This window comes from Myotis nattereri, assembly GCF_964212035.1.
Source record: "Myotis nattereri genome assembly, chromosome: 3".
Classification (NCBI taxonomy): Eukaryota; Metazoa; Chordata; class Mammalia; order Chiroptera; family Vespertilionidae; genus Myotis; species Myotis nattereri.
In genome coordinates, this window is record NC_138077.1 from 40,533,964 (window position 1) to 40,678,142 (window position 144,179).

The 144,179-nt window shown below is 43.3% G+C and overlaps 2 protein-coding genes, 1 long non-coding RNA gene and 1 pseudogene across 6 annotated transcripts; 2 read left to right on the forward strand and 2 right to left on the reverse strand.

The window, feature by feature from the left end:
- Positions 1 to 5,536: 5,536 nt before the first annotated feature.
- LOC308516763 lies at positions 5,537 to 63,751 on the forward strand. Of its 3 annotated transcripts, none has more exons than XR_013995779.1 (3): positions 5,537 to 6,187; positions 21,548 to 21,653; positions 62,870 to 63,751. It is a non-coding gene; the product is annotated as an uncharacterized lncRNA (long non-coding RNA). The 3 variants fall into 3 exon arrangements; XR_013995780.1 differs by lacking the exon at positions 62,870 to 63,751 and adding an exon at positions 58,733 to 59,289; XR_013995781.1 differs by lacking the exon at positions 62,870 to 63,751 and adding an exon at positions 47,847 to 49,070.
- On the forward strand, positions 18,432 to 20,818 carry SOX2 (SRY-box transcription factor 2). Its single transcript, XM_081087854.1, has one exon. The coding sequence runs from the start codon at positions 18,753 to 18,755 to the stop codon at positions 19,716 to 19,718; it is 966 nt and encodes a 321-aa protein (XP_080943980.1). The 5' UTR covers positions 18,432 to 18,752; the 3' UTR covers positions 19,719 to 20,818.
- Positions 63,752 to 85,484: 21,733 nt separating the features above from the next.
- On the reverse strand, positions 85,485 to 87,050 carry LOC308515327 (PRAME family member 8-like; the record flags this gene model as incomplete). Its single annotated transcript, XM_081085962.1, has 2 exons — positions 85,485 to 86,105; positions 86,280 to 87,050. The coding sequence occupies 2 exons, from the start codon at positions 87,048 to 87,050 to the stop codon at positions 85,485 to 85,487; spliced, it is 1,392 nt and encodes a 463-aa protein (XP_080942088.1).
- A 61-nt stretch (positions 87,051 to 87,111) lies between these two features.
- LOC308515328 (ferritin light chain-like) lies at positions 87,112 to 88,269 on the reverse strand (annotated as a pseudogene). The gene is made up of 2 exons: positions 87,783 to 88,269; positions 87,112 to 87,187 (listed from the first exon to the last, which is right to left on the reverse strand). The product of its transcript is annotated as a ferritin light chain-like (transcript).
- Positions 88,270 to 144,179: the final 55,910 nt, after the last annotated feature.

Here is a 144,179-nt window from a genome sequence, read left to right on the forward strand (position 1 = left end):
AGGAGAGCCGGAATTTACAGGTGGCCTTCCAGGGAAAGGAGAGAAGGGGGGGGGGGGGTGCGGTAAGACCGCACACTGTTCACAACTAATTTCCTCCTGTATCCACAACAGCCAGTAACCAACGATTCTTGCTTGAGTCCATTTGGACTCAGTCAACCAGATTTTAAAGATTGGGCTCAGTTTTAGAATTTCGGAGCTAGATTAGAAACCCAGGCCTACTATTTCTCAGCTGTATAAGCATAGATTTTTAACCCAGCTGGATATTCCCCTTACTTTGTTAAGTAAAAAAAGGGGGGGGGATGATAATTTCAATTTTATGGGACTATTATGAGAATTAGATAAGAGAAGGTAATTGGTACATAATAGATGCTCCTTAAAGGTTCGTTCCTTTCTTCTTTTCAGCCATCGATCAAATGGAATGTTGCTGTTTCTTTAAGGCTGAAGGAAGAATGTTAGGAGGAGGGATGGGAAGGAGTGGTACAAATAGAAATTCTCCCTAGGATCAGTTTCCTTGGATCATTAACTTCTTTCCAGCGGCAAAACCAAAAATGGCAGGCTCCTTTTCTCCCAATATTCACCACAATATTTACTCTCTTTTAAGAATGTATCAGTAAGCCACCCAAACCAACTGCCTATCCTTGGACCTCTGAGAAATAAGCAATGATTATCACACTTTAGGATACATACCTTTGCGAACGTTTATGCACATCCAGCTTTTGCCCTGGGTCTACCAGTGTGTCCATGGGGCTGCACTATGTGAATTTTCGCTCAAATACATGCCTCTCAAATCCACCTGTGTAGTGGTAGTTACAGTACTGGATGAGGTGTACATGTGGGAAAGCGTATATGGTTCCTCTTTTTATAAAATTGATTTCAGAGAGGAGTGGAGAGGGAGAGAGAAATGAAACATCAGTGATGAGAGAGAATCATTGATTGCCTCCTGCACGCCCCCCACTCAGCATCCAGCCGGGAACCGCAACCGGGGCAACCGGATGGGGAATGGAACTGTGACCTCCTGGTTCATAGGCTGACACTCAACCACTGAGCCAGGCCAGCCAGGCTGCATGGTTATTCTTGAAGTCCAGCCAATGATAATATTCTATCCAAAATGCAACTTAATTTATCTTAAATGGATACAAGAGGTAATTTTGGAAGCATGGTGCTGGTGAGCATATGCCAGAGGGACAAGGACAAGACAAATGTCCCAGGGTCCCTTCCCTCACTCTACTCTGTTACTCCCAGGCTGAGAGACTGGAGCTATTTCCATTCATCAAACCCCTGAAATAGTGATAAAGTAAGAAATTGAAGAAAAGGGGTCACGAAATGTGTGGCATATTTACACGTTTAACATTTTAAAATCAATACTGTTAACACATCAGCACAAAACCTGTGATTGCGTGTATAGCTTCATTTGACAAATAACAAGGAAATGGAAGAGAATGCTCCCCGGAGGCCGCACTACCACCTCCGATTTTCCTCTTAGTTATAGAAGGACACCCTTCTGTCATCCCTGCTGCCAGTCGTAGCGGAACATAAAGGCTGATGGAACCACGGGGAGTTCCCGGAGTGTGAACAGGGGCGGGAAAGAAGGCCATGCTGGGGATTTGAGCCTTCACTGCCGCCTTCCACACCTCTGGCCAGCTGCCCTCTGCCCCGCCCCGATGGAGTCCCCGACTCTCCATCCCTGAACCCTCCAGGCCAGGGGACCCTGGTCCACCCTCAGGAGCACGCGCCTTTCCCCGCGCTCCCGCGTGTTGCCAGGGCCGCGCCCGGCTCGGTTTCCGCGCGCGGGGGGCGCCCTGGAGAGCAAACCACGCCGGCCTCACTGTGCGCGCGGGCCGAGCGGTTCACTTTGACATTGGAGTCTAATCGGGCGATCTGGCCGGCGGGGCAGCCGGGGCAGCGAGGCGCGGGGGGCGGGGGGCGGGGGGCGGGGGGGGGCGCGGTGCGGGGAGCCGGGCGGGCTGTGCGGGCCTCGCAGGGGCTGGGCCCGAGCCAAGAGCGGGGAAACCGGGTGGCGCGCGAGGGCGGCGGGCCGCTGGGGGCGCAGCGCCTCCCGGGCCCCGGTGACCCGCGCGGCCCGCCAGCCTCCGCGTCCCAGCGCGAGTGACATCGGGTGGGGGCTGCCCGTCCCCAGGGCCCGGCCAACCTGGAGGCCGGCGGCTGGGAGAAGGCGCGCCCATCCTCAGCCCCAGCTCCCCTGGGTCTCCACTCCCGAGGCCGGGATGGGCGGGCGCCCCGAGGCTTTGAGAAAGAAGGGCCCGTCCGGGCGCGCGCGCGGGTGAGATGCTGGAGCTGGGCGTTGGGACGGGACGGCCCCTGCCCGGCCTGGAAGTGCGCGCACCGGTGGCGGCGTGGCGCGGTGGCGTTTTGTCTACGCGGATCACTGAACGGCGGTGGGCGAGCGGAGCGACCACCGGGTCTTCTAGTTACCGGCACCCGCGGCCCTGACGCCCCCGCGGGCAGCGGGAGCCGCCCCCGCCACCCCGGAGCGGCCGCTCCTCTTTGAGCCTCACGCCGGGCAGTTGGGCGGCGGTGCCGCGAGGAGCGTGAGGGTCGGTCGCCGCCCCGCGCCCCCGCATCCCCAGAGGCGTCCCCTGGACCCCGACAGGTCTCCCGGGAGGCTGCGGCCGGACCCCGGGAGCCAGGCCCAACAGAGTCTGACTTCTTTCCACGTGGTGAGGGCAGAGCGGCCAGTTGGTGAATGATGGATGGCTTCATGAGGGGGAAGCCACAGCGTTCCCCATAGCCGGTGGCTACAGCGTGACACTATGCCATCTCAGTGGAACTCCTGATTGTAGGGGCAGTGGTTTGCTGGGACATCCAGGCCCTGATCGTGCGTATAGTGTTGCCTTATAAGAAGCACTCGAGGGCATAAAACCAGGGCGGGGTGCCCCTCTGGCTAATCACCTCTGCCTTTAGTTCCTTTGCATCCCGGTTTTTATCCCCTCTCTACCTTCCCTTTCCCTTCCCCGCCCCCCCCCCCCCAGTCTTTTCTCACTCCTTCTCTCCCTTCCCCTTCCTCCTTCCCTCCACCTCCTTGAGTTGTTGGTGCTGAAGGCCACTCACTCACCGACATCCCCGGCCAGGAGCATGGGGTAAACCCCCACACCTCCCAGTTAGAATTGGAGCGCACAGGTTGGACCCCAAAACACTTTTGATTAGTGAAGTTTCCTATCAGAGCCCATAAATGCAGGTTTACAAGGATTTTCCCGGCCCCTCGGAAAGCCGTTTCTATAACCTAGAGTCGTTTTGGTTGTGTGCTTGCTCCAACAAGAAAGGAACTGGCCGGGGCTTACGTTCTGGATGCAGAAAGATTATTTTAAAGGTAGTTTCCCGGTTGCAGACAACCAATTCTTGATTCCCTCACCTACCAAGGCAGTTTGTCATTTTGGCCCTTCACCTCAACACATCCCACATTTCTTAAAGGCGCAAGTCTTCCCCTACATTGGCTAGAACGCACTACAGCTTTTGAGACAACTTTGGGGCACTTGCCTACAAAACTCTTCCTGATCCTTCACAAGAGAGTAAGGCCAACTGAGAGACTGTAAACTTCCTTACGTCTGGGACTGAACAGATTCGATTGATAAGACGTGTAAGGTTTGCTCACCCTTAGTCACAGTTGGCTACTCACTGATGCCTTTCTACCTTACAGACTTAGATTCAACCCCAACCCCCTCCCTCAGTGGAGAAAGCACAGCAGTTCAGATTCTTATTTCAGGTCATCATAAAAAGCAAAATAGCTTTTAAACAGGTTGGGCATCCTTTATAAGCTTTTCCATTCAGAAATGTATATATATATATATATATATATATATATATATATATATATAGACAAGGGAAGCAGGAAGAGAGCATTCCATTATTTCAGTGGATTGCTTTTTAGTGCAAAGTTAGAAGAACACTGGAGTAAACATTTTAAGCTGGCCTCTCCCACTCCACCTTAGTTGGGAGAAGGGTTTTTTACTATTGACTTTTGCATAATGCCCCCTCCCCTCCTTTCCTACAAAGTAACGAATACACCAAAAGTCACAAATACACCTTCCTTAGCCTGCTCTATTAAAGGTCACCCTTGATTTACACTCTTCAATTCCCCATCCACCAACACACTCACACTTATACAAGCACATTTTTCTGGATCTAGAGAGCATTGAGATGTGCACAACTTTTTTAGTATTGCCCTGACTTTCATTCTTTTCAAACAGACATTAACGTGTTCACCTGTTGGGTGTGTGTGTGTGTGTGTGCTTCAGATTCCACAGGAAAGGTTTGAATTGGTGTCTAAGTAATAGTCACCAAGAATCCCTTATTAGATGCCTTCCAGACCACTTGTAAACCAATAACATTGTTGTTGCCAAATGGAAAGTAGAAGCTAAGATCAGTTTTGTCAAGATCTTCCTTTGAGCATTCATCTTTCTTTTACTTTGGATGGTTTGTGGGAAGAATCGGAAGACTGAATGGGGCAGGGGACCAATGAGAACCGATGGAAACTTCTTTGTTAAAATTCAAGGCATTTTCCCAGACTGCTGTCTTGCCACAAATGAAAACACACAGAGCAGAAGTCATGAAGGTGGACTGTTGTCACTCTGGGCTGTGGGAGGCCTGGAGAGACCTGGCCTTAATTCCTCGCCGCCTTCCCCTTCCCTCGCAGCACCCTCCTTGCCTAAGGATTGGGGGCTCTCTCAAAGTTACGGACCTCACCTGGGTCCAGGTGGGCCGAGGCCGAGGCTCTCCATGGACTTGAGGAAGAAGGGGACTGTAAGAAGAAGCCTGGGCGGGCGGGGCACTGTACCCAGGGGGCTGAGGCCACCTGGCAGGATGGCGATCAAGGAGTCAAAACTAGCTATCAGTGCATGCAAGAGAGCCGCGAGGAGGACCCTTCGGGTGCTAGAGACCAATGTTTAGCTCGTTCCACTCCTCCCCCTGGGCTCCCAACCTAGGTGTTCTGGGATTGGAGACCTACCCAGAGGAGAAGGTTAAGGACACACGACTGGCCCCTGCCCGACACACGCAGGCACGGGTGGGCGCTTGCAGAGGTCAGGAGACACACCTTAAGTCCTCAGTGGTCTGTGTGTCTGGCTCATGCAGTTGTGCATCGTCAACAGGGGAGGGGAGAGGAGAGCCTCGCTGGATTTCCTTAGTTGCTCTCTCTGGGGTTATGTCTCCTCTCCCCCCATCCTCTGCCTCACCCCATCAAGACCAAATAGAATTGAAACTCCGTTGCCTTTGCCTGCACGGGAGCCTAAAAATTCAGGTTTTGATAAGGTTACTGCACCATCGATACAATTGCAGATTTTTTTTTTTAAAGCCTCCTCAAAGAGACAGATGTTTGGGCTGATTAAGAATTCAGGAGAAACCTGCAGCTGCACCAAGGAATAATCTATTGGACAAATATTTTAATAAAAAGATATGAAGAGATCAGCCCGACCTTGCAAGGTCTTCTGCTTTTTTTAAAAAAAAAAAATCTTTATCAAACCCCTATTCTATGGCTTCAATAAACAGAACCCATTACCTCACGGCATCTTTTGTTGGCCCCATACAAGAGAGAACAAAATGGTTATTCAGGGAACGCTTTCGATTTTTATTGTGGGTAGCCTGCACAAAGAGCTGTGTTATTGTATTTAAAAGAACCATCTGTAGCAGAAACAATGGCATCAAATTATCTTTGAATACCCACTGAAAAAACATAAAGCTTTTTTTTTTTTTATTCTTCTTCTGTACGGTGGGGGGGATAGAGCAGTGTTAGGATAACTGACTTTTTTGTTGTTCTCTGGGTGCATTCTTCTCGCTCCCCCTCTCTCCCCCTCACCCTCTCACTCCTCTCTCTCTCTCCCTCTCCCTCTCTCTTTTAAAAAATCAGCCATTTGGGGTTTTAAGCCATAAACGATTTTTCTTGTTGCAGGGGATTGCAGTGGCAAAGCTAGGCTAGGTCTTGGAGGCTGGTGTGAGGCGAAGCGGGCGAAGGCAGGAGGCTGATGGAGAGACTGGGGGGAAGAAAAGCCGAAATGGATTCACCGTGCCTTGGATGGAGGACGAGAAAGGAACTGCAAGCTCCTTCGACTGCTCTGTCCGGTGAGAAGGGATCTCGCTTGGGCTGACAAGAGGCTGAGGGAGCCCTCACGTTCTTTCGCTTTTTTACCTGCCAATCAAACTGCTACAAGACAACACCCTGATCTGCCATGGACATGTAAGTAGTTTGCAACCCAACTTTGACATTCAACTGCTAGCTCACTCCTCTCCGCCCACCCCACCCCCAACTCACTTTATTTCCCTCTCATTCTTTTTTTTTTTTTTCCTTTTGACCTTTAAGAGATCTGGAAATACACCCTGTGTGACAGTCATTTAACACAGGCAGATTTCAGTCTGAAAGCGTTAAGTTGTGGGATTAAATGCTAATTTTGATTTCTTTAACAAATGCAGAGATGAAGTGGCATTATTTTATTCTCCGAACAGTTTTAGTGCTGAACATAATCAGTTGCCTTGCAAGGGTGTGTTTGTTTCCCTTTTTTATGAAAAAACCTCTGAGCCCCCAAAGAGAAATGCAGAAATGAAAGTCAGCCTTCCATTTTAAGAATGTTACACTCTAGCATTTCATCCCCACAAAGAACCTTCTCCAGACCAAGAGAACATAGAATGGAAAGAGTGATTTGAGCCCAAAGATACATGTCATGAGGGGGTTGCTGCAATTTCACCTGGCGTCTTCCTATTCTGGTGGTGGATGGGGGGGCGGGGTGAAAAAAAGGAAAGGACGTGGCGACGCCTCGTTCTTTATGAGAGATTGTCATTGACATCCAGAGATGCAAAGAGGGCAGGATAAGCAGGAAATATTACCTGAAGGAAAGAATTACAGGGCATGAGGAAGCTGGAAGCTGGAAGCCGGGGGTGGGGGGGGAGATTCTGTGGGAAGTTGTGTGCGGGCGGATAGGGGGCTTGTTCTCTGGCGCCCTCTAATGGCAATTAGAACCACTGTTTTACTTTCTTAATTCAGTACTGGGAAAAGCAGCTGGGTTTTTTGTTGTTGCTGCTGGTGGTGGTTTTTTCTCCGCAGAGTTAGAAACTAGAGACTATTCGTGGATTAAATTGATTCTTTTCATCCCAGGAACTTATGCATATATCTTTAAATTATCAATGTTTTCTCCTCAAACATCCCCTCCTCTCCCAAAATTTTGTTAGACTAATAGAGGAGGAGAGGCTAATGGTAAATGGATTTAAGGAGGGTGGCCCATGCCCAATTAGTAACTCGGAAAAAAGGGATTCCTTTGCTACCTGAACATCATTCGGACTCTTATAGGAGTGTGTAGGGTGTGGGGTAGAGTGGGGAGGGATGGTTTGGAAATTGCAGATTCTGACACGGGTTCATTATAATACAATTTAAAGGGGGCTCTTAGGAACCTCTGTTATTGCGACATGTGGTGGTCAGGGGGCTTTCCTTCCCGCCTCCTTTTTCTTTTTTCTTTTTCTTCTTTCTTTCGTTCTTTTTTTTTTTTTAATTTGGTAGATAAAGGTTAATCTTGGGCTGAATGATAGAGCTATGATTGACAAGAGAAAAGGTGTTGAGGGCAGGTCGCGCTGTCTTATTTACAGCCCACTGCTTGCTGTAGAGTCTTTGTTAGGACTGGAAAGCTAATTTAGAGCTGATCAAAAGCACCACAGAGTTAAAGGACTGGTAATGACTGCTAATTTCATTTCAGCCTCATGCATCCCCAACTGCTGTAATTAAAGACATGCTATTTAAATACAGGTGAAGGTTTTTGGGGGTTTTTTATGTTGGGGTGGGGGTGGGTGGATTACAATTTTAGTTAGATTTCATCTTATACATGGGTGTTATGTAGTCCAACACCAGATTTATTTTTAAGAGCCGTTTCATGTCATTTATACCTGGCTTTGCAGAATCGACAGTTTAAAATGTGTCAATCCATAAAAGCTCCCATTTAAAGAAAGAAAGAAAGGGGGGAGGATGCAGAGGAGTAACTGTTGGGGGGGATTTAAATATTTAGGTCTCTTCCCCCCCCCCCAACCCCACCCCTCTTCAAATTAATAGAAGGGCCTTCGAAATAGCTAAAGTATTTGAAACTTGGGGCAAGGTTAACAGGCCAGAGGGATCAGTGTCAGCTTTTAAGACTTCTAAAAAGCTGATCATGTGAACAGATGGAAAAATATATTTTTAATTAAATAATTTCCCTTACACTGTAGCTGCAGAGTTGGCTCAGAAACCGTGTAATTCCTCAACCGATAGGAGTTTCTTTATGAGAACATCAAAGCATAAAAAGCTCTACATTTTCGGAGTTGGTTAAAATTGATAACCACCACCCCCCCCCCACCCCCACCCACACACACACCCCAAAAAAGAATTTTAGTCTTTAATCTCTTTTTATCCACGGAGACTAAAGCTCTGTACTCGACCCGGCAAGCGGCTTTCGCCTTCCGGGGCTGGAACCCGGCTCAGATGTGAAGCGGCAATGAGCCGCCGCTCAGGTTCGTGCCCAGCGCCCCCTGTTGGACACAGTAGAAGCTGCGCAGCGCCAGTCCTGGAAATCGCTAGAACCTTGCTCTGGGGTTAGATACAACTCTTTATTACTCTCCAAAACGGAGATGGGGGCAAAGAAACAAGCTTTTATATCCTTTAAAGATAATTTAATTGTAAACCAATAAAAATTACAAGGAGATAATACAACTTTAATTTAGTAAAAAGTAAAGCTTAACCTCCTATTCCTCCTCCTCACATCCTAGCCAACCCCTACCCCCTATTTGGGTTTAGGGCTCTTATTAAAGATTCTGTGATAGTGAAACAGGTAGAGAAGCACGATTTAAAAAAAAAACAAAAAAACAAAAAGAATTTCTTCTGTAGCAGTGGAGAATCAAGCCAAAGTTACTTCTCCCGTTAGGCACACATTCAAAAAATAAAACGGACGGTGCTGCTGTTTGCTGTTTTGACATTGTCAACAGCATCTTGAATGCCATCAGAGATCCTTCAAGTATTGTAACCGAGTCTCTGAATAAATGAAATATTTGCTCCTCTTTGTTTATTTCCATAATGTAATTAAAAGGCCAGTCTGTTCTTTGAATGTTTCCCATCCCCAAACCGACCTTGATCAAACTTTTCCTTTCCCCGTTAGTGGTTAAATTCCAGATAGTATTTAGGAAACAGGTGCCTGACACCTTTCTTCTTTTATCTCAGCCTTAGGCTTGCAGGGAAAGTGGACCAATGATAAAGAGTATTTTCTTTTGAAATTCATCATTTCCATGGACCAGGAATCCAAATTACCCTAGGGGGGACGAGGACTGTTTTTACACTTCCAAAAACTACCTGTCCCCATAAGAAAGCGCTTTGACCTGTTCTCTGGTGAGCAAATAAAGACCAAAGTGCACTCTGCATTCTTTCAGAAAGATCAACTATAAAAATGAGACCCCTTTTGAATTTAAAACAATGGGGAAATATGGGCTTATTTCGGTGTGTAAAGTCAAGTTGAAATAATCGTGCTAAATGAACAGATGAGGTCTCAGCGAGGTGTTTTATGATTTCAGGCATCAGGGATGTACTTACAAGTTTAATTTTTAGGTAAAATTTACCTTAAGAAGTTTAGGGCTTGTTTCGCCCATTGAGGAAACCAGCTGAAGTTTCGAGCGGAATTACTTTTAAAGGTATTTATACTGTGGCTACGCAAATTGTTCATGTTGATCTCTGCTTTCTTCCTCCCACCTCCCAAAATCAGTGGGTCCGAGGTTGTGCTTTTAGGGGAATTGCTGAAGACAATTTGGTGCGATGAGAGATGCCTTCTCCATCTGATTCCAGAATCGAATCCCGGCTTAGGCTTCTCAATAAGTTAGTTCGGATACCGTGGCAGGAAAAGAGTCAGCGTTTTGGGGGTTTTTTGTGTGTGTGTGTTTTTTAATCCATTTTTACCCGGAATTCTATCGAAACGAGCCAGCGGGATTCCGCGCTACCGACATGCCTACTCTTTGCTTTACCCGAAGGCTGGTACCATGACAGTCGTGCTCAGCGCGGGCAGCTTCGGAACCAGCGCCCACCCGGGAAGGGAAGCAGCGAAGCGCGGACGGCCGCGTCCCGAGGCTGCGGGCCGCGTGGGGAGGCCAAAGCCCGCAGAACCTTGGAGGCGCCCCCACGAAGCGGGTTCCACGCCTGCGGTTCGGAATCGAGGTCGACTTCGCAATAGCCGAGGCCCGGAGATTTTGACCCCGTCCCGCCCCCTCGAGGGTCCCAACTTGTAGGGAGAGGCGGGGTGGGGGAGGGGAGGCGGCGGGCGCACCTGGCTGCGCGCTGGCTGCCGGCGAGCCCCCCGCTGCCCAGGGCCCCCGGGGAAGGCGCGGTTCCCGGGGCCGGGAACTGAACTGAATTAAACAAGTGGGTGGCCCCGGCCTGGGAACGCCGCCCGGCCCTCCCAGCGCTGGGTCATTTCTGCGCTTTCGGGCAGCCGCGGCCCCCGCCGGAACCGCGCGCCCCGCAGCCCGCCCGCCGCAGGGCAGCCCTGGCGTGTTGGGGGGGATCGGGGAGCGGGCAGCGAGCGGCCGGCCCCGTGGGAGCCGGCGAAGCCACGGCTGGCTGCGGGCCGCGCTTTCCCGCCGCCGCAGAGAGCTCTTCAGGGGCGGGGCGGGCGCTTGGGGTTTGTCGTCCCAGCGTCCAGGCCTGAGCCCGTGCCCGCTGGCTGGGCGCCCTGTTTTGTCAGGAGCCCATCTTGCCCGACGCTGAGGGCGATCCAGGAGGATGGGCGGCCCAAGTTGGGCCCAGTGAGTCGGTGCCAAGTCCTCAGCCCCTTCTCCTCTCCAGCACATCTTCCCTGGTGAACCCAAGCCTCGTGGGAAAGGCCAGTGGGTGTATGTGGCTTGGAGTTTATTAACCTATTTTGGAGTGGAGAAAATGACTGCTAAGACTGAGATTTAAGGAGGAGCCCTCATTTACTGTTTGCTTTTTTTTTTTTTTTTTAACTTTGAAGATACTTTAGTTTCTTGATCCAACCCTGAGACAGTCGAGGCAGCCAGGCCTGAAGGAGCTGAGATATATAGACAGACACTCGCCTCTCCACCACTCAGCGGGCAGATAAACGCTGCCAGACTACGGGTCCTAATCCAGGGCCCAGCTGCTATGTGGGTCGCTCAGGGGTGTTGAAACCACAAGTACAACTTGACACCATTGAGCCCACGGTGCTTGTCAATAATCTGTGAATTAGGTGCAGAGATTGTCACTGCGGATCATAACAGTTTCTGAAGGACTCATTACAGCCTATCGTGTCAATGATCTTCAAATTAAGGAGGGAGGGTGGGACGGGAGGGAAAAGGAGTGGGGAGAGCCTACAAAAAGGGAAGAAGGGTTGGAGGGGAGATAAAAGTCAGAGCCCCAGCTCGGAAAAAGCCTTTAAAGATTATCAGGCTAGTGATCTGAGAATTCCATTGGGATGGGTTTTGGAAGCCCAACTCCATTTGAGCCAGAGCTGGAAGGGGGTGCTCTGGGTGAGCAGAAGTGGGCCCCTGGGAAGGCAGGCTCCTCAGACATTTCTTTTGAGGCCAGAAGAGCTTTTGGGAGAGGGCTCCAGCTGTCAAGGCGAGGCCTTGAGGATGCCAGCCCGCCCAAGATGGGTGTACACTTTGATTTAGAGCACTTTCCAGGACGAGCCAGAGCTGCAAATCTTTTGAAAGGAGAAAGTGGGTAATAGTTTTGTGTAGGGCTGATGTGATTATAGGGTGATTTTTCTCCCCCCCCCTCCCCCCCCCCCGCCCCACCCAGAGGTTTGCTTTCAGCTTCCTTTCATGCAAACAGGTAAAAGAATCTCTCCCTTTTCTTTTGATAATATTCCTGTCCCTTAAGCAGATCTAATTTATTTCGACAACTTGTTTTGGGGGATACCAAACACCTCTGCCCTCTGAGGGAGTTGGCTTTTGTCACTTTCTATGAGTTTGTATCATGTCTGATTAAGCTTCTGAAGAAAGAAGACCAAATGCCATTGCTGCAGGTTGAAATGGCCAGGATTAGGGAAACACCATCTCCCTGCCTCGTGGATTGCCGGTGCCACGAGTGTGTAGCCTGGCGTGCACTGGGGTGTCATTCGTGCATCATTTAGGTTTGTTTTTCCCACAAAAGTTGACGTCACGACTAAATGAAATAATCACAGTTGGAGAATTTAAAACAATCATCTTTTTCCTAAAATGAGGATAACAATCCTAGTCACTGGAAAACTGGGATTCTAAGGAAGCCCCTTCCTTTTGGTGTGATTAACTGCACAAGAGAGTGTGGCCAGTTGGGGAGATATGTATGAAGACTCCCAGGCAATGGTTTAGAGGTGTGAACCGGCCCATGGGTGTGTTGGGCCAGTTGCAGTTCCTGATGAATGTTTGCCAGGTCTTTGTTTTTCATTCCCTTCTCCTAATTTTTAAAACAAAAATCACAGGTTCTTTTATTATTATTATTATTTTTCCCAATGCAACAGAAAACCACTGGTGAAAATTTTGAAATATCAATGTTTTCAGGTTGTCTTTTTTAAAGGGAATTTCCATTTTAAATAATTAGATCACTTAATGGGCACACTATTGCCGCCCGCCCCCCCCCCCAACAGCTGCAGAGCAGAGGCAGAATTTTATGTTAAAGTAACTTGATAATTCAGAAATGAAATGAAATTGTGGAGAGTAAGTCCCCTTTTCCAGAAAACATTTGAGCTGGAATATAGGAAGGATGTGCATATATATGTAATGCTATAAGGAATATGATGGTTATTATATATAGCACTCAAGACATCTACAAGTGATTATAGATCACTTTTGTTGCTATAATTTGAAGAGGAAAATATATTTAGTTCTCTAACTGCCGGATTCTTTTAAAAATGTATTTATTTCATCAGTGGGAATTAGATGAAAGAGAATGAAAATGAAAAGGAGTTGAATGCAGAGCAGCTCTGCATTCCTTAGGTTTCAAGGGTCCTTACAGCTCTTGAGTGAAATTATTTGGTGAAATTGGGTCTGGACTGAAATAGCATTTGTTATCGCCTTGTTCATTTGTTATGTGTAATACCACTTCTAGAAATTAAAGGCAAGGCACTGAAGGGACAGACAAGAAGAAGAAATATGATTAAGCAATTTTAAATTGCCAGTCTACCATGCCTCCATGTGCATGTCTATGCCTTAGTCAGTAAAGAGGGATAGAGATATATGCTTGTCTTCGTATCATCTAGAAACATTTCTTATAGTTCCTGTCAATAATCCTTCACACTTCCAAAATCTGACAAGTTTGGCAATAGGAAGAAAATGAAGGAAATGTAGATGAAAGAGCTTCCATCATTTTGAAAATTGCTTTATAAAAACTGAAGTGTCCCCTCTGGGGTTCCCTGTGACGGATCTTTTACAGTTATCTAAAGCAAACGTAGTTCTGATCCCAGTAAAATTCTATTCTCATTTTTGCTCTTACTTTCAATATCCTAACTTTTCCCAGTTTGTGTCTTAGCAATTATTTTTTGAAAATATGTAAACTATGTGATGCCTTCTTAAGGAAAAGAAATCCTCTAAAACACCCCCCCCCCCTTTACCTCTATTTATCTGTGTTTGCTTCATAAATCTTGGAGAATCAAGTGTTGATCATTTTGGAAGTCTTGTGGCATGTTCCAATTTGGAGTGATTGAACTGTTTTTGCAATTTAATGGGGAAAAGGAAACATTTTAAAACATTGGGTTATACCGATCTCCTTACTCTGTAATTCTCAGTTTTCTTGTGTTAGGGGACAAGTATCAATCAAATCTCATCTTACCAGATTGCACCAGTATTGTCCTAAACACTGGGATTTCCCATTATTTTTGGCTTTTAAAATCAGGAAATTTTCTTGGATTTCCATACTTCTCTTTTTACTTGCCTCTGATTTACCACAATGGTTTGTTCTCCTTCACAGCAGTATGATCACTGCTGCCCTGGTCACTTTCAGGGGAGGTAGTTGGAAGGTTAGGATCCGGAGGAAACGTAACAGAAAAGAAAGAGAGAGAAAAAAAACAAAACAAAAACAAAACCTTCATTTGGCCAAATCTGGCTCCTAATACATTTAACCAGTTCCAGAATTAGAAAGCCTTTCTGTACATTTTCTTCTATTTTGCTCTCTTTTTTCCCCCTCACATAATGAAATTAAAACTTTTGGAGCCCACAGTTGACATTTTTCAGAAAATTGAGTTATCAAGGCAGTAATTATTTCACGGGGAGATAAAACTCTCATAGCCCTAACTGTCAAATAGGGCCCTTTTCAGATTTTAATTACAAAATAAAATCAGTCTGCTCTTCCTCAGAATGGTTTGTGAGTGGTTAAACAGAGCTTTCCCCCCCAATACTGGTGGTCGTCGTCAAACTCTGCTAATTAGCAATGCTGAGAAATTCCAGTTAACAAGGACATTCTCCGGGACTCTGCAGGTTCCCTGCCGTTTGCCTTCATTTCCATAAGAAGATTAAGAGAGGAGGGGAACACACTCAAATGCAGATGCAGAAAAGAAGCGTTTTTTTTTTAACAAGCATCATAATAGTAAGATGCTTGGCTAGTTCTCACCTAATTACTGCAAGTTAAACCTCTATTTGCCACTAAGAAGAAAAAATAAGTCTACAGTCCCCTATCCACAAAAGTGTTAGCTGACTTCAGATATAATACTTGAGGAGGGATGAGGAGGAGTTCAGGAGAAAAATATCAATGCGAAAGATTTTTTTAAATAAAATTGAGCTACATTTAATCAGTTAAGGCTTTTTGGCTGGGGCCTGTAGTAGAACAAAATCAGCTCTGAAGAATAGCCCAGGACTCAGGCATTTTTATTCTTAATTTCTAGTCTTGCTCTAACGTCTGCCGTTTTTCGCTGCCCACTCTTTTTAGATCAAGCACTTTCAATTTTCACAAATTGTGCCAATGGCAACATTTTGAATTTTGGAAGATGAAGCACCCTCGTCCAAGTCTTATTTTAATTCCCTAGTAGTCAATGCTGTGTTGCTATTAGTACTAGAACCGTCTGTTATAAGCCTAAAGCAGTACTGTTTCTATCATCAATTGTGATTGCTATAGTTATTATTATATTTAGGTGCTGGAGATGGTGCTGCATTGAAATAGAGTGGCCGGTGATCTGATTTTTTTTAATGCATATGTTCTAAAAAAAAAAAAAGTCTAATGAGAAAATTATTTCTGCTATCACCATCTTCTTTAATCTTACTTTCATAGCACATTATTATGCATAAACACCAGCCACAGTTAGTTTATTGCCTTGATAAGGACTGCAGGCTTAATTAAAATAAAGCTGTAAATAAATGCAACCAGTGATAACACAATTGTACTGTATTTCCATAGCTTATTTATATGATAAAAACAATTAGCAAAAGACCTAGCCATCCCCTTTAACCTCTTAAATGAATTATTATAGAATTCAGACACAAACATATGCATCTGAGAATGTATAAAAGCTTTTACATATTATCCCAAGGAAAAATCTGTGCTTCTTACTACTTACTACTGAGAGAGAGAAAGAGAGAGAGAGAGAGAGAGAGAGAGAGAGAGAGAGATTAAAAACATTTGCTTCTATAACCATCTGTTATTAATATTTATTTTAATACATATACACCACCAATATCCACACCACTTCTTGGTTTTGTCTTCAAACTTAATTAGGCTCTTCCCCCCTCGTTTTTGGAATAATGTTACTAAGCACAGACCAACACATACACAATCATAAAATGAATGCTTGTTTTGCCCTTCGTGGTGTCTGGACAATCATAATTCATTCATATATTGAATCTCATAATTTGTACCTCGTTTTTCCATGGTTTAACCTCCCACTTATCTAGAGGTTATATGCGTACGTTTCTAAGTTAAGCAAATTAAATCTGACTCTTATGATTTGGTTCCATAGCTTATATGATATGTTAACTTCTCTTTTGTTTAAATTACATGTAATTAATTTTATCTTCCTCCCATCCCCCTCCTGTTTTTTTTTTTTCTTTTCTTTTCTTTATTTCCAAACACCTTTTAAAGGTAAAAGCCATAGTCTTGGGAAAGCGAATCCACCAGTAGGGGGCGCACCAGCCACATCCCTGAAACCGAGACGCACTGAAAAGCCCGTCTCCAGATCCGGGAAACCTTTTCTCTTTTCCTAGTCTTCATGTCCGAGATTGGCTTAATATTACCCCTCGAATAAACAGAAGACATTGCTTTATTTTGAAGAGTGGCATATTTATGCGTTTCGAGAAGGCCTGTGTCTTCCTTCCCAGGTTCCCAAGAACCAAAAAACAAACAAACCGTAACTTAAGAGGAAAAGGAGAACTACGGGAGGCGGGTGGGCGTAGGGGTTGATTGGAAATGATAATTTATTAGAACAAGTCTACTGCAGAATTCTGTTTCTCAACTCTTCTGAGCGAGCATACTTATCCTGAGTCTTACAAGAGCAGAAAAGCTTGGGAGGGCAGAGACTGAAGACGTTAGCCTGGGGGTAATGACGGTTTATGGGGAGGTTAGTGAGGAACAAAACCATGCCAAGTTTTGTAAAGATAATAAATGGAACGTGGCCGACAGATACTATTCAGTACATTTTCTTAGGGTGCGTAAGGGGGGATCAGGGGACGAGGGGGCGGAGAGGGTGTTACAGAAGAAAGAAAATAAGTAACCCCGATGGTTTAAGCCCTTTATAAAAAAAGAAATGGCATCGGGGATTTTTTTTCTCTCTCCCCCCCCCCCCCTTTGTAGTCAAGTGCATTTTAGCCACAAAGATCCCAACAACAGAGTGGAAGGAAACTTAGACGGGGCTTTGTTTGACTCCGTGTAGCGACAACAAGAGAAACAAAACTACCTATTTGTAACGGACGTGCTGCCATTGCTCTCCGCATTGAGCGCCTACCTATTGAAATCTTTACGTCCGGACAATGGGAGAGCGGCTAAAATTACCCTCTTGGGTCCTGGGCGGGCAGGATTTCTGAGCCCCAACCCCCGCCCTCATCCCATCCGATTCCAGCCCTGGCCTGGCTGGGCTCCCCCATTTCCTAGTGCTGGCCGCCCTCTTCCTGCCCGCACTGCCTGCACCTGTGCCTGGCGAGCACCACCCAGCCTCCCAGACCGAGACCCCCCTCAGAGCTCAGCCTGCAGACCCGGGCGGACCGTCGGGGCAAGGCAAACACTTGGGGTGGGAATGCCAGGGCTGGTTCTGCCCGAGTCCTGGAAACTCTGCGTGGGAGGGAGTTGGTGTGTGCGGCCCAAATGCCACCTCCATGGAGCCGTGGCACGCCAGGAAGTTGAGCTAACGCTCCCCATAGCCTGCACTTCTGAGCGTCCTTCGGCTCAGCTCTTTCATCCCCAGCCTCCTTTTGAAACCGGCACAACTAAAATCCTTCTTTGGGGGCGGCTCAGCAGGAGGATGGGGAGAGAGAATGAGCATCCCCTTTGCACCGACTGAATGGAGCGCGGCTGTGGGAGATGTGGCTGGGGGAAGCTGACAAGCTGTGGTTTCCTGCGCCCGAGCTGAGCTGAGCTGAGCTGAGCTGAGCTGAGCTGAGCAGAGGAGAGCAGGGCTGGGCAGAGGAGAGCTGGGCTGGGCTGGGCAGGGCAGAGCGTGGTCGCGGCAGCTCACCCGGGGCCGGCCCAGCCTCAGCTCTGCACTCGGCCTCCTTGTCCGACCAGGGTGGATTTTTAAAACAGAGCAAATGGCGTGGAAGCTAGGAGGGTTTTGAGGGTAGAGCTTCCCGCCTCCTAACTTCTGGTCGGGACAGTGTGAGGAGGGGGTGAGCGAGCGCGGACAACTGTGGAGAAAAGGGGGCCCAGGGGAGAGCGAGGCTCGGGAGAAGCGCTGGAGGGGCCGGAGCTGGGGGGAGCGCGGAGGAGCGGGAGAACAATAACGCCAACTCCGGCGCTGCCTGTTTCCTGAAACACTAGTAGGACAGTCGCCCTGAACCACCCACTCGGCCCTGCCCCACCCCCACACCTTAGCGGCTTCTCGCGCCCCGTCCCCATTTCAGCAGCCCGCACCAAGAAGTAAATCGGCATTAAGTTTAAAGGAAATCATCTCAGTCTTGATGCTGTTTACCCACTTCCTTCGAAAAGGCGTGTGGTGTGACCTGTTGCTGCGAGAGGGGATACAAAGGTTTCTCAGTGGCTGCCAGGCTGGCTGTGGGAGCCGCCTCCCCCTCCCTCCATCCCCTCCCTCCTCCTCCTCCTCCCTCCTCCCTCCTCCCCCCGCCTCCCCCGCGCGGCCCGCGGCGCGGCAGGCCCCGCCCCCTTTCATGCAAAACCGGGCGGCGAGGCCGCGCTCGAGTGGAGGAGCCGCCGCACGCTGATTGGTCGCTGGAAACCCATTTATTCCCTGACAGCCCCCATCACATGGATGGTTGTCTATTAACTTGTTCAAAAAAGTATCAGGAGTTGTCAAGGCAGAGAAGAGTGTTTGCAAAAGGGGGAAAGTAGTTTGCTGCCTCTTTAAGACTAGGGCTGAGAGAAAGAAGAGGAGAGAGAAAGAAAGGGAGAGAAGTTTGAGCCCCAGGCTTAAGCCTTTCCAAAAAATAATAATAACAATCATCGGCGGCGGCAGAATCGGCCAGAAGAGGAGGGAAGCGCTTTTTTTGATCCTGATTCCAGTTTGCCTCTCTCTCTTTTCTTCCCCCAAATTATTCTTCGTCTGATTTTCCTTGCGGAGCTCTGCGCTCCCGACACCCCCGCCCGCCTCCCCTCCTCTCCCCCCGCCCGCGGGCCCCCCAAAGTCCCGGCCGGGCCGAGGGTCGGCGGCCGCCGGCGGGCCGGGCCCGCGCACAGCGCCCGCATGTACAACATGATGGAGACGGAGCTGAAGCCGCCGGGCCCGCAGCAAACTTCGGGGGGCGGCGGCGGCGGCGGCGGCAACTCCACCGCGGCGGCGGCGGCGGGCGGCAACCAGAAGAACAGCCCGGACCGCGTCAAGCGGCCCATGAACGCCTTCATGGTGTGGTCCCGCGGGCAGCGGCGCAAGATGGCCCAGGAGAACCCCAAGATGCACAACTCGGAGATCAGCAAGCGCCTGGGCGCCGAGTGGAAACTTTTGTCGGAGACGGAGAAGCGGCCGTTCATTGACGAGGCCAAGCGGCTGCGAGCGCTGCACATGAAGGAGCACCCGGATTATAAATACCGGCCCCGGCGGAAAACCAAGACGCTCATGAAGAAGGATAAGTACACGCTGCCCGGCGGGCTGCTGGCCCCGGGCGGCAACAGCATGGCGAGCGGGGTCGGGGTGGGCGCCGGCCTGGGCGCGGGCGTGAACCAGCGCATGGACAGCTACGCGCACATGAACGGCTGGAGCAACGGCAGCTACAGCATGATGCAGGACCAGCTGGGCTACGCGCAGCACCCGGGCCTCAACGCGCACGGCGCGGCGCAGATGCAGCCCATGCACCGCTACGACGTGAGCGCCCTGCAGTACAACTCCATGACCAGCTCGCAGACCTACATGAACGGCTCGCCCACCTACAGCATGTCCTACTCGCAGCAGGGCACTCCCGGCATGGCGCTGGGCTCCATGGGCTCGGTGGTCAAGTCCGAGGCCAGTTCCAGCCCCCCCGTGGTTACCTCTTCCTCCCACTCCAGGGCGCCCTGCCAGGCCGGGGACCTCCGGGACATGATCAGCATGTACCTCCCCGGCGCCGAGGTGCCGGAGCCCGCCGCCCCCAGCAGACTTCACATGTCCCAGCACTACCAGAGCGGCCCGGTGCCCGGCACGGCCATTAACGGCACACTGCCCCTCTCGCACATGTGAGGGTTGTGTACGGTGAACTGGAAGGGGGGATTTTTTTCAAGGAGAAACGAGGGGGAAATGGGAGGAGAGTACGAAGCAGCGTGGAGGAAAAACCCGGTATGCTCAAAACAAAAAGTTATCACCCACAGCAAATGACATCTGTCTGCAAAAGAGAATACCAGTCCCAGCTACACTCACAAAAAAAGCCGCGACGCCGACAAGAAAACTTTTATGAGAGATCCTGGACTTCTTTTTGGGGGACTATTTTTGTACAGAGAAAACCGGAGGGGGGTGGGGGGGGAGGGCGAGGGGATGGACCTTGTATAGATCTGGAGGAAAGAAAACTACGCAAAACTTTTAAAAAGTTCTAGTGATACGGTAGGAGCTTTGCAGAAAGTTTGCAAAAGTCTTTACCAGTAATATTTAGAGCTAGTCTCCAAGCGACGGGGAAAAATGTTTTAATATTTGCAAGCAACTTTTGTACAGTATTTATCGAGATAAACATGGCAATCAAAATGTCCATTGTTTATAAGCTGAGAATTTGCCAAAATTTTTCAAGGAGAGGCTTCTTGCTGAATTTTGATTCTGCAGCTGAAATTTAGGGCAGTTGCAGCCGTGAAAAGGAAACTATTCAGATTTGGACATTTTAATTGTTTAAAAATTGTACAAAAGGAAAAAAACAACAACTAGGATATGTACTGGTAAAACTATCTCCGCGGTCTTTAAAGGGGCAAAAGTTTTAGATTGTACTAAATTTTTTTTAACTTACTGTTAAAAGTAAAAATGGCCATGCAGGTTGACATCATTGGTAATTTATAATAGCTTTTGTTTCCCAACTTTCCATTTTGTTCAGATAAAAAACATGAAATTACTGTGTTTGAAATATTTTCTTATGGTTTGTAATATTTCTGTAAATTTATTGTGATATTTTAAGGTTCCCCCCCCCCTTTATTTTCCGTAGTTGTATTTTAAAGATTCGGCTCTGTATTATTTGAATCAGTCTGCCGAGAATCCATGTATATATTTGAACTAATACCATCCTTATAACAGGTACATTTTCAACTTAAGTTTTTACTCCATTATGCACAGTTTGAGATAAATAAATTTTTGAAATATGGACACTGAAATTATTCTTGAGTCTTTCATTTATTTGGTGAACACTGATTAGACATAACTCCTCAGGAAATTATATGCTGTGCTCAGCCAAGAAAGCAAAATACCTAAAACCTCGGTATTCTGTTCTAGTAGCTTGTGCTAATGTTAACATGTGGCTGGATGGTTGAGTAAGAACAGGAAAGAATTAAAATGCTCGTGTCATTTCTAAAATAGAAACTAAAGACATAGATTGTAAATTCGCCCCCTCCCTCCCTCCCTTTCTAAGCAGCGTGATGGGGGACTTAAACTGATTTATGCCACTTGTTGCCAGATAGGAGTCCATTCTGAAATTTTTCGTGTAGTTTAGCAGATGGGGTATTGAGCCAAATCGGGACCAGGTTGGCTGGTTTTGTTTTCGTTTTCTTCACAGTACAATGGCCCTTTGGAAATGTGGTTATAGGGGAAAATGCTTCTTGTATCGGAATAATTGCAAACTAGACATGCAAAGTGCTCATCTGCTGGGTGGGTGTTTGGATTACTCCAGCCCTGCTATTGTCTGAGAGGAAACAAGTGGTTTGCTTTCTTTGTTCTTTGACTTCATAAACTTTCTCCTCTAACATTTTCCTGTTTAGGGGTGAGAGAAAGCGAAGAGCGTCTTGCAAAAACGCCTGACTTGCCACGACTATTATTATCATTATTTATTTTATTTTTTCCTCTCTCTCTCCCTCCACGAATTCCATTTCTTAAATTGGCAGCGCGGGTCCAAGCCTGTAGCCCCAAATCGGATAAGCTCTGCAGCTGATAACAAGCAAAAGAGAGAAGCCAGGCAACAGACATAATAAAGAAGAAAACAACTCTGAGGTAGATATTTTACTTGTCCGATCTAATCACATGTGGAGATTATTATGCTTTTGATCTGTTAACCATGTTTTACTAGTAATAGAGAGGGAGCGGGAGGGGAAGGGGTGGAGAAACAAGATTGGATTTGTTGTTTTCTTTTGCCCTAGGAAAGGTAAAGAAAGACTATAGTTGTCCTCTGTGGGAGCAGAGAAGTTGGGGGATCGCTGTGGTCTTGGCCTTCGCGATGTTTCCGCCTCACAACCGACTCGCGCTTTGGCGCAGCCGGAGAATCCTGTAAGAGCGACTCCGGGAGTTTTCTTCTTTTATTTACTCCTTAACCTCGCTCAGCCTTCCCCGCCGAAGGGGACCAGGAACCGAGAGTCAGTCAGGCATTCTTAAAAGCGTGGGTTTGCTTCCCACACTTTCAATGGTTTTTTGTGTCACCTTGTTACAACTTCGGAGAAGTTGCAATCCGGCAGCACCTTCCAACCTTGAGTAGAGTCCCGGCTGCAGCCACTCTACTCATCCAGGGGGTTTGCACCGTCTCGTTTTCCCAGAAAGGATTTCTTAACTCGTGCTGTTGCTAATTGTTAGTTCTGGGTTCAGCTGAGGATATCTTCCTATTTTCTGTATTTTTATCTCATGTGGCTTGCTTTATTTTCAGGGCATATTGGTTTTTATTTATTCCTTTCTTATCCTCATTTTTAGGGTAATATTGTACTGGGAAAGGAGAATTATTATGCCAGTTCTCAATTCCAATTCTAAGCCAGGTATCCTCCCCCCCCCCCCTAATTAATGCAGAGACTCTAAAAGAATTTCCCCAGCCTGGCCAGCCATTGTAATGCATATATGGATTATTCACGTGGTAATGAGCACTTTCGACAGTTCTTGCTCACACGTTGGAATAAAAGAAACTTTGAATAAAGATCCCGGTGATCTTGCTCTGGGGGGCTGGGGAGGATATTCCCGGAATTTGAGCCAATCGACTATCTAGAGTATATATATTTGAAAAATAGGGATATATTAAAAATATGTATTGGGGTTTAGAGTAATTGTACTGCACTAACCTCCCTTAAAAAAAAAAAAGAGCTCACAGAAGCAGACTAAAAAGAGCAACAACTTTTTGGCAAAAATTCTCAGGTTCAAATATTTTGCAAGAGGGAAGAGAGCAATGGTTGGGGAAGTTAAACTAGTTGTGAATGATTGCCACTCTCTGCATGAAACAAGAGAACCCCCATTCCCTCTCCTGTCCCTCCACAGTCCCTACCCAAATAAAAGCCAAAATATATTATTTGTAAATATAATTTTTTTTTATAAACTGCACTTAAGAAAACTGATACACGTTTCATCGTTCATTTGATTGGGTTAATTGGTTCCCCAAGATGTGTAGTTTCATGGCTAGATTAATATTCAACATATACTATTTTAATTATAACGTGATTCCCAAGAAGGGGGTCAATCCTTCAACTTGCCCAGAAGTGGTCATTTCATGATGCTAAAGTTGTTCAGTTCCTTCCTTGGGATATTATTCTGCTCACTAAATCCATTTAATTTCCAGTCTAAGGGGGCGAATGCAATGTTTTGTTAACCTATAAACTGAATAGAAATGGGCAGAAGGATGAGATTATAGTTTGTTCCCCCTGCAATTTTTTCGCTGCCCCCAGCCCTCCTTCCATACTTTAAATCAAGAGCGTTAAAATATTTTGCTGAGCTATAGTAGATTAGTGAGGTTTCTTGCCAATGCTGGGAAGCTGGTATTACAGACGGTCCCAGGGGAAAATGGCTCACATTAACCACTAAATGAATATTTGACAAGGGCTCATTCGGAGGTATTATTACTATAAACGTGTCCCTACTGGACTTTTCAAGGGTCAAAGAGCAACGCTTCAATTAATTATTTAGTCTGCTAGTAGATTTGGTTGTAATAGCTGTACTTATTTCTAGAACCAACACATTCTTACAGTAGGAAATCTCAGGAGAATCTTCTCCATCAGCAGTGCCTTGAATTGAAATACACACAGAGCCCTGGCATTCTGTAGCTGACTTTTTCATAAATCCTTTTCTTGGGCTGGAGAGTGGGGGTATAGTCCCTTTTGCTATTTCATTTACTGTTTGGGGTTTAGAAGAAAGAATAAAAAAAACAAGTTATCTTAATTTCTACATGCCTGGCAAGGTCTTTTAGGACCTTGCAGTTTGGGAAGAGAGGGGAGGGGCTTTATTTATAAACTTTGCCTTTTCTAAGTAGATATGTCACAGGATTTCAGACTCAGGCAGGGTCTGAATTTAGAAAGGGGGCACATTACTGTTTACCAATACAGTTTGGGTTTTTAAATGGAAGCTGAGTACTCTGAGTTCTAGTAGCCTCAGAGTAAATTGAGGTACAAGATAAGCCCTCCTCCCTTCCTTCCCACCTATTGGTCTGCACACTTCCAGGTGTAGTGGGGGAGTTGGGGGTGGGGGGGGGGGCGGGACGGGAGGAGACTGTTCTATTCCTGCGTGTCCTCCAGGGCCCTAGGTTAAATGGTAGGGGAATGATTCTGAGAGTAAGATTCCTTAACAATAATATAAGGTGAATGAATAAGAGATAAGCTGCAAGGGGGGGGGGGGGGGTGTGATGGGATGCAGTAGTTACAAACCCAATTCATTCAGCTTCTCAGAACTTTTGTTGTGGGAGCTCCATTGACGGGATTTAAGCTGCCAGTTTTCTCACATTAAAAAGAACTGATCAGTGCCTCCGGGGGACAAGAACTACTGCTTAACTGCATAGTGATGGGGTCTTCATTCAGAACCATTACAAGAAGAAAATTAAACAGCGCCTTTGTGCACACAAGGTTTACTTTCCAACTGCTAACAGTCTATAGCTAACTGCTCTGAGATGGAAGTTTGACTGTGGTTTGTCACCTGCTAGTTGGCACTGCTTATTTATTTGTTTGTTGTAATTAAAAGAGCTTTTTATATCCCTGCCCCCCCCCCCACCTTTATTTTTTGCTCTTGGAGAACTTTTCAAAACAGGTCCCCATATTTGGCTTTGTGGAAACCATTTCCTTTGCCATGAGCTTTGGCAAAGACTTGAGTTAACCTTCTCCTGTACTCCTCCCACCCCCCATTATTGCCTTAAAATATTTTGCATCTCACTGTGTGTTATGCTGACTTTTCTTGCTTTCAAAACAAAAGCTGCTTTTCAGGATGGCACTAGTGAGGTTTGGGATGGGGGTTGAATTCTTTCCTTTTTCTTCTTCTTTTTTTTTTCTTTTTGACTAAAGTTGGAAGATGTCTGGGTGGATTTCCTTTGGGACCTCATCTATGAAGTGGATCCCTCAAAAACAGGAGAAGGGGGAGAAACCTATGACCTTTACTGTGGGAAATGTGACTAAAGTTTAAAGGGACACCGCCTCGGAGTTCTAGAGTAAGCCGCTAAGGAAGGAACTTTCCAAAGATTGAGAAATTGCCCAAACCAGAGAATTACTTTGGCGTCTTTCATAGTTATTTTCTATTAAAAACTTTCCTGGAAGCATGACCTCTGATATCACCCAGGGAGACGTATAGCCTCTCCCCCTTCTCACGATGCTGTCCAGTTTTACAATCCTTGTTTTCGGTTTTTGTTGTGCTTCCTGTGGCCTTTAGGAAATAATGGACTTGACTTTCTTATTTGGAGAGGAGACTTCTCTTTGGAGGGGTGGGTTATTAAGACAGGGCCAAGGTTTCCCAGGGCAGAGCTCTCTTTCTGTATGCGGGTCTAGATGGATTTTATTTTTGGTGTAATGTTTTTGGTGTGACTTTTTTTATTTTATTTTTATTGATTCCTTGAACAGTGTACTCCCTTTCTCTTCAAAAGCAAACAGAAGGCCCTTTCCTTTCAGGATGCAAAGATGTTTTGCTGCTTGGGGACTTTTGGACTTGAGATGCTTGCTGTACTTTGCAAAGAAGTGTCAGTTGATTTAAAAGCTCCAAGGAGTCATAGAAGGAAATGTGCAGTATCAGTAAAGATTTCGGTTCTCGGAACTAGCATTTGCCTCCCTCCCTGGGCTTGGGTGCTGAGCTCAGTGAGCGCGCTGCCTCCCACCCGCCTGCCCCAGGAGTGCACCGCCCTGGGGAGTGCACCGCGCCCAGCGCCCCGAGCAAAAGCTCCTGCAGATGGAAGCTGAGGCGCTGAGGCGGGCAAGTGCGGGGGCCAGGGTGCTGACGTCACCGCGGCCCTGACCAAGGCCCCATGCGGCTCCCTGGGAATGTTTTGCGTAGGGCTCCAGCTCTCTCCTCCCGGAGCCTCCCCGAAGGGCCGCATTTCCTCTCTTAGCTCTGGCGGTCCCGCGTCGGGCGAGTCTGGAAAGTCACCCGAGCTATTGTGGGCCTTCAGCCCCCAGAAGCCTCTACCTCCAGCACCCCAGCCCCAGCCTCCTCGGTGTTGATTGACCTTGTGACTCTGAAGGCAGTTCTAGGACCCAGACTCCCCAAAGCAGGTGTTGTCCAACTTAAGTCCTGGATCCTCTTGCCTCGCCCCCCAGGCCTTTACTTTTAAGGGGTTGTTTGTCCCTCTTTGGAGCCGAGGCTCAACAGTAGCAGTCCAGCTCCTAGGCACCAGAGGCCTGAGAATTGGGGTGGCTGGGCTCCCTGGGACTGGACCCCTCTGAATGTAGGATCAGGGCAGACAGGGGAGAAGGCAGTCGCTTCACTTTCTCATTCGTAAAACAGGGATAATACCTATAATGCAGAAGATGAGTGCAAAGCCCCTGACAACATACAAGGTTTAGTGGGTAGGTCTTACGTTTCTTACTGCCTAGTGTAGTTAGGTGATAGGGAAGGGAAGAGATTCTCACTGGAGACGCCAGAGATCGATACAGAAATCTGAGTCCTTCCTCTGCTTTCTGGGCTTAGGTAGTGACATGAACCTCCTTCAGACCACTCTTCTTCCTTTCCCAGTGCCCTTCCTGGCGTAGGGTTTGCCGAGGAAGTCATCCTGCAAACTTGCCACCCCCTGGGCATCTTCCTGGAGGGAGGGATGCCGGCATTCCAGGCAGGAGCAGCCCCCACCCACCGAAAGCAGAAAAATAATTACTGTATTAAAAGGAGCGGTGAATTCTTCCCGCGGGTTCTTATCGCTGGCGGCCAGGCCAGAAGCGGGACTGCGCCCCCACCCCCACCTCGTGACGTCAGGGTCTACAGGGCCTCGGGGATAAAGTAATTCGTTTGAGCGTTCCAGAAAGGGCAATCCGAACACTTGCAGGGCGAGGCCAGTAGAGCCGGTCTCCATCCCCCCGCTCTCCAGCCTCAGCCCGCCCGCGAGGCTGCGGAGGCGCTCGCCCCCCAGAGCATAACCAAACCCACATCTTCAGTGCGCGCACATTCGCGCACAAACACCCATCGCCATGGCGCCTGCGCTCCCAGGCGGGCCCTTCTTCCATGGATATATTTAAAATTACCTGATGTGCTAGCTGGCGTTTGTTGTCGAGTCTGAACGAGTTGTTTTTGTTTGTTTTGTGTTGCGACGCTGAACAAGTCCCACCGGAAAGCCTTTAGGAAGTACACCGTAGCTTGATTGAATTTGGCCCTGCAGAAGTTTCAACGGCGGATTAAGAATTGGACTTCCAAGAGTTTTCTGTTTCTGATATGGAGTCATGGTTAGGACAGTTGCTTCTGGCTTAGCCCTTTCCATTTTCTCTACCCCCCCCCCCCCACCACCACCACACACACACACATTCCTAATAATTTGTATAGCTTTTCATTATCTTTTTTAGGATTGGGTCCCAGGGAGTTCTCTCAACTCCCTGGAACCACGATTTAAACTTTAGATAAGAAGATAGACAATTGGTCCATGGGCTCTGTAAAAGGGATGGAATTATTTGGTGGTGGAAAGCGTCTCGGTATTTGTAGCAGGTGCGCTTCCAGGTTTTCTTTACAGAAATTTAACTCACTGCATACCCTTCCAGGGGGAGGGGTCTTGGGAACCAGGCCTTCCATCCTGATAGTGGCCCAGGATCTAATAAACTAGTGGTTTCTGAGAATTAGCCAATATTTCACACGCAGTCAGTGTAGCATCAACTCACACCCAGGTCGATTTGACTATCACACGTCACAGCTCAAATCTGGGTTATTGCATAGCTTTACAGTTTAGTAAGTCTGAAATGCTAAGTGGCAAAGCTGTGTTCTGCTCAAAGCCTTCTTCCCTTCCCTTTCCCCCTTCCTCCCACCTCCAAGGAAAAAAAATCTTAGAACCAAGTTTCCCTTGTGAGAGTGTGTTTACCCCAACTTCTGTTAAACTACACTCGCACTCTCAGCTTTCTACACACTCTCGTCAGCTCTGTGAAATGGTGCAAAACACATCTTGGAAGCTAAGATGGCAAAACAAACCTGAACATATGGAGGAAGACTTCGTTGTTGGGAAATGTGTTTAAATGTTTAGCTCACACTTCAGCCTCCATGCCTCCCTTACCACCATCTCTTGCTTTGCTTTGCTCATTGGAGGGGGGGGGGGAGGGGCTGGGGGGAACGGGAGGGAGTCCTGGCTCTCGGGTACCCCACCTCTATTAGCAAGCTGTTTCACCAGCATAAATTATGAGTGCATTTCAAACCGGCCCTCTGATAGATGAATCAGGGGCTTTCCTCTTTTGCCTGTCTCTGCTGTCATTAACATTGAAACTTCTCTCTACTTCTCTCTGAGCCCTGCTGCAGTGTCTCTCTACAAACTTACTATCCCTGAGTAAACTATGGAGGTATGTTTTCAATAGGAAAACATCAGGTAATCTTTTTTTTTTTTCCCAAGAACCCTCACAAGTTAAGGATACAAAATATTTCATGGTTAGTCATGTGAGCTTCCAAATTAGCTGCATATAAAGTATTTTAAGATTTTTTTTTTTTTTTGGCTGTCACTGTCTGGCAATACTCATTTGTGTGTGTGTGAGAGAGAGAGTGAGTGTGTGTGTGTGTTGGTTTGAAAAGCAGGAAGAAATGTAATGAATTGAGTGCTGTCAGAGATGTCTTCTGTTTGAACAATCTGCGATGGGCTGAATGGCAGGGACTCCCTCATCCAGTGCAGGTGCAGTAGAGCTGGGGAAGGGGGGAGGGGGGCTCCCTCTGTTCAGTCAAAAAGCACCATTCTCCACAATAGACCACACACTGACAGCCAGCGTGACATCAACTCACACTTTCATACTCCCCCCCCCCCCCATCCATAGTTCTGAGTTCACAAAGTGGCCATACAGTAGCCTTGGTTAGGTTCCTTTAATGAACATTTTGTGGCTCCTACGACCAACATTGAGATCTGCTGAGCCCTGGGAGGAACAACTAGATTTTTGATCATGAGCTCCCAATCACAATGTATAACTATACATATTTAAAGTGAATCTGGTCCCTCCACTCTCTCCCCATACAGACCCTAGATGATCTGAAAACTTTGAGGTAAAAGTTCCTCTAAGACTCACTTGGGTTCCAAGGCAGCATTTTCTCATGTCCCGGGAGAGTCCAAACAGGAAAGGAGAGAAGGAACAAATTCATGAATTTACTTACACTTAAAAGGACGTCTAGTATTTTATTATGCTGCGTGAGAGGCTTAATCCTGTAAATGAACAGACATTAATCTTGTGGAGTGGGTTCTGTCCCCTTTTGAATCGGTCTTACCGGGGAGAGGGGTGGGAGGCAGAGAAGGGGGTTAGGAAAGGCAGGAACTATTTTAAAAACTGGACAAAGATGCGACCACACTTTGGCTGCCCCACCGCGGCCAGGGCCGGACCTTCCGAAGATTTCATTTTACATTTGTTTAAACTCCGGCCTGGTTGCCTCCGTTTTAAATGGAATTATTCATAGGAGGGAACGGTACCAGGGAAACTATTCTAGTCAATTCTTTCCCCCTCCTCCCCTCACCCCAGGTCCCACCCTCACCCGCCACCCCAGCCCGGCCCTGCTGCTCTCCGCCCCCACCCCCTTTGCCGCTTCTCAGTCTGAGATCTGAGCCTTCAGTAGAAATGGGGAGGAGCGAGGAAAAGGCCGCGGGCAAAGACGGCTCCCCGGCGCTGCCCCCGCGGCGAGCTCGCCACCGCCCTGCTGCCACTGGTTGGTTTCTCTCTGAGCCGGTACTTGCTGGAGCTCGTGCCAAGGAAAATTGCTCCCTGTTTGCTTATTTCAAAAAAAAAAAAAAAAAGTAACTATACATTTTTCATCGCGGCAACAAAATATCAACTTTCTAGCCTTCGGAGCGAAATCGTTGTTGATCATTCGCCTAAACATGGGCCTGCGAGTGGGGGGTGGGGTGGGAATGGGGAGACCTCCCAGAGCAGCGGCCACAGATGCCTCCTGCACCCCGGGGTGGAGGCCCTGAGCGCGGGGTCTGGCAGGGCAGGGGGATTTGGTGTGCGGGCCGAATGAGGGCCACGGTGTTTAAAACCTCAAACAAACACAGGAAGAGATGGATCTTAGCATATCCGCGGAGCCCTTTGCTTGCGACTGCGAATTGCCGGGTGGCCTCCCTGAGTATGCCTGCGGCGCCTACTAAAGCCTGGGCCTAGGGCTAGGGCGAGGCGCCGCCCTCCCCTCGACCCGCTGCTACTTGATAGCTGCCTCGTCTTCCGGCAGGTACACACCCACAATTAATCTCTCTTATTAAAGCCTCCATTCTGTACCCAAGGGGCGACTCAAACCTATTTAGATTTCCTTGGTTGGCTGCACAAATTTAAGTGGGCAAAGAGTTATAAACCTAATAACAGAGGGCGAGAGAGAGGGATTTGAGTCGAGAAGAGCTGGGACTCACTAGGGGTGTAAGGATGCCTTTCCCGCCCCAGACACCCGCCTCGGGGTGCGCTCCAGGCTCGGGAACAGGCAGGGACCCTCCCGCGCGCGCGCGCCGCACGCCACCTCCGTCCACACCTCCTCCCCGGCCCTGCCGCTCCCAGGTGCCCTCGCAGGGAGCGCCGGGTTTCTGGTAAACCCCTCCCCGAGAGGCGGAATTCTCAGAGCATCCCAAACCAGGGGATTTCCAGGGACCCGGCGAAGGTTGGCATTGTTGGCGATTAATTGAGAATAACACTGGAGACCGTTAATCACCACGTTGCTGCTCCCGTCCTCCTTTCGGGGCTGCGGCGCCTGCCTCCCTCGCTCGGGCTGCCGGCGCGGGTGGGTTCGCTGGTGAAAGTGAAGACGTCGCGGTAGCTGTCACCCAGTTCGGCTGTACTTTTTTGAAAACGCTCGCATATTGTTTGATTACTAATTTGAGTTAATATGATCTTTATGGCAACATCACAGTGGATAATTGGCCTTTTTTCCCGAACAACAATGTAAATCACAATCGCTTTATTATTTAATAACGTCAAACGCTTCGTTGGATTGGCCCCGACCGGGAAGACCTTTTCTTTCTAGACAGTGTTGTGGAGGAAGAACAATGAAGATCTAATTGTGGAGATTTCATAAGTTGGCTCCCGTAAATGAACAGCTTCGATAGGGAAGTTGCAGCAGATGTGGGCACTGCTCGCCGAAGAACCTACCCCCACCCTCCCACACGCAGCCCAAACACTCGATTGGAGGTTTTTTGTGGTGGTGGTGGTGGTGGTGGTGGTCCTCAGATCCTAGCAACCACCTCAATCTCCCAGCAGCAATTAGAGCGTTTATAGGGCTTGCTCGTCAGCCCTTTCTATTGCCGGTTTAGCATGAAGGCTTGGAGTCCGCGCACCAAATTAAGCGCAGCTCCCAGAGCCACAACTACTAACGCGCCCCTCCGGTCCCTGTGGTTACTGGGCATGGAGTGCCTCGGCCTGGGGCTCTCAAAAAGTGTTCTTTTGTTTTGATTTGACTTTTAAAACGGAGTCACCCACGCAGTGCCTGGGCATATACTTGTTTCAGGCAGTTTTGCAAGGGACCCGAGCCATGATTTTGCAAATGCCTGGAAGAGCAGAGGAAACCTAGAGACCCCCAAATGCAGACGACCACGCTTGGAGGGGATGGGCCACCACTGAGCGAATGATGTTTGTCCCCAAAGCCCTCCATCCTAACGGTTTCTTATCGAGGCTCTGGCTGTCGCTGGGGGACGGCTGTCCCTGAAACCCTAAGATTCGGAGTCCTTTGCAAATGCATCCCCGCCATTTGGAATTCGGGTCAAGGAGAGGGAGGCGGCCTTTCGAAGGCACAGGCACCATCCGCTGCCCCCCCACCCCTCGCTTCTAAGACAAACAGGAGGTGCGAAATGCTTCGCCTGCACACGCGCCCTCGGGGGCCCCTCTCCCCTCACCCCGCGCGCGCGCCGATGGCGCCGCTGCCTTCCGCTGGGGTGGGCACGTCCCCCCTCTCTCTTCCCAGCTGTGTTTTCAAACCATCGCCCCGACGGTTCTAGAGTCATGTTCACATGTTCGGTCACCTTCCAACTTCTTTCCGGTCCACTCTCTCCCTTTTGGGGAACCTGAAAAGGGACAAGGGGAAAAGAGTAGAGGAGTTGTGAGAAGGCGGTGGATTTTCCAGACTTGCCCCCGTCCCCACCTCCACCCCGGGTGAAAGTGTATTTTACCAAAGGAGCGCCCTGGGAAACTCCCGAGCAGGAGTGGGGCGCAGTGTTATTCTTCTCCCAGGGCCGGCCGGCCTCCCCGCCCCCGCCGGACAATGCGCGCTTTGAGGCTCGGTGGCCTGCAGGCAGCGGGAGACCAGGGCACTGGGCGGCTTCCCTCCGAGGGGCCCGCAGCTGGAAGGGGGGGAGGGGGCGCCGGGCTGGCAGCAGAGCTGGGGAAGCGGGCTGCGCGGGAAGAAAAACCGTAGAAGCACAATTTTCCGCCCCCCTGCCCTCCACGGTCAGGCCAGCAGGGCCTGGGGCCTGGGCGGCAGGAAAGGGGGATGTGCGAGATTTTGCGTTGGCTTGCTTTCTGAGACCCCGCCCCTCCCCCCAACCCAAACATTTTATTTCAACACAGAATTCTGCCTTCTGGATTGCCCAGCCCCCTAGCCCTCCACCAGAGACCAGCTGCCCAAGAGGGATAATATCTCAACCCTGGGTCCCGCCAGTATTCTCAACGCCACCCCCCACTCCCGCCTTCGAGGTGCCAGGCTACAGGACGAGTCCCCTAGGCACTCTGGGACAGTACTTTCTAGTTTATTGGTTTTGTTTTGTGTGTCTGTGTGTGTGTGTGTGTGTTTCCCCCCCCCCCCCCCAAAGAACACCACCGCCCTCCCCCCCCCTCCAGGCAGCCTCTAGGATAGGACCTTTGAGACCCGCAGGCGCCCTCGGAGGGTTCCCATCTCGGTGGAAGGATGGGTCTGCTGTTTTCAAACGTACACCAGACGGAGCGTCAGAGCCACGTGCTGTGCCTTCGAAAGGCCGCCGCGAGCCTGGCTTTCAGAGCCGCGGAAGCCGGGGCCGGCGTGGAGGGGACGATGCAGCCGCCGGCTGGCGTCCGGGCCCGCGCCGCAGGGCTGGCTGCTGCAGCGAGTGAGACGAATGATCTGGAGCGTGTTTGATCTGCGGCCCCGTCGTCAGCCCGGGCTTTATTTGTTTGTTTGTAATCTCATATTTAGCGGGCTGCGACGGCGGCAGCCGGAGAGGAAGGCCGGGAGGAGGAGGGGGCTGCGCGGTGACCACACCCCTTCCTAATGAGGGCTTTCCATCTGTGCGCCTCCGGCACAGAGCGCCCTCCTTTTCCCGTCCTGCGCAGCGCAGCCGCCTCCGCTCTGGGTGGAAATGGGAAAGCTCGCGGTAGGAGCAGAAAATTGGTCTATTGATACATTCGCTCCGAGTGTTGATCTTGGCATCCCGGGCAGTGGGTTCTTTCTCCCCCGCCCCCAAAGGGGTGCACACAGGGATGGCTCCGGGATCGCGGACACCCAGGCCGGCAGCAGCCAGAAACAGCCCTGCCTGTACCCCTTCCCCGCCCCCAGTTGTCCGACCTCCACGGCTCTTTCTTTTGACCCAACACCAGCTTTTTTTCTTTCTCTCTGTCCAGGTGAGGACAGTGAGGGGCAGGGTCGTCTTAGCCAGGGGGGTCGGGGGAGAGGGATGTAAACCCCAACGAATGAACCAAAAGTGAAAGTTTCCAACGATCCTGTTCAAGAAAAATGCAACCCATCCTGCACCGAGGCAGAGCGCCGGCCCGAGTGTGTGCACGCAGGGCGAGAAACGGAGCGTGCGAGGCGGTGCCGGTGGTCTGAGTCGGTGAGAAGTTGTGGCAGGCAGTGAAGTTTTGGAAGAGTCCTCAATAGACAACCAGAGGCGGGTTTCAGCGGCTTCTAACCTGGTTTCCTGTACATTTTGTGGTGGTGATTCTGTTCGGGGAAAACTGGAGAAACAGACTTACAATGACTCACCTCCCTCTCCCCCCCGCCCCCCACACACACCACCCTCCTAACCTCGCCCTGCGCACGAGGGTGTGGGCTCCGGTTTGAGCTCCAAAATAGCTTGCTTGTCAATTGCGAGCTGTAGGTATATCAAAGTGAGCTGTCCCGAGCAACTCTTGTCTAGAAGCTGGGAAGCAGCTTGAGCAGCTCCCTTTAATGATGATTTGTAGCTCGGCGAGGGGCACGGACAGCAAACACCCCGCAGGTGTGTGCCGTTACACCGCCATCCGGACTTGAATGTAGATTACTCTGCCGATCGTTTGATCGGCCCTTTGAAACCCTTTACAATTGCCTGTGACGAACGGCCAGTCTTAGTTTTTCTCCGAATAATGCCTTGAGGGTAAGTCCTCCGGGCTTTTAAAGAGCTCCAGTATTTTTTTCTTTTTTAAGGGGGGAAAAAAAGAAGAAGAAAAACGTTCGATTTCAGTTTAGACCTAGTCAACTTTTTGTCGCTAACGGGCATCATTCAAGCCATTCAGTACTTAATGACCGTTACCTTTGCTGTCCTCCCAGAAGCCATATAGCTACACAATGCATTCATAAAAAGGAGAGCAAAGTTATTAATTTCGTTTCCTTTAGTTCCAAACTGCCCTGCCTGTTTATAGATGTTTACTACGTGGGTGTTTGTTATAAGCATGCCTTATTATTATCCATGCCATTGTTAATCTTGTTCTAATGCCTTCTCTGTACTCTGTGAATTATATCTGTTCGGTCAAGTGGGAGTTTAACTTAAACACTGAGGCTTTCTAAAGTAAAACTCTGGAGTTTAACCCCCCCCCCCAACACCTTCGCACCAACCCCCATCACCAAAATGAAAGAAGGTGGTGCTGTTCAACCTTTAATATTTACTTAGAGTGTTTACATAAGGGGAGGAAAATGAACTTTTGTCTGAAACGTGCAACAAGCGGCACTTTGATTTCATAAAATAGATGTCAACAATTGCAAGAGCTTATCACACTAGGGTAGGGGGTGGAGGGTGGGAGTGCAGTTGAATTACAGGCCCATTTCTGCCACTTCAGACGACAAAGGGTTACACATAAATAAGTGCCACATTTGCCTATTGCAAAAGTTTTCTCAGTGCTTTCTAAGTCACAACAGGGGAGGGGCGGGGGGGAGGGGGAACTGTCGTTTATTATCCTGCTCTGGGCAGGAGCAGACCCCAGTACCAAGAGGCTCTTAGCTTTGGCCGGCAGAAGAGGGGTAGGGTAGCCTTTCAACAGCAGCCCCCTTTGTTCTCCCCATCTCTTTCCCAATTTCAAGCTTCACTTGCACATCCCAAGTTTGTGTGTTAATGACGCTATTACCATCTGGCTCGCCCTACTTTCCAAAAGATATAAATCTCCTAGCTCCATTGCCCGCATTATCATTTAAGTGCCACCATAGCCAGAAGAAAAAGATGCTTTCAAGACTCCAGATTCTCTTGCACTGACTACCCCTGACATGAATCTTCCACTATATTTATAGACTATACATTGGGTGCAGGAGAGCTCCTTGACAGCACTGATTCCCCAGAGCTGTCCCTGTGAGCCGAGGCAGACATGATTCTGGGAGAAAGGCAGGGTTCAAATGAATTTCTCCTTAATAATATTTTTGTTTTGTTTGCAGCAGGCAGGTAGGAAGCCTCAACATTATGTTTATGTGCCTCCCGTCCTTTCTTCCTCTTAGCTTTGTAAAAGTTGCGGTACGACTCCCAGACATACAAGATGTGCCACTTTCCAAACCCTGTTTGGAGCAGGCGGGGAGATTGGTCTCTCTGTAGGAGTGGGGGCAAGGGTGAAGGGAGATTAAAAGAGCCCCAGAGGCAAACTTTTGGGAACTGGGCCAACTACACCCCTTCTCTTACACCCTCCCTGTACAGATGTGCGCATCTGGGATGTACACACTGCTAACTGTAGCTCTAGATCCACTTCTCTCTATTCTTTCCCGAGTAATCGGTGATTTGTGTGTTTTGAGTGCAACAGCTGAGAAACTACAACAAAAAGAGTTGGGCTGGCTTGTGAATGGCTCCACAATGACTTCATTTATCTGGCCAGGTCTGAGTGAATCGAGCAGAACAGAGTCCAGGCGTGGGCTTTTGGTCCCGGGCCCTAGCTCATGTGAACAGCTAATATCCCTTTGAGGGCTTCTACTGTTTGTGACCCTAGTCTGCCCTGTCTGGGCACCCCTTTCTCCTACTGATGCTCTCTCTCCATCCCAGAACTACCGTCAGAGGTGAGTTCCACTAAGAGAAGCCAATCTAACAGGTTGGAAGAAGAATTGGAAGGGAAACTGCCCAGGTGCCTGAGAGAAGCTCTTAAAATCACCAGGATAAGAGCAAACCTCTCTTCTCTCTTAAAAAATAATATTGTCAGACAGGCAAAAAAACCACCTTTAATGAAATACATTGTTTTTGAGGGATGGAAAAAAATCACATGTTATGTACAGTATTCCAAATACTTTGAACTGAGCACAGAGGGTGCCGAAACGGTGCTTAATTTATATTGCACCAGTGTAGCTGTTTGCATGCCAAAGGCACTTTTTTTTTCTTTCCAGTTCACTTTCCTGCGTTTCCTCCCAAATTCTAGAAAGATCTTGTTTAGAAATGTGTATCCCTACTTTTGCCTTTTGAGAATATTGATTTGATAATGAACAAACTGCAGAGTATATACCATTTAAGTAAGATGCACTTTTAATCACTGATCATTAAAATGGTTATGTTAAATATACTCAATTACATGCATGAGTTAACTCTAACAGTACTTTCTATTCTCCCAGCTGCTCACGTATTCCTTCACGATAGTCTGCGGTAGAAACTTGATTATGCTGAATTCATACATTTCGATGGATTTCATCAGCCTAATTAATGCCTCAGTGTGGTCCTGGGGTCTGAATGAACCCTGGACTACATTTGAGGTTAAAGGCAGTGCTGGAATGTAGAAGGTTTTTCTTTCTTAGTTACTCAGGAGGTACCTTACGATTCCACTAAGCAAGGTAGGTAGCGATTGTTAAACAGACTATGCAAAACAAGGAACCCGATCCCAGTGGCAGAAAAATGAGGCTAATTCTTCATCTTTCCTACCCCATCAATATTTTTGGATTCGATACACAATCTCCAAATAGTAAAAAGGAAAGCACCACCTCTCCTTCGCACCTTAAAACTACACTGAAGAGGAAAACTTGAACTAGATGTACAACTGGTGGTGAAAGAGATTTCCATGAGCTCATCCAGGCTGTCCCTGACCCCTTTCTTTCTCCTGCTCCCGTAACTTTCAGACGCACTGTCTCCGTCCACTTCCACTTTCATCTTTCCCAAGGAAGCACACGGGGCCAGTATTCAGGAGAAACTCCAGTCACTCCCCTCCTCACCCTTGTGGGTGACTGCATTCAGTCTTTTCAGGTGTAAATTAACATCTGAATACATCTCAACCTCACTGACCTTTACTGCCACCCCATCCCGCCTGCCTCTGCAGAGTGGCCGCTAATCTGCACCTCCACCGCCGGCAGGGCAGGCTGAGGTCGGATTTCCCAAACCCCACCCCCAGCACAAGCACCCAAAAGTGCTTACATTGCCTGTGACGGGAGTCCTGATATTTGCCCACGTCCAATGAAACACCTGTGGAAGAATATCAACTTAAGACATATTTTCTTGGTGGTCAAGGGAAGAAGAGTACAGAAAGAGGAAGGAAAAAAAGAGAGATGGAGGCATCCTGGTTCGTTAAGAAATGTCCCTACTTGGGCCAGGTGAAACTTGAAACTTTTACCTCCTGTTGAGTTCCCAAAGACAAAGTGGTTACCGCCCCCCCCCCCCCACCCCAGCCCGCCTTGCAGAAACTCCCTCAAGCAGGGACTCCTGGGACCCAGATTCTGGTCGTTAAAGTAGCGGGGGTGGAGGGGGGTGGGGGGGGCAACCTCATGCCCTGACATCGATCTGATGGAACAGGAAGCGTTTCAGATCTATAACCAAATTACCACCTTGGAACTTAGTGCTTGTTATGCTAATGTAATGACTTTCTGCAGTAAGAGTATATTTCCAGGGTTGGAAATTAGCTTTTTAGAATGCTTTGTGTAATGACAGACATTAGACAGGAGAGACAAATGTGCCAGCAATGGTGGCACAATACTCCTGGCAAACACCCTGGGCTATTTCAACAGATAAATGGAGACCCAGAGATGTTTGTAAAATTAAGCTGAGAGCGGGCTGGGGGAACTGGGTGAGAAGCAGCTGCTGGCAGCCGGACCTTTGTGGGGAAGACACTCTGCCATCCTCGCCTGTTCTCTGAGACCTACTTGAGTAGCAGCCTAGTGCATTGCTTAATCCCCGGGGGTGGATGCTTCGTGAGAAAGAAAAAAAAAGAGAGAAGTGTTTCATAAATAGCCCTGCTCATGGTCTGTGACCCTATCAGTTACCTTTACCTCCTGGTTTGTGAACTCGTAAGTTTAGATTGCAGAGAGTAAGGAGAAAAATACCTTCTGGGGGAGGAGGGGTACTGGCAGGTATATGCGATTTTAGAGAAAAATGAACAACTCTGATTATACAGCCATATGGTGGAGTTGTCCAGTACATCTCCTATGTCCAGTGTATTGTGTAATTAAGAATTCAGGCAAATCTGAAACTATTACAAAATAATACTGTAACTGAAAAATTTTTGTTTAGGAATTCAGGCAAATCCTCGAATTTGTGGTATTGACCTCATGTGGTTTATGTCTTGGGGATCAAGGGTAAGATTGTTTAATGCACCATATTTATAAAAAATATAAGACTCTTCAGTGTGTAGGGCTGGGATGGGGTTAGTCATTTTCCATCATTGCAAACAAGGCCAATTCACACACTGAAGAATTATCCAAGAAGAGAACTCTTTTCATCAGTTATCTGCCCTTGATGGACATAAGAGCAAAGTCACAGCCTGGCTATTGTGTGCCTGGTTCTGCCCCGCCCCCTGCCCTGCTCCTGCTGCCCCCTCATACCCTGGACAGTTACTTCGGAAATAAGTGACTTGGTTCCTGGATGCGTTTTCACCCCTTCTGCATGACGCAGGTTCCACATGTCAACCTGCAGCTATGGAGAAGCCTGTGAACTATGATAATGGGTAAACTCCGCTGCGTTCACAGCCTTGTTTGGGGCTAGAGCAAGGTTGCCAAGACATAGTCGGAATGAGTTGGGGGCTTCTGAGATGTAAAATGAGGCCAGTTTGAAACGCTGGCACTGAATGCTGAGCTTTTTATAATAGCCCATGTTGTCTCATTTTCTTCTAGAGTTGAATAGGAGCAAAATACCTGGCTTGATGCAGTGGTTCTCTGATGACAAATGAACTAATTAGAGTTTCTGAGTGCAGCCTAAAGATCTCAGCGATGGTAGATGTGGGAAATGCAAGCTCCAACCACTTTAGTTTTAGGAAAGACAAGTTTTATGTGTCCATGCCTTAAAGTTATAAACTGAATTTGTCTCACCTAGCTTGCTACTGTACCCCCGCTATAATTTTTTGTATAGATGGGTCCAGCTAGGAGGGTAACTAATATTTAATACATAGACTCACTGACAGAGCAAATTCATGAACCGGATTACCTTTCACCTTTGGTATGTAAATGATTGGTAGCCTGCCAAGGTCATGAGGCTTTTTAGCAAGGTTCTTCTGAGATAAATTAACATAATCTAATCTACCAAAAAAAGGTAGATTCTACAGTAGGTCTGCCCAGTATCACTCTTTTTTAAAAAAAAAATGCCCTTGATGAAACAAGACATTGAGTTGAAAGTACAGAACGGTGCACCATAGATAAAAGGGAAAGAGAATACAGAGAAGGAAGCATTACTTCTTCTTCATGCTCTGTACGATACGGCAGCATTTGTATGTGGCAAATTGTAGAGAAGGCTGAGAGTGCAACAAGAGACAGTGACACTGAGGCAGAGAAACAGCTTGCTGGAGGTTTACGGGGTCATGTTACTGGTGTTGAGGTGCCATTGACTGATCTACTTTTGAGCTCGAGGATTTATATACTGCAGAAATCCTGGTCGCATTGATGAGAATGGCCTAGGACTTCAAAGGGTTGGTTTTGAAATTGTTGGACATTTAGTCTCAACTCCAAAACCCAAATCTGAAGTGCTTATTAGATTTGGGGAGGAAAAGGCCTAATTTGAAATTCTGTCATAAACTTTATGAGAGCTAGCACATTTAGATGAACTTAGAAATAGCTTTGAATTCCAGCTCCCCATACTGTTGTGATACTACTTGTATATAGGAGGAAAAAGGGAGCGAGCACCTGGTCTCTAACCAGGAGAGAAGCCTATTTGCAATATCTCAGCAGATCTCAGCAGGTCGGTCCTCGGCAGGTTGTAGAGACCGCGAACATTGAAGCTGGCTGGGTAGTTCTGGTCTCATGTCATCCGAACATCACATTTTTCAAACCCAGAAATGCCAGATCGAGTTATTTCTGTGGCAAAGGGTTGCTTAGGGTCCGTGATAGCTGAATGTTTCCTATCGATCATATAACATTGCAGTTCATTTACAGAGTTCAGGGAAATGAAAAAAGCCTCTAGTTTAACAAGAAGACACTTAATTCAGGTGCTGTGTTGTATTTAAATGCAGAAATTAAATTCAAGTTGGAGAAAGTGGAAGAGTGAATTAAATTGTGAAGCCAAATATTTGTAGCTAAGTCAACATCCCAGGAGGGCTGTGACTGATGATTTAGTGTGAAGCCTCGTATTAGGCAACTGGATTTGTAAGACATGCAAGACGCCATATCTGACCCAAAAAATTCATATTTAGATCAATGTATGTGTTTAAAGTCGTTCCTAAGCATGGAACAGAGTTCGGAACCTCGGAACCTCAGAGGGAAGGCAGGGGAGAATGACTGGGTGGGAGGTAATCAACCAAAGACCTTGTATGCATATATGCATAACCCACGGACACAGACAATAGGGTGGGGAAGGTCTGGGGGAGGGCCTGGCAGGGGTTAATGGGGAAAAACAGGAGACATAGACATATGTAATATTTTTAACAATAAAGATTAAAAAATAAAATAAATAAAATAATAAAGTTGTACCTCAATTTAAAACAGAGAACCAAAATGTAAAAAACAAATCAATGGTCACTCTTGTGAATGTGGGGAGGGAGAAGGGGAGGGGAGGGGGCGGGGCTGTTTATAGAGGTGCTAATCTGCGAATACTTTGAGAGGTCTTTTTCAGATTTATCAAGTTCTGAAATTATTTAATACGCATGCATTCTTCTAAAGCAGCGGTTCTCAACCTGTGGGTCTCGACCCCTTTGGGGGTTGAAGGACCCTTTCACAGGGGTCACCTAAATACATCCTGCATATCAGATATTTACATTACGATTCATAACAGTAGCAACATTACAGTTATGAAGTAGCAACGAAAATAATTTTATGGTTGGGGGTCACCACAACATGAGGAACTGTATTAAAGGGTCTCAGCATTAGGAAGGTTGAGAACCACTTTAAAAAGCATCTGCAGGTAAAAAAGAAATCATTATTATTTATCTTGAGCATCAAATCCTAATAATCTTCTGTGTCGCAGGATACAGACAGGCATGCAGAAGTAACTAGATGCCCAACACATGCCAAGGTCTTGTGGGCCCACGATTTCAAACAAAAAAAATTCGGGTACCATGACTAAATCAAGGGCACTCGAGCCTATATACAGGCGCACCCAAAAGGGTTAATTGGAGAACCAGGAAGAGAGAGGCTCCTAGGTGCGGTCGGTGTGACCGGAAGAAGGAGGCTGGTAGGCACCCTGCAGTGCCCCCACTGTGCGCATTCCCCTTGGGGGCAGGTTGTGGCTTGGGGGGCACCACTGAGAAGCCCCTGCCCACCCCTTCTGGCATCTGCTTCTTTATTGCCTGCAAGCCACCCAGCACGTGGAAGGCTGGGACCTTGACAACGTCAGCCAGAATTTGTCGCCGGCAATAACTTTTTGTGAAGTGTTGCTCTGGGGCACCTGCCTTTAGGAGGCTGGCATTATCCTGTGGCTTCTCATTTAGATGCGGCCCAGGTAGGCAGAAGAAGGAAAAGGGACGCGAACCCAACCTCAGTGACCACACAAGCCATGGGGACCCAGCGGAGAAACTGGGTCCTTCTCCAGCAAAACTCTCCCTTCCTTTTGAGGTCCTTCACAGCCTCGTTGCCCAGGCTTGGCTGTGCTGTCCCTCGTGGGTGAGACACGTAGGAGAGAGGGCTTCCATAGTCCCCCTTCCTGTCACACAGACTGCACCCCACAGCCTCATCCCGCACCCTGAAGTTTTAAGTTTTGCTCTGGTTGTTTTTGTTTGTTTGTTTGTTTTTGCCCCTTAAAATGTGTGTGTATATATATATATATATTTGTAGGTGTCAATGATTCTTAAATGCCCAGGGCCAGGACCCGCGCTCTAAGGTTGAAACCTTCACCTTTTTGCTCCTCCTTTTCTCTTCTTGTTGGATGGTGGGTGTGCTGCCCAAGAGGCTGGCCCGCCCCTGGGAGGGAGCAGCTGGGGCAGCTGCCCCGGAGCAGCTGCTGTGTCTCAATCCTCTCTTCTGACAGTCATTAAAATTCAATTTCAAATCTCCTGTCTTTAACAATTTCCTAAGGAGCCTATGAAAAGTGCCCAAAGGGTGAGCCTTTTTGCAAGTGGCGGTGGCTTGGCAGCAGGCAGGCACTGATCAGGTTGCCCCTGGCTGTGACCTTGTAGGTGCGCAGAGTGAGTGGTTGAGTGTCTAGATCCGAGTGCTGTGTCTAACTGGACTGAGGGAACCGCTCTGTGGAAGTCTCAAGGCAGACGAAGAAGCAACCAGCTTTTCCCTCATCCACCCTGTCCAGAATGGAGGACAGCCTACCTGATCCTGGGGGTGGAGCTCAGAACCAGGCAAAAAGTTCTTACTCCTTATTTATTCATTCATTCATTCATTCATTCATTCATTCATTCATTCATGATATAGTTGATCCAAGCGATCTTTTTGCTGTTTGTTTTGTAAATCCTCCCCTGAAGACAGTTTTTCCATTGACTTTTAGAGAAAGTGGAAGGAAGGGGGAGAGACAGAGAGAAACATTTATGTGAGAGGCACACATCCATTGGTTGCCTCCCATCACCAGGGCCGGGGTTGGAGCCTGCCATCAAAGTACATGCCCGTGACCAGAATCGAACCTTCAGTCCGCAGGCTGATGCTCTATCCACTGAGCCAAACTGGCTAGGGCTAGTTCTCACTCTTGAGCCTCACCATTCCTCACTTACTTTGTCTACCTTTCAGCTCACTGGCCTCTCCTCCTGGATTCCAAAAAGAAAAATATTTGTGCATCAGAAAGTTTCCTTCCCAAGAAGCTTCCCTTAATAGCTTTCTCCTTTAGGTAGAGAAATCTGCGTCTGGGTCAAGGGGAGGCCGCTACAGTGTTTTTGAGAAATAGAACAATGCACGCACATCCCACGTGGGGTAGGTGGCTGAGTTTCATCAGGAGCTTTGACAAGAGTTGCCAAGCAAACATTCTTCAGTCCCAGCCTCTGAGCAGTTTTTCATTCCCTGCTCCAAAGAGTTAGCAGGTGATTAGTACCAAAAATGCCTCCCTTAACTAACACCCAGTGGAATCTATGGAAAGGACATAGCATTTCTTTGAAATTCTAGATGGGAGTTAAGGACTACCTGACTCCAATTGCCTTCACCTCTTAATCACATATCTTCCTAAACACCAGCCTCCTTCCCTATAAACCCATTGGCCCCTCAGCATACCTAATACTTTTCTCCTCCCTTTAGATTCTTATCCCTTACTCTCCCCCCGCCCCCACACCAGATTCTCAGAATTAAATTATGATCTTCTCCCAAATGACATGACAAGCTAGAAGGGCAATCTGAGGACCGCTCTGAAAATACATGATGTAGAAAGTAAATGTTACAGCTGAATTGCAGTTGACAAGTGGCGGTTTGAGGCATCAGCAATGAATTCCACTTTTTCTACAGGTTTTTTTTTTCCTTTTACTTCATTTTTAGTATCTATTGATTCTAATAGATAGAAGTAAAACAAAAAAAAATAAATGAGAGAAATGCTAAAGAAAACCCAGATTAAGCTCCTTCTGGACTGGCAACCATGGTTAACTTCTATAGCTCAGGGTGATTTGGACAGACCCTTTCATACCGCTGGAAACATAGAAGGACTAACACCAAACCCTGCTTCTCCGTATTTAATTACAAACTTGGCAGAGTGGAGACTCTGTACCGATTAAAAGAAAATCAATCAGTGCTTATTAGCCATAACAAGTCTAAAAACAGTCAGCTGGAGAAGTAATATTAAGAACACACTCTTTTTTTTTTCTTTTTATTGATTTCAGAGAGAGAGAGATAGAAACATCGATGATGAGAAAGAATCATTGACTGGCTGCCTCCTGCACGCCCCCAACTGGGGACCAAGCCTGAAACCTGGGCATGTGCCCTGACCAGAATTGAACCTGGGACCCTTCGTTCCACAGTCCGACGCTCTATCCACTGAGACAAACCAGCTGGGGCAACAGCACACCTGTTACCATCAGACATAAGCCCCTGAGAATTTTTAAGCTTCCGCAGCACGTATTATTTTATTGTTTCACTGCCTGATTTGGAGGAGTTTCTGCTTGGGCGATACCTAAAGTTGTTTCCTGGAAGTGCAACTTGAATGAGTTTTACAATCATTTTATATTGTGGTTCCAGAATAACTCTGTCTCCAAGGTTTTGAATATGTCTGCTGGTGTAGGCTTTTCATGGCTCTGCCCAGTGAGGAGGGCCTCATATTGTAGTGGAGAACACACTGGGCTAGAAATGTGAGGCAGGATCTAGGTTCCAGGAAAGGTGTGTAATTAATAGTGCGAATGTTAGGCAGTTCATGTTTCTGGGCTTCAGATTTCCCGTATGTAAAGAGAAAAGACTAGATAATCTCCTAGGGCCCTCCCAGTCCCTAAATCCTGTAGTTCTATATATAACATACTTGTAAATTTTCAACATTAGAGAAGAAGCAGATCTATGAGTTACTGAATAAAATATCTATTTATTTTCTAGTTCTTTCAGTAAAAGTTTATGCAGAAGACTGACAAATGTTTTTTGGTCTTTTCCTGGGAGAGATCCTAAATTTGACTAGAGGAAACCAAGCTAAGAGACTTGGCCTTCTGTTCTTGAGGACAAATAAACCATTGTCTTACACTTGAACTTCTTTTCCTTTTCAGATCCAACTTAGACATAATGTTTCACTCAAGATCAGGCTTGTGGTTTTAGGAGATTCTGGTCTGGCCTGCCTCATTTTAAGACTTCTATCATCTCTTTTCAAAACCTGAGGAGTACCTCATTTCCTGTTTGAGAGTTCCTTGGGCTTTGCCAGCCCCCAGCCAGGCCTTGCCAAGAGTTCCGGCTGGGAAGGACAGTCTGAGCTCATGGCAGAGAACAAGCTGGCACCACAGTTGTAGTGACTCACCAACCTGGTTGCCCACTTTGCAATGGCAAGGGCCACACTGTCGAACAGAAAGACCTGCGTTTTACCAAAGTGCAGTCGGATCCCAGGGCAAAATCATCTCAGCCTCTATCTCTGATCTTCCCTTTCACTGGCTGTTTTGGACACAAGGCGAGAAAGGAAATTATATCCTGGATTATGTTTTGTTTTAAGATTAATGAACAGGTCCTTGGTTTTATGTCCATTATGTTCTAGGAATTTAGTGGTGATTACAAGCCAGTGAACATAGGTCACAGCAAAATGAACATTCAAGATTAGGTGAAAACATTCCTCTGAAATGTCAGTATTCATTTTTGGAGTGTCAGTTGCTACATTTCTGTAATTCATCATTTTTTTTCTTGGCTTAGAGTCAAGATGAGAAATGATATTTAGACCAAAGACATTGTTTTGTTATATAGCCACTGCTTTTTAAAATGCAAATACACTCTTTTCCTCTCTCTCTCTCTCTCTCTCTCTCTCTCTCTCTCTCTCTCTCACACACACACACACACACACACACACACACACACACAAACACACAGCACCCAAATTCTAGAGAAAGTCCTTTCAAGACTTACAGGAGAAAATTAACCGAGGTTAGAGCAATGGCAACACTAAAAGGCAATGATTTCACTTTATAAAAAGTCTTGTACAATACACAGGTGTTTTTTAAAGCATGTATTATGATTAAAGACTATTACATTTCTAAATTAATACAATTCTTGTCTATTTTCAAATCATATATAGGAACCATTTAAAAGTATTTTATATTACAATCGGTGACCTAAACCCAACTAGTACAAGTTTATAATGTGCATAGGTTTACCCCATAGAAAATTAAATTTTAAATTATAAGTCTTGTCCTAAAGTTGTGGAACTTTAGCTTTTGGTATTAACATGGAAGAATATTCAATGGCTATTTTAGCTTTAATGTGCACTGAAATAAAGTGCACATGGTATTTTTTTCCTCCAAGTGTTCTTTTGTTAAATATGGAATATTTTTAGCATTTTGTTTTTAATGTATACATTATTTTTATTAGGTCATTTGGTAAAAGATACAATATGTAATAATAATGGCCTCTTGCTTTTTCCCTAATTTTATTATTTCAAGTCAAACAAAAATGGATACTTTTCTCTGGAGGAAAATGAATATGAGGGTGTTGGATGCAAAAATGATTATTTAGTTAGAGAATTTTTCCCTAACAGATTAGCATTTTTGATGGATCATATTTCAAAGCTGATTATTCTCAAAGAAAAGCAGAGCGATATTAGAATTTCCAAGAATATTGCGTTGTTTAAAAAGTATTTTAATACATTATTCAAATTGTCGTCAGTTATTGGTTTTAAAAAAGCAGTATCTGTTGCAAATGTGAAATTTTGCTGTTGCACCTTACCAACTCTAGTTTCTTTAGGATAAAAGTGGAAATTATTAATATCAAAGACACAATTTAGAGCTCTGTCAATTTTTTTTTTTTAACTTTAACTGTGATAGGCATCTCTGCAAGGTGGGTTTTACATATTTTTTTCCTAATTTTTTTTTCCCTCCTTTCAGTAAGAAGGATAAGCTTTTAGAGTACCCAGTCACCGTGGTAACTGCCAAAAAAATTCTCCTGAAGTTTGAAGAGGTCAGCTAACAGGGTCAACAGCTCTGGCCTCTCTCTGCGCTTGGTCTAGCATGCCCCAGCCTGCGGTTGGAGTGTCAGACCAGCTCTGACCCTGGGAGGTGGGCTTCTCCAGCTCTGATATAAATTTTTTGAGTCAGTTCATGGCCTGGACTCTCCAGGTGGCCTCCAAAATCGATTTTGACCCCCTGACCCTGTCTCACGGAGGCATAGCATTCACCCTAAGTAAGGATTTAGCCAGGAATGACAGCTTTCCACTGAGCGTTATTGGGGACAGTATAAACAGTTTGGAAAGCAAGTAAGGAGGTGTGAGTGCTAGAAATCATTAAAAGCACATTAAAAAACACTTTAAAGAAAATTCTCTTTGTAAAAAAAAATGTATTCTTTGATTGGACTTGTAGGATTTAAAAAATCAAAGAATAGTTTTGAATATACTTAGCAAACCCACACAACTTTATCTTTTTATATACTTTGTTACAAATATGCAAATAAGATAGTCTGAAGCAACAAAATAGGTACAACAGGGATGTGACATGTACAGAAAAGGCAAGCTAGTTATTAAAATAATATACTGTTTAGTATTTTAAATACTAAAATTTGTGTGTTGAAATGTTTAAAATGGGAGAATAAGGAACCTTAAAAAACAACAACATCCAGTTTGGAATGAAAATAAGCTTGTGCTGCTTTTATTTTGTAAACTAGCCAATGAGCTCCTTTGTATACAAATGAGATAAAAATTATACATATGAAAAGTTAGACCTTGTAGAGAGCTAAAGAAGAGAAAACAGGAAATTAAAAGTCTCTGAATTAACTTGGAAGATAAAATTAATGTAGATAAATCATCAGTGACTCTTTTTTCCTTCCTTCTTTCCTTCTTCCTTTTTTTTTCAGGATGCCACTCTGAGTGTTTTATTTTCTCCAGGGAAGTAGAGTTCGCTTTGAGAGCCCTAGCCTGTGAACTCCGTATGTAAATGTGGTCATCAAGCAAGACTGAACTACCAAGAGGGAAGATTTTCAATGTTTCGCTTTCTTAAAACCCTTCACAGCATCCTTCCTCCAGGGGAACTTTACTCAAAGTTTCCCCCTTCCCAGAACTGTTGAAAATGGCTCCAAAGCAACAGTGTAATAGCTCAACCAATTGTACTATGAAGCTGTGGAGATGACATTTTATCAGAATCTTTTGTAAAAATTAGATTTTAAGTAGGGGTGAGAGTCCTTTGGGAAGAGGGGACAAGAGAGAGTAGAAGCGGGAGGAGGAACCACGCTGTTCCTATAAGTATATATACTCTTTGTGTGTGAAGGCCTCTGTGTCTTGGCTTCTCACTATGTTAAATCCCTATTATAAAACTTATCTTCACAAAGCCTATTATAGTATTCTGGGAACAAATTGGACCATGAATAACTGAGTTGGAAGTGTAGATTATTTTCTACTCAGGGAAAGTTAGAGATGACAACAGCTTAACTAAAAGAATAGTGATTAATCTTAAATAGATGGATTTCAAAGTTTCACTCTTGATAAAGAATACCTTTGATACTTCCCCTCTTCACACTCAAGTTTCCAGTTTCTTTGTGCTAAGAATTGTCCTAGTGATTACACTGTCCACCTCATACAGCACGGCTCTAGCAGTAGGTCGTTTCCTCTCCCATTGTTAATCTGTCAGAGGGGTGGCCAGAATGACACTCTACTTCCTAGAGGTTAAATATATGGTTCCAAAGTGAAACCTGTGCTTAGATGTCAGACTCACGCTTAGGAATGACATCTTACATAATCATAATTCTCAATTAGATAAAATTGTTATTTTTTTTAATCTTAAATTTTTTTACTACCCGATAGCTTATAAAGCAATTCTCAGCTCATAATTTTGTTGGGTCCATAGAATAATGTTGCAAAGTAAATATCATTCATCCCATTTTACCAATGAAAAAGCTGAGTTATTTGCATATTGTGACCTGGCTGATAAAATAAAGAACTGAAACACCAACTCAGATTTTATAAAGCTTCTATTTCAAGTGTTTAACCTATAACAATAGTCTTTAAAATTATTTTTTTGTGTATTACATCCCTGAAAATGAAGATTTTGTATTAAAAAGCAAAAGTCTTTATATTTCACAGACAAAAATGTTAAAAGACACAACTGAAAAAAATTCTATTACTTTAAAAGTGAATTTTGCCAACTATTGTTTTCCTTTGTGTGTATGTATGTATGTATATATATTCTTTTATAGTTGAAGATCTTAATTTCTAAAAGTCAAATATGGCCAGCCCTATATACATTAACTAACCACCTGGAACTTTTTTTTTTAATATATTTTATTGATTTTTTTACAGAGAGGAAAGGAGAGAGACAGAGAGTTAGAAACATCGATGAGAGAGAAACATCAATCAGCTGCCTCCTGCACACCTCCTACTGGGCATGTGCCCGCAACCAAGGTACATGCCCTTGACCGGAATCGAACCTGGGACCTTACAGTCCACAGGCCGATGCTCTATCCACTGAGCCAAACTGGTCAGGGCGACCACCTGGAACTTTTTTAAATGTACATGAAAACTGTAGATTATATGTTTCAAAATAAAATATAACAATAAATAAGTCCTTTGAAGCAGGTTCAGCATGTTAAGTAATTATTTGAGAACATGCAATTGATTATTAGAGAGTGCAATGGTTGAAATTTTCCTTTTAGTGTTTTTCCCCCAGCTATATTGAAGCATAATTGGGAAACAAAGTAGTAAGATATTTAAAGTGTACATCATTTTGATTTAATACTCATATATATTGTGAAAGCACTTCTCCCATGTAGTTAATTAACCCACCCATCACTTTTATTTTGTGTGTGTGTGTGTGTGTGTGTGAGAACATTTAAGTTCTACTCTCAACAAAATTCAATTTTTTAACATAGAGTTATCAACTATAGTCATCATGTTTTAATTTAGATCCTCAGACTTTACTCATCTTATAGCTGAAAGTTTGTACTCTTCCTAATTTTCTCACTCCCCAGCCCCTGCCCTACTAGTTTTTAGGCTGGTATCTCTTAACATCTTAACAAGTTTGGATAAACAAAGTTGTATAAAACTACTTTTGCTTCTCTTGGGCTTTTACTCTCCATATTAAAATAAAGTTTGCAAAATACTCTAAAAAGGTTTAGTTAACTTGATATTGACATAATCTATGTAACCATACAGAAGTCAAGAAATACAAAAGATAACACCATGTGATTCTCTTATGTTTTTAATTATGTTGTTTTAATTATGTAATGTAGGTAGTGTGGCTGTTAATGTGGAAATTCTAAGCTTTTTATTCTTAAATTGTATACAATTAAATTAGTCATTTTATATATAGTAAAATTAAGGCTTTTGCTCCTGAATTATGCTGGCAGCCAGACAAATCCCGTCAAGCTTGTTAGGATTAGAGAAAAATGAAAGAGTCTAGAAAAGCTAACTGCTCTGGTTGGAAGTTGCATTTGTGAGGTTGTATCAATAGTGGCATATATTTTAACAATTTTTTTGTGCTAAAGTTTTTCAATTACAATATGACATTAGACTGAGATTGTTGATTTTGATTTGGACGTAAATGATCAAGCCCAAAATTCAAACATCTAAGTGTAGTGATGGCGAACCTTTTGAGCTCGGTGTGTCAGCGTTTTGAAAAACCCTAACTTAACTCTGGTGCTATGTCACATATAGAAATTTTTTGATATTTGCAACCATAGTAAAACAAAAACTTATATTTTTGATATTTAGTTTATATATTTAAATGCCATTTAACAAAGAAAAATCAACCAAAAAAATGAGTTCGCATGTCACTTCTGACACACATGTCATAGGTTCGCCATCACTGGTCTAGTGTCTTCTCTACTAATTTGCAAATTAAGAAATGCAGAGCCCTGGCTGGGTAGCTCAGGTGGATCAAGTGCCATCCGGATCTGCCGAGGTTGTGGGTTTGCTTTCCAGTCAGGGCTAATACAAGAAGCAACCAATGAATGCATAAATAAGTAGAACAACAAATCAATGTCCTCTCTCTCTCTTTCTCATCAATTAAAAATAAATTAAGAAATGCAAAAATAAGGACTTATATTAACATTGATATGTTTGTTTAGATGTTCTGAAATTTTTAAGTTTATTATTTTTACTACTTACCCCATTCATTTTGTTCAAGTTGTTTTTTGTTGTTGTGGGTTTTGTTGCTTTGTTCAAGATATTTTATTGGTTTTTAGAGAGAGAGAGGGAGAGAGAGAGAGACATGGATGTGAGAGTGAAACATCAATCAGCTGCCTCTTTCATGCCCCAGATCTCATAACCTGGATATGTACCCCAACCAGGAATTGAACCAGCAACCCTTCAGTGCACGAGACAACGCTCAAACAACTGTGCCATACCAGCCAGGGCCATGTGTGTTTTAGTAGCTGCCAAATGTTCCACCTTTTCTCCCTTTATTTCATTCTTTCTTCTTTTCTTCTCTTCCCTCCCTCATCTCTTCCTTCCATCCTTCCTTCCCTCCTTTTCTCCTTCCTCTCCTTCCTGAGATTTTAGGTAGTTTTTTTTTTTAAATGTAGAACATCTTGAGTAAAAGGATTTATCTAATGCAATATATTATGGTCAACTGATATGCTACACAACAAAACACTCCAGCTAAACTTAAAACAAGTCAGAGAACCCGCAAGTATAATATTAAAACTTCTCGACAACCAAAACCCAATTCTGAAGGATCAACTTTTTTTAATTTAAATTTTTAGAATTTATTTTCTTTTAATTTTTTCCATCATCATTTACTCCCCCCTATACTCTCGGGATCAACTTTTAATGTAATAGATTCTGGCAATTTCCCTTTTGCTGTCTTTATAGTCTTTATAAGTCATCTAAACTATTGGTTATTTTTCATGTAACCATATCATGTTGTGAAAGAAGAAAAAGAAGAGGAGGAGGAGCAGGAAGAAGAAGAGAAATTATTTCAGAAATCCGAAAAGAAATGTTGTCAAATTGCCACATATAACTTGTATGTAAGTACATGGAAGTATCATGCTAGCGCTGGAAAGGATAAAGATCAGTGATTCTTCATTTTTCTTTTAAGTCACACCTGCCCAATATATTGTCATATCAAAGATATTTTCTCACCCTACCTGGTTTGCTCAGTGGATAGAGTGTTGGCCTATGGACTGAAAGGTCCCAGGTTTGATTCCAGTCAAGGGCACATGCCTGGGTTGTAAGCTTAATCTCCAGTGTGGGGCATGTAGGAGGCAACCAGTCAATAATTCTCTCTCATCATTGATGTTTCTGTCTCTCTCTCCCTTTCCCTTCCTCTCTGAAATCAATTTTTTAAAAAAGTTATCCCTTAAAAAACAAACAAACAAACAAACAAAAACAAAGATATTTTCTCTCTCTCTCTCCTGAAGCTATTATCAGTGTGAACCAATTAATATAAATTTGGCAAAATAGAATTTTAAATAGTACAAGAATTTTTCTTAATGAAGTTTTTAAGTAAGTCAACCATGCATAAAAATATTTTGTATTCTTTTGAAAGGAAAAGTATATATCCATGTCTATTTAGGAAATCACAATGCATAGTGAAAAATTTAGTCAACTATTTGGGTATTAGTTTCTATAATACTAGATTTTTTTATGTCTCTCAATCTTGTGAATATATCTAGTATATTTGAGTGCTGATAGATACATTTCATGATTACAGGACTTAATATACTAGAGAAACCAAAAGTTGTGTTGAGTATTGTTGGTAATTGTCGAATGAGCACAATTGGCTACCTCAATAGTAGGTATGAGGCATTCCTCCAGTTTCTACAAAGATGAAAAGACTAAATCCCTGCCATCCTGGAATTTTGTGCTAGGTGTTAGGAGGAAGTAGAGATTGGAATTAAAAAATACAAAAAGATTTGGGCCCAGCTCCTCAGGAAAGAGAAATTAGCATGTACACAAGTGTCTCTTCAGAATAAACTCTGGTAAAGGTATGGACGAATAGCTAGGAAAATATGGAATAGCCTGGAGAAGCTTGTTGGAGAAAGTAAGACTTGAAGAATGGGTAGGACTCTGATAGACACATATGGGACCATATTCCAGATGGAAGAGAAAGGTAGAGAAGTGAAATTGTGTAGTGTACCATCGAAAATTATTTAATGGACTTAAAAGGAAGTTTCTAGAATAACACAAAATGAGGCCTAATGTTGTCTATTTTAATAGGCAATCAATAACTTTATTCATTCAGGAAATACTGTCATCATAAGTGCCATGAGAATATTTTACTAGTAATAAAAACACTTCTTTTAAAGATAGTTAAAATTCAATAAAGAGAAAAGTAAGTGTGAGAAATGTAGTGTTTCTCATACTAGATTATTCCTGGATCTGGGTACCTCTGTGTTTCTCAGTATCTTCATCTAGATATCTATTTCTCATGTTTATTAAATAACATTTCAAATATTAAAATGAAGACTTATGGAAAATCAGTCATTTTTTTTTCAAAGATAACTCATGGGTCACTTCTTTCTTTTTTTTCCCCTTCTTTTTATTCATGAGTCACTTCTTATGTATCACTTGCTCTCGGAGTTTCAAATAACAACTGCATCTTAAAAAATGTACTTTTAAGTGAATGGAAAATGTCAGTTTTAAATTCTGCCATTCAGACATTCTACATTTGTGCTTATGCAAGTGAATGAAAATCTAGAAATATATTTAAAAGCCCACAGAGATATCCTGAAATCAGAAATTATCAACCAACTATATGAACGACCTCAGACTTTCCTATAAAAAGATATTAAAAGGCAAATAAACTGGGAATAAAGGCACCCTAAGTAAATTCTAGCAGCATCAGAGTCATCCTGTAATAATCAAAATAGTAAACTCGTACAAAAGTTTTTGGTGATGTAGAGCATGAGAGTCCAGCGATAGTGTTTGTTCTGAGTGTCAATCTTCCTAATATGAAACCTCAAGCCAAGTGGAAACTAAATCCTAGCTCTAAAGCTCAGAAATCCAGGCCCCAGGAATATTTTACAGGGAGAATGGGTTGAAATGTCTCGAACACCAAATTAGAGTGAAATATGAGCAAATAATGTGGATGGATGGGAGTGTTTGCAAGGGTAAAAGAAACACTCATTCTTATCTGTGGCTGGTTAAGCATGTTGGATAAAGCACCGGTTAGCTGTCTGGAACCGTATCTTTAATTTCAGTTTAACTTTCTTCTGTTACATAGTCTCAAACTGTAGCCCTGACCTAATAGAAGTCTTTCAATTATAGGTTCTTTTCAGTAAATAAATAAAACTTTTGAGTGCTCATGGAGATACTGTAGGTGTTATTGAAAGAGAAAGGTGTTAAAATTAAAAGGAAAAGATGTCATGCCTTCTGCTCTCAAAGATAAGAGCAATATTCATATTTAAGGCTCCACCCAAAGTAAATTATTGACATTGCTTTCAGCACCCACTTAAGGACAACTCATTTTTAAAGCTTTTCCTTTATAACTCTTGGAGCTGGATATCAGATATCCCCAGCACCAGTGACTATGGCACTGCAAACAATACAAAAGTTTATAGAAGCAGAAGTGAAAGTGATATGCAGAATAAAAAGAGAAAGTGCTCTTTATCACTTCCCCAGAAGTATGTATCCTTCCAGATCTCAGATAAAAAGAAAGATGTATAGGTGGATGGAAAGATAGATAGATAGATAGATAGATAGATAGATAGATAGATAGAAGAATATATAATAGTTAAGAACATAGACTCTGAGCCCGGCCAGTGTGCCCAATGGTTGAGCGTCCACCTATGAACCAGGAGGTCACAGTTCAGTTCCCAGTCCAGGCACATGTCCGGGCTGCGGGCTCAGTCTCCAGTGTGGGGTGTGCAGGAGGCAGTGGATCAATGATTCTCTCTCATTGTTGATGTTTCTATTTCTTTCTCCCTCTCCCTTCCTCTCTGAAATCAATACAAATATATTTTTTAAAACAAAAACAAAAACATATACTCTGAATCTAGACAGTGAGAGTTTGAGTCCCGGTCCCTACTAGTCACCACATGTATGTTCTCCGTTTTCTCATTTATAAAAGTGGGCATGACGCAGTACTGTCTCATTGGGTTGCTGTAAGGATTAAGTGAGTCTGTATGTGAACTGCTTAGAGCAGTGCTTGGCACAGAGTAAGCATTGTATAAGGGTTAGCTACTCTTCTTATGAATACACATATATACTTTTTTAAACAAATGAGGTTTTACTAGATGTATTTCCTCACTCCATAATATGTCTGGGAAACATACTTATAACACAGATAGGTCTATTTCACTCTGTAACTGCCGCATCATATCCCACTGCAGAGTTGGGCCTGAATGTCTTTAACCAGTCTCCTGTTGGTCATTTAGGTTGTTTCCGGGTGTTTCTGCTTCAAAGCAAATGCCAATGTCTTATCCTTGAATATAAAACAAGGCTTGCAGAAGGGACAGGCATGTAATATATACCCATTTTATAAATGATCAAAATGAAGCTCAGAGGAGTTTCGTGACTCGCACAAGGTCATTAGCTAGTAAGTAGCAGTTCAGAGAACTAGTTTAACACTGTCCTACCTCAGATTTTCCCATTTGATGTAGAATAGCTTTACAAATACAGCGGTCCTTATGTCATGTGTCCACGACAAGACTTTTCTGCTTTCTGAAATAAGCATTAGGCAACTACATGTTTATGTGCATCCAAAAGGGGGCATAGGTCGAGAGATACCAAGAAATACACTAAAAGATGAAGTAAAATAGTAAGCCTGGCACTGTCGTAGGTATTAAAGAGACTATTAAAATCATGACACCAATCTTAAATGCTTAAATGGTTTGACATCAGGATACATAATACATGGTGGTAGAAGGAGGAATAGGGAGGATGACTTGCTATTTGGCTATGTAGGAGGCTATTACTTGAAAAAACTGCCATGTTTGACTTTTGGTCTTCCTAGATGGTACACCCTTGATTAACCATGATCTGGCTCTATTAAGACTGATATTTATACGCTCCCATACCCACACTCTCTAACCCTGCCACATCCTATTAAGTAGTATTAAGATAGTAAAAATTTCACAAACTACAAATATATATAAAAGTCAGTTGAATTGACTTTAAGTTATTGTATCTCAGGACATATAATTCTTTTATATACAGTGAACCTTCAGCCAAGTATAGTCTTCTCTCTTTCAGACAAGAAACTACTGTACAATGACTTCAAAATGTGCAGGACTCATTGTGGGAATAGCTTTTCAATAACCTGTGTTTCTAAGTCCAGCATAATTTGGGATCCAAACACAGAGGGGAAAAATTCAATATTGTAATGTATTTGTTTCTGTGCTTGTCTTGCTATGCTGCCAACATTGGGAAAGAATTTTATTCTCAGCTAGATTATTTAATGACTTTAGGACTGGGGCCAATGACTTCCCCAAGCTGAAATTTCCTCTTACATAAAACAGAGTTAATGTATTTGTTTTGTTGGGAAATGGGCATATTTAGTTTGTTGATGTTTATCTGAATGTTTAAAAAAGCATAGGTGATGCAAATTGTAACATTTTTTAAAAATGTATTTATTGATTGATTAATTGGGGAGAGAGAGAGAGAGAGAGAGAGAGAGAGAGAGAGAGAGAGAGAGAGAGAAACAGCAATTTGTTGTCCCACCCACTCATGTACCCACTGGTTGATTCCTATATATGCCCCAACTGGGGATCGAACTTGTAACCCTGGTGCATCCAGATGATGCTCCAGTCAACTGACAGCCAGGGCACAAATTGTAAAATTTTACTGCAATGAGAGAAATACTACGATTTAGAAACATTGCCCTGACAGATTTAGCTCAGTGAATAGAGCGTCGGCCTGTGGACTGAAGGGTCCCGGGTTCGATTCTGGTCAGGGGCATGTACCTTGGTTGCAGGCACATCCCCAGTAGGAGGTGTGCAGGAGGCAACTGATGGATGTTTCTCTCTCATTGATGTTTCTAACTCTCTATCTTCCTTCCTCTCTGTAAAAAATCAATAAAATATATATATTTAAAAAAAAGAAAAGAAAGAAACATTCAAGACATTGTGTAACTTGAAAGCAGAGGATGGAACAAAAAGGAAGTACCATGGCCTTTTCCAGATATATTTCTTAGATAGCACTAAGTCAGTTTACTTATCAGACGGTTGTTTACCTTCTGCCTCTGCTTCTGAGTTATGGTCACATGTAAGACGCTTACAAAAATACTTATCAAAATCAGTGGGACATAATGCAACAATTTAACTGCTAATGACAGCCACCTCTAACTATGAATGACATATAATAAATTATGTTTGAACTGGATTTTCAGCTGCAGATCTTTATTCTGCCACCCAGACAGCCCTATAAAGTTGCACTTGCGGCCTTAATCCCACTTGGATGTGTGCCCTGCTGCCTCTACTTTCCATCATTCGGGTGCTTTCGTCTTCTTGAATCAGTGAACAATCTTTGTTTCTGTACCTTATTAGGCCAAAGACCATAACAGCTAGTGATGGCATCGGCAAGCCCTGCGGGCAGGATTCTCTGCAGACCCAGCCAACCTCCAACAAACCCCTTTTTATACTCCCGTTTCTAGGAAGAATTATGATGGCGGTGCCCTGCTGTTGATCAGTCAAATCTGTGGTAGGCCTAGAGATAAGTCCTGTAAGTGTGGTGTACTGTAAGACAGCGGCTCCCATTCATTCGTAGCTTGTGTGTAATAAACCACCCAAAGGGGGGGTGGGGCAGGGAGGCAGCTGCAGTGTGCAAGAGCAAACAAGGCATCTCATTCTTGGGAGCCAAAACTTTGTAATTTGCTACTGGGCAGCCTGCTCTTGCTGACATTCTTTCTGATAACATAGTGGTGGCTATCTATATTTATAGTTTGACGACTAACCCAAGAGATTCTAATTGGTAGCTATGCGTACGCGTATTCGAACAGCTTGTTGTTAAGGGAGAGGTGAAAAATACCACCAAATGGCTGGCAAACAAAATCGCGGGGTTAAAATGCCATTTTTCTCTACCAACGGTTAGCCTTCAAATAATGTATGCTAGCCATTGTTGTAGAGTACTGGTTTTATAAGGATGGCACTTCAAAAGATACCAGCTAACATTCACACGGCGAGGATGTTCCCCGGGAATGAATGGCGTCTCTTTTGTAGTATATTTCCTAGCCAGAAAAGTGTTCATCGAATAGAAAGGTATTTGGGGGAATGCTTGTCTTTTGAAAATTAAAAGTTAGAAACTGAATCTCATTGCGTGGCTATCAGGTATCTAAGAAACACTACTTTGCAACTAGTCCTGCAGATTATTCATCTGCCCAAATCCAAATGTGGAAAGCAATTTAATCGTGAAAAGAAGACAGTATACCTGTGTTGGGGGGCTGGGGGGGGGCGCAATCTCAATGAGCCCTTTCAATTCAGGATGGGTAAACCTAATAAAAGGGAAACACTTGAATTTCTCAGGACTACTCAATGAGATGAAAAAATGCTGCAATTTCTGTAATAAACTCTTTCTTTTTACATCCAAAGCAGGTGCATGGCATTGCGATATCAGCACTGTACTCGCTCCTCATCAGCCCCCTACTGCTCTTCCCAGTGGGAGTGGAATACTGGACATTCTAGGCATGTTTCCTTCACCTCTCCGAGCTCAGGGTCAGGAGAGGGGCTGTGGCAGAGTGGAAGGCATGCCAGTTGTTTTGGAATTCTTGCAGGTGTTGAAAAAGCAAAGGCTTCTTTGGGGAGGCACATCTGCATCTGTCATATGCCATTTGTGCTAAAGCCTGTGGTGTTTTTGTTTGTTGGTTTGACAGATTGACATGTAATGGCCAGGACCAGTGAGCGGCCGCTCCCAGCAAAGTCACTCTGAGAGCTGGAGTCCTCTAGAAATCAGCTGGCCCGATTCCCCATGATTTCTCTCTGCCCTTCCAAGGAGAATGCATTGTTCTAATGTTCCTTTTGGCTTTTTGTTTGCTTTCACAATTTTTTTTTTGTTACATTGTTTTAAACTCTAAATTAAGATGAAACAGGGACTTTGATAGGTTCATGACATCTACAAAGCATTTCAAAACCAACCAGTCCTTCAAATGTACTTAGAAGTGGTTAAAGAGATGTATGGCATTAGCATAAATATTGGGATATCATAAAATTTAAAACTTGAGAACACATTTGTGTCAGCGATGAATGAGGGAACAGTAATAGAGGCAAAAACTGAAACATTAAAGCTTTTTCATACTTTTAAACACTAAAGTAAAACTCTCATTTTAAGTTATTTTTGGAATCTTTTTTCTTTTTCATCTCAGAATTTACATGTAAGCTTGTATCTTATCAACCATGTTACCACAAAGCCAAGTAAATATGTGTGAAAGCAAACTTTAGTATGGTGTCTTTTGTTGACGAAGTGAAATCAGAAGTCCTTATTAACATGCTCCATCCATAGGGAGCTTCTCGTGGAATTAGGGGTTCAAAGCTCATGTTTATAGCATTAACTTTATTGTCCATGTAACTTTCTGAATTTTATGGTACTGTGATAGGCCCCATCCTGTCACCCTATTGGGAAGGCACAAAATAACAAAGGAATATCATGTGTTAAGCCAATGCAAAATGTCATAGACATGTTCATAGTAGCATTCACTTTACATTGACCCAAACAAAAATACTCCACTGACATAAAGGTTTCCGGGACATACACCTTCCCTTACCTACATGTTGCCTCCGTACTGGAAAGGCCATTCCTTTTGACAAAGACTTCAGTTCGGGTGTCTTATCTGCCAGCATATTATCAGCTCCACAGGTCTATCTGCACAACCAGGTTTCCGTGGAGCCCTGCGCTGGAGACAGAGGACAGGCAAAGCAAAACTCCTTTCAGGCCTAGGAGTAGTCCTTCAGAACTGGTCGCCGGAACCCAGAAGCAGCTCTGCCATGGTTTGGGTGAGAGAATAATAAAAACAAAAAGCCGCTTCCTAACTGTACAATGGGAAAACGGCTATTGTTTTTCCCTCTTTTAGTGACAAGTTATGGTCTGGATATTTAAAATTTTTAATAATAAAATTTATTCATTTTTAAAATATATTTTATTGATTTTAGAGAGGAAGGGAGAGAGAGAAACATCAATGATGAGAGAGAATCATTGATTGGCTGCCTCCTGCACGTCCCCTACTGGGGATCGAGCCCGCAACCCAGGCATGTGCTCTTGGCCGGAATAGAACCTGGGACCCTTCAGTCCGCAGGCTGATGCTCTATCCATTGAGCCAAACCAGCTAGGGCTATTCATTTTTAATGTATTGATTTTTAGAGAGAGGGAGGGAGGGAGGGGGGGGAAGGGGGGGAGAGAGAAAGAAACATGGATTTGTTGTTCCACTTATTCATTCACTCATCAGTTGATTCTTATATGTGCCCTGACCAGGGATCAAACCCACAACCTTGGTATTGGAACAATGCTCTAGCCAACTGAACTACTTGGCCAGGGCCCTCATTTATTAATAATTTGTAAAAACCTTCTTAAGTAATGATTCCTTCATGTTCCCTCAGTAGGACTTAAATATACTCAGCTCTTTACTGTTTGTAGTTAATGTGCCAGATTTAGAAAGTAAAAAAAACAGGATGACCAGTTAAAGTTGAATTTTAGATGAACAACAATTTTTTTTAGTATAATATTGCATGGGATATACTTACACTAAAAAAAAAATCTCTATTGTTTATCTGACCTTCAACTTTAACTGGGTGTCCTATTTTATCGGGCAACTCTATTGGTAGCAGAGATTGATTAATGGCAAATTCATGATCAGAAGCCTCATGGTTTGATGGGATTCCATTTTTTTTTATTGTTTTACTTTCCTGGGGTTCACAAAGATTATCTACTTAGAGTGATATAGTTAATGATAACAGCTATGATGATTGAGCACCTGCCCAAATACACAGCAACCAGAGGAGGCAGAATATGTTATCTTCATTTTGAAAATGAGTAAACTGAGGCCCAGAAACAATGAACAATTTGTCTTGAGTTAGACAAATAACAGTGCAAGACCAGGATGGGGAACCGCGTCTGCAGATTCCAGAGTCGGGGCTCTTCCTCTTAGCGGCGCTGGTTTGTGAACTATGAAAGGTCATTAACATCACAAGTGCCGTCATCAGCGGACTGCAGCTCATCTAAAACGGTGTCATCGTGCTGGTCACCTCTGAGTGTATAGGTGTACTCCTTTTCTTGCTAGCCCCAAGGGCCATGTCGGCGTCTCTCACTGGTTAGTCTCGTCCCTTAGACAAGCCATCACATAGGTTATAATGTCCCTTTCCAATAATGTCACATTATTGAAGATGATCAGAAGTTTGTCCTTCGGCTGAACCAAGTGTGTTTTCATTACTATTCAAACGTGAAGCATGTTGTCACAATAGCCCTCGGTTGGTACACAACCTCTGACTCCATTCGTTCCCTCTGCATACTGTGCGTTGTTGTACTTCCACAGTTTCACTTGCTTTATAAACCACCCACCAGCCTCCAACATCAGCATTTCCTTGCCAGTATACAAAAAGAAAAACAAGTATTGCTTCAATGCCTTACCCTTCCTCGCTATAGGTCACGGCCACAAAGTACTGAACGTGGGGCTCTTCTCTCCCGGGAAAGACTTCAACCCCTGGTTTACCTTTGCCTGCGGTGCCCTGTCTGATGGAAATACTACTCCTCAATGACTCCTCCCCCTAGTCCTTTTATGGCTCTTTGATATTACTTAGAAGGTGATTACACAGCTTAATTTATCTCTTTGAATGCACAGGTTTCATGGTCATTAAAATAATCACAGACTCATCAGTTCTCCCCATGCTTAAATAAGATCAATACAAACCAGAACAAGTGGCTTCTTCTCTCCTCTGGGCAACAGATTTCTCGTTTCCTTCTCTCTGTCACTCCCTCTCTCCCTCTCCTTCTCTAATCCCTTCCCCTCGTCCCCACCCTCAAAACACGGTATGGAAAAGAGTACAGTAATTTTTTCTGACAGTTCTTTCTGTAACGATTCCTAAGAGTTACTGGGCCGTTATCCCAGACTTAGAGAAGTGTTGCCTTTACACAAACTGTCAGAAGCAGCTGTAGCAAGTTTGGTGTTTGCTAGAGGAAAAAAAAAAAAGCCTGCTGGCCCAGCCTCAAAAACCAGTCCAGCGGTGAAATGGTTAATCAGATGAGTAAAGGCTATTTTTAAGTCTGGCTCCCCTCTCCGATGCACTCCTGAAAATTCACCCTGGACTGCAGAAATCCTAAATTGCAGTGCCCTGCACCCCACTGGAACTCTTCAGTCTGCTGTAAGTAAGCCTCAGCATGGGCAAGATTGGGGGCGAACAGCTGGAGGAGGGGCTCAAGCCCTGCGCCTTTGTGATGGAGGGCGAAACACCGGGGTCCCGTGGAGAAGGAACACAGAAGCCCTCGAGGCGCCGAGAAATGGACCCAGACAAAAGCCCGTTACATGGTTGCAAATCACCCCACTGCTGTTATTTTATTTACGGTGGTCTGCAGGAGGATTGTTTTCTCTTTGCAAAATTTTTAAGCTTCGTGGGCTTTTCTCCTCCACAACAGCGGTCACTTAGACCACAGTGCCACAGAGAGACAGCCCTCGCCTTCCGCTTTCTTAAGGAAAGGGGAGAAAACATACGCACTCGCCGAGTCAGGACGCAGTAGACAGAAGGAGATCGATGAATCTCCAGGGATAAAAAGGTGGAAGTCCTGTGTATTTTAAATATGGACTCCAATCGGTTCTCTTGGTGTGGTTTTGTTCCATGTTTTTTTCTGGCTTTAATTATTATTATGTTCTTTTTTACAGATGACACCTACATACATGCTTTGGGACCTGAATTTATTTAGATGTGGGAAGGAAAGGAAAGGCAGCACAAGTTTGTACCGAATCCATTAGAGACATATAAATAAATGAACATTCTCCCTCAGGAAAATCATTGTTTTTTTCTTCCAGTTTCCAAACGGATGGCTCTATCACCCTATCGCTATGGCAAGACATACGCCGTGAGTTTGAGGGTTTTCTGTCGGAGGGTTAAGAGAGGAGGAAGGCGAATAGAAACAGCCATTTGAAAACCTGAGGGGAAGGAACTGCCTGCAAGTCTCTTTTGTGCAAGTTTCTCGTGGTATTTGCCAAAAGGGGACTCCTGCCTCCCGGCGAGGCAGAGAGAGAGGCCTGCGGGGGGAAGAGCAGCTCACTTGGTCTCCGAAGGCCGGAGTGCGGCTGGCTTTGGTGAACACCTCTCCACCGCGGGGCAGGCGCTCCGAGCTCGCCTTGGGGTGGCTGAGGGGCGGCCCTCCCTGGACCCCGAGCAGCGCAAGGCTCTTCTGCTCCGCGGCTCTCATCGCCGCCGCCAGGAAGCTGAAAGGGCCACTTGCAATACGTGTGCGCCATGTAAGAGAACATTAAAAAGTGAAGTTTCCCTGTGACAAGCCCACGGAGGCATGCGCAAGGTGTGTGCGCAGGCCATGAGCACCCAGACCAGGTTTCCGGGAACGGTTCTGGTCCCCTCAAATGAAGAATATATAATGAGCTGAAGAGCTTGATTTTCAATGGATGATTTACCCGGGACAATAGCCCAAACAGAACCGGGTAAAGAGTTTACAAATGGTAACTTGAGAAGCAGTGGGCTTCTTTCCCGGGAGCTTCATTCTGGCCCCTCCTGAGATCCTGTCCCTTCTCTGCAACCTCTCTCCTTCCATCGCTGCCACGAAATACACGCGTACTAGAACTTTCCTTGAAAAATTGAACTTAGTCCCTAAAAGCAAACAAACATTCTGTCAAAGAAGCATAAGGAAGGTGCAAAAGAAAAAACAAGTAAAAGGTCCTGTTGGCACCTAGGCCTGACTCATTCTGGGTTATTTCAGGCTGAGACGTCTGTGTGTGTGTTTAGGCGTCCTTGCTGGGGTTCACTGTGGGGTCTCCTTATGGGAGTTTCTCCCGCTGGATAACAAGCAATGCTGAAAAGATTACCCATTTTTGTCAGTCGTCTGGACAACACCGAGAACCCGAGATGACCAGATAAAAATAGTTCAACATTGCTTAACTGACAGTGTTACGTGATTTTGTTGATTTAAGAAAGGCTCAGTACCCGGAGGCGCTAGGGTTTGCTGCGCTGCAAGCATTATCATTTCTAGGAAACTAAGATCCTATGCCATGGTAACTCTGGTAACCAAATGAATAATCGTAGTTAACTTTCACCTGCTGGGCCTCTTTTTTTAAAAAAATTTTATTTTATTGTTTAAAGTATTACAAATAGTAGTACATATCTCTCCTTTTTTCCCCCCATTGACCTTCTCCTGGCCTCCCCTTTTCTCCCCCCACCCCCCCTCACACATGCCCTCCCCCCCCCCCCCAGTGTCTTGCATCCATTGGTTATGCTTATATGCATGCATACCTGCTGAGCCTCTTGTAAGATGAATTTTACTGTATCATAATCTAAAAATGTTTGTATGGTTCGTATTTTGCTCATTTACGGTGAAGGTCCTCTCCCACCGCACCCCACCCCCAATTGCCTTGGGTACCCATTTAAAACTAAAAGAAGAAACTTAGTATTTGACAGACTCGAAAATAGCTCCAGAAAGTTCAAATAATTGTCTAAGGTCACCAGTGTCAGAGCTTGGACCAAAACCAAGATTTCCTAATGTCTCATTTTGACTATCACCCTTCCTCCCCCCCACTCCCCCAGTGCATTAGACCGTCTTCTTATGCGGTTAATAATATATGAGAGCGGCCCCAGAATGCCAGTTTCCACTGAGGCATGCTCTCTGTCATTAAGTGCTCCAGCAAACTGTTAATTAAGATTGTTTTGAGCTGTTTACCAATTTAGGTGATGTCAGATACTTCTCCCCGACTCGACTCCGTCGGCCTCTTGGGATGGCAGGAAATTCTGTTGATTCTGTTGCCTGTGGCTTGACCATCTGTTCTGAGTCAGGATTGCGCTGCCATTTGGAAATCCATAATCTGACACTGCTACCAGAATTGTACATTTAAAATGCATTAAGTTCTTTGTGGGTTCCCAGCCCTTCATAAGCTCCCCCTAATTTTATAGGCTGTCCACAGAGAGCACTTAATTTGGGAATTGAAAGGTACAGGTTAAAAGACGGAAGCAGCCCCACTCCTGTTTTCTCCCCCCGGGCGGTTTAGAAGCTGTTTTGTTACCACGGATGCCAGATAGAAAATAAAACACTGGAAAGTGCAGTGTGACGACTAACCATGAAACAGTCAGGAAGGATTGGAAGTAGGAATGAAATCATAGGTATTTCCAGTCATCCTTACATAGTTTCCTTTGGGGGGGCACATCCAGGAAATGATTGACACGACTCAGTGTGCATAGGAGTACAGAAGACCTTCTTTGAAGACATATTCTGTCCTAAGATCAATGTTTACTTAAAAAAAGAATGTGTATGTCATACTTTGCACTTTCCAGAGTTAATTTTTATTTTATTTTTAAAATTTTATTGTTTAAAGTATTACAAATAGTAGTACATATGTCTCCTTTTTTCCCCATTGACCTCCCCCTGGCCTCTCCTACAGAGTTCATTTTTAGTACCTTAATGTCCCTAATATCCTTATCATTTAGGCTATTATGTCCCTACAGGCTAATTTTATTTATTTTTTAATATGGAGTTAGTCAACAAAAAAACACAGAACAGTACACAGTAAGTACTCTTAAACGTTTGCCACCAATACTCATTTGTTTATGTGTCATTTATTGAGTGCTATTGGAGGCATAGTGAAGGTGAGGGTCATGGGTCCTGCCCTCAAGGCGTTTATAGTCACCTGAAGGAAACAGAGAAGTAACTTGGTCATTACAGAGAGATGCCTGTAAAAGTATGAAGATGATGTTGTGGGAATAGCTAGGAGGGTAAACAGATTTCCCGGGCCCACCCTAATCTACTAAATCCCAATGTTAGGTGGTGTGGCCTAGAAATCTGTATCTTCCAAAAGCTCCTCAGGCAATTCCAAAGCAGCCCCGTGGTGTTTGTCTAATCTAATCGGGAAGAAATTTCTGGGAAATACTTTCTGGGAGAGTTGATATTTAAGTTGGAAGTGGGAAGAATGAAGGGTATGCTAGGTTAAGGGAAAATCGCTCAAAGAAAGGTGTGATAGAGCCTGTCCTGTTTGGAGAGGTGCTGGTAGATGGGTCTGGTTGGAATGAAGGCCTTGTGGGAAAAGGGTTATCGGGTTATCATAGAGGTAGCAGACCATAGGTGTCATTACTCAAACCAGAACACGTTTGAGAGTGAAAGGCAGTATTCTAACTAGTGGTGCAGGGGAACAGGTATCTTCCATGGGAGATGAAGCTAGGGGCATGCAGAGCTCTGAAGAGGTGCTGAGGTCCTTCAGAGTGGAGCTGTTGCTTAACCTCTTTGAGCCTATTTCTTCATCTGTAAAATGGCTGCAATTCTGCCAGCCTCACAGGGCTTGTATAAGGCTTAAATAAAAGACATTCATGAAGCTTTGTCAGTAGACTGTAGATGTGCAATAAATGTTAGACTTCCTTTCTCTTAAAAATATGTTGTTGGAGAGTTGGAGTTAGGAGAATAAGGTTAAGCTACGAGGCCTCCCTCACCCTCTCTCCTCGAGGAGCCCACTGGACGACCAAAGCCCTTTCCAACTGTAGGGCTCAGGTAGAAGGTAGGAGGAGAGATAGGTCAAGGCCAGGTCATGGGAAGCCTTGCAAAGCCATGTTATCGAGTTAGGATGGGCCGGGTCAGAAAGGGATTTGAGGTCTTCTTTCTGTGTCTTCTACTCTCCACGTTTGTTCCTACTCCAGGGCCTTTGCACTTCCTGTTTCCTCTGCTTGAAACATTTGAACCTTAGATGGTCACTTGGCTCACTCCCTCACTGCCTTCAGTGCTACTTTTTTTAAGAAGGCAATCTTTATCTGAATTAATTAAAATACCATCTCCCTAACTATTAGTCATTCTTCAACCTCCTAACCCCATATCTTGATTGGATTTTTTGTCAACACTTGGTGTTATATTACATATTTATTTAATTATTGTCGATCTCTGCTAGAATGTAAGCTCCATAAAGACAGGGACATTACCTGTTCACTGTGTTTCTCCAGTACCTACAGGAGCACGTGGTAAATATAGGTGCCCACCCCCCCCCCCAAATGTATATACACTTTAACAGCTGATAGTTCAATGTTTCTTTCTTTTTGGATTTAACCCATTGGAATTAATTATTCAAAGTGTGTGTACATTTTTTGGGACACTGTATTATGGTTGTATTCTACTAAAAGATGATTTCAGCTCTTTCACTACAAAATGTCTTTTGGTGCCTAGGAGGCATAGGTCATATTAAATAGTACCTTCTACCTAAAAGTCAGTTCCTGAAAGCAGCTCCAAGGCACAATTTGTAGAATAGTACTTTTTTTTGTGTGTGAGGAGATATCAAAGACTAGGATATAAACCTTGTATATAGTGTATTAAAAAAAAAAAAAAAAAGCCCACAGCCCAAGCTGTCTGGGTTCAGTGGTTGAGCTTGACCACACTGGGATCCAGCCCACAACCTGGGCATGTGCCCTGACTCGGAATCAAGCCGTGACCTCCTGGTTCATAGATCCACGCTCAACCACTGAGCCACGCTGGCTGGGCCAGAACTTTCTTATAATGTATTTGACCAGTAATGAAACGCAGTTTGAATGATGGGTTCAATTTCTGAGGTTTGGAATATTAAAACACACAACTATTAGAGTGATAAATAACAATAAGCTTCTCTCTGTTAGCTGAACAAGGTATTTTTAGCCTTTAGTCTTTTTCATTCTAAAACTTTAAAGGCTGTATGTAGAGAAGATAAGGTGCGATTTAGGCTACTACCAAGTGAAATGAACTGTGGGGTACCTTTTTTTAAGGCACGAGGTAAAAAATAGTCATTTCAAGAAACTAAAAAGAAGACAGAGAACGAAAGGAAAGAAGAATGGAGGACAGATATAAGAAAGGAAAATTTCAATTTATGTTTAGCCACTGACCTGTGGAATGAGTCAGTTTGTTAGTTTTTTTTGTTTGTTTGTTTTTTAATCCTCACCAAGGGTATTTTATCATTGATTTTTAGAGAAAGTGGAAAAGAGAGGGAAGACCGAGAGAAATATCGATGTGAGAGAAACACAGTGATTGATTGCCTCCTGCAGGAGCCCCGACCAGGGCCCAGGCCAGGGAGGAGCCTGCAACTGAGGTACGTGTCCTTGACTGGAATCGAACCCGGGACCCTTCTGTCTGCAGGCCCATGCTCTATCCCAGTGATGGCGAACCTATGACACGTGTGTCAGAGGTGACACGCAAACACATTTTTTGGTTGATTTTTCTTTGTTAAATGGCATTTAAATATATAAAATAAATATCAAAAATATAAGTCTTTGTTTTACTATGGTTGCAAATATCAAAAAATTTCTATATGTGACACGGCACCAAAGTTAAGTTAGGGTTTTTCAAAATGCTGACACGCCGAGCTCAAAAGGTTCGCCATCACTGCTGTATCCACTGAGCCAAACTGGTTAGGGCAAGTGACTTAGTTTTAATCATGTGTTTTTGACTAGTTGTGGCCTAGTGGGCTATAGTGAGGAAGTGGGCATGTCATAGAAAAACCCAGGTCCTTAACATCCTTAAAATCCTGGTGAGCTGTCTACTTAGGACTGCCCAGCAAGGAAGACTTCAGTAGGCACTTGGACTCATAGAATGAATATCCATATGCTGTCACCATTGCTCCTGCTGTCCAGGGAGGGAGGCTGAACTGAGAGCAGAACAGTTCGCTTAGGAAGAGTGAAGTTTCAGGAAGGCTGTGAAAGGTAGAATTAGTGTCGAAAGGTCATTTAACCTAGGGAGTGGCTGTCACCTTTCAAAACAGGGTCACTTTTTTTTAAAATATATTTTATTGATTTTTTTACAGAGAGGAAGGGAGAGAGATAGAGATTTAAAAACATTGATGAGAGAGAAACATCGATCAGCTGCCTCCGGCACATCTCCTACTGAGGATATATCTGCAACCAAGGTACATGCCTTTGACCGGAATCGAACCTGGGACCTTTCAGTCCACAGGCCGATGCTCTATCCACTGAGCCAAACTGGTTTTGGCACCTTCTTAACTTTTTGATTCACAGTTTAGTTTTAAATTTTTGTATGGTTTCCTTCCCCAGAAAAGCAAAAGTGCTATTGAGAAAAAGGAGAATCAAAGTTAAGTAAAATGCCCCTGTCAACAGTAATCTTTTAGAACTGAAAAAGGAAGGTTCCACCTCAAAGAGTTTAAATGGAGAGGTAAGAACCTCACTCTAATACTACTATTCAGAAAATTGAGCAAGATATTCATTACTGTAACATTTTCCTTCTTAAAAATGTCTCCTTCTACTTTAAGAAGATTCCAAATATCTCTTGTGTTTTCAGGTAAAGATTCCAGATTTCTCCCCATAGGACCTAACAGGGTGGAGGGGCTGCTGGTAGTGCCGAACCAGAGCAAGGGCTCAGAAATCTTATTACCTGATTGAATCCCATCCTCTCCACTTCCTACCTCTGTGACCATAGGGACGTCACTGATTCTCCTAAAGCAGTGGTTCTCAACCTTCCTAATGCCACGACCCTTTAATACAGTTCCTCATGTTGTGGTGACCCCCAACCATAAAATTATTTTCGTTGCTACTTCATAACTGTAATTTCGCTACTGTTATGAATCGTAATGTAAATATCTGATGTGCAGGATGTATTTAGGCGACCCCTGTGAAAGGGTCGTTCGACCCCTAAAGGGGTTGCGACCCACAGGTTGAGAACCGCTGGTCTAGAGCCTCAGTATCTCCATCTAAGACAATAGTTCTCAACCTTGGCTGCACATTAGAATCACCTGGGAATCTTTTTAAAATCTGGGCCTCATCCTCCGGAAATTCTGTTTCTTTGTTACTAATGTTGTGGCCCAACCCCATAACAAAGAAACAGAATTTCCGGAGGACGAGGCCCAGAAATCAGGATTTTAAAAAGATTCCCAGGTGATTCTAGTGTGCAGCCAAGGTTGAGAACCACTGATCTAGGACTTGTGACTATGAATGCCTGTCTAGTAATTAGAATTTAATGAGATTTCAATGGGAATAAAGGTGAAAAATCGTTGAGATCTCACATTTAGCAAGTTAATAAGTGTTCATTCCTTTTCCATTTCTTCCTTAGTTGGCAAAACAACCACTTGTTCTTATAAGTCAATAAATAGCAAACATGTGTTGATCTGTGATTTGCATGGCTAAATTTGTGTAGCCTCCCAAATTTTAGCATCAAAGGACAAAAAATAGAAGTTTTAGAATAATAATTCATAGGCTGTTGTTACCCCTTAGCTTTGGGGAGTACTTTAAAAAATGTTTTTATTAACTTGAGAGAGAGAGGAAGAGAGAAAGAGAGAGAGAAACATCAATGTGAGAGAAAAACATTGATTGGTTGCCTCCTATTCATACCTAGATTGGGATCGATCCCACAACCTGGGCATGTGCCCTGACCAGGAATCAAATCTGAGATCTTGTGATTCATGGGACAATGCTCAACCAACTGAGCCATACCAGCCAGAGCTCATATTTTTATATAAAACCATTCCTTCAGTATTTACTATGAGCCAAGAACTGGTTTTAAGTGGTTTATATTTATTCTTTTGCTTAATTTTCACACACCCTAAAGTAAAGGTCTCTATTCCCATTTTAGTGGCCAATAAGCGAAGGCTCAAGCTCTTCTCTAGCACTGCACAGCCTCTTAGAACCTCATGCTTCATAGACACTCAGTAACGAACTGATGGTGGGATGAATACATTGGCCTGTTACACTTGCAGAGCACTTTCAATTTGCACATCCTTCTCATGTACCGGATCTTGTTTTATCCTTTCTTCTAGCAATCAAATCATTCTTTTTCCTCTTCCGAATTGGGAAGGACATGATTACTTTTCGATACAACTAAGGGCCTTAAAATATTAACGTTTCTGAACGGAGGGAGAAGTGTTCCCCAGTTCTGTCGATCCGACTGGCAAAGCCTTCCAAAGGGAGGAGGGAGACATTGACACGGGCACGCCCACTTCCAAACAGCCCAAACCTGCTGCTTACTGTGCGCGATGCCTCGCTCCGAGTGGAAAGCCAAATGACAAGACAAAAGATGAAAGTCAGTTTTGATGTTAAAGTCTGCGTTGGTGCCCTTTGGTGTCCTTGTAATCTTGGTCATAGATCGTTTCTGTTAATTTAATGTAATTACTTTAATAGCGGTGGGAATTATAAACAGACTGAGCATCCTGAACGCAAACAGTAGAAATTAAATTCAGTGTTTAGCTCAAAGGGTGTCTTTTTAAATTCCTTCTCCTCTTCGTCGTCGTCTTCCTCCTCCTCTCCTGTGTCTCTTCCTGAACGCAGGCAGCCAGAGATTCAGGCCCCCAGATTTCTCTCTGCAGAGTGTACTTTACCTTTTGGATGGGACTTTAAAGACTTTAAACAGCTTGAGACTTATAGTTTGCCACAGGAGCATGTAGCAAATTCCTGTTTCTACTTTTTGAACCTGGAGCTGGAGTATAAGAGCCCCGCGCAGGAAGTCGCAGGTGGTGGGAAAGGGGAAACAAGGTCATTTTCAACCATGTACATTGAGGTTGTACCTTTAAAGTCAATTCTAAATTTAATTGAAAGCCGAGGGCAGAGAAGCCAAGATCGGAGCAATGTGGTGATTTATTCTGAAGCCTGTAAGAAGTCATGCGGCTGAATGTGGGATGAGCTGGGGCTTTAATAAAAATGGCACTGGGGAAGCCAGCGGGAAGAGGCACAAGAATGGAACTGGGTTAGATGAAGGATCTCCAGGCCTGAAAGGGAGCGGGGGTCTTGAGAGAGCAGTGTTTGCCCAAACTCTGCTGTTTTTTACCATGATGGATGCACATAAGTAATTCGCATCAAAAGGAAAAACCAGGATCAGACAGAAGCCACCAAGACTCTTTAGACAGTGAATTTTTGCATGAAATCATTAAGGGGTTCCAAATTGCAAAAAGGCGACAGAATGAATGGCAATGAGAACTCATCTAATATTATTTCTAGCTGAAATTTAGCTGAAGAAAAATGACATGTTTCTTTATTAAAGCACTGCAGGACTTGACAGCAGAGCTCCCACACATTTCTATGGGTGTTATTGTCTCCTAAATTATATTGGACCATTGCTACAGAAAATCCATAACGTTCTCAGAATCAAATCTTCTCTGTTGACAAATGGTTTAGGAACAATCTTTCCAAGCTAAAAAAAAAAAATAAATAAAAAAAAAAATTTAAAGGCAACAGAAGCTTGTTAGCAGATGTTATATTAGAAAGAGAACTGGACTAGGCTGGGAATTGTACTTCCTGGGCTCTCGGGACTTTGACAGGAGAGATGGGCTGCTGGTCCCTCCAGTGGTAGAGACCACATGACCTATTCTTCTGACTCTAATTTTTATAGGCTCTTCTCTTTAGATCAACTTCTCATCATAGTCGGCATCTCTATTATTATTAATTTTAATCTTATTACAAACATATTACATATTCATTGCAGAAAACTCAGACAATGAAAAAAATCAAGAAGAAAATACACATTACTTGTAATCTCACCATCCAGAGATAACCACTGTTAACGTTTTGGTTACTATCACTCTGATTAAGATAGCATTCAAGGGACTAGGAAGGTTCTACATCAAATAACTAGGCACTGCTTCCTGTTGAGGAATAATGGTCCCATTCAGAATTGGGATGTGGTCGCGGTGGCTCTTTTAAAAATCTTTAGATGAATGATCCCTAGCTTTGAAAAAGTCTTGCCCTCATTGTATCTCTTCTTTCTAGTTGCCTGGTGTATGATGGATGTCAAGATCTGGGTGTTACAGAGAAGGAACTACACACAGGGCTCTGCTTGGTCCTGTGACTCACGCGCTTGACTACCAACTTTCAATCACCACCAAGTTTTGAATACTTCCCTAGAGGAATTTAAGGGTTTGTGTGTGTGTGCTTTTTTGGTAATATTCAGATAAGGACTACATAGCAGTAATGAAAACCTAAAAATAATTGATATGTGGGAGCACTGGACGTATAAATGAACTTTCTTCTAATTATGTCCATTATTTTTGTCACAACATCTGTGCAACAAATGAAAATAGTAAGAAAAAAGGTGATAGTGCAGAGGGGCGGAAAAGAAAGAGAACATGGGCATGAGGCAACTCTTTAGAAACAAGCATTTCTGTATAGAGGAGACTTTCAGCTTCTATTTTATTTTATTCTAAAATAAAAATGCTTTTGCATTTAACTTCACTAGATTAAAAAGTAAAGACCTGGGTTCCAGCCCCATTTTTAGTTAGGGCTTCATTTCCTTGCGCTTCAATCTCCTTGTCCATAATAATTCTCCTACCGAATTTATTTTGCAAAGTTGTAAAAGGAAAGCTCAAGTGAGGTATTATGTGAAGAAAATGTTATCTAGGATTCTAAGATATGGCGTTTTAGAATTATATTTGACAATTAGAATTACTCTGATTAGCCAGAGAATTTCCAAAGGTTCTAGGAAATTTCCCTCAGGATTCTGTTAGTTCTGTGACAGCAGGTGGTGTTTCATTTCTTTCTTTCAGGAAATCAAGGTAAACCCATGTGAATTTAGGGGTAGATTTTGGAGTCAGATAGTCAGATAGTCCCATGTTTGGGAGGCTTTAGATAAGTAACTTAGGCTCACTGAGCCTCAGTTTCCTGTTCTGTCAATTGGGGATAGTAAAACCTACCTTGCAGGGCTGCTAAAAAATTAGAAATAATGTGTGTAAAGCCCCAAGCACTGAGTTAGCCACACATAAGTACCCAATCTATGGTGGCTGTTATTGTTATAACAGGATTGATGTAAAAAATATTCTCCCTCAGCTCCCCACTCCCACAGTTCAGATGTAGAAATCAAGGACATGTTGTCCTTCCAGCCCTTGAGAAAATTTCCTAACCCAGCACCCTAGGAACAAGGCCCATATCTCAGTCTGCTAAGGGCTTCTGCTTGCTGATGATTCCGTTCTTAAGAGTCACTTGGCAAACACAGTCAAGGCAGAGTTTAGTTTTACCAGCAAAGTGGGACTCTGTGATAAACTATCAGCCTGGAGTTAAGACTAAAGAAAAACAGGGCCACGTACCCACCCCACACCAGGAGAAATATACTCATGATCAGGAGATTTCTGCCAGCCTGTTATGCTTCTTGTTGCTTATGCAGAAGCACGTCTTGGGCACTAACTATGCATTATCCAGGACTGGGCTGGCTCTGGGATACAAGGCTGAGGGGCAGTGTTCACTGTGATAACTCAACCTCCAGGCTGCGAGTTAGAGGGACACGGGTTTGAATTCCCAGTTTAGCAGCTTAAGTGACCACTGCTCCACTTACTGGCTGAGTGGCATTGCACAAGCTGAGCAGCCTCTCTGAAAAGTCAGTTTTTACACTGGTACATCAGATAAAAACAAAGTGTCTGTTTCATAGACAAAAGAATGAACTGAGAACATGAATGAAAGGGCCTGGGTCTGGCACAGAATAGGTACTCAGAAAATGATGGTTGTTATTGGTAGTGATGAGGTGAAGTCGTCATCTCTGAGGAGTGTGCCGCAGAGTAGCAGGGGAAGTGTAGAAAGTTCTGAATAAAAGTGCGTGCTCACAGCGCTGCACTATTATGAAGGCAGATGCAATAAAGCTTATATGCAGAGGGTAAGGTCAGGGAAGGCACAAAGAGGAACATTTGAGCCTCACCTTGATAGACAGGCAACACTTCCCCCAGAGGACAGGGAGAGAGGGAGGTGCAGGCAGAGGGGGAAGCACAGGCAGGCATGTGGGCAGAGAGCACCAGGCTGGACAGGGACGCTGTCCTGTGTTCTGAGTGCAGAACTGTCCCGTGGTTCAGAATGGTGGGCAATGGAAGGGCAGTCCTGCTCTAGACTGGAGGTGGCTTTGTACCCCCAAAGCCACTGGTCTTGGTTTCTGGAGCAAGAGACAGACAATGATGTTATGCTGAACACCCTCCATTTGCCCCTCCAGGGTCATCCTTCACTCACTTCCTTCTGCCTATGACCTAGGGGCTGGCCCTTTGTGGACCATATCAGTGATCTACTTCATCCTCCAGCTTCCAGAAGTGTTTGGCCAATGGGACACAGGGAAGAAATGAAAAGGAAGTAAGCTGAGAATGAGGTATTTATTTCCCTGACAAAAGATCACAGCACCTATCAGGCGGCCTTCACACATAGCCCTCTCCCCCCTGGGATCACTAATCACTCCCTCTGCCACAGCCTCCCCCTGACACTGGCACCAAGGTCTGAAACCATCTCTTATTGTTTACAAATAGTCCTTTTATTACCTCTCCCTAAATTATCCAATTTGAGGTCCTAAATGATCCCTGCTGGGCTCCTGACCGATACATAACTTAAGTAATAAAATCAATGTGTTGCCCTAACTGGTTTGGCTCAGTGGATAGAGCGTCAGCCTGTGAACTAAAAGGTCCCAGGTTCGATTCCGGTCAAGGGCACATGCCTGGGTTGTGGGCTTGATCCCCAGTGGGGGACTTGTAGGAGGCAGCCAAGCAATGATTCTCTCATCATGGATGTTTCTCTCTCTCTCTCTCTCTCTCTCCCTCTTCCTTCCTCTCTGAAATCAATAAAAATATATTTAAAAAAAATCAATGTGTTTATGGGGGAAGGCTAGGGCACAGAGACCATGACACTCATGCCAAAAGACATGAAGTTCCAGGGCATATAACTTATATAAAGAGCAATGGTTTGTTCATTCCTTTGAGGCTACTAGCCTGGAGCCACATGGAAACGCGGCCTGGCTCTGGAAGAGTGTCCTCAGCTTGAGTCTAAGTGAGCCACTCGTGACATGATCGAAGGGGGACATGGTGAAATGCTGTTCCCCATCTCAGTGGGTGGACTGACTTCAAGAGGACGGCCTTGAAATAAGCTGTCTCATGTCAAGATTGTTCTTATTAGAATAGCTACAGAGGAGAGACAAAAGGTGGAAGTGACTGTGGGTGACAGATGTGGCAGACCTAGGAAGAAAAAGCCCCCCTTTTTAGGCCTGTTTTTCTTTACAAGGAGCCAATAGAGTTTCGCTCCCTCACCTCTGTCCTGCCCCTTCTCCCAGGTATGGAGGAACCATCTACTCTCTCTCTTTCCTCTCCCGTCTATCCTGGGGTCTGGGAAGGATGGGATGCAACCATTTACTTGTTATGGCTTTCCCCATCTGTAATGAAAACATATGTTTCCTATTGCAAGAATTTTAGACAGCAGGGAAGAGGAGGGAGAGATGGTGAGAGAATCGAGGGTAGAGAGGACGAAGTGACTTCCACTGAGCAGTAATTACAGTGGGGAGTGGAAGACCATTCTCGGCCCTCGGAGGCATAGCTGGAGGCATTTCATTCAATAACTATTTCGTATTGAGAGCTGCATATGCAGGGCACTGCTGGGCTTTGGAGTCAAGGGAGGATAGTGTGGGGAGAAGGATGAGGCCCAGGATTTGCTTCGGGGTACACGTATGTGAGTGGATGAAGGAACTGAGGTAGGGATTTAGAAAACAAAGAGATGAGATTGGTTTGTGGGAACTGGACCTTAGAGACAGTATCTGAATTGGGTCTTGAAAGATGGTAGTCATGGAAGTAATGGGATTTCTGGGCTCTCTTCCCCCTCCTGCCCCCTCCCATGCCCAGCCCCTCCAAAGCAACAAACCTGTTTCATTGTGTGTAGAGAACACTTTCAAATTTTGATGAAAAGTATTACATAAATAAAATTTACCCAGGATATGCTTCAGGGTACACGTGGTCTAGGACAAATTACATTTTGCATACGCTATCTTCATCATCTGAAGCACACCAGCAATAAATAAATATTTGCTTCTAATTACAGAATTAATATCAATACTTTTTTATCATTAAATAATTCAAGATTATCGGTACAACAGATCAGTTTCAAGTTTCCTTTGGACCACACACACTCCAAATCTATATTTACTTCTAGGAATCTATTGTCCCGTGTGTGGGTCTGTGGTTACATCATGATGGTATCTTACTGTGTGTTCCTTCTACAGTCTGCATTTATCACTCTCTATATCTAGGAACCCATTCTGAGATGCTTCACAGAGATCTACCCTTATTCTTTCTAATCCTGTCTGTCATTTGTTTCTAGAGGTAGTTTTGGAAACACTTTTTCTAACTCTTTCAGAAACTTTCCTAATGATAAAAATCACCTATAGGTGTTCAGGGTCATTACCAAGACGGTCTGTTTCCATAGGACTGCGAAGGGGGTTGAAGAAATTATTTTCAAACAACAACCCAGGTGATTTTATTATTCTGCAAGTTTAGAAACACTCCCATGACTTATCTATTTCTTATCAAAGGACATTTAGGTAGCTTGAATTGTTGACATTACAAACAATGCTGTAGTGCACACTCTTGTATATTCTTCCTAGTGCACATGTGTTTTTCTGAGGTTGAAGCTGAGGAAATTGAATTGATGGGTTATGTGGTGTGTATATTTTATTAGATACTGATAAATTGCCTTTTAATGTGGCTGTAGCAATGTATGGTTCAATCACGGTCTCAATATTCTTCTTCCTTTCTGAGAGAAAAAACAAAACATATATTAAAAAAGAACTCATAAACAAAACCTGGTCAGTACTATTGTAGAATTGCACTTTATGAGCTATTATTTGAATTGAATATTTCCCCTTTTAAAATAACTTTTTAGGGACACATCCAGTATAAAATAGATCCACTAGTGTCTTTTTTAAATAAGGTTTTTAAAAAATTGATTTCAGAGAGAGGAAAAGAGAGCGAGAGAAAGAGAGAGAGAGAGAGAGAGAGAGAGAGAGAGAGAGAGAGAGAAGAGAGAGAAAACATCAATGATGAGAGAGAATCATTGATCAGCTGCCTCCTGCACACCCCTACTGGGGATCGAGCCTGCTCTGACCAGGAATTGAATCATAACCCCCTGATTCATGGATCAATGCTCAACCACTGAGCCACTGGCCGGGCTGAATATCTTCCTTTAAAGAACCACTACAAAAACTCTATATCTCCAAAATCTAGTACAATCTTTTATTTACATAAATATTTTTAAAATATATTTTTATTGATTTCAGAGAGGGAGAGGGAGAGGGAGAAAGATAGAAACATCAACGATGAGAATCATTAATTGGCTGCCTCCTGCATGGAACCTCACATAATACTTGTCTAAGAAGTGTTTATAGACCCAATGAAAACACAGCCCTAGGTCGTTTTGGTATGAACAGAGGCAACTTCCTTGAACTTTCCTCCCATTTATTGCAGCAATCTGGAGACCCTAAAATCGCCATGGTTGCTCAAACTATCATTACTTCTATGCACAGCTGTGATGGCAAACATTTTGCCCTTCTGTGGCTGGAGGTGTGGGCCAGAGGACACAGCCTGCCATGTCCGGGAGTCTCCTGCCTAACAGCTGGGTTGTGGGGTAAGAGCAGAGGTTGGACTGAGGAAGTTTGAATATACTCACCTCCTTTTCTCTTGACAGCACCACCTCATGCTAAGGAAGCTCAAAAACCTCAGATACCAAGTCATTCCACAAAAGTACAGTTTGTTGAGTTTGTTTTTCAGATATTAGAAACATATATATTAAATTCCATTAAAATACAGTGATTGTTTTTAGCATCAAAAAAAAGTCAGCAGATATTTTTCATTACAAGGTGAAGTTGTGTCCTTTGATGAATCAGATAGCAGTCTTTAGTTTTTGCTCTGTGTATGAGATAAATGTTGTAATATGTGTTTTGAAAGAGAAAGCACATTTAAAAGAAAAAAGAAGCCCTAACTGGTTTGGCTCAGTGGATAGCCTGTCGGCCTGCAGATTGAAGGTTTCCAGGTTCGATTCCGGTCAAGGGCATGTGCCTTGGTTGAGGGCACATCCCCTGTAGGCAGCTGATCGATGTTTCTCTCTCATCGATGTTTCTAACTCTCTATTCTTCTCTGTAAATAATCAATAAAATATATTTTAAAAAAGGAAAAAAAAGAAAAAAGAAAGCAAACCAAGGACCCATCACAACCCGTACCATAGGATGAGGAACAATTTGGTGTAGAAAAGAAGGGAATCTTCATTAGAGCTTACCATGGGAATGGTAAAAACCTAGTGAAACCAGCAGTTTTGACTGGACCCTGTGGAGAAGATGCAGAGAGATGGGGAGAGAGGGATGGTGCCTGCTGACTGGGAAGGCCTTACTCTTTTTTGAAAATTTATATTTTTATTGCTTTCAGAGATGAAGGGAGAGAGAAACACCCTATACAATAAAAGGGTAATATGCAAATCGAAAGACCAGTTGCTATGACCCACACTGACCATCAGGGGCAGACGCTCAATGCAGGAGCTGCCCCCTGGTGGTCAGTTGTTGGGGTCCAGCCCCAGCAGGTCCAGGGGTTCCCAAAGGTGTGGATGGAGTTGGTGTTCAGTTGATCATCATAGCTAGGTTCTCTAGTCAGGTTCTCCAGCCAGGTTCTGTCCAGGTTCTCTTGCCATGTTCTCTCACTAGGTTCTCCAGCCAAGTTCTGTCTGTTATCGTCTTGTTACATCTGTATTTATACCAGTTGATTTTAATCCTGTCAATTTCTATTCCAAAGGTTAGGGCGTTTCTTATCTCCATTCCAGGGAGTAAAGATTATGTAGCTTAAGGGTGATTGTTCATAGTTAAAAGTGATTAACTACCCGCCTGGCATTTAGTTAAGGGGTTTTATTCCCTCCCTAACTTCAGGGAAAAATCCCTACCTGGGGAAACAGCCTTTCTCAGAGAGGTGACCTTGGTTAAAACACATAGCGCCAAGAAGGTGAGCAAACATGTTAAGAACAGTATGCCATCTACGCCAGGTCCCTTGAAACATATGCTGTGCAGATGTTTCTTCCCTGCAGCAACTGTGTCAAGCAGGAAGGATGGACTGGCTTCCGGCAGTCAGTGTGCTCCCACAGAGGGAGCCCCGCTCAACCAGAATCCCAGAAGCAGGGCTCATGGCTGGCGAGAGCAGTGGTGGTGACGGGAGCCTCTCCTGCCTCTGTAGCAGCGCTAAGTATGTCCTACTGCCTGCTTAGGCCTGCTCTCCCCAGGAACATCACCCTCAAGGGCTCCTGGACTGTGAGAGGGTACAGGCCAGGCTGAAGGACTCCCCCCCCCCCCCCCCCCCCGCCCAGTGCATGAATCTTGTGCACCAGGCCTCTAGTCAATGATAAGAGAGATTCATTGATCAGTTGCCTCCTACATGCTCCACACTGGAGAAGGAGCCTGAAACCCAGGAATTGAACTGTGACCTCCTGGTTCATAGCTCAACACTCAACCACTGAGCCATGCCGATAGGGCAGGAAAGCCTTACTCTTGACTTTGGTTTAAGGCTTCCCAGAAGGCCTTAATCAACCACCAAAGAGTTCCATTCAGAAATTTTCTAGTTTTCCATGATGATTTTTAATTTAAGGTTTTTCTCTATTTTTGAGTCTGAGTTTCTGTTTATAATTCAGTTGGTACTAAACTTTGTCACTTTAATTACCCAGCTAACAAGAAAGGATCATGAGTAGACCTGATGCCTAAGAGACGTCCCACACCCAGATTCACAGAGAAGCAGTGATAAACTGAGTCATCACCTAGCACCCAGTGGCCTGGGCATGGGGACCCCTAAGAACTTGCTATGAAACTTCATTTCAGCAAAATGTCCCCAGATATCATATTACATTAGCATTCATTAGAATTCTATTTGTTTTTTTAAATTTGGTTTTCACTTAAATGTATTCTTATTTTATTGTTGCTTAAGTTCTATGTATGTAAGGAGTTAATGCATATATAAATAATAATATAATATTTAGAAGCATTATAATAAAAATAGTCTAAGTCAACATGGGTCCCTAAGAGTTTGGTGTTTTATTTTGTTTCTCTTTTGAAAGGGGTTTTAATGCCCATGAGTTGTAAAAACATGTAACAAACAGGCTTTGAGCTAAAGATATCTGAATTAATTTTTTTTTTTTTTTAAAGAAAAAGAGCAAAATAGAGAAGGAAAGACAGGAAACTTTGTTGAAGATTGAGAAGCACTGATCTAAAGTCTCCCTTGTCGCCTGTCCGGGGTCCACCTATGAACCAAGAGGTCACAGTTCTATTCCCAGTCAGGGCACATGCCCGGGTTGCGGGCTTAATCCCCAGTATGGGGCATGCAGGAGGCAACTAATTAATTATTCTCTCTTATCATTGATGTTTCTATCTCTCCCTCTCCCTTCTTCTCTGAAATCAATAAAAATATATTTTAAAAAATAAAGTCTTCATTGTCAGACAACTGGGCATTGGTATAATTAGAACTCTGCTCTCAGGGCAAAAACTCTGGCTGCTAGTCTCCTACAATGGCCAAGTGAGAGGGTGGGAGCCTCAGCCAATTGACATGGAAACTCCCATTAACTGTCCAATAAGGGCAAAGGGCCGTACACATTAAATTTCATTTAATCCTCACAACCACCATCGTTCTGATTTTACAGATGGAAACATATGGGCTCAGAGCGGTTAGGAAGCTAATTTTAGCATGGTCAGTGCTAAAGTGGGATTCCAAATATGCAGAGCTCTACAAGCCAGTCCCACTCTTTCCTTTCACATTTTTAGTTTTTGTTTCTATTCTTGTATCAAAGTTATATATGCCCATAGTTTAAAGAATAAAACGGTTCCCATGGGTTTATAGTTCTTTGCCTCCCTGTCCCCCTCTCCGAAGAGGCTGCTTTTTATATCTACCTCCCTGTTTCTATATAACCTGCTTATGTTGATAACACCTTGATTTTTCAGGTGTAAGTGCCCACTAGTGGCTTTTTGCTGTAGAGGAGGAGGTTTAGCTCTCTGCCTCGCTGCCCCACTCCAGCCACTAAACATACCACTCTTCTCATTCCCCCCAGGCTAGGATTTACACTACAATGACTATTCATGGATGAGCCACTTGTATGAACCATGACGTTGTATTTCTGAGGGGCCAGAATTTGAATTTGTTAAATTCTTGTATATACTCACATAAGCATTTAATAGATATTTATTTGCTGAGTCAGAACCCAGTCTGGGATTAACATATATTCCTAAAACAAGAAAACGAAGGCACCATTGCCGGAAGCCAGGCAATCCTTGCTGCTTGACACAGTCGCTGCAGGGAAGAAACATCTGCACAGCATATGTTTCAAGGGACCTGGCATATATGGCATACTGTTCTTAATATGTTTGCTCACCTTCTTGGCACTATGTGTTTTAACCAAGGTCACCTCTCCGAGAAAGGTTGTTTCCCCAGGTAGGAATTTTTCCCTGAAGTTAGGGAGGGAATAAAACCCCTTAACTAAATGCCAGGCGGGTAGTTAATCACTTTTAACTACGAACAATCACCCTTAAGCTACATAATCTTTACTCCCTGGAATGGAGATAAGAAACACCCTAACCTTTGGAATAGAAATTGACAGGATTAAAATCAACTGGTATAAATACAGATGTAACAAGACAATAAAAGACAGAACTTGGCTGGAGATCCTGGCTAGAGATCCTGGCTAGGCTGCTGATCAACTGAACGCTGCCTCCATGTCATTCCTTCCTCACCAACTCTGTCCACACCTTTGGGGACCCCTGGACCTGCTGGGGTTGGACCCCAACACACCATCCCTGCCCTCAGGGAGCAGGCGGTTATTACGGTAGATAGACACAATCTCCCCCCTGCAGGGCGATAAGCTCTGGAGTCCTGCATGAGCTAGAGCCCAGAGCTGGAGCACTAGGCGGGAGGAAGCGGTTGGCTGGGGAGGGGTGGCCAAAAGAAGTGAGCTTTGAAAACTGACTACGAGTTAGCCGAGTTAGCCACGTGAAGGTGAGATCAAGAAGAGCCTTTCAGGCCAGAGGTTGCAAACTGGCAGCTGGCTTTTGGTCGACAGATGTGTTTTGATTTTTCACAATTGAATCCTTGCCAATGTTTAGAAATGGTGAGATTTCACACGAATATGAAGATTTCTGAGTTCTCCTGAAAAACTGGAAGATCTGGAGGCCCGGGGCCCCCTCCTTCCTGCCTGACCACAGTTTCTGGACCTGGGTGAGGGCTGCCCCCTCCAAATAGGACAGCTCACTGGTGTTTCGGGAGAGAGTTTGCTTCTCATCTCTCACAGAGGGGCTTGAGCAGCAAGGAAACAACATGGAGTTTGTACTGACAGCTGTTTGCTGTTGCTCAGAGGTAAAGTTTCTGACACAGAGCCTCTGAAAAGAGGCCAAGTAAAGTGATTAAACATCTCAGTGGGTTTATAGATGGCCATTTGATTATATGAAATGACAACAGAATAATTATGAGGAAGGGAGATAGTAAGAACTATTTCCTCTTTCTGATTGATTTTTCACCTCACATGAAGGCGAGTTTCCTTTACCTTGATTTATCTATGTCCTAAGTGTGAAATTTGTATAGTTTAAAACAACTTTGAAAAGTCCCGAGGCCCAGGCCAGTTATATAGAACCCAGACATCTGAGTGGTTTTGAAAACCCCAGGTGACTATCGAGTAGCTAATTTTGAGAACTAGAGGCCTGGCATCCACCTTTTCCTCTCACTTCAGCTCCGGAAGCACAGGCTCACCTCCAGGGACTTGCAAATCCATGGCAATGAGGTTCTTCACATGTCAACTTCCAGACTGCGGGAAAGGAGCTCCCGCTTGAGGGCCATGTGTTCATCTGTCTGACTCAGGAAAGCCCAGTGCTAAACCCCGGAGAGGAACCACGGCTCTGCATGCGAAGAGACTGCTGCTTTCTGGCACCCGAAGCACTTTAACCTGGGGCTTCTGACAATGTCAATGATGGGTGTGCTATAACTATCCCGGCTGACAGAGTGTGGCTTAGTGCCCATGAGTTGTAAAAACATGTAACCAACAGGCTCTGAACTAAAGATATCTGAATTAAATTTTTTTTTAAAAAAGAAAGAAAGCGAAATAGAGAAGGAAAGGCAGGAAAAGCAGGAAAGAAGGAAGGGAGGGGCGCTATCTCCCTCTATTCTACTGACTTGTTCAGCATTTTAATTAGGTTTCTTTCTCGAAGATAGCAAGTTTGTGAATTTTGGCCACAAACTTGGATGTCTGGGTTCTTTTGGATGACTGATGTGTATAACACTCCGTATGTAGAATACTTGTTTCAGCATCATCCAGAAACAACTTTTCATAAAATTATTTCTGTGAAAAAGGATTGCTGAAAAACATCTCCAACTGTTTAAGTTCAATCTATACATTTGATGAAAGCACTGAATTCTTTAGTCCCCAGGAGAAAATATCTGTGAAGATCGTAGCCTCTGCCTGCGAATAGTAATTCATTGTAACAATACTTATTGGCCAACATACAAATGGATCATTGACTAAAAACAATGAAGAGTGAAAACTTCCTGAACGTTTTTTCCCTCTCAATCATTTCATGTCTTGGAGCTGAAGGTATCTTTATGTGAGATTTAAAACTGAACATGTATGAGTTCCAAATTCAGCAGCTCTAACTTCTCTGCTAAGACAATGTTTGGATGTAACTCATGTCTGGGGCAGATCACACACTGTTTGGAAGAAAATGAGTCAAGATAATGTCTTATAGCAGGCAAACTTGGCAGTCACTGGTTGAAGAACTTTTGGAGCAAATCAGAATGTTGAATTGTCTTTAACTTTAAAAATGATTTTGTTTTAACACATGGTAGCTGAAGCAAAAAATAATACAGTAGGAGCTGTGTGTCTATCAGAGTGACTGACAGATTGAAATTTTCTAGAAAAATAGATTATTTTCCCTCAAAGAGAGTAAAGTTTTGGTTTTCAAAGTCAATCAGAAAACTAACAATTTATACAGGAGAGGAATCAGCATCTCTTTTTGAGACAGTATATTTCTAATGATTTTTATGGAGACTATAATAAGGATCAAGAAAGAAAAGCTTGATATGGACATGTTTTTAGCTAGCAGATTGAAAAGAAATAATGGCATAAAATAATTTTTTTTTATACTGACAAAGTTCTCATTTCTTTTTATTTTTTGGCCTTTGAAATTGTCTTTTTTTTTTTTCTTTTAAAAATATAATTTTATTTTAAAAATATGACTGCAAGATCTTGCATAAGCTCAGAATTTCAGTATTATTATATGTAACACATAAAAAATGATCATCATATTTCAAGACCATACCTAAATTTCCATGAAGAGCTTTCCCCAGAAAAACAGCATTTCATATGAGGCCTCGTAAGATTTACAGACTTATTATTGTCAAATTTTTGAAATTGTCTTTATTTCTGAACATTCCTTTACAACCATCCACCCCAGGATTAACTCTCACAGATGCACCTTGAGCCCAAATCCCCACCCCTCCTCAAGCAAATCAGATTCATGTTTCTGATTGTAGGACACTTTGCCTTTGAGGTTCCTGGAACTCCCCAACCTTTGCCCCTGCAATCCTGTTCCCGGGCTGGGTCCCTCCCTTTTCCCATTCACACTGAGCATGAACCTGAAACGTGAGTGGCCCCTGCATAATGCACCCCAGTCCGAGGTTTCAGCTTCCAGGGGCCTAGAAGGAAGCCCTTGTTAGGTGCACCTGGTGAGCAGGATCACGACAGGGGCACATCACGGGCTCCATGTCATGAAAATGCCACGTGATAAAACTCCCTATGTCTACGGTGCTTGGTGCCAAGATGGATGGTCCTGGGCTGTCCTAACTCCCTCAGGGTCCCTGTCAGCTCAGCTTGGATCAGGGCAAGTCTCTCCTGGTTGACAGTCCCTTGGGTCCCGTAACACTCCAGGGGGACAGGGTACAGCTCGACCTCTAAACTGCGCAGCCCGGCTGTGTGGCGCAGCAGCTTCTCCACGGTGGCCACGGGGAAGTTGTTTATAGAGATGGTGAATTTCCTGAGCTGATGGCAGTGGCTCAGGATGGGCAAGATGGCCTCGACTTGGGAGTCCGCCATCTCACAGTTATCCAGACCCAGGTCCTGGAGGGTGGGTGCCACGGCCTCCAGCAGAGCTCGGAGGGGCTCACTGAAATCCGCAAGGCTGAGGCCCAATAGATGCAGGATCTTCAGCTGCCTGAGGTTCGGGCACTGGAACAGGTGTGTCAGGTCTGAATGCATCAGCCGCTGGCAATGTGTTAGGCAGAGTTTGTCCAAGGGAGTCTGCAGGCACCTGAGCATCTGGTCCAGACGGCCTCGGAGGAAGGAGGGAGAACGCATGTGGAGCTCCCGGAGGTGCCGCAGCCTGAGCATCTGAGAGAGGAATTGGGGAAAGGATGGCTGCTCCTCCTGCTCCTGCCTTTCCCACTCCTGCTCCTCTGCCTCCTGCTCCTGCTCTTCCCTCTCCAACTCCTCTTCCTCCTCCCTCTCCTGCTCCTCTTCCTGTTGTTCTTCCTCCCCCTCCTCCTCCTGCTCTTCATCCTCTACCTCCTCATCCTTGTCAGCCAACACATTGATGTCGGGGAGAGAGAGTCTCTGCAGGTTACTCATCTGACCCAGGTAGAGAGCAAATGTCCCCAGGGTGGGCAGGTCCCAGGTGCAGTGCACTTCCGCCTCCTGGATGCAGTCCAGCTGCACCCTATCCAGGACCCTCCTGACCCTCTGGAAGGGCACCTCAGAAATCCTCAGCGCCTTGTAGCACAGGTGTAGCAACCCTCCCCTCTGCTGGGCCCATTGGATGATGTGCATGAAAAACTTATCCTGGCCCCTTTCATTGAAGTTAAGGTCTAGGAACACCTCCAAGGGAGCCAGGGGATGCTCCATGTTGGGGCTGGAGCTGTGCACAGTCACTGGTCCCATCGGTGAGCAATTCCGGGCGCTGACTCCACACCACATAACCCAGAAGTTGGCACCCGTGTTCCTTAAATCCAGCACCCGCAGTTTGCACCTCCTGGGCCGAACCTCCTGGGCAAGCAGAACGTCAATCGCGTCAAACACAGCTTTTAAGCCCATGGCCCTGGTTGGGGCATGATCAGGGGGATGCTGCATCAGGACCCCCAGAGGGAGGACAGTGAAAGGCCAGGCTTGGGCCATCGCCTTCAGGGTCTGGCGGTGGTGTCCACTATGGTAGGCCAGGACGAACAGGTCCGGGAAGAGCTCGGCGGGCAGGTACTCCAGAGCTGCGATGGCCGAGGCCTTGTCCCTCAGCAGGCGCTTTGCTGCCAGCTCCACAAGTGTGGGTGGCGTCTGGATGCTCATCTTCAAGGTGCTCAGAAAGGAATCCTGCAGAAATGTCTGCTGTGACCTGGTTGGCTAGGGCTCAGATCTCAGACCTGGTGGAGAACCACGGCCCTGACTGCACAGCTGGAGGACTCTCCTCATTTCTTTGAAATTGTCTGAAATAAAATTGATAAATGAAAAAAAATCGGTAACATTTAATTTCTTCAAAACTTGCTCATGTTTTTTGTGGTTAAAATTTTATCATAGGAATATTCATATGCATTTGTTATATTTTTTTAAAAAAGATTCAGGCTTATATAGCACTCTTATAAATACTCAGTATTTATGACATATGTATATATAGTATTAAAAATTAAATTTAATGATAAAATTTCCTGATATTCAGATGTCAACACAAAATTAAAATGTGATAGTTGATCCTAGCAATGCTGTTTTTAAGATGTGGCAAACATACTTGAGACGCTTTAAATACTTATATTTGTAAATATCAGCAGGTTTTGATAAGGAAATGGAAAAATCCCTCACACACCTGCCTGCCTCAGTCTTTTTATTCATATATATATTTTTTGCTATAAAAAGCTTGATTGTTTCCATTTGGTCCAATGCATGGGAGAGGGCTCCGGGGTAATTAAAAGAATGGCTAGTGGTTTCAGGGAGAGGCTCAGGCAAAAGCCAGACACCAGGGGAATGCAGAGGGTCCCCTCAACGGCCTCTGGGCTCCACAGGCTCCTAGTGGTGCTTGAGATGAGCCTTTTGAAGAGATACTCGCCCAGCCCAGCCTGGGGGCCAGCAGCCTGCGGAGGTGAGTCAGGTGTCGCCCATCTTCTTGATGAGTTTCACCTGCTCACCCAGGAAGTGGTTCTCCAGGAAGTCACGGAGCTGAGAGTCTGCTCGGGTAGAACCCAGGGCCTGCAGCTCCACTAGGGCCTGGGTCAGGTTCCTCTCCAAGGCCAGGGCGGCTCCCATGGCGGCCTGAGTTTTACCCACTCATCTTGGAAGGCTTCAGCACGTCCTGGAAGAGAGTGCAGACACCGGGCTTGTTTTGCATCAGTGCCCTTGAGCTTCTCCTCCGCCAACTGGTGGAAGAAGAGGTCTTCACGCTCCAGCACCACATGGACGCAGTCGAAATAGAAGCCAGAGAGAGGTAGGTGTGGGAGGCCCGCAGATGCAGGTTGGCCAGGGGGTTGACAGCAGCATCTATCTTGGTGGAGTAATTCTGATGAATCTGAGAGCTCATGGTTGTTTGGCAATGAGGAGTTTAGGTCAAAAATGGGGGCTTGGCTTTTCTTGAACTCTGAGGTGGTTCTGAAGGTGATGCTGGAAAAGAGGTCGGAGGGTGGTTGGAGGTCAGAAGGGGCACCCCTGGGTCTGTTTCGTCTAAACACTGTTGAAGCAAGAGACCGATCCGGGGTCCACTGAGGGCACTGCCTGCCTCATAGTCTTTATTTCCTTTCCATAAAAAGGCATTTATGAGCTGTAGACAAAAATAGGCCATCATGGGAAGAAAGCTTCAGGTGCAAACAGCACTCTTTCTCATTCCCCCTCTGGATGTGGAATCTCAGCGAGGTGTTCTCTGGAACACCAGCAGACTTTGTGTTATAGCCTCTATAGCAGGGATCCTCAAACTTTTTAAACAGGGGGCCAGTTCACTGTCCCTCAGACCGTTGGAGGGCCAGACTATAGTTTAAAAAAAAAAACTATGAACAAATTCCTATGCACACTGCACATATCTTATTTTGAAGTAAAAAACCAAAATGGGAACAAATACAATATTTGTATTTGCATGTGGCCCGCAGGCCGTAGTTTGAGGACCCCTGCTCTACAGCATCCTTCTGCAGAGTCTTTGGGGATACCATCTTCTCTTTCATCCCTCAGAGCAACATGACTTTTCTAATCAGTGATACTGTTACTCTCATTTTGCAAAGTTCTTGTCGTGTCAAAACGTAAACCCACCCTCCCTTGTCTTGCTGGTTAACTCCAGGCTCAGTTCAGATGTCATGGACTCCTTTTCAGGGGAGGCCTCCCTGATCAGCCCTCCCTGACAAAGTCTGGATTAGTGTCCCCTCTCTATGCGCCCACGCACAGGGGTCTAGTCAGTGTCACAGTTGGCACTTGTCTATTGTAATTCTTTATTACTCACCTTTCTTTCTAGACCAGTGGTTCTCAACCTTCTGGCCCTTTAAATACAGTTCCTCATGTTGTGACCCAGCCATAAAATTATTTTCGTTGCTACTTCATAACTGTAATGTTGCTACTGTTATGAATCGTAATGTAAATATCTGATATGCAGGATGGTCTTAGGCGACCCCTGTGAAAGGGTCGTTCGACCGCCAAAGGGGTCGCGACCCGCAGGTTGAGAACCGCTGCTCTAGACTGTTAATGAAGACTGCTGTGTGCACAGTGGCTGAAACAGTGCCTGGCAAAGAGTAGCACTCCATTATTACTAGTGGGATGGAGAAATAAGTGAAAGGTCTGAACAGGGATTCTCACACGATCGTCATGAAGCAGAGCCACAGATGAGGAGAACAGATGAGTGAAACCGGTGAGCACTTCGGCTGGCAATGCCAGGGGACCACACAGCCCCCTTCCGTGGAAGGGGGAAAGAGGACGTCCGTGGTCTGCACATTTCGCTTTGGAAGCTACTTCCTTTCAATGTCCCTCCCTTTCATCTCCATTAAAGAGCCTCCCTGGATCTAGAATAGACAAGAATATAAAAGCATCATTCTCTTTCTCTTCCCATCCTGTTTACTCAGCAACCCCAGTCCCCCGCCTTCGCTTCAGCCCACATGTTCCCTATTAATAAAAGTTAGGAAAGACCAACCTCACCCAGCAGTCCCCCTCCCCCTTTCTTTTCTCCTCCAGAAGACCTCAGCCAACTGCCTGGACTCAACTGCCTGCTCTTGGGAGCTCCTGGGGAGGTGAAGACAAAGGTGACAACTGGGCCTCCAGTATCTCCGAGGCCCTAATGACCCCACGTGGTTTCCAGTCACCAAGCAGCTCATTTAGAATTTGGTGATAAGCCATGGCCCTCCTTTGGGGAGATTTAGAGGCACCCTTTAAGGAGTAAACATATTTCCTATAACTGGAAATAGGGCCAAATTCGGGGCCTGGGGAAAGTCAGTGAAGCAGACACACCCTGGTGCCTTCTAAGTGAATTAATGTACTGTATTCCGTCTGAGAGTCATTTCTGTCTTCATCTTTAATTCCTGCCCTGAGGAGCCATCTGTACTTGGAGGGTATGTGCACAGGATAACTCACTGTGGATGAAGGACCTTCGTGCTCAGCCCTCGATGAATGACCCTTTCATACACTGGGGGCTCCCTCTGGCTTTCTGACTAACCAGAAGTTAACTGGACATAGTATTTCTAACAGCAGAAACGTTCACACAAATGTAAAATCAAAAGGCAGTGGATGAACTTTCTAGATTTTCTTGTTGTTGTTGATAAGGTAGTTGTTTTTTTTAACTTGTAAATGCCACATATTAATCCACAATATAATATTTTCCTGAGGATTCATACTTAACCTTTGAAAAAGACAGATTAAAAGTTCAAGTTTTTTTTTTTTTTTAGGGTTTTGGGGACAGGGTGTTGCATGAATTCTTCCATCAGTGGAGGCAAAGTTTCAGAGTCCAGAAAGAGTTCATGCCTTCATAAGGTGAATGGCATATTTCCTTCTTACAAAAGGCTGAGGTCCAATGCTTGATTTAAAAAAAGACAAAACAAAACACCCCCCAAAACAATCAATTAAGTAGCTGGAGTCATGCTGTCAATCAATATGATTAGCAGTCAACTATACCAATCAGTGAACTTATTTACATTTGAATCTCTTTCTTATTTGTATAGTCCTTTGGAGACTCTTTTTCTTTTAAGATTTTTACTTTATTAACTTCTATTTATATGTTTTATATGCCTATTGTAGAAAAAAATTAGAAAATATAAAAGCATAACGAAGGGGGGAAAATCCCACCCTGCTACCACCCAGAGACATACAGAGACCGTTAACATAATGGCCTGTTTCCTTGGAGAATGTTTCCAAGCCTACTTTTTTATTCCTGCCTGCCCTATTTCAGAAATGCTTTTTTCTTTTTTTCTTTCCCCAGTATTTTTGCCAACAAAAGAGAATCCTTGTCGTGGCCCCATCTAAATGTGAATAAAACGTGCAGCTGCAGGTGCTCATGTGACACGTAGTAGGCACACAGGAAAGCTTGTTTATTAAATAGGACTGATTATTTCCAGAAACCCAGTGAACTAATTCTTTTTTAAATTTTTTTAATTTATTGATTAGAGAGAGAGAGAGAGAGAGAGAGAGAGAGAGAGAGAGAGAAAGGAAGAGAGGGAGAAATAATTTCTTTTAAATTTATTTATTGATAATTTTTTTCCTCCAGTGAACTAATTCTTGACTAACTGGTGCTATTCATCAGATAGACCACAGAGATATGAAATTGAATGCAGTTAGAAAGAACAACATGCCATGAAAATGTTAATAGGTATGGTTTTTAATGGCTGCCGAGCAGCTGGGATGAAGAAGCTATATTTAAAACGATACAAATTACTGAACTCCTCTTTTCTTGCCAAAACATTATAAAGGGTATAAACTCTGAGAAGTCAGGGGACCCCAAGCTATTTTGAAACTCCAGCTTATACATTTAGTTTCCACGTTACATATCACCTAAACTTACTCAAAGTCTCCAATAAGGACCAAGAAAATAGCCCTTATTTTACAAAGAATAAAATTTGGGGTTCTGAGTTTCTTAATTTCTAATTTATGCCTCTTATTTAAGTTCCCACACAAAACCTAGCATTCAGTTTTTGCAAGTACCTCCACTGTGCTTCAGCATATCCTTTTCAGATCATTCACCAGACAGCATCCTACAGCTCTCATTCATAAAGTCCAATTATAAGACAAGAAATGTCAGGAATATACACTTTGAGAGTGGGAGGCAAACAGAACAGTACATTGTGACTTTGTAAGAACAGCCATGCATTTCCTCTGGGCTTGTTTTCAGTTCCTTTGTCAGCTGATTACATGGTCTTTTATAATTTCTCATCTACAGAATGGAGCTATTTGCTTGTGGATTATTTGAAAGACACAGGCTTATGCAAAAGAAAAACGAAATCATCATGAGGTAGAGTGATATTTCTGGCTAGATGTTTTTGCTTTTCTTTTTTTAATGTAATTGTGAGAATGTAATTTATAATAGGGACTCTTTAGAGGTATAACAAGTAAGTATTCTATTAATTTAGTCTTAATGCATATGCAATGCTATATATGCATTTGTTATCTACATAATGGCATTTATCAGTAATTTTTACTTATTTTCATTTAAAAAAGAAAAGTGCTATCTTATATGCATTTTATTTTCAAAGCACACATGTTTTCAAAGCATATACATTGTGCTCCTAGTTCTTTTAGTTTAGACAGTACTTAATAGTTGACAAAGCGCTTTCATTATAGTACATTATGTTCCTTAATTCTTGTAACATTCCCCAACTGTAGAACTGGTCACAGTACTTTGGGCTTTAAATTCTCATTTAAAAATCTACCCTTCTCTCCTGGCTGCGTGGCTCCATTGGTTGGAGCGGCATCCTGTACACCAAAATGTTTCAGTTCAATTCCCAGTAAGGGAATATATGTAGGTTTTGGGTTTGGGGCAGGTATGGGAGGCAACTGATCAATGTTTCTCACATCAATGTTTCTCTCTCTCTCTCTCTCCATTCCTCTCTAAAAACTAAAAATAAAAACATATCCTTGGGTGAGGATTAAGAAGAATAAACAAACAAACAAACAAACAAACAAACAAACAAATCTACCCTTCCATCCATCCCCACAGAGAAGTTTCCTTTTCTCTCTGCCTTCTCTTTCCTTGCTTACCTTTTCAGACCTAGCTCAGGGTCACCTCCTCCATGGCACCTTTCCCCCAGTACATTAAGTTGAAGCGATCTCCTCTCCTCACTGTGTCCCTTCACTACATGAAGGGATGTTTTTCACAAATCTAGTTATTTTTTTAAATTCACATACTACATGACTGTAATCTTGTAAAATTATTATAAAACTCTCTTAGCCTTATAAGTCCATAACCATTTAAATAAAAAGTTAAAACGAGCAAACAACTTGTATCTTCCCATGTCAGTGGAGATTGATATTTTGGACACCTTTCAAATATTGTGTAGTATTTCATAGCATGAGTATTTGATAACAGCCCTGTCAGCAGAAGTTTCTGTGCGGATGGAAATGTACTATATCTGCATTGTGCAATATTGTCGTCAGTAGTCCCATGTGGCTATTGAGCACTTGAAATGTGACTAGTGAGACTGAGGCGTTTTCGTTTTATTAAATTTAAATAACCACATGTAGCTGCTGGTTACCGTAAGTGGACAAGGCAGATTTATATTTTATATTAACATCTCTTGTTAGTCATTTAGATTTTTTCCAATTCTCCCAACATAAATAAACTAATCTTACAGACTAAGTAAAGCATAAAAACAAAAAGGAATTTTGCTTTCTTATATGTATGAATTCTTGAGAAGCTTCCATTCATTCCAATGCAGGCTTCTTTGATGTTCTACAAGAAGTTATTGCATAAAATAGGAAAAAGAACATTTACACTGAAGGCATTTTCTATATGGAAAATGTACTGCAAATAAAAATATTTATATCAGTGTTTATTAATAGTGATATATTGGAGTCAATCCTATATAACAGTGGGAATATCTAACAGTGGGAAATTGGCTCCAGTGTATAATCCTCGTATAATGAAGGGCAAGGCAGTCTTTACAAATAATAATGAAATTTCCCGGCCGGCGTGGCTCAGTGGTTGAGCATTGACCTATGAACCAGGAGATCACAGTTCGATTCCCAGCCAGGGCATATGGCCAGGTTGCCAGCTTGATCCCTACTGTGGGGCGTGCAGGAGTCAGCTGATCAATGGCTTTCTCTCACCACTGATGTTTCTATCTCTCTCTCCCTCTCCCTCCCTCTCTGACATCAATAAAAATATATTGAAAAAATAAAAGCCCTAGCCAGTTTGGCTCAGTGGATAGAGCATTGGATCCTGGGTTTGATTCTGGTCAAGGGCATGTACTTCGGTTGCATGGGGGAGGCAACCAATCCATGTGTCTCTCTCATCCGATGTTTCTCTATCTCTCTGTCTCTCCACTTCCTCTCTCTAAAAATCAATGGGAAAATATCCTCTGGTAAGGATTAACCTTCCCCCGCCCCCCACCCCCCAAAAAAAGAAAAAAAAGAATGATGAAATTGCCATTTATTGAAATGAAAACAAGTCTATGGTATATTTTCAAGTGAAAAAAAATAGGTTATTGTAATATGAATACTAGGTCTCTTTTTTAATAATTATATATACACATATTTATACCATGTTTTGGTTTAGTGGTAGTGACAAGTCAGATACCTGATTGAGAACATGGTCTTTGGAGTCAAATGGATCTGGGTTTGAATCCAGGTTCTGCCACATATCATCTGTAGATAAGACTCTCACCTCCCTGAACTTTGGTTTTCTCATTGCTAAAATAGGATGGTAATCTTTACATTTTGGGGTTGATGCATTAAGGAACATATGTAAAGCACTTAGTACATATGTTTATTTAATAAATGGTAGTTGTTGTCTTTCTAAGACTAGTAGGTATAGGCATGGAAAGAAATCAGAAATGATATTCCAAGATGATATCCCAAGAAATAATATTTCAATATGTTGAAAGTGGTTATCTCTCAGTTGGAAGGTTATGGTTAATGTTGTTGTTAATTTAATTAATTGGATGGAACATTGAAATCTTGAATATGAAAAAGTCCATTAAAATCATGTATATATGAGACTAAGAAAGTAAGTAAACTCTATACGTAGTGTAGAAATATGCCAAGATCATAAATTGCAGAGTAGTATAGATAGTGTGTTCTCATTTGTGTTCAACTTAAAAACACACACACAAAACACCAAAATATCAAGTTGCTTTTGGTAAGTGACTCAGGATGAGGGACAGAGAAATCTTTTAACTTTTACTTTATGGTTTTTGATTCTTTTTAAAATTTTTACATGATTTATTTACAATTTTCATTAGTTGTTAAAATAATAAGTGCTCTGAAATTTTTCTACAAAAGAAAAGAAAAAAAGAAAAAAAATGCTTTTCATTCAAGTCCATCTTTGCCTAGTCTGAAGAAACATGATTTTCAAAGCTATATGAAGTACTTTAAATTTCTTCAATATTAGCAACTCTCCAATTCTGATGAAAACAGTGATAATTCTGCCATTGTATTATATTTCTTTAATGTGTTATTTTCTCTACTCCAATATTACTAATATTTATTGAGCATTGATTAAGATAAAAATGAGAAAGGTGAGAAAAGGGAACTTTGTTAATAAAGAGATCTAATCTTTCACCATTTTCTTGTATTAAAAAAATTACAGAAAAATGAATATGATATTTTATTCATGTGTTTTTGGCCTCTTCCCATATAGTTCTACCTTTTTTCTTTGTATAGCATTCCACAGACAAAGCTCAATAGATTAAAAAAACACAAGTTTTTTTATTAACATAGGAGTAATAGGTGTTCATTATAGAAATAAAAAGAAAAAAGAAACAAAAGTAAAACACTTATATAAGGCCACCCCAGAGAAAATCATTGTTAATATATTGGTGTGAAATCACATCGGTATTGTTACATGTATACTATATGCTCTAATAAATTATCTTTAGTGGTTGTATAGCATTACCTTTCTTGAATTTATGTAACTAATCCCCTATTGCTGGGCATCTAGATTGTGATAAACATTCTTATAGTTGGATATAATATACAACTATGACTGTTTCCTTAGAATAAATTCCTAATGATATAATTGCTGAGTCAGAGTTCAAACAGGGATTTGAGATTTTGATATGTCTCAATAAATAAGTGTTGAAAAGAAACAGTGAATGTCTCCTTATGACAAAAAGGAGACATCAGTGGAGGAGGCAGGAAGTTGCATTGGTGAATGGGCTAACTAGGGAAGTTCTTAAGACATTTTTTGGGTCAGGAGAGTAAAAATGTGGGAGAATCTCCACATTCTTATGAATACAATGCACTAACTGCTCAAGAAAGAAGGCTTAACCTTCTTATTACAGCCAGCTCCTGGTGCTGCTCTCCAGAGTGTCTTGTGAAAGAATATTTAAAACACAGAAAAGAACAAGTCTTTCTCTAGCCTCTCTTCTGCAATGTGAGACTATTCAGAATCTACTCGTCTTTCAAGGAGTAACTTACCTTCTTCATGAAGCATCCCTGACTCTCAAGGACTTCTTCCTTTATTAATGCATAGCACTTTGTGAAGGCGCTATGCTTGTTTATCACATTAATCTTCACAAATATCAATTGAGGTGGTTATTATCATTCTCATTTTACACTGAAGCTGGGATAGATTAACAACGTGCCACTGTGGCATAAAGAAGAGGCTAACCCGGAATAAAACAAGGTTTCTCACTCTCAACTTTGTCTAAATGTATTTTTCCTAAGAGGTAGGTGAAGGCAGAAAGAGTGGAATGTACAAAAGTAGAGGGAGAGTGAAAATGAAAAGGAAGAGCAGTGGTTTAGGGGATCGCTGGGAAGGGGCTCAGTGTGACCACTGGCATAGAAGGACATGGATGAAGAGGCAGGAGACGGAGCGGGGAAGGGAGGTTGGGACTGGGATCCTCATGAATGCCGAAGCACATAGCACACCTCTTGGAACACAGTGGAATTCAGTAAAGGCCATTGAATCTTGCAGTATATTGAAGATTTAAACTGTCTTTAAATGGTTTATCTTTCTAGCTAGACTGTGAGACCTGTTATGTCAGTGGTTGTACCCACTGAGTTCATCTTCATATCTGTAACATCCAATTCAATGACTGGTGTACACTAATGGTACATAAGTCTTTGTTGTATAAATTAATCAATGCATAAACATTCTCTTGGGAGACAGCATAGACAAAAATGAACAAAAACAAAGCAAAATACTGCTTTTAGAAGCAGAAGACCTGATTTTAAATACCTTCTCTCTAGCTTACAGGTTATGTGACACTGGGTAATTTACATAACCTCTTTGAATAGTCTATTCATCTGATGATAATACTCACCTCAAAGTGTTATTATGAAGATTAAGTGAGATTATACTTTTGAATTGCTTAGCATAATACTTGACAAATTGTAGACATTCAACAAACGTCAGTTTCCCACTTTCACCTTCCCACTATCTAGAATTGAATTGTTCACTAAGAGAGCTTATGTTCAGATTTAAGGTATAGCCCATTTCAAATATTTGGTCCTATTATCAGACCATGGGTCTCAATTTAATATTTACGAAGATTACTACTGCTTTGGCTGGTGTGGCTTAGTTGGTTGGAGCATTGCCCCATGCACCAAAGGGTCATGGGTTCAATTCCTGGCCAGGGCACATACCTAGGTTGCAGGTTTGATTTCTGGTCTGGGTGCATACGGGAGGCAACCTATCAATGTTTCTCTCTCACATCACTGCTTCTCTCTCCCTTTCCTTCCTCTTTCTATGTTTCAATAAACATAAAAATAAAAAAGAGTACTACTGTTTTAAGCATGTATTACAATGTGTCACAAGTAGGTTCTCAATATATGAATGAATTAGGGGATCACTGGGAAGGGGCTTGAATTGGATTAAATACAGTAGTCCCTCTTATCCACCTGTTGTTTTGCTTTCTGTGGTTTCAGTTACCTGTGGTCAACCATGGTCTGAAAATACTAAATGGAAAATTCCAGAAATAAAAAATGTATAAGTTTTAAATTGCATGCCGTTTTGAGTAGTGTGATAAATCTCGTGTAGTCCTGTTCTATCCTGCCTGGAACATGAATCATCCCTTTGTCCAGTGTATCCGTGCTGTATATGCTCCCCGCCCATTAGTCACTCAGTAGCCATCTTAGTTATCAGATCAACTGTCCCGATATTGCAGTGCTTGTGTTCAAGTAACCCTCATTTCTCTTAATAATGGCCCTAAAGTGCAAGAGTAGTGATGTTGGCAACTCAGATATGTCAAAGATAATCTGTAAAGTGCTTTATTTAAGTGAAAAATATATGTATGGGGAAAACCATTATATATACATATATATGGTTTGGTACTATCCACAGTTTCAGGTGTCCACTGGGAATCTTGGAACGGATCCCCCTTAGATAACAGGAAACTACTGTACTCAGAATTTTGTCAGAGTGTCTATAGCATTCTCAGGATCCAAGATATAGCTATACCTCAGTCACTATTTGATTGGGTTGGTCTTTAGTTGATTTGAAAGACCCCTCAAAACCATTAAATATCTTTTGTTTTCATTCTGTTTGCATCTAAACAAACATGTGATGACAAAATCAGCTTCTAGCTATTTTGATACCAGATAAGAGGACCCTGGAATCAACTAAAAGAAATAACATCCATTAAAAAACAAACAAACCCAAAACAGCCTGTCACCTAGCTTAAATGTCAGTTTCTTTCTTTTTTTAAAACAGCTTTATTGAGATGAAATTCACATACCATGTAATTCACCCATTTAAAGTGTACATTTCAATGGTTTGTAATATATTCACAGAGTTGGGCAACTATCACCACAATTTAGTTTTAGATCTTTTTCATCATCCCCCAAAGAAACCCTTTACCTAGTAGCAGTTCCTGCCCATCGTCCCTCTCCCCTTCCCAGACCCAGACAAACACTAATCTACTTTCTGTCTATAGATTTGCCTATTCTGGACATTTCATGTGAATAGAATTATACTGTATGTGGTATATTATAACCGGCTCCTTTCACTGAGGATAGTGTTTTCAAAGATCATCCATGTTGTAGCATGTCAGTTCTTTATTGATGAAAATATCCCATTGTATATCTAGGCCACACTTTATTTATTCATCATTGATGGATATTTTGGATTGTTTCCACTTTTGGTTATTATAAGAACACTGCTATGAACATTCATGTACATATTTTCATGAATGTCTACTTTTTTCCTTCTCTGGGGTACATACCTACTTAACATCTAAATTCACCTTGCAGCAGCATTTGACTCTTATTAGTCATTTCTTCCCACTGAAACATGTTCTTAGTTTGACTTTCATGATGTTACATACCCCTCATTTTATCCCCTCCTACCTGAGAATGCCTTCTCAGTCTCCTTTGAAGATTCATTCTCCTGGACCTGGCCATTAAATGTTGGCATTTTGTAACAGACCCTTTTCTCATTCTGTAATCTTCCCACAGGCAACCTTACCCCTTCTTATATAAGGCCAAATTTACCGCCTCTATGTCAGTGACTCCCAAACCTAGGGCCGATCTCTCTTCTGAGTCCAAACCCATATATCCAAGTGCCTCCTTGATAACTGTGCATGGATATCCCAACGCCATCCTAGTCGCCATGCGTCCAACCTGGCTTATAATCTTCCTGGTCCTCTTTCATTTGGTCCTCTTCCCATGTTCTTTTTAAATATATTTTATTGATTTTTTACAGAGAGGAAGGAAGAGGGATAGAAAATTAGAAACATCGATGAGAGAGAAACATCCATCAGCTGCCTCCTGCACACTCCCCACTGGGTATGTGCCCGCAACCAAGGTACATGCCCTTGACCGGAATCGAACCTGGGACCTTTGAGTCCACAGGCCGACGCTCTATCCACTGAGCCAAACCAGTTAGGGCCCATGTTCTTTTTCTTAGTAAATATGGATTGCTGGGGCCCACATTCAGAATTTCTGGACATCTTAGAGCTATTCCAGCCCTTCTTTAGCAACTTATCCCATATACCACCTATTTCAAGCTTTGTAGATTTTTCTCCTACAATATTTGTTGAATCTATCCTCTTTTCCATCTCCATTGCTATTGGCTCAGGGCAAGCTACCATCATCTTTCATCTAGACTCCACTGGCATCACCACATCCTCATCTGTTCCCTTCAGCAGTTTTTCATATATCAGCCAGAGTGATGTTTGCACAACACATAATATTTTAACCTCCACCCCAGCCCCACCCTGCCATGTTTAAAATTTTTCAATGCCTTCCTATTGCTTTTAACATAATGTTCAAAGCACTACATATGACTTTCAGTGCTCAGCAAGTTTTGGCCCCAGTGATTGCTCCAGTCCAGTCTCATGCTCTTTACCTCTTGTTCTTTGTCCTCTATCCACACCATCATTCTCTTCTTCAAAAGAGCCACCCCAAGCTATTTGCATGTGTTCTTCCCTATTCCTAGAAACCACCACCTCTTCACAAACCCGTCTCCTCCCCCACTTAGTTAATTCCAATGGCTCCTTCTTATCTGAATTCAAATATTTTCTCCGAGAAGCAGTTTCTGGAATTAATGCCCTTGTCCCTTCACCACCCGGGTTACATTCTCTGTTTTATTCTCTCTTAGCTCCATATTCCTTTCCCTCAAAAGATGTATCTCAGTTTATAGTTATAGTTATGCGTGTATTTATGTGGTTATTTAATCAATGTCCATTTCTCCATGTAAATGGATTGAAACTGGTTTTTCCCCTATTGCATGCCTACCAATAAACACCATACCTAGCCTTAGTAGATAATAAATAAATATAAAGACCACCAGATTTCTGGCCTGGATAACTGATGCATCATGAGGCCATCAACTAGATTAAGGAATGCCAGATGAAGAGCATACCTCAGTGGGAACAAAAAAAGAGAGACCTAGCCCAGCTGGCGTGGCTCTGTGGTTGAGCGTGGACCTATGAACCAGGAGAGACCACGGTTCGATTCCTCGTCAGGGCACATGCCCTGGTTGTGGGCTCAATCCCCGGTGGGGTGTGTGCAAGAGGCAGCCAATCAATTATTCTCTCTCATTATTGATATTTCTATTTCTTCCTCTCCCTTTCTCTCTGAAATCAATAAAAATATGTTTTAAAAAAAAGGAAAGTAAGGAAAGAAAAGAAAGAAGAAAAGAAGAGACCTTAGCATTTGAGGAAGTCCCATAAGCAAGCCAGCAGGCAGTTGTACTATGGATGTAGAGCTGTAAAAGAGATCTGGGATGGAAGCACAGAGTCAGACCATACGTTTTTGGTTAAGATCTTGGGAGTGGTTGAGCTTGCCCAGCTTAAAAAGAATAAAGACATCCATATTGCTCTAGCCAGGTTGGCTCAGTGGATAGAGCAGTCAGCCTGTGGACTGAAGGGTCCCTGGTTCAAGTCCAGTCAAGGGTACGTATGGTGGTTGCAGGCTGATCCCTGGCCCTGGTAGGGGTGAGTGTGGGAGGCAACCAATCTATGTGTCTCTCTCACATCAATGTTTCTCTCTCTGTGTATCTCCCCCTCCCTTCCACTCTTTCTAAAAGTCAATGGAAAAATATCCTCAGGTGAGGATTAACAACAACAACAAAGACACCCATATTAAGAAACAGGCAAAAAAAAAGAGTTTAGGATAAAATTTGGAATGAAAAATCAAAGATATGGGTGAAGCACCGTGTCAAATGCTTCAGAGGGAAGCTTTGAGTTTGGTCATTTGGGTAAGGGATTTTTGAGTATCCTGTTCCTCAACAAGGATTTTTCCCCTAATGGCTTTAGCATCCATAATAATCCTTACCTGAATCAATTGTTTCACTGGGGAGAGCTGAATGGCGATGTTTAAATTTCATCCTTCCTTCAGGGAAAATTCCTATCCTCCCCCTTCTGTCTCCTTTAAAAAATTCCTAGGTCCCTCTCAGGGAAAAGGTTCTCTGGGACCTCACTCTTCTACTGACCTACTGCTGGGATATCTCACCCATGGGCGCTGGGCAATAAAAAGGCTCTTTTGGGAGAAGGACGAAAAGGAATGGAGAAGATGCTGGAGTGAGATTTGACAAACCTTTGGAGAGCATAGCTAAAGCGATGGAGACTCCTTTGGGTAAATATGATCCCTTCCAGCTTTATACCTCACGCACAGACAAATGGCAGAGAGGTGAGATTTGCACAAGGTCGCACCCATATCCCTTCAGACAGCTTTCCAAGACCTTCCAAATCTGGGTGAAATGACCTTTTCTGTGCACTCCTACAGGACCTGGCCCTTCCCTCTCGCATCCCTCAGGACCCAGGATTGTAATGGCTGCTTTGCTCACCTGAACTTTCACTAGGCCTCAGGGTCTTTCACAGCAGGGGCTGTTTTCTGTCTGGTCCCCTAGTTGTAAGCCCAATATTTAATTGAGAGCTTTACAAAAACAGGAAGCTCAGCAAACTTTTTTTTTTTTTTTTTTTTGCTGGGTGAATGAACAATTGAAGGACAACTGTACCTGGGGAAATGCAAGCAGCGTTCCGTGGCTGGAGCTGGGAGGGTGAGGTAGCTTGTGGGAGGGTGTTGGAGAGGCTTGGGGGGTGGGGGGAGGGAGGGTGGATTTTACCAGAAAGGTGCAGAATTGCCCTGGGGCCTCAGAGCAGTGAAAGTCAGCCTTCTACTGGATTTGTGATTCAGGAAGATCTCATTTAATCCCTTTAATGACTTGATGAGATAACTGTTCCTATCTCTATTTTACTGATAAGGAAATGGGCCTCCGAGAAATTAAGGAACTTGTTCAAGGACACCCAACTGGGAGGTGAGTGGAGTCAAGAGTCCTAAACTTTGCCGAAACCGGTTTGGCTCAGTGGATAGAGCATCGGCCTGCGGACTGAAGGGTCCCGGGTTCGATTCCGGTCAAGGGCATGTACCTGGGTTGCGGGCACTTCCCCATTGGGGGATGTGCAGGAGGCAGCTGATCGATGTTTCTCTCTCATCGATGTTTCTGACTCTCTATCCCTCTCCCTTCCTCTCTGTAAAAAATCAATAAAATATATTTAAAAAAAATTAAAAAAGAAAGAGTCCTAAACTTCATCCTATTTCTGCCTTAGCCTGCCACTCGCCTCCTGTAGGAAAGAGAATAGATCCAACAGGAAACTAGGACATCAACTGAATGGGTCAGGACTTCGCCAGCCTGTCATCGCCTGGCTCCCCAGTACTCAGCTCCTCACGGTGTCAGGAATGAAAACAGGCATGTGCATTTGCTTCCCATGGTGTACGTGCTTGGGGGACTCCTGACTGTTTTAAAGTTTTTTCAATATTTGCATCTTTCCCTAGCCAGTTTTGCTCAGTGGATAGAGCATCAGCCTGTGGACTGAAGGGTCCCGGGTTCGATTCTGGTCAAGGGCACATGCCTGAGTTGCAAACTCGGTCCCCAGTTGTGAGGCGTGCAGGAGGCAGCGATCAATGGTTCTCTCTCATCACTGATGTTTCTATCTCTCCCTCTCCTTTCCTCTCTGAAATCAATAAAACAATATTTTTTTAAAAAAATAAAAAAATAACTACATATGTCTATTTGAACATAGAAAAGGAGTGAAGGAATTCACATTGAACTTAAAAAAAATAAATATTTGCATCTAGTTGCACCTTTTCTGTCTGAGATCACAAGGTATAAATAAGACTGACCTTGGCACCAGGTCAGAGGCCAAGGTCTGTGTGGAGCCACTGCAGGGCCCCACGGGAGGTGGGACCCCTGAGTTCCGTGCCACAGAGTAAAGACTGTCTCCTCGTCCTGAAACCCTCCACTCAGGCTGCTTTAGGAAAAGGAGCTACGTTTTTAAAAATAACAATTACCCGCCAGGCTTTCCATTGTCATTTCACTGGTCATGGCTGCCCCACTTGCGAGTTGTGTGATATCACTAAGCCTCAGTTTACTCAACTATGAAATAGAACCCAGACGGCCGTTCTCATAAGGTGGTGTGAGGATTAACCAGGAGAAGCACCTGTAAGGAATTTAACCCATCAGAAGTATTCAATGCGTATTCGCTATTATTGTCATCATCATTAGTGTTTAATCCATAAAACCACCAGCTTTTGAGGCAAATGGTATTATTACTCCCTTTTACATAGGAGGAAACTTTGACCAGCTAATAAAGCAAAGCTGCTAGGATTTAAATTCAAATCTGATGCCAAAGCTGTTATTTATTTATTTTTTAATGACTAGATTCCATCTCCCTTCAGGAGAACAGTAATAATGGGAAGTGCTCAGGGATTCTTGATTTGAGGAAATACAAGGAAATAGCCCTAAGTTTCTGACTCAGAGTCTCTTGCTTAAATTTCTGAGGTTTCTGACAGACTTGCCTGGGCTTTGAATCCCCGTGTGGCTCTCTCCCCACGGCAGGAGGAAAAGGACAGGGTCCACACCCTCCCGGATTGGAATCTTTTCCCCAACACTTTGAAGTAAATCACTATTTCAGCTAAAATGGGTCTCTGAAAGCGTAGCATTAACGTTCACTCTTCCCCTTCTGTTAATAAAGGAATGAAGATGGAAAATGCAGTCTAGTTCCTTGTCTAATGCAGCCTAAGCATCTAACCAAGAAAATATGTGTTTTTGTCAAATAGAGATTCTAGATATTACCAGGGTTGCCCTTGCTCTTTATTTTCAATTTTCCCCTCTCATAAATAGCTCATTCTTTTTCTTTTTCTTTTTTAGCTTTAGATGTTAAGAAAAATAAGAGAAGCAACAACTGTGCAGTCCATTCCTGTTTATGGGAGTGCTTTCACACACATGATTTAATTTTACTCTCACAAAAACTTGTGAGGTGTTTATTACCACTTATTTCAACGGCTATATAATATTTATTTCAGCATTATCTTATAATGGGCGCTGAAATAATTTATAATTTTTTGTTATTATGATGAAATTTGTGAATCATTCAGCATGTTCTCAATAAATGTGGAATGAATGAATGAGCATACTCTGAACTCATTTTTAATCCAAGATCACTTGTTAAACCTAAATGAAAGTATCCTTTTCTAAGTTAGCCGAAGGCATTGACATAGAAATATATATATATATATATATATATATATATATATATATATATATATATGAGTTTAAAAAATAAGTCATACTGCCCTGGCCAGGTGGCTCAGTTGGAGCATACAGGAGGCAACCAACTGATGTTTCTCTCTATCTCTTTTTCAAACATGGCCATCCTAATGGGTGTAAAGTTGTATTTCATTTTGTTGTGTGCGCTTTTTTCTTTTTTTTTTTTTCATTGTGGTTTTAATTTGCATTTCCCTAATGACTAATGAGGGTGAGCATCTTTTAATATGCTGGCTTGCCATTTGCATCTTCTCCTTTGAAGAAATGTCTGCTCAGGTTCTTTACCCATTTTATTTTATTTTTTAAAAATATATTTGTATTGATTTCGGAGAGGAAAGGAGAGGGAGAGAAAGAGAAACAATAATGAGAGAGACTCATCCATCTTGGCTGTCTCCTGCACGCCCCCTACTGGGGATTGGGTCTGCAACTCAGGCATGTGCACTGACCAGGAACTGAACCATGACCTTCTGGTTCACAGGTCAATGCTCAACCTCTGAGACACACCAGCCAGGCTACCCATTTTAAAATGGAGTTGTCTTTGTTGTTGAGTTGTAAATGTTCTTTATATATTCTGGACCCTTATCAATTAAATGATTTGAAAATAATTTCTCCAATCCTGTGGGTTGTTTCTTCACTCTCTTGGTAGAATTCTTTGATGCACAAATGTTTTTAATTTTGATTCCTATATTTTTTTAATGTGTCACTGAAGATGTTTTTGAGTGTTACGCAACTAAACCCTATTTTCTCCTCAGCCTTGTGGTTTTCATTGCACAATTTTGCATAGCATGGTGGTTTTTAGGCACACATACGTCTCCTTAGAGCAGAACTGGGAAAAGACCCAGCGGAGGGAAAGCTTGGCTCACTTGGATAATTGGAAGGGGTTCAGCTCTTACTGTGTGTCAGGCAGTGCTGGAAGCACCAGCCACACCCATTAACTCAGTAATCCTCAGGATGACACTTGGAGGAAGGTCCTATTTAAAAATTTGTAGATCAGAAATTGAGGTACAAAGATTTGAAAGAATCTTTTCAAAGTCACAGACGGGTAATTGGTAGAAATCGTATGGGAGCCCAAGCTGCCCCAGAGAGCATGCTCTTCACTACACCCCAGCACCGAGACTGTTTTCTTTCACTTTTCCTTCTTGCTCTTAAGACTGTGATGCCGGGGAGTATGTGTGTGTGTGTTTTTTTTTTGGGGGGGGGATTAAAAGAACAAAACTTCTACTTTTGCTGTCTCTTCCCATATTATTTGTACTTATTTTCCAATTCTGCCTGAAAGAAATCATTGATAAATCACATGTATGGGAGAAGAGGCTGCTTAGCTTAGTACTTAAGAATCAGACGGGCTTGGGTGGTTTTAACACTTGGTACCTGTATACCTGTTTTTCAGCCTTAGTTTCCTTTTCTATCACTTAGTTGTTTACCAATCTTTGGGTGTGCAATATAAATCTCCAATCAAAACAGAGCTCCTGATTCCTAGCCTCTCCCTCAATCCACATGCAGAACCCAGTCCCAACAGCTTCCTCGCCAAGCCTTCATCAATTCAATCAACACCACCAAGTTCTGCCCCGATGCTAAGCCAGAACATCAGGGTCAGCCTTGATTACTACATTTCCATTACCTCTCCCTAGCTCCACATGCTTTCAATTCACCACCCAGGCCTTTTAATTTGACCTCCAGATGACATCTCTGATATGTCTACTTCTCGCCATCCCTCTCCTTTGCTCTCTTACCCCCAGTCTAAGTAATCATTATCTTTGGTCTAGAATCCTGGGATGACTCCTTCCTCTGTTTCTTTTTCTTTCTTTCTTTTTTTTTTTTTTTAATATATTTTATTGATTTTTTACAGAGAGGAAGAGAGAGAGATAGAGAGTCAGAAACATCGATGAGAGAGAAACATCGACCAGCTGCCTCCTGCACATCCCCCACCGGGGTTGTGCCCGCAACCCAGGTACATGCCCTTGACCGGAATCGAACCGGGGACCTTTCAGTCCGCAGGCCGATGCTCTATCCACTGAGCCAAACCGGTTTCGGCATTCCTCTGTTTCTTGATTTCTCTCTAACCCATTCTCTATATGGACTAAAGTAAATGTCTTAAAATTTTATCCTGATCATGCCAACTCCCCTGCTTAAACCACTTCAGTCTTCTAGCTCAGAGTAAAATCTAAACTCCTTACTGTACCCTAGAGGGTCCTATATACTGGGGCCTATTTTTCTAACTTTACTTCATACCACGCAACCATGCTCACTATGCAACAATTGGTCTTATTTTTGTTCCTTGAACAGGCCAGTTGCTTTCTCTCTTCTGCTCTTCACATTTTTCAGATCTCAGCTCACATGCTGTCTTCTCAGATAGGATCCTCCTAATCTTCCTAGGGAGAGAGGGAGGATTGCCTCCCCGAGGCAGGCTCAGTCTGTTTACTAGTAAGTCCTTCATGGCAATGATCTCAACATGTAATTATCTTATTTATTTACTTGTTTTTGTTTATCAGCCCCCTTATTTGTTTTCTGTCTCCTACACTGTGACTTTGTCTAACTTAGTCATCACTATATCCTGAGAGCTTGAAATAAGGTGATCCCCAATGAGTGCATGAATAGATGAATGATAGAATGAATGAATGAATGTCTCAACTCATATTTTTAAAATATATTTGTATTGATTTCAGAGAGGAAGGGAGAAGGAGAGAGATAGAAACATCAAAGATGAGAGAGAATCATGGATCAGCTGCCTCCTGCACACCCCACACTAGGGATGGAGACCACAACCCAGGCATGTGCCCTGACCAGGAATTGAACCATGACCTCCTGGTTCATAGGTCAATGCTCAACTACTGAGCCATGCCAGCTGGGCTGGATATGTTTAATGGGGTAAATAATTTATTTATTATTTTTTAAATTAAATCTTTATTGTTCAGATTATTACATTTGTTCCTCTTCCCCCCCCCATAACTCCCCTCCTCCCAGTTCCCGCCCCACCCTCCGCCCTCACTCCCCACCCACTGTCCTCATCCATAGGTGCACGATTTTTGTCCAGTCTCTTCCCGCATCTCCCACACCCCTTTCCCCCCCAAGAATAGTCAGTCCATTCCCTTTCTATGTCCCTGATTCTTTTATAATCACCAGTTCATTCTGTTCATCAGATTATTTATTCACTTGATTCTTAGATTCACTTGTTGATAGATGCATATTTGTTGTTCATAATTTGTATCTTTACCTTTTTCTTCCTCTTCCTCTTCTTAAAGGATACCTTTCAGCATTTCATATAATCCTGGTTTGGTGGTGATGAATTCCTTTAGCTTTTCCTTATCTGTGAAGCTCTTTATCTGACCTTCAGTTCTGAATGATAGCTTTGCTGGATAAAGTAATCTTGGTTGTAGGTTCTTGGTATTCATCACTTTGAATATTTCTTGCCACTCCTTTCTGGCCTGCAAAGTTTCTGTTGAGAAATCAGCTGACAGTCGTATGGGTATTCCCTTGTAGGTAACTGAGTTTCTTTCTCTTGCTGTTTTTAAGATTCTCTCTTTATCTTTTGCTCTTGGCATTTTAATTATGATGTGTCTTGGTGTGGTCCTCTTTGGATTCCTTTTGTTTGGGGTTCTCCGCGCTTCTTGGACCTGTAAGTCCATTTCTTTCACCAGGTGGGGGAAGTTTTCTGTCATTATTTCTTCAAATAGGTTTTCAATATCTTGCTCTCTCTCATCTTCTGGCACCCCTATAATTCTGATGTTGGTACGCTTGAAGCTGTCCCAGAGGCTCCTCCCACTATCCTCGCATTTTTGGATTCTTTTTTCATTTTGCTTTTCCGGTTGGGTGTTTTTTGCTTCCTCGCATTTCAAATCATTGACTTGATTCTTGCGCTCCTCTGGTCTGCTGTCAGGAGTCTGTATAATATTCGTTATTTCAGTCCGTGTATGCTTAATTTCTAGTTGGTTCCCCAATATAACATCGAGGGTCTCATTAGTTTTCTTGTAGATCTCATTAAGTTTATCAGCGGCTTCTAAACAGTTCTTGAGAGACCTTAAAAGTGTGGTTCTGAACTCTATATCTTCCATTGACAATTTTGTCCTGTTTCTTTGTCTCCGCATTTTGTTATGCTTCCTTGGTGCACTCCCTAGTGGTCTTTGTGCGCAGTCTTATAGTTATACCTTGATTGTTGTAGCTAATACCAGGGAGGGTTTGACCTCCAGGCCAAGTGGCTATGATGGGGTAAATAATTTAAAGAATAGTCTGTACAAGTAAGTTCTAGCCAGGGTAAAATGTGATGCTGTTAGACATGGAAGTATGACTACAGTCCAATGTCCACCCTCAGCCTCCCCATTATAGATAGGAACTTATACTCCCGAGAGGAAGGAATTGTCTATACAGATAGTTGATGAAAGAACAAAGGCTAGAGCCCAAGACACCGGAATTTTGTATGGTGCTCTTTTATCTATCAGTGCTTCCCGATCTGTGGTTAATCCAGATCTTTAAATGAATTTTTTTCTGGGGGCGGGTGTGGGTGGAAGGGGTCAATGGGGGAAAAAGAAAAAAGGACATCTGTAATACTTTCAACAATAAAGATAAATTTTAAAAAATGATTTTTTCCTAATCCTTAGTTGATTTGTACTTTTATAAAATAAAATACACATGAATTATTAGGAAAATATTGCTTTAAAAAGGAAAGCTTAATTTATTATTAAATATAAAATTACACTGTTGGATTGCTGTAAATGTCGCTAAAGGCTTACTCCACATTTTTATACTTGTGGCTAACAAGTAGCTATCAGATCGCAAACCAGCACTGCCCCCCAGACCAATAGTGAGGTCTCTGGTCCACACAAGTCTAAAGGAGAAGTGGGATCTGAGTTTACAAGGGTTATGAGATTAAACAAAGTTGAGTTTAGCTCAATTGGGCTACCAAAGAGAATGATGCCACTCTTTTATTTCATATTTTAAATATGTTTTTACTGATTTCAGAGAGGGAGAGAGAGATAGAAACATTGAGTGGCTGCCTCCTGCATGCCTCCTACTAGGGATTGAGCCTGCAACCTGGGCATGTGCCCTGACTGGGAACCGAACCAGCGACCTCCGGGTTCATGGACCAATGCTCAACCAACTGAGCCACACAGGCTGGGCACCAATTACTATTTTAATCTCTAGTAAAGTATCCTTTGCACTGCTCCCTCTAGTGCATGGGAGGTCTTACTATCACAACTGGACTGAAAGGGGCCCCTTGAAGGATTTTCTTCGTAAAGAAAAAAATCCCAGTAAACTCTGCCAGAACAGTTAATGGCCATCCTAAATTTTAGTGCCTAGGTTATTGGACATGTTCCATATATGGCCTGGCAGTTGGCAGGCTTCTCAGTTCAATATTCCTGCCTGCCAAGAGAAAGACAGGTATGACTCTTTGCTTGCTCATTCTAGCCCTCTGTAAGGAAGTAAAAAAAAAAAAAAAAGACTTCAAACACAGCTTACTGTATTAGCACTGGAGGGAAAGAGCTAAATGCACTTACACAATCCAAGGTATACTTGCATAATCTGCTGGAGGAAACAGCAGAGTGACATTTGCACCTAATCCTTCATGGGGCTGTGACTAAGACTGCAAACAGCAGAGGGAAAGCACATGGTTGCCTGGTACTTGGGGGCAAATGAAAGTTATTTGGTAGGTAAGGGGCACTTGTAATAATAACACTTTTTTCCCCCCCTGTAATCCTCAAATAGAGACACAATAATAACCCAATTGATGGCAGCGCTGGGATGCAAGGAATAGGACCCGGGGCTTTAGAGGAGATGTAAGGTGATGGGAGGAGCAAGAAGTTAGGGGGCAGAATGTCACAAGGACACAAAACCATGTGGATCTGGCAGAATAGGGCTGTGCTTATTTTACACAAGTGACGCTGAGGCTTCTGTACTGGCATCCTGTCACATCTTACATGTGGTATTTCCTCGTTCCTCATTCAGATGAGAAAGGAGGGGGGCAGTGGCCCCTGTGCGACTCAGCAATGTGAAAAGCAGGTGTTAGCAACTCATCATACTGGTATCCTCATTCTGCCTTTAGCCATTTCAGTTCCAACCGCTCCGTCTTCTTGCTGCTCTCGGGAATGCCCATGTGCTTTAATGGTAGAATGATGGCATCGGGGGACAAGCATTAAGATTTTGGCTTTCTTGGTATTTACCATTAGTGTCCTTTAGGACTCTAATATTTGTGTATTTCGTGTGTAAACCCAAGCTAGCTGTCACTCACCAACTATTCTGACTGGAAGAAACCCCATAGGGACTCCTTGTCTGCCATTCCAGGCACACCTGAATGGATTGGGTCATCATCATTTTTTTGATTCTCCCCAATCTACGCCCCCAAATACAATGCTCTCACACCAAACACCCCTCCCCGACCCCACTCTACCTACATGGTTATCCAAGACAGAAACGACATAGAGGACACCATGTCTACTTCCTTTTCTTCATTCTGTCTCCATACCCATGTTCAATCAATCACAGTCTTATCGACTTATCCTTTATATGTTTTTGATTGCTACTGCCTAATTTCTTTCCTCATTATATCTTGCCTGAACTATTACACTTCCTCCCTCCCCTCCCATCCCCACACACCTGTTTCACCACCTCCATTTTTCTCCCCCTCAGATCCAACATTTTCATAGTCATCAGAAAAAACATCTAAAGCAATAGCTCTGCCCTAGCTGGTTTGGCTGAGTGGATAGAGTGTTGGCCTGTGGACTGTAGGGTCCCGGGTTTGATTCTGGTGAAGGGCACATGCCCGGGTTGTGAGCTCGACCCCTAGTAAGGGGAAGTGCAGGAGACAGACGATCAATGATTCTCTCTCATCATTGATGTTTCTATCTCTCTCTTCCTCTCCCTTTCTTTCTGGAATCAATAAACATATATTTAAAAAATAAAATGAAATAAAGCAACAGCTCTGACCACGTTGCTCTCAAAATTAAAAACTGTCCAACAGCTCCTCAGAGTTAGGAGAATAGGGCCCGGGGTTTCGCATGGTGATGAAGCTTTCTTAGATGTGTGTTCTGCTCACCTCTGCGAGTCTTCTCTCTAGACTCTTTGCTGATGCTCTGTGACACAGGGGACCTGGAATTGCCTGGTGCACCTGCCACTCTACCCCTCCTTTGCGTATCTTATCCCCTTCCTGACAGGCTGCTTTGGCTCATGTGTTGTTCCTAACACCCCTAGACTGGGTGTGGGAGCTCTATGTTCGCTATTTTATATATATTTTTGTTTTTTATCCTCACCTGAGGATATTTTTCCATTGATTTTTAGAGACAGTGGAAGAGAGAGAAATATCAATGTGAGAGAAATGCATTGATTGGTTGCCTCTTGCACGAGACCCAAGCAGGGCCCTGGCTGGGGAGGAGCCTGCAATGGAGGTATGTGCCCTTGACCGGGATCAAACCTGGGCCCCTTCGGTCCATAGGCCGATGCTCTATCCACTGAGCCAAACCAGCTAGGGCCCTCTATTATATTTTAAAGAAATTATTTGTACAGAGTTCATCTATCTGGTAGGCTGTGAAGTCCTTGAGGGCAGAGTTTGTGTTTTCTTTAACTCTGTGTCCTTAGAGCATTGTTTAATATTCAATGCTTACTAGGTTCTCAAGTAGTATTCACTGAGGTGAGTGGAATTCCTGTTTTTCCTCATTTCCTTATTTTATGTTTATTCATCTGCATGAGCCAAGTAAACCAAGAAAAAAAAATATATATATATATAAATTTGCTTGTAAGAAATGACGGTAAAGAGGAGAAGCAGTTGTAGTGAAAATAGTATGTGTGGGGTGGGGGGTGGAAGGGTTAGGGGGTAGGGATGCTGACAGAATGAGTTTACAGAGAATCTGTGTGCCCTTAATAAATTTAGACGTCACTGGAGACTTCAATTATTCTGTGTTGTTATTTGGGTTTATTAGTAACAAGTAACAATTATATAATATTTAAAAAGTATTTTCTCTTTATTATCTCATTTTAGTTTCACAATAGCTACGTAATGTCACTCTCCTCATTTTAGAGATGACGAAACAGAAAGATTAAATGCTTTGCCCAACATCATTTAGCCAGTTGGCTGAGTACCAGTCTAATGTAAGATCTAATGCTTTTACTGCTCCACGATACTGAAACCTCTTTACAGTTGGCGCTAGAATGATGAGACCTCTGCCACTTGGCGTGTAGAAAAATCATAGGGAATTGAAGTGAGGGAATATTTTTTTTTTTTTTGGACTGGTAATAAAGGGAGACCTTAACAGAATGCATTTATAGATTACCTCGGATGGTGTTTGGGACATGGTCATCTCCTAGCAAATGACATCTCCATATAAATTTTAGAATAGAGTGACCCATGAACAACTTGGTTTGAACTGCATGGGTCCACTTATACATGGATTTTTTTCAGTAAATACTGTAAATGTAATTTTCTTATGCTTTTCTTAATAAAATTTTCTTTAACTTACTTTATTGTAAGAATATGGTATATAATACATATAACATATGCAATATGTGTTAATTGCATCATTCTGTCCACCAAAAGGTTGCGGGTTTGATTCCCAATCTGGCCCTTGAGACTTTCTTTTTGACTCATGGATTATGTAGTATTTGGATGTGTGTTGTGTAGTTTCTAAGTGTTTGGAGATTTTCCTGTTATAGTTTTGTTATTGATTTGCAGTTTGATTACATTTTGGTTGGAGACCACACTTGAAACATAATTGTTTCAATTATTTGAAAATGGAGATTTTTTTTTTTTTTTTTTTTTTTTTTTTTTTTTTTAGGCCCAGGATATGGCCTACCTTGGTATGGGCATAAGAAAAAAAATGTATTTTGCTGTTGTTGGGTGGAGTGTTCTATAAATGATGATTAGAAACTGTTAGCTGATGGTGTTGTTGAGGTCTTCTGCATCTTTGCTGACTTTCTGTATATCAGTTGTTGAGAGAGAGGGTATTGAAGTCTCCAACTATAATTGCAAATTTGTCTATTTCACTTTTCAATTCTATCAGTTTTGCCTCATATATTTTGCAGCTCTGTTGTTTCGTGATATACATTTAGGATTGCTATCTTTTCTTAGTGGATTGAGTCTTTATCATTATATAATGCTAGTGCCCCAGTGCACGGATTTGTGCACATTGAAAGGAAATAAATTAGAAGGTGGCCGGCAGGGCAGGACTGGGTGAGATGGGCTGGACACACCCTGGAGCCAACCTCCCATGGCCCCTCCCCAGCTGGCTGCACCTGGGGCAGTGCTGTGGCTCGAAGGGAGTCTGTAGAGTGAGCGGGGTCCCTCCAGCCGGTGGGGGTCCTTCGGCCTCACCTGCGCGGATTGGGCCGAAACTGGCTCTCCGACATCCCCCAACAGGTCCCAGATTACGAGAGGGCACTTCTTGGGTGATGCACCCTGGAATTGGTCTCCCTCCTCTCTGGTTCCGGGGTGCATCACCCGAGAACTGCCACTGCCAAGTCACCGCAGCTCGGCAGCTCCTGAGTTGAATGTCTGCCTCCTGGTGGTCAGTGTGTGTCATACCTACCGGCTGATCGAATGGTTGCACGGTTGCTTAGCCTTTTATATATATAGACTAGAGGCCCAGTGCACAAAAATTTGTGCACTTGGGGGGGGGGTTCCCCTCAGCCTGGCCTGTGCCCTCTTGCAGTCTGGGACCCCTTGGGGGATGTCCACTTGCTGGTTTAGGCCCACTCCCTGGGGGATTGGGCCTAAGCTGGCAGTCAGACATCCCTCTGGCAGCCTGGGAGCCCTCAGGGGATGTCCACTTGCCAGTGGGGAGCAGACCTAAGCTGCAGTCGGACATCCTTAGCGCTGCTGAGGAGGCAGGAAAGGCTCCCACCACCACCGCTGTGCTGGCAGTCATCAGCCTGGCTGTGGCTGAGCAGAGCTCCCCCTGTGGGAGCGCACTGACCACCAGGGGCAGCTCCTGCATTGAGCGTCTTCCCCCTGGTGGTCAGTGTGTGTCATAGTGACCAGTCATTCCCAGTCATTCTGCTGATAGGGTCAATTTGTATATTACCTTTTTATTATATAGGAGGATAGAGGCCTGGTGCATGGGTGGGGGCTGGCTGGTTTGCCCTGAAGGGTGTCCCTGATCAGGGTGGGGGTCCCGCTGGGGTGCCTGGCCAGCCTGGGTGAGGGGCTGATGGCTGCTTTCAGGTTGGCCACAGCCCCTTCAGGGTGGGAGTCCCCACTGGGGTGCCTGGCCAGCCTGGGTGAGGGGCTGATGGCTGTTTGCAGACTGGTCAAGCCCCCCAGTGGGGATCCTTACCGCATGGGGGTGTGGTCAGCCTGAGTGAGGGGCTGATGGCTGTTTGCAGGCTGACCACGGCCCCCAGCGACAAAAACTCCCAGCCCCTCCTTTTTTCTTTTTTCTTTTCAGCAGGAGGCCAGGGCAGCTAAAGCAGGTATCTGGGATTTATTTATCTTCTATAATTGAAACTTTGTAGCCTTGAGCGGAACCCAGGGCAGGCCAGGGCGGGCGGGAAGTTTGGCTTCCTCCATCGCCGGGGCCAACCCAAGCCTCCTGCTCACTCCAGCTTCTTGGCTTCTGCCATCTTTGCTGGGTTAATTTGCATACTTGATCCTGATTGGCTGGTGGGCGTGGCGTATGGGTGTAGCAGAGGTACAGTCAATTTGCATGTTTCTCTTTTATTAGATAGGATACCTCTCTGTCTGTGGTAATTTTTTTACTCTGAAATCTACTTTATCTGATATTAATATAGCTAATCCTGCTTTCCTTTGATTAATGTTTAGATCTTATATCTTTCAACCTGGCCATATTATTATATTTGAAGAGAGTTTCTTATAGACAGCATATAATTGGGTTATTTTTTGTTTGTTTGTTTTTTAAAATGTTTTTAAATGTAATTTTATTGGTTTTAAAGAGGAAAGAAGAAGGAGAGGGAGAGAGAGAGAGAGAGAGTGAGAGAGAGAGAGAGAAATATCAGTGATGAAAGAGTCATTGATTGGCTGCTTCCTGCACACCCTCTGCTGGGGATCTAGCCCACAACCTGGGCATATGCCCTGACCAGGAATCAAACCATGACCTTCTGGTTCATAGGTCCATGCTGGTTCAAGTAGGTTTGATAGTAACAAATTCTCTTAGTTTCTCTTCATCTGAGAATAACTTGATTTTTCTTCATTTCTCAAGGATATTTTTACTGAGCATAGGATTCTAGATTAAGATATTCTTTCAGCTCTTGGAAAATAGAGTCACTTTCTTCTTGCCTCTATGGTTTCCAGTGAGAAATCTGTTGTCATTCTAATTGTTTTTTTCCCATCTAGGTAAGGCATTACTTTTCTCTCTGGCTGATTTCAATATTTTTTTCTTAGTTTTCAGGAGTTTAATTATGATGTATCCTGACATGTATTTCTTTGGATTTATTCTGTTTGGAGTTTGCTCAGTTTCTTGAATCTATAAATCTATACCTATTCCCAAATATGGTAAGTTTTTAGTAACTCTTTTTGTTTGTTTGTTTTAAATGTTTTTATTGATTTTTTAGAGAGGAAGGGAGAGGTATATATAGAGAGAAACATCAATAAGAGAAGAACATCACCAATCGGCTGCCTCCTGCATGTCCCCTACTGGGTATTGAGCCCAAAACGTGGGCATGTCCACTGACCAGGAGTTGAACTTGTAACCTCTTGGTTCCTGGGTTGATGCTTAACCACTTAGCCACACTGGCCAAGCTAGTCATTATTTCTTGAGTACTTTTAAATAATATATATTTTTATTGATTTCAGAGAGGAAGGGAGATGGGGAGAGAGAGATAGAAACATCAATGATGAAAGATAATCATTGATTGGCTGCCTCCTGTATACCCCCTACTGGGATCGAGCCCACAACCCAGGCAGATCAGAATCAAACCCGGGACCCTTCAGTCTGCAGGCCGATGCTCTATCCACTGAGCAAAACCAGCTAGTGCTCTTTGAGGACTTTTACAGCCCTACCTTCTTTCTCCTCCCCTCCTGGAATTGTGATACAAATATTATAAATTTTGGTATGCTCCAAAGGTCTTTAAGGGTCTGTTCTTTTTTTAAATTGTTTTTAAGTCTTTTTTCCTCTCTGTTGTTCAGATTGGATAATTTCTTCTTTTTTAAAAAAATATTTTTTTTATTGATTTTAGAGAGGAAGGGAGAGTGAGAGAGAGATAGAAACATCAACGATGAGAGAGAATCATTGATTAGCTGCCTCCTGCACGCCTCCTACTTGGGATCGATCCCACAACCCGGGCATGTGCCCTTGACCAGAATCAAACCTGGGACCCTTCAATCTGCAGGTTGATGCTCTATCTACTGAGCCAAACCAGCTAGGGCAGATTGGGTAATTTCTATTGTTATTTCTTCCAGTTCCCTAATTCTTTCCTCTGACTTTTTCATTATACAGCTGAGCCCTCTGAGTTTTTAAATTTTAATTTTTGTTTCTCCCATTTCTTTGCTCAGCCTTACTAATTTTTCATTTGTTTTAACCATGCTTGTAGTTGTTTCATGAAACATTTTAACAATGGCTGCTTTAAAACCTTTGTCAAATAATTCTAATATCTCTGTGATGTTGGTGTTGGCAGCTATGATCATCTTTTTAAAATTTGTTTCAAGACATTTCTGGTTCTTGGCATAATATTTTATTTAAAACAGGATATTTTTCTGTTATGTTTTGAGACTGTATCTTATTTAAATATTCTGTTTTAGTTGGCTTTCTCTCATACCTCTCTTGCAGGAGGAAAAAGAGGAACCACCTTATTACTGCTTGAGATAGAAATTCAGGTTACTCATTCAGCCTCTGTAGTCAGAGGATATTTCTTGTTACTAAGGGGTAGAAAATTCCAGATCCCCAGATAGTCTCCAGTGATACAGCAGTGTGGTGACCTCATTACTACTGGGCAGTGGTGAAAATCCTGACTCTTTTTTTTTAAAATATATTTTTATTGATTTCAGAGAGGAAGGGAAAGGGAGAGAGAGGTAGAAACATCAATGATGACAGAGAATCACCGATCAGCTGCCTCCTGCACGCCCCCCACTGGGGATCGAGCCCGCAACCTGGGCATATGCCCTGACCGGAAATTGAACCAGTGACCTCTTGGTTCCCTGGGTCGATGCTCAACCACTGAGCTATACCCGGCTGGGCAAATCCTGATTCTTTATTAGGCCTTTCCTGACCCTACCTTGCTGGGGATGGCAAAGAGTGCCTTGTTATTGCAAGTGGAAATGAAAGATGAAAATACTACCTCCCTACTTGGCCTTCTCTGATATCATACCAGGGGGGGGTGTTGGGGTGCCTCCCTACAGACTCATGAAGATGGAATTCTAGGCTCCCTACTTTGCTTTTGCTGACCTGGGTATAGATGGAGCCATAGTTGTTCTTTTTTTTTTTTTTCTTTTTTTTTTTTTTCCTGTGGTGTTTGGCTGGAGTAGAGCAATTGTTGTCTAAAAGTTTTCTGTTTTGCTAGGCTGTCCTTTTCCTGGTTCTTTGGCTAGGGTTTTGTTGGTGTTGTTTTGTCGTGCCCATTGACATTTCTGGGTTGCCAACTTCATCTCCAAGTCTGAGACAAATGAGGCAAAAAGAAAACCCAGGGAATTCACCAACATGTTTTCTTTGGGTCCCAAAGTTCCTTCACTTTTCAGTCTTTCTATGTTTCTTTTATATACAACATCCAGAGTTTTAGTTGTACTTAGCAGAAAGAGTAGAAAAAAGTATGCCTACTTTATCTTCCCAGAAGTGGAAAATATTTTTTTTAAAATATTTGAGATAGATTTCCATGTGTTTCAATGAGAATAATTAAGTATAAAGGGAAAAAATAGCAATATGGAAAGGTGGTACAAAAAGGTCCTTGAGTTGGTGAGAGAAAATGAGATTCAGAGGATAGAGGAGGACTTGGTCCTCTTATACAGGATCAAGACACTTCTGCCATTGACACAGGTGGGAAGATAGATAGGTATATTGCCACCAGGTCTAAGAGTCAGGGTTGGGTAAATGAGAGAATTTTTCTACACTGGGCAGAGGTTTCAATAGAAATTTCTGAGATGATGAAAATGTTCTATATCTACATTGTTCAGTATGGTAGTCACTGGACATATGTAGCTACTTAGCACTTATAATGTGGCTACTACAATGGAGGAACTAAAATTTTAATTAAGTTACTTTAAATTTAAACAGCAACAGTTAGCTGGTGGCTACCATATTGGACAACATAGCTCTAGATGGAGGGTGAGCTAAATTCTTTGGTTGAGAGTAAAACTGGGAGCTGAGAGTGTGGGAAAGACGTTGGAAGTTTGAGAACAGATGACAAGACAGAAAAAGGAATCCTCTTGATTTGTGGTCATGACTGGTCAGCACAGTTGTGTGATTTCCCCAGCAGAATTCTGCTGCAGGAAAATCCTATCATGTGACACCAAAAAACACTGTGACACCAAAGCTGAAAATCCCTTAGAAAGACAAACCCTACAACCTTCTAGTTTTCAGTTGATGAAACAGGTGGTTATAAAAATTAATATCTAAGCCCTAGCCAGTTTAGCTCAGTGGATAGAGTGTCAGCCTGCAAATGGAAGGGTCCTGGGTTTGATTCTGGTCAAGGGCATATACCTCGATTGCAAGCTTGATCCTGGCTCTGGTCAGGGCCTGTGAGGGAGGCAACCAGTTGAGTTGATGTGTCTCTCTTATGATGATGTTCCACTTTCGTTGTCTCTCCCCCTCCCTTCCACTCTCTCTAAAAAAATCAATGGAAAAATATCCTTGGGTGAGGATTAACAACAACACACATTTTTAAAAATAAAAAATAAAAATTGATAACTAAAGTTACTGATCCAAGGTATTATGACAGCTACCTGGTATCAGCATGTCCTTTGGCATTTTGTTCCCTCAAGATTATACTCTTTCTCTAATTTGTCTGACCCCTTTGAGCACCTTCTATCTGAACAATTCAAGGCCACAGGTAAGTGCTTTAGGATCCTCTGAAATCAGAACCTCTCTGGGACCCAAACTGATCTCAGCAAAGGATGCGATTCCCAGTATTATCTATATATATATAAAAGCCTAAGCGACTGGCCGACCAGCTGGTAGCTATGACATGCACTGACCACCAGGGGGAAAACGCTCAACACAGGAGCGGAAACCACAGGCATGGAAACATGGAACAGAGTGATGAATCTCAGAGGGAAGAGGGGAGGAGGGAGGGCGGGAAGATTTTAACCAAAGATCTTATATGCATACTAGAGGATTTGTGCACTGGCGGGGTCGCTCAGCCTGGCCTGCGGGGATCAGGCCAAAACCAGCTCTCTGACATCCCCTGAGGGGTCCCAGATTGTGAGAGGGTGCAGGCCAGGCTGAGGGACCCCACTGGTGCACAAATCTGTGCACCGGGCCTCTAGTTCATGTATGAAATGTAAATGGCTATTTGCTTTCCTTCATGTTAAACCATTTTCCTTTGGCTTCTTTTGTGCCCGTGCAGAGTCTTGATACCTTAGCAGGGTGGAAAAACTGCAACCAGATGAATTATATAAGAAAGCAATGCCTAGGGAATAGTAAGACAATTTCTTCAACTGTGTTTTTATAGTTTCTGAAACATATGCAAGATGATTGATTGTGTTCTTTTAATCCCTGCTAATTTGACATGGAGTCTTCCATTATGACCTGGTCTTGTGGGGGCCATATACCTGCCGGTACCACTGTGGGCCATCTGGACATGCACTGACCACCAATCCTTTGCCTCCATGAGAAAGGATCACAATTGTGTTCCTCTTCTGCCTCTTCTGTTTTTTGTCTCCATGTCTAATGTTAATTATTTGAGCAATTTGCTGTGTTTTATGATGGACAAGTTATTAGTTCTTAATAAAAAAGGAGAAAAGGGAAATAAATGAACATTTATTGAGATTCTACCAGATGACAAGTGCTGTCACGTAAATTACTTATTTATTCAGCAAGTAATATATGCATAATCTGATTCAATGAATGGAGGATACATAGATGATGACAATGAGGTCCATGCTTAAAAGGTATTTCTAGTCTACTGAGAGAGACAGATAATGTCTAAGGAGAAATAGCAGAAAAAGTAATACCATAATAAAGCTTAGGAACCTTGTGAGTATTTTTATTCCCATTTTACAGATTCAGAAAGTGAGGCTATCAGAGGGTAAGTGATGAATTCATGTTTATAGAGTTAGGATAAGGATTTCAACTCATATCAAGTCATACCAAACAATCTCCCATTAGGAAAAACAAAAAAACAAAAAATGAAGAAATAACCCCGTCAGAAAAGTACATTTAAAAATTTATTTCAAATAGGCTTAGAATCTAAGATTTAATGAACATACATATACTAGTATCATTAAAACATTTCTGTTGTTATGCTCTAACACACTAGCAGGAAAACTCATCAGCTTCCACTCAGCCAGCGTGGCTCAATGGTTGAGAGTCGACTTATGAGCCAGGAAGTCACTGTTCGATTCCCAGTCAGGGCACATGCCTGGGTTGCAGGCTCAATCCCCAAAGTGGGGCCTGCAGGAGGCAGCCAATCAATAATTCTCTCTCATTATTGATATTTCTATCTCTCCCTCTCCCTTCCTCTCTGAAATCAATAAAAATAGATTTAAAAAACAACAACAACTCATCAGCTTCAACTCAAACTTTAAAAGAGACAACAGTTGGAATCTTGTAAAATGAGTGGCAGGACTGGCTCAGACAGAAAGTCACCGAAATTCACTCCTGGCTTCTGGACATTCCAGCCACGTGAACAAGGACTTGCCATGGAACATCTTCTAAACTTGAGATCCCACATCTTTAAGGTAAAGGTAAATAATACCTATTTCACTGGGTGAGGATTATACAAGATTAGAGTCCCGACGCACGAAATTCATGCATGGGTAGGTTCCATAGGCTTGGCTGGTGATCAGGGGCGATCAGGGGGGCCCCCTGCTGGCACCCACCTTGGCTGGTCTGGCACCACCTGCTTGCTGGCCCTAACCCCCCCACAACTCCCCCCCCCCCCCGCCCTGCTGTGGTCACCGGTCACCTCCCGACTGGCTGGGCAATTGGGGGGCAGCGCTGGCCCCACCCCCGGATCACCCCACCACTGCTGCCGGTCACCTCTCTCTGTGGGGCAACCTGCAGGGCAATTGGGGGGCCCCCCGCTGGCACCTGCTTTGGCTGGCCTGGGGCCTGTGGGCTGGGGGCAGCTCCTGCGTTGAGCGTCTGCACGTCATAGCGACCAGTTGTTCCATCAGGCATTCTGCCGTTTGGTTGATTTGCATATTAGGCTTTTATTATATAGGATATGTCTAGTGAAGGAGACACACATTAAATGTCGATGACTATGAATCAAGAAACTTTATTCTGGCTATTCCCCTAGATTTGATTTTACTTTATTTGATTTGTTTACTTATGAAAAAGATAGTTATGGGATAGGCAGAGGAATGATGCAGTGGGATGGGGAAAAGAATGAGAAGCATTCACATTGGGAAGGGGAGTATGGATTTATAACCTGTAAAACTAAAGTTTTAACTATAGGATTGCAAAGTGGACTCTGCTAGAGGGTAGAGCACCATGGTGCTTTGCGTCATGGTACCTGGGAAGGACTTCCCAAGGATTTACAGACTTAACAAATTAAAGCCACTGTTATCTCTAATGCCATTCCTAACCAGCGTATCCTACATGGTAATATTAGGCTTTTACGCTTGGAACCACTGGATGAGATACAAATTGACTTAAATTAGTTGACACAAGGCAATTTTGATTGAACCAAATTGACCCAGCAAAATGCAAAATCATCCTAAAGTGAGGCTGTATGTTCGTTTCACTTTGGGGGGCCTGAATGCAGTGGGATCCCCTGCCCTGTCTAATGACATCCCCAGTGTGCTGTTCCCAAATTAGTGCCTCCCTGAATGTAAAGCAGCACTAGTTAGTACTGAATGACTGACCCTAGGAAGCCATCTACAAAGTACTGCCTCCAGAAAGCGATTGCTGCTCAAGGATGCCATGCCAGAGCAAAAACACTTTGGGGGGGTGCTAACCTGAGAACACGAAAGTCTCCACAAAGCTTAGGGAAAGCCACCGATCTGCCCAGATCTTGTCATTTGGGCCCAGGTAAGCATGGCCTTGAGAAGGGAAGCACTGAATGCACACTTTCTCCATCCTGGTACTAGGCTGAATTGTGTGCTGGAAAATTTGCATCCATAGCAATGCCCTGTGTGGGACCTGACCTCTCCATCCCAGTTGACTATGGAAGGAAGCCAAAGGAGGCAGAGGGGGTGTTGGTGCATTTATTTGCATTTGCCATTTTTATTTGCTTCAGGGACATTAGACTGCAGGCCTCCTTAAGCATGAACTGTTTGTTAAAGTCTGGTGTTGGCTTTTGTGGACTGGTCTAGCCAAGAGTTGTTTTAGCCCAAATGGGTGATGGGGGTGGGGCTGGGGTGGGGTAAGACATCTGCAGAGCCCAACAACCGTTACCAAGGCCTACCCAGGCTCTGCCTCTACCTGCCAAACAGTAAACAAAGCCCCTGGGAGAACTCGGGGGAGCTGAACACCTTGGTCAAACACTAAGCAAACCACCACCAGGTGTGCTTGCAGAACAGACTCTCCATCAGCGTCCTGTCATGCAGAAAATGTTTATCCAATTTGTCAAGATAATCTTTCCTCAAATAAGCCTTGGGTCTGCTCCTTGGAACAGCCTGAATTTAGTCGGTATAATGTAACTCAATTTTTTTTCACCCATTTTTTGTTTAATCGCTGTGTCAACTTTTCGCTGGCTTTAAGCAAACTGAAAGTAATTATATCATTCTTAAGTGAGTAATCTTTTGACTGGGTTAGCTGACTTGTGAGTTACTCTAAAATTCTTCTAAACTGTGCAGTCCCTTTCCAAACACATTTTCTTAGATGTTTCACAAAGTTTGGCTCATTGATGACCCACGGATGTGTTTATTCTGTCACGTTTTGTGGCTACGTTATGACTATATTACGACATTTGAGAAGTTGAATGTAGAAATTTGAGAGAGGGGGGAAAAAGGTAACTTCACCCACTAATTTAGGTATTTCTTGGAAATCTTACAGTCATTGTAAATAACTCGCAGCGTCAAGCATGAAGGACGTTTGATTAGTGCTTTGAATCATGGTGTAATATTAAAGGCTGGGCTTGAGGCACTTAAAAGCATTCACTTCTTTCATTTCATTATATAATTTCTTTGCTATTTGAAATCCTGTGTGATATTGTTTTCTTTAAAAAACAGAAACACGTAAGGTTACCACATTTTTTCTTGGTTCTACTCATTGATGTACTCCCACAGAACTCATGATATACTTAAAAATAGAAATCTCAGCCATCTGGCTATTTGATGGTTTCTATTTTTGTTTCTCTTTGCATTCACAAACTCTGTTGAGTCTGAAATTCCCCATGTTCTGCCCGATGTGTAATTGTGTGTATGTACACACATACTTTCTCATTTAAATTTAGCCATTATCAATCTGAGTTTGTTTTATTGACCGCAGTAGCACTTTGGTAGGAACACTAACCTTGTTTAATCTATGCATTAGAAAATCTGCATTAAATCCTGCCTCTGACAGTTGTTACCCAAAGTCTAGGGAATGCCAAATCAAAGGCATTTCTTAGTAATATGTACTGTTTACTCAGAAGTGTCATTGATAGAAATATGCTCCTTGCCTTGGCTTTGATGGAAAAGGTGGAACCACAGGGACAGAGGGAACGTTAAAGCTCATCTAACCATTCCCTTTGTTTTCTATCTGAGAAAACAGGTCTAGAGGTGGACAGAGATCTGTCCAAGGTCACTAGCTAAGTAGTAGCAGAATTCCCCTTAGAACCCAAGCGTCATTCGCTTTTCTAACGCTCTATCCATTTTCACAAGACCGGACAAGAACTATAAAGATAACTGTATGATCTTCACAAATGTACATTTTTATTATATTCATTATACATTTATCACTTTTGTTATATATATATAATTTTATTTGTTTGTGTGTTTATTTTAGAGAGAGAGGAAGGGAGAGGGAGAGAGAGATAGAAACATCAATGAAGAGCTGCCTCCTGCATACCCCTACTTGGGATTGAGCCCTGCAACCCAGGCATGTGCCCTGACCAGGAATCTCACCCGTGACCTCTTGGTACATGGAATGACACTCAATCCACGGAGCCACACCAGCCAGGCATCACTTTTTTTTTATTTAGAGGATTGTGTTTATAAGCAAAATTTAAGTCCTTTGTTGTGCTTCAATGGCCAAAGAAAAGATTTCCTCACTCCTCAGGTACCAGTGACCCTCAAACGTTATTGCACACATGAATAAGCTGGTTAAAAAGGCAGATTCCTCAGAAAAGTCACAGAGGAGACAATATTTGCAAAAAACACATCTGATACAGGAGTGTTATCCAGAATACACAATAACTCTTAAAACTCAACAATAAAAAAATGAACAATCCATCAAAATACGGTAAAAAAAACACAAAAACCCACCTGGATAGACACCTCACAAAAGAAAATAAACAGATGTTAAGTAAGTATATGAAAAGGTGTTCAACATCATATGTCATTAGGGAGTTGCAAATTAAAACAAGATACCTCTATGTATATACATACGAGAATAGCCAAAATTTAAAACAGTAACAACACCAAATTCTGGCAAGGATGGGAAACAACAGGAACTATGATTCATTGTTGATAGAAATGCAAAATGGTACAACCATTTTGGAAGATAGTTTGGCAGTTTCTTACAAAAGTAAACATACTCTTCCCATATGATTCAGCAATTACGCTTCTTCGTATTTACGCAAATGAATTAAAAATTTGTTCATACAGAACCTACACATAGATGTGGTTTTTTAAAAAAATATACATATATAGTATATTTGTTGATTTTGGAGAGGAAGGGAGAGGGGAAAAAAACATCAATGATGAGAATCATTGATCAGCTGCCTCCTGCATGCCCCCCACTGGGAGCCAAGCTCCCAGCAACCAGGGCATGTGTCCTGACTGGGAATCAAACCAGGACCTCTTGGTGCAATCACTGAGCCACACCAGCAGGATGTTTTGAGTAGTTTTATTTATAACTAGAGAACAAGTGCACAAAATTCGTGCATGGGGGAGGGGGGGAGGGGAGAGGGGGCGGGGAGGTCCCTCAGCCCAGCCTGTGCCCTCTAGTAGTCTGGGATCCCTCAGGGGATGTCCGACAGCTAACAGTCAGACATCCCTCTTGCAGTACGGGACCCCTCACTCCTTATTGCCCATTCGCTGCTCCTTACTGCTCTGCTCGCTGTTCCTTAGCGCTGCTGCAGAGGCGGGAGAGGCTCCTGCCATCACCGCTGCACTCGCCAGTCATGAGCTCGGCTTCTGGCTGAGTGGCGCTTCCCCTTCGGGAGAGCACTGACCACCAGGGGGCAGCTCCTGCATTATCTATCCCCTTGTGGTCAATGCGCATCATAGCGACTGGTCGTTCCACTGGTCATTCTGCCCTTCAGTCGATTTGCATATTAGGGTTTTATTGTATAGGATTTTCAAAACTTGGAAGCAGCCAAAATGTCCTTCAGTAGGTGAATAAACAAACTGTTGTAAATCCACCCAATGGAATATTATTTAGTGCTAAAAAGAAATGACTGCCCTAGCCCGTTTTGCTCAGTGGATAGAGCATCGGCCTATGGAATGCAGGGTCCCAGGTTCGATTCTGCTCAAGGGCACATGCCCGGGTTGCGGGCTCAATCCCCAGTAGGGGGCGTGGAGGAGGCAGTCAATTGATGATGCTCTCTCACCATTGATGTTTCTATCTCTCTCCCCCTTTCCCTTCCTCTCTGAAATCAATAAAAATATATTTAAAAAGTAAAAAAATAAAAAGAAAAGACCTATCTAGCCACAGCCACAAAAAGACATGGAGGAATCTTAACTGCGTATTTCTAAGTGAAAGAAGCCAATCTGAAAAGATTACCTACTGCATGATCCCAACTATATGGCATTCTGGAAAAGGCACAGCCATGGAAGCCGTGAAAATCAGTGGTCACCAAGGGCTTAAGGGGAGGAAGGGGTGAATAGGCAGAGCACACAGGATTTATAGGGCAGGGGAACTATTCTGTATTAGACTCTAATGTGAATACATGTCATAATACATTTGTTCAAATCCATAGGATATACAACACCAAGAAGAAAGCCTGTTAACTATGGACTTCGGGGTAATAATGAAATGCCAAGCAGGTTCATTGATTGTAACAAATGGACCTCCGTGGCGGAGGATGTCAGCAGTGTGGGGAGGTTGTGAGTGTGTGGGGTCAGGTGGTATTTGGGAACTCTTTGCTCAATTTTTTAAAAATATATTTTATTGAATTTTTACAGAGAGGAAAGGAAAGGGATAGAGAGTTAGAAACATTGATGAGAGAGAATCATCGATCAGCTGCCTCCTGCACGCTACCTACTGGGGATGTGCCCGGAACCAAAGTACATGCCCTTGACCGGAGTCAAACCTGGGACCCTTGAGTCCGCAGGCCGACACTCTATCCACCGAGCCAAACCGGCTAGGGCTCTTTGCTCAATTTTGCTGTGAACCTTAAAACTAGTTTAAAATATAAAGTTTATTAATTAAAAAGCAAAAGGCAGATTCCTGCTCTGCTCCACCTCACCACTCCACCTCTTCACCTTTCTAACCCCATCCCCATCCACCCTATTTCCCCCTTTCAGCTCCCCTCCCTTCCTCCTCCCCCCCCCCCCCCCCCCCCAATGCTGACTTGCCTATTCTGAAGCAAGGCCCTGGGATCTGCATTTTTTAGCAATTCTGAGGAGGGACTTTCAAAAATTCTGGTCTCTATCCTCAAGTCTGCTGAGGACGGTGACACACTGTTCAGCCTGAAGACAATGCTTGCTTTCAATATGCATTTGCTAACATACAACCTTCTAAAGTGAACTTCGGCTTGGGAATCCCTACTTTACAATTAAGGCTAAAACAGAGGTCAAACTGTTCTGGAAGGAGGCTTCGTGTTAAACATGGCCGCAGGGTGGTTATTGCTCTTTCTGCTGGAGGTAAGGACTGGGGGGTGGGGATGGGGGGCGGGGTGGGGAGGGGAGGGTGAAGTTTTTCCACCAACCAGGTTGTACAGGCTTCCCAGGATGGCTGCACCAGATTCCAGCCTTTGCTTTCCTGTCTTGTGATAAGAGAACAAAGCCTCCAACTGAGGAATTGCCTGCTGAGAGTGGGTGAGAGCAAAGTATTCTTCAAAGAGCTTGGTCCTAATCAGGGACTGAGAAGTGCTCTCGGCCAGCTGCAGGCCAACGTCAAGGCAAGTAGGAAATTGTACATCAGCTGGAGAATTAGAGATTTCTTTGCATTTCTTGGCATTTCTGAGTCATATCTTGGAGCACTGTTGCTTACTGCATGCAAGACACCCTCCTAGGTGGCGGGAATACATCAGGAAACAAAATCCTTGTCCCGATGGAGTTTATGTTCCATCTGTAAGTGTTAGCATTTATATGGTGCCTACTATGAGCTTGGCACTTTCCTAAGCCCGGTCCATGTACTAATTCATTGAACTCTCGCAGCGCTACAAGTTGGGAGGTATTACAGTCCCTGTTTACAGATGCAGAAACTGATGCACAGAGAGGGTAAGGAAATTTGCCCAACGTCACAGGAGTCTTATCTGTGATTGGTGCCGCCACAGGCATTACTTTCCTTTGTGTCCTGGGCCCAGAGTGCTCTACCTCAGCGGCATTAAATGATTCATAAGAAGGAAAGGGGACTAACGCTGATCAAATATAGGCCATGTGCCAGGGACTTTGTACTCCTGACCTTATTCATCCTCACAGCAACCTAGGTGAAAAGCTGCAGAGCTGGCGGGAGGTGGAGTTCTGATTCCAGCGGCTGTCTGTGTAGTGCGGGGAAAATGTGTGTGATTGACCTAATGCAATTCACCGCCCCTACTAGAGAGAAAGGGCAAAACACTTGACTAGTGTTCTTAACGCAGAGTGCGCTGATGGCCTTCAGAGGTCTGTGAATGACTTTAAATTGTACTAAAGTAAATATGCTGGGAGCAGGATCTTTGCATGATCTTAAAGTGTCTCCTCAGGGACTGTTATGGTTGCAAGGGGGCCATAAAGCACAGTAAGTATACAGTGGAGATGTTGGGAGACACCCTTACTAAGACATCAAAATGGACTTCACCCATGAGGAACAGATGGACATACGTGTGAAGGACATGGCATCCCCTACATACTTGGTCTGCCTCAATCTTATCACAAAGAAACCTGAGACAAACACAAGTGAAGGGTGTTCTACTTAATGAAAAGAAAAAAAAATGAGGGGTCTTTATTTTTTTTTCAATGTCAATATCAAAATAAGACAAAGAAAGTCTGTAGAAATGTTGCAGATTAAAGGAGGTTAAGAGACATGACAATTAAATGCAACTCCTATCTCTAGACTGAATACTGTGCTGGAGGAAAAAACAATGCTGTAAAAGATAATGTTAGAGCAATTGACAAAATTGAAATAGGAATGGTGGGTTAGGTAAAAATATCCAAGTTTAGGATGTTGATTACTATACTGTGATTACATAACAGAATATCCCTATTCTTGGGAAGTAGACACTTAAGTATTCAGGGGTAAATGGGTTTGGTTATGTTATTATGTTACTAACCCTCAAATTGTTCAGGAAAATATATATATATATATATATATATATATATATATATATATATATATAATATATATATATAATATATATGTATATATGTGTGTGTATATATATATGTATACACACACACACACACACACACACACACTGAGTGGCCATATTATTATGACTGGCCAGATTATTATGACCACCCCATCAGTACTTCACTGACACTTCCAAAAATACTGAATATTGAAAACTTCCTAAGCAAACACTCTCAAGGTTTTATTATTATTTGCATAACTAATTCATTTCATTGTACTGATAGGGTGGTCATAATAATCTGGCCACTCAGTATATATATAATTAAAAAATACACACACATGTATAGAATGAATAAGCTAGAGGGATCAAATGATAAAACAAATGGTGTTAATAGGTGAATTTGAGTAAAAGGTAGATGGATGTTTCTTATATTATTCAATTTTTCAACTTTTCGGAAGTTTAAAATTGTATTGCCAAATAAGAAGTTAAAAAATTGTGCATAACTATTTATCTGGACGTATACATGGACACTTTTATGGGGAAAGCATCTATAAGTTTCCCGAGTTTTTCATAAGTGTCTGTGACAGAAAAAAGTGGTCCAGACGTAGTATATTGATTTGTGAAGAATAGTTATCCTTCACTGGGAAGAAGTGTGTCCTTTAAGAGGAAGAAGAGTGTTATTGTCAACTTGTGGATTCCAATTTCCAAGAATCACATCTGCTTTTCACCTTAGCGGTATCTGGAACGACTAGTCTACAGCGCCTGGCTGACCTCCACTCTTGGTTCACTGGGCATTCATTGAGAACTTGCTCTGTAGCGTATATTCTGCCACAGATACACAAAGATAAAACAGATGTAGCTGCTAGTGATTCTCTGTTCTTTAAATGCAGCCTCTGATTTTAGTTAGAAAGTCCTGATGTCCCAAAGCAGGTGTGAATACTGTGATTACATAAGAGAATATCCCTTTTGCAGGATGAGGAGTTCTGCAAAGGGGAGTGTGTGAGTGTGAGTGTGTGTGTAAAGTGGGCAAAATGTGCCAATGGGAGGATTCTCCCTTTGAGTTGGTACCTGGCATATGCTAGAGAGAACTTAGAGGTAAGGTTGGCAACAAAGAACACTGAACGTTTGGCGAAGGAATTTGGATCTAATTTACTAGAAACTAGGGTGACACTGGATTTTTGAGCTGGAATGATGCTTTATGGACTCGGTATTGATGTGGAGGTGAGACTGGATGCAGGGAGGAGGCAGAAAAGGGAAACAAGGCCTGAGTCGACTGCTTCCCTCTGAGTCTTGGGTACCTGAAGTGCTGGCAGAATGCAGGAAGGCAGAAGCCATGGTTCCCCTGGGGAAGGACCCAGGTTCCTACTAAAGGGAGAATGTGTAGAGGTGAGGGGTTAGCAGACATCAGAAACCCCTCTTCATCCTGAAGATCAAAGCAGGCTGGACCCTGGGCAGGGACGGGGGAGGAATTCTCCCTCCTTCCCCACCACAAATCTGTGCCACCCTGGTGAGCATACCTGGCAGAGGACAGGGACATTTGGGTGGGGATACTCGAAGGCAGTGCTGAGGCTTGTATCCCGCCCCAGGCACTGGGTGACGTTATAGCATCCCTAGAGTACGTCTCTGTTTGAAGGATTCTGAAGGTTGCCAAAACCTGAGAGCCCACAGAGCCAACCCTTTTGGTGTTCAGCTGTCACTGCCCCCTGATTATTCATGAACACTCTACATGGCACACCTGTAAGCTTGCTCCTTTACCATGGAAATAAAAACACAGCTCCAGCCATGCAGGAGAAAGATAACGCCAGCTCACCAGATGCACCCAGGCCTTTTATTTCGAGAAGCAGTTAAGGAGTGTTGAACCTATACTCTCACTTCTGAGTGTTCCCAGAGTAGGGCTGGATGGGAACACTTCACATTTTCCCTGATGCTCAGACCCTGTGTAAGTTCCCATTTCCCTTACTGTGAAGGAAGGGCTCATTAGCCCGTTCTCGGACCTCCTGCCACAGACCATAAGGAATTTCTTCTGAGTTAGAATTTTAGAACTGAAACAGACTTTAGAGGTCACTTACTTCAATTCTCTCCTTGTACAAATGACAAAATGAAGGTCCCTAGAAGTTGGGTTACTCATCCAAGGTCATATGGACAGGGCAAAGTACAACCAGAATCCAGATCTGACTTTCTATCCAGGGTTAACCAGTTGTAGGAACACAAAAAGTTTCTTATGAGTCTGACAGTGTAGCTCAGTGGTTGAGCATCGACCTATGAACCAGGAGGTCATGGTTGGAATCCTGGTCAGGGCACATACTTGGGTTGTGGGCTCGATTGCCATTGTGAGGTGCGCAAGAGGCAGTCGATCAATGATTCTCATCATTGATGTTTCTATCTTTCTCTCTCTCTTCCTTCCTCTCTGAAAGCAATAAAAATATATATTTTTAAAGTTTCTTGTAATTTCTTAGAACTCATCTTTTCTCCTGGAATTCTCTATAAAGGTGGTCTCATGTGCAGCAGATTCTTGGGGTGATTTGCCAAGGTGTTGCCCCAGTAGAGTTGGAAAACCTAATCGGGGCAGAATGTTTAAGTGTGATGACACGGCTTGAATCTCCAAAAGCTTTAAAGGAAATGGAAACATCTGATATTTTACAAGACCTGAAACAGGTGTCTTGTTTGTTCTCAAGATCTTTCCAGTGCAAGCCATAATGTGTCCTGAAAGAGAAGAGAAAATCATAAAGTTCAAAGCAGATTAGATAGTTGAGATTAGTTGTTTGTGATCTTGCAATATTTTCATTTATTCCCAAATCATATAACACTGAGCATGTTGAGCAATCAGGAGAAAATCACATGCAAACAGAGTCTAAGTACTGATAAGAATCCTAAAAGTAAACAATGAATTCCTACTAATGGCTAAGTCACTAAGGTAAGATCCAGTCTAAATACACACCCTTAGTTAAACAGGGTTTCATTAGCTCAAGTTACAGTGGCTCAAGGAAAATTTTCTTTATGCTTGTCAAGTGAAATTAATTATATATCATCCATCAATCATTCCTGCCATAGAAGGTCTATGGGAATATTAAGGATTTCACAGCGGCTTCCCCACTGAGCCCCTTCCCCCTCTCCCCACCCCACCAGCAGCACTCTCGGGCATATTTTGGTGCCCATAGCTAAAAGTTCCTGGGATTTTCTGGGAAGTCACAACTATGGTTTTTACTGATAACCTGTAAAAGTTTCCTTTTTCAAATTTTGACATTCAGTGTGTGCTTCAAGTTACTGGCAAATACTTGACTTTATGGAGTGTATCTCAGAATGCATAGCAAATTAGAGTCTTGCAAGTTTCTGATAATGATTTTGTTTTCATTGGATAAGTGATACAGATAATTCAAAAGCATTTAAAGATAGAGAAAATAATTTTAAAAATATAACTCATATCCTCATCAGCACCTTAAACTATTGTTAGAATTTGAATGCATTTCCTTCCATTCATTTTTCTTTTTTCTCCTCATTACAAAAACAATGCATTATTGTATAGAAAATTTAGAAAAAATGGATAAAAACACACACATAAAAATCAGCCATTAACTCATTTATCCTGACATAATCAAGCTTTCTAGTCTTTTTACTTAGTTCTAATTATACCACAAAGCTGCTGTTTATTTATCTTGTGAAAAAGCATATATAATTTAAAAATAGATTTCTTATCAAATAAATACATATACATGCTTAAAAAACAAAATAGCACATCGTCATTTTATTGATAGTTTAGTAATCTCTATCTAGAGCAGTGGTTCTCAATCTTCCTAATGCTGCGACCCTTTAATACAGTTCCTCATGTTGTGGTGACCCCCAATTTCATTGTTACAAATTGAACATAATTAAAGCATAGTGATTAATCACAAAAACAATATGTAATTATATATGTGTTTTCCGATGGTCTTAGGCAACCCCTGTGAAAGGGTCATTTGACCCCCAAAGGGGTTGTGACCCACAGGTTGAGAACCGCTGATCTAGAGGATGCTGAATAATTATTCTATTGCCCTGGCCGGTTTTTCTCAGTGGTTAGAGCATTGGCCCATTGACTGTCTCAGTCTCCTTTCCAGATCTGAGGCATGTACCTGGGCTTTGCGTTTGCTTTCTGCCCCCAACAGGGGTGTGTGTGTGTGTGAAGCAACCAGTCAATGGATGTGTCTCTCTCACATTCATGGTTCTCTCTCTCTCCTCCTTCCCCCTCCCTTTCACTCTCTCTGAAAAGCAAAAGAAAAAATATCTTCAGATGAGGATTAATAACAATAAAATTTATTCTATTATACAGAGACAATTTGATTTTCTTTTCTTTAATATTTAAGGTTCTTCCACCTCTCTTTTTTTTCCCTTGTAGTATTTCATTCATCACACACTTTGTAAGCATATTTTTGGTCCAGGCACTAGGTTAGGATAAAAATGTATTTGTTTATTATTAAAAAGTACTGAGTATCTAATATGTGCCAGAGAGTGTTTTAGGCATTTACAATACAGCAATCACCAAGCCAGACAAAAATTTCTGCCTTCTTGAACTTTAAGTTCTGGTGGAGATAATTAAGAGATAGTCATTGCTGAGATCAAATATAGCATGTTTAGGAAATGAGTAACAATAATGAGAACCCATATTTAATCCTTTTGAGTATCTACTCTATGAATGAATATCTAGTCAAGGTGATTAGGACAGAACAGTGAACCAGATGTCATCCTCTCTCCTCAATGGCTTATAGTTCATTGTCTCTAAGAGGGCATTTGGGGGCCCTGGGGAATTAGCATCTTCAAATGGACATGGTCATACTTGTCCTGCTGCCTCATTGTATGGTTGTGAAATCAAATGAAATGAATGAGATATCTTATATAACCCCCCCCCCCCAAAATAATAAATAATAAATAAATAAATAAAGTGAGATACTTGGTGGAAGAGTTGGTATTAGTGGTCTTAGCAGTGAGACACCTGTAAGATATCTGAGAAAAGGAGATAGTCGTACCTAAGTGTGGTCATTAAGGGCCAGGTGGTCAAACCGTCTACAGGGGTGGGTTTTCCCAGTGTAGGAGACAATTTTTACTGGTGGGCAAAGACCTGACCACATTAAGAATTTACCTTTCCCAGCCCTTGCCGGTTTTGCGGCAAGGGCTGGGAAGGGTATTAATATCTGGTGTGGTTAGAGTTTCGACCCAAGGACTGAAGGGTTGCACGAAGGTTGGATTCCTGGCCCCAGTTGGGTGTGTGTGGGAAGCAACTAATCGGTGTTTCTCTCTTCCCCACCTTCCTCCTTCCCGTCTACTCTCTCTAAAAAAAAAAAAAAAAATCAGTGGAAAAAATATCCTCAGGTGAGGATTAAAAAAAAAAAAAAGAATTGATCTTTCCCAGAAGTAAAGTTGTTGGGTAAATGAGGCCTGATAAAAATAAAATGAAGTGATGTTTTAGTTGCACTTATAACACTTTATTGTATCATTCCACTAATTCTCACAATAGCTATATGTTTTCAAGAAAACTCTGCTCTCTCACTTTTTTCCTAATTCAATGGTTCTCAAACTTTGGTTAGTATCAGAATCCCAAGGGGCCTGATAAATGCCCCAGGGCCAGGTCCCATCCTCTGTCTCCTCATTAGCTTTCCTGGTCTCCCTAACACACCAACATCGAGGATGAGGAACTCAGTTTACTTACAATTAGATGGTTTTCAGAGGCTGAAAAATACCTTGGGAAGCATCCTGTGGATGCCTTCATTGACAAGACATAGGCCGGAGTTTAGCTCTGTGAAGTGCTTTGCCCACGGCTCCCCAGCCAGCCGGTGTCTGAGCCATCACCCAGACACAGGCCTTCTCACTGGACTGACCCAATGTGTTGCACCCGCCTTTCTGCTGTGTGGGGCCTCTAGGTGCAGGAGTGTCCACTGTTGAGTGTTGGTGGCACACAGCCACTGGCTCTTGTGATAGAAGCAAATGTGATTTCCCAGAGAAAAGCCACCCTTCAGAGTCTCTAGCACTACCTTACCTAACCACAAAAGTACTTATTTTGTCTGATAACGATGTATTCCATGTAGTGGCCCCCAAGATAAGCTCTTAGAGCACCGTAAAATTTCCAGCGGAGCACTAGAGAATTTCCAAATTAATCTTTCCAAACTAGAACGTTATCATTTCCCATGGAAAAGCATTTCTCCATCCATCAAGATCTTTTCCTGCCTAAAACTAATCTTCCCTGGTTCATTCTGAGTCTGACTCCTGGATTCTGACTGATAGCCCCACAGTCGGAATCTATGCACTGTACGTGATAGAGCTGTGAGATGGCACTTATTAATATGCTGTCTCATTTTTATTTTGCCTTTGGGGACAAACGGGATAAGTTGTGATGAGTTTTCCTGTGTTATGAAAATACACAGTTGCTGCCTGGCCGGTGTGGCTCAATGGTTGAGCGTCAGCCTATGAACCAGGAGGTCACGGTTCAATTCCCGGTGAGGGCACATGCTGCGGTTGCAGGCTTGATCACAAGTGGGAGACGTGCAGGAGGCAGCCAATCAGTGATTCTCTCTCATCATTGATGTTTCTCTCTCCCTTTCCCTTCCTCTCTGATGTCAATAAAAATGCATTAAAAAAAGAAAATACACAGTTGCTATTATAAAGTGTCTGGCCCCCTGGGGCCCCAGCAATAAGATTATTTCTGAAATGCCCACTCTGGGCCCTTACTCCTCTAAAGTGGGTTGATCTCAGTTAAAAGTGACTCCTTAGCAACAGGGTGTTAATATCGGGTGTGGTGAGGGGGTGGAGAAGGAGGCATTTTCATCCACTTAGAGTAGTTTCAACATCGATTCAAATAAAGATGGATTCTTGGAGAGTTCTTTAAAGAAATTATCCGGTAGCATTATTAGCACAGCTGTGCAAACATATATGGACAAGCATGTTAAACACAGTATTTTTAATAGTAATAAATAAGTCAATGTATGAATAAACAATTGAGGGAAAACAATGATTTATGGATGTGGGATTTGATTAAAAAATAGGGTTTGTATATACTAGAATACTATATGGTGATAAAAGGATGCAAAACAGCATGCATTGCTCATTTGTTTATGTATGTGTGTGGACTAACGTTATTTATCAATCTATTCCTCTATCTCTAATCTAGCAGTCTAAAAACTAGCCAGAAGTGATACCACGTTGCTAACAGTGGTTATCTTTGGTGGGTGGGGTTATGGAGGGTTTACTCTCTATAGTACACTATATTTGTTCTTTACATTATAACTTGTAATCAAGTGAAAAAAATACTAGGTAAGAATATGTTTTCTTAAAGAGTGATTTCTTTTCTTTCTTTCTCTCTTTCTTTCTTTCTCTCTCTCTCTTTCTTTCTTTCTTTCTTTCTTTCTTTCTCTCTTTCTTTCTCTCTCTCTTTCTTTCTTTCTTTCTTTCTTTCTTTCTTTCTTTCTTTCTTTCTTCCTTTCTTTCTTCCCTTCCTTCCTTTCTTTCTTTCTTTCTTTCTTTCTTTCTTTCTTTCTTTCTTTCTTTCTTTCTTTCTTTCTTTCTTTCTTTCTTTCTTCCTTCCTTCCTTCCTTCCTTCCTTCCTTCCTTCCTTCCTTCCTTCCTTCTTTTTTATAAGACCATTTCTCCTGTTCAGGTTTTCTTTTTCTCTGACCTTCTACAGGTGACAATTCTATTAGAGCAGCTGGAATCTCAAATCTGGGGGAAGCCACAAACAGGTGAAGTCAGCCGGAGGTGATTTGGGTTAATTTAATGCAAAAAGACTAGATTCGTCTGAGGGGAATAGTTCCAGCCAGAAATTTGTGATTTCAGGAAGAAGTGAATATGAATGGGAATGCAGATTGCTTGCTAGGAGGTGATAAAGTATTTAGGGTCAGGAGGGAAAGGAGCCTGGGGGCTGGGAACCGAATCACCTACCCTTCAACTCCCCGCCTCCAAGCTCTTCACCTTCCTGCCGACTAATGTGAATTTGACCCTTTTCTGTTGGGCTGCTTGGGCTTTTGTCTGGTTCTCCTTACTTTGGGTTTCAATGTGAGTGTGCTTTACCTCCCTCACTAGACAATAAACACACTGAAGGCAGGACTAATTATGTTTAGACATATAAATACTTAACTGGTTGTGTCACTTCTTTGCTCGACTCCCTTTGTCTCTCCATTTCTTACCAAGTACAGGACAATTTCCTGGTATCAGGCTCTAACCCACTTCCCAGTTTTATCTTGCTTTGTCACCCTAAATGCACCCTGTATTCTAGAGAAATTTGACTGTGTGCTAATCTCAAGTATAGTCAGAATCCTCCCTCCAAGCTGGATCCTGACTCATCATTGCCTTCAGAATAAAATACAAATTTTTGATTCAATGCCTTTTCTTTAAAAAAAAAAAAAATTCTTAATTGTTGAAAATATTACATATGTCCCTTTTCCCCCCCTCATTGACCCCATCCAGCCCCCCGTCGCCCCCCTCCCCCAGCCCCCAGCTCCCCTCCTGCCCCAGGCCTTCATCACCCTATTTCAATGCGTTTTCCTGGAAGTTCTGCAGCACTAACCAGGAAAATGGTAGAATGTTAATCACGTGGCCTCAAACTCCCCTGCTGGGAACTCGACTTTAGGTAAATTACTCACCTTGGAAAATGGGAATAAGAATAATACCTACCAGTAGCTTGTTAAGGAGCAATTAGTTTAGCATAGTATTGGGGCATGGGCTAAATACTTGATATTGTTATTGTTATTTATTTAATGTGTTTATGTTAATTATCTGTCTCCCCTCCACTAGATTTGAGTTTGCAACCTTGAACCAGGAGGAATGAAATTGTTGGCTATATGGGTTGGGATTAGGAAGAATAATCTACAGTAAATGAACCTTGTACTTTTTTGTTTTTAAATACTCACTTGAGGATATGTTTATTGATTTTAGAGAGAGAGAGGAAGAGAGAGAGAGAGAGAAAGAGAGAGAGAGAGAATCAGAGAAGCATCAATCATTGCCTCCCATTTGTGCCCCCACCAGGAATCAAACTCATGACTCTTTTGTGTAAGGGACAATGCTCTAACCAACTGAGCCACTGAGCTGGGGCCAACCTCATACTTCTTAAAAACCAGGTTGGAGTTAAAGAATGAAGGACTTTGAATAACTTGCTACAGGTTTAAAGTTTGTGGTTTAGTCAATGAACTTTGAGGAGTAATGATATATTTTACTTTATTTATTTTTCCAAGTTGGAAAAGCATTTATTCTAAAAGAAATTAAAAAGAAACAAATGAACAAAGAAACTTCTAGTAATCCTGAAAAGCAAAGTACTTGGTTATTTTCCATTTAGAAATTCAGGACAGTCAGTAAAATAGTTTTATGGTGACATTTTAAAATCTATATATTTTTTTAATAAAGCAGGGTTACAAATTTTAAAATGGAGAAAAATATAAAGAAGAAATAAAAATCACCTATAATAAATCAACCAAAGATAGCCACTGTTGACATTCTGGTACTGATTATGCCACTTAATTCCTGTCTTATTATTTAACATCATATCAGCAATGATATATTTTAAATACATACTTTAGGTAATTGTCCAACTTCCACAACCTACCAGGTACTTTTTTCTTCCAATTCTTCCCAATACATGATGATGATAATGACTATTATTATAAATAATAGTCACTACTTATTAAATACCTATTTTGTGCCATCCTCTATATTAAGTGCTTTGCATTTTCACTTGCTGTTCCACTCATTCAACAAACGTTTGCTGAACACTTCCTAGAAGCCAGGCAGAGAAGCACACTTTTGGGGATAGTGGTAAATGAGACTGAAGAGGAACTTTTATGCTGGTGGGGATTCAGACAGTTGACAAGGAAGCATATACATACTGTGCTGAGTGTTATGAAAGACAGAGCTTGGCACACGTGTCATTGCTGTTACCTATTGCTATAATCAGTGTCTGATCTTAATTCACTTTTCCATCTGGTTTTCCATGACATAATCACAAGCACCATGCTCTCCAGTTCTACTGAACTTCTTTCTGAGCTCTTCTGTTTTGTTTTTAAAATATATTTTTATTGATTTCAGAGAGGAAGAGTGAGGGAGAAAGAGATAGAAACATCAGTGATCAGAGAGAATCACCAGTCGCTGCCTCCTGCACACACTGGGTATCGAGCCTGCAACGTGGGCATGTGCCCTGACCAGGAATCGAACCGTGACTTCCTGGTTCACAGGTCCATGCTCAACCACTGAGCATGCCAGCCGGGCTCTGTCTTGTCTTTTCTCTTCTTTTCTTTTCTTTTCTTTTCTTTTCTTTTCTTTTCTTTTCTTTTCTTTTCTTTTCTTTTAATATATTTTATTGATTTTTTACAGAGAGGAAGGGAGAGGGATAGAGAGTTAGAAACATCGATGAGAGAGAAACATCGATCAGCTGCCTCCTGCACATCTCCTACTGGGGATGTGCCCGCAACCCAGGTACATGCCCTTGACCGGAATTGAACCTGGGACCTTTCAGTCCGCAGGCCGATGCTCTATCCACTGAGCCAAACTGGTTTCGGCTCTTTTTTTTATTTTATTTTATTTTTTTATTATTAGTTAAGGTATTACAAATGTGTCCTCATCCCCCCCTTTAACCCCCAACCTCCCCCCCCATCTTTTTTTTTTTTAAGAACTTCTTCTTATATTTTTAACATTTTTTATTGATTTCAGAGAGGAAGGGTGAGGGAGAAAGAGATAGAAACATCAAGATCAGAGAGAATCACTGATTGGCTGCCTCTGCACACTCCCTACTGGGGATCGAGCCCCAAACCCTGGCATGTGCCCTTGACTGGAATCAAACCTGGGACCCTTCAGTCCGCAGGCCGAGCCCTATCCACTGAGCCAAACTTGCTAGGGCTGGACTTTCTGTCTTTATGCCTCTGCTCACAGTTTTCTCTAACAAAATATGCTACTGTGTGTTGTTGCTTTTGAAGGTCCTAGGCAGCCTTCACCTTACCATAAGTCAAAATTAAGGTTAGACTATAATAAAGAATAAATAGCACTTATTTAACCAAAGAGGAGCTGTAGCTAGAAGACACACATTCAGGTAGCAATGTAAATTGCATTCACTGAGACAAAGGTGAGGTCACCTTTTATATCAAGTTTCTGCCTAAGCTATCCATCAGGTCCATTTTATGTAAATGAGATATCTAAGCCATGAAGTTCTGATTGGGTGGGGCAGATCCCAGTCCATTGGTAGAAAGACAAAAACCAGGGTTTCCCTGCAGTGGTTGACTCAGGCAGTATAAACAAGCAGGTCTTAGTGTGGGTAGCTGAGAGTTCAGTCTGAAGTTCTTCTCGGTATATAGAGTATGTGAGAAGTCCCTGCCAGCAAATGTTTAATGATCTATCTTCTCTGCTAGACTATAAACTCTGTGAGGGAAGCACACTGGATATTGTTATTCACTCATATCTATGTAGTGTCTGATGCACAGTAGAACTTGAATAAATATTCACTGAATGAGCTCTCTTAGTATCTCCCAAAATCCTCCCCAACTTTTAGATGTTTTCAAAAAATATACACATGCAATGTGAAGATATGTTTATTATAAAAGAAATTCAAACGAAATAATATTTGAATGTAAATATAGGTTCCCCTTTATCTTACTCATAACCTTTTCTCTCTCTAATTCTGAAAAGGAAAATGGGGATGGTGGGGAGATGGGGTGCTTGCAACCTAGTTCAGTATCTGGTTAAAACTGTAGTCTTACTTCCCCACTCTGACTGACTTGGGTGGAGCTGCAGAGCCTGACCCCAGGGTCCTGCCACAGCTGACTTGGGCAGAGCTGGGGAGCATGCCCCCAGGGCCCCACCAAGACTGACTTGGGTGGAGCTGTGGGTACCCTCAGCAGCCCGCCACAGGAAGAGATATATAGGTCAGAGCCTCCCCACAAGAGTTCAGTTCAGGCTTTGGATCCGGAATTCCCCTGGACTTCCAGATCTGCGAAATAAAGGTTAAACTTTCCTCCCTTAGTGCTGGCTGGTCATTCTCCTGTGTATTCTGCCACACAATTCTATCTCATGACTGGGATGTTAATCATTTAATGTATATCTTTTCATGTCTTTATATCATACACACATGCACACATACATAATACAGTTCTGCTACCGAGCCCACATGGAATGCCTTAGTAAACAGAAATGGGATATTATAGGTGGCATCCTACTCCTCGTCTGTTTTTTAATTTTATGTATTTCAGACATTTTCTCATTCTCCATGAAGATTTACACCTACTACCTCATTCTTTTAATAGCTATATGTATTCCATATAATGATATCAGAGTTGATTTATTAAATCCCCATCGGGAGACTTTGTATATTCATCTGTGCTCACAAATGCCAGTGTAGTTGTAGGGCAGGTTCCTAGAAGTGGAATTGCTGGTTCATAGAATGTTAACTTTTCTTCAGTTCCTAGCTATTTCTTCAGAGCTCTTAGTGGGAGGATTACAAGTTCTCAAAATGTTGAGTTTGTCAACCTGGCCCTTGGCAAAATTTCGAGAAGGCACAAATTTATCTTTTTTTAAAATCCTCACCTGAGGATTTTTAGGGAGAGTGGAAGAGAGAGGGAAAGACAGAGAGAAACATCGATGTGAGAGAAACACATTGATTGGTTATCTCCTGCACGGACCAGGGACCGGGGGAGGAGTCTGCAACCAAGATACATGCCCTTGACTAGAATCCAACCCTTGGTCTGCAGGCCGACACTCTATCCACTGAGCCAAACCAGCTAGGGCGGCACAAATGTATCTTCCCATCACTTTCCATCCCTTTAAATTGTACTCTTCTGCCCCTCCTTCTTTCTTTCCTGTCCCACCTAGATGCACCCTGACTGCCCCATGTGACTGATAAATCCAGCCATTTCTAGTAGCAGAATAACATTGCTTCCCTCTGTGTTTACCACCCTCTGCATATTTTCTGTTTCAGTTAATGGGGCCACCCTCCAGCCAAAGAAATAGCACCCATGACCTAGATACCTAGGTGAGAGAGATACATCAATTGGTTGCCTCTGCACACACCCCAACCAGGGCGGGGGAACCTGCAACCAAGGTACCTCCCCTTGACCTGAATTGAACCTGGGACCCTTCAGTCCAAGGGCCAACGTTCTATCCACTGAGCCAAACCGGCCAGGGCTAAAACTTTGTATCTGTTTTATCCATCTTCTGCTTATAACCTTTCAGAGGTTTCTTCAGGACAAACTCAAGCTCCTTAACATTCCGAGGACCTTCTCTCGTTGGCTCTAATTTACCATGGAGCCTCATCCTCAGGAAACATTTCTCACTTACCTCTATCTCCAGAGCCATTGGCAACACTGCTGGCACATATCTGTGCTGTTGTTTCCTGAGAGGCACCACAACCCCTCTTGCTATATTTTCTGCTCCCACTGACTGGAGTTGTGGCAGAAATCACAGGGAGCGATTAGCCAGCACTCCGAGGGAGGAAAGTTTAACCTTTATTTCGCAGATCTGCTAGTCCAGAAAATTCCGGATCCAAAGCCTGAGCTGAACTCGTGGGGAGGCTCTGACCTATATATCTCCTCCTGTGGCGGGCCCCTGAGAGTCCCCACAGCTCTGCCCAAGTCAGCTGTGGTGGGGCCGTGGGGTTAGGCTCTGCAGCTCCACCCAAGTCAGTCAGAGTGGGGAAGTAAGACTACAGTTTTAACCAGATGCTGAACTAGGTTGCAAGTCCCTCCTCCCCCATTGTCCTTTACAGAATGTCCTTCTCTCAGACCCACCTTTGCTTCCCTCACTCCCATTCCTTCTCTAGGTCTCAGCTGAGATGCCACCTCCTCCATGGCCCCCTCATTTTGGCTTAGGTGCCTGTCACAGTGTTCCTCCCCTGCACTGAACAACCTCATGCTGGCCATTCACATCCCTGTCACACTTTTGGTGTAACTGCCCATTTCCTGTCAACTCCCCCTGGAATGGAAGCCCTTTGAGGGAGGAAATCATTGTGTTCCTTGCTGAACACCCTGCACCTGGTAGAGTTCTTGTTACAATACCGTATAAGTTTGTGGATTTGAGTAAAGAGACACATAAGTGATGGAGGGTTTTCTGTACATTTAAACTCAGACCTATATTAATAATCATAACAACAATTTCCATCTTAAACATGTTTCATGTGCCCGGCTTCGAGGTTTGTATGCATTATGTAATTTGAACCTGACCATCACTCTGTGAAGTAGGTCTTGGTAGCACCATTTCATGGGAATGCTGGGATGCAGAGAGGTTAAAACACCTGCCTGCAGTTGAAGTATGGTAGCAATCATCTCAGGTAGAAACTATAGTTTACCTTTAACCCTGCTGTTTGGCTTATGTACTTATTTGCTTTGTTTAACAATAGAAAAGTTACTTTGATTTTCTGAATTATATAAATCATCCCATTCGATTAAATGCCTTATTGATTGTAATGTGAATATCCCATGGGTTGTGGTCATACTGGTCTTAGAAAGCACATTTTCCTTTACCTGGGAAGGACAGCACAGTTATCCCAAGGTCAGAGGGCTCTAGACCCCAAACTGTAATTTAGATAACATGCCTAAGTTTAACCTAGGTTACCCAAGGGCTCTAGACCCAAAACTGTAATTTAGATAACATGCCTAAGTTTAACCTAGGTTACCCAAGGGCTCTAGGTAACATGCTGTTTTTGCTTCTGTAAACTGCTGTTTTTGCAAACTAGGTTCCTCATTCCAAACTCTGGGATGTAATCAATACCTTTGTGGTTTTTTGCCTAT

What these genes read in the sequence shown, in the direction of transcription:
- SOX2 (XM_081087854.1), top strand. Translation starts at nt 18,753, where the DNA reads ATGTACAACATGATGGAGACGGAGCTGAAGCCGCCGGGCCCGCAGCAA.